At 34.9% G+C, this 117080-nt stretch overlaps 13 protein-coding genes, 1 long non-coding RNA gene and 1 pseudogene across 39 annotated transcripts; 8 read left to right on the top strand and 7 right to left on the bottom strand.

The window, feature by feature from the left end:
• The first annotated feature begins 11770 nt into the window (after positions 1-11770).
• LOC142539379 (outer envelope pore protein 16-4, chloroplastic-like) lies at positions 11771-13907 on the top strand. 3 transcript variants are annotated; one of them, XR_012818892.1, is made up of 8 exons: positions 11772-11981; positions 12064-12115; positions 12212-12243; positions 12346-12379; positions 12505-12572; positions 13286-13443; positions 13569-13735; positions 13820-13907. XR_012818892.1 is itself a non-coding variant. In XM_075644803.1 (7 exons), the coding sequence occupies exons 1-6, from the start codon at positions 11910-11912 to the stop codon at positions 13418-13420; spliced, it is 393 nt and encodes a 130-aa protein (XP_075500918.1). In that variant the 5' UTR covers positions 11771-11909; the 3' UTR covers positions 13421-13443; positions 13820-13907. The 3 variants fall into 3 exon arrangements, 2 of the variants coding, with proteins under 2 accessions (XP_075500918.1, XP_075500917.1); XM_075644803.1 differs by lacking the exon at positions 13569-13735 and having other exon boundaries at positions 11771-11981; XM_075644802.1 differs by having other exon boundaries at positions 13569-13907.
• Positions 13908-18145: 4238 nt separating this feature from the next.
• Positions 18146-21982, top strand: LOC142539378 (caffeoylshikimate esterase-like). Of its 5 annotated transcripts, none has more exons than XM_075644801.1 (9): positions 18146-18347; positions 18731-18797; positions 18987-19077; positions 19229-19261; positions 20340-20486; positions 20840-20970; positions 21072-21209; positions 21295-21393; positions 21495-21982. In XM_075644801.1, exons 2-9 carry the CDS (start codon positions 18777-18779, stop codon positions 21885-21887), a joined length of 1053 nt encoding a protein of 350 aa, XP_075500916.1. In that variant the 5' UTR covers positions 18146-18347; positions 18731-18776; the 3' UTR covers positions 21888-21982. The 5 variants fall into 5 exon arrangements, with proteins under 5 accessions (XP_075500916.1, XP_075500915.1, XP_075500913.1 ...); XM_075644800.1 differs by having other exon boundaries at positions 18146-18432; XM_075644798.1 differs by having other exon boundaries at positions 18146-18432; positions 18677-18797.
• Positions 21983-23238: 1256 nt separating this feature from the next.
• LOC142539377 (serine/arginine-rich-splicing factor SR34-like) lies at positions 23239-28851 on the top strand. 15 transcript variants are annotated; one of them, XR_012818885.1, is made up of 15 exons: positions 23239-23359; positions 23707-23804; positions 24321-24386; positions 24460-24534; positions 24610-24718; positions 24797-24843; positions 24943-25000; positions 25578-25627; positions 25711-25767; positions 25858-25979; positions 26076-26174; positions 27595-27684; positions 27761-28227; positions 28373-28449; positions 28532-28851. XR_012818885.1 is itself a non-coding variant. In XM_075644793.1 (14 exons), the coding sequence occupies exons 2-14, from the start codon at positions 23712-23714 to the stop codon at positions 28533-28535; spliced, it is 891 nt and encodes a 296-aa protein (XP_075500908.1). In that variant the 5' UTR covers positions 23239-23359; positions 23707-23711; the 3' UTR covers positions 28536-28851. The 15 variants fall into 15 exon arrangements, 5 of the variants coding, with proteins under 5 accessions (XP_075500908.1, XP_075500907.1, XP_075500906.1 ...); XR_012818884.1 differs by having other exon boundaries at positions 28367-28449; XR_012818886.1 differs by having other exon boundaries at positions 28361-28449.
• A 1167-nt stretch (positions 28852-30018) lies between these two features.
• Positions 30019-32216, bottom strand: LOC142538830 (thiamine pyrophosphokinase 1-like). 2 transcript variants are annotated; one of them, XM_075644125.1, is made up of 6 exons: positions 32003-32216; positions 31816-31912; positions 31591-31697; positions 31046-31144; positions 30522-30771; positions 30019-30395 (listed from the first exon to the last, which is right to left on the bottom strand). In XM_075644125.1, exons 3-6 carry the CDS (start codon positions 31633-31635, stop codon positions 30277-30279), a joined length of 513 nt encoding a protein of 170 aa, XP_075500240.1. In that variant the 5' UTR covers positions 31636-31697; positions 31816-31912; positions 32003-32216; the 3' UTR covers positions 30019-30276. The 2 variants fall into 2 exon arrangements, with proteins under 2 accessions (XP_075500240.1, XP_075500239.1); XM_075644124.1 differs by having other exon boundaries at positions 31591-31663.
• A 449-nt stretch (positions 32217-32665) lies between these two features.
• Positions 32666-47196, bottom strand: LOC142539375 (uncharacterized). 2 transcript variants are annotated; one of them, XM_075644788.1, is made up of 28 exons: positions 47062-47196; positions 46858-46950; positions 46539-46722; positions 46014-46138; positions 44871-44993; positions 44612-44755; positions 43727-44382; positions 43044-43165; positions 42879-42970; positions 42545-42761; positions 42390-42453; positions 36587-36735; positions 36420-36490; positions 36143-36316; positions 35989-36060; positions 35544-35645; positions 35374-35463; positions 34984-35059; positions 34798-34894; positions 34589-34658; positions 34310-34489; positions 34069-34191; positions 33895-33978; positions 33626-33810; positions 33378-33516; positions 33219-33278; positions 32975-33079; positions 32666-32886 (listed from the first exon to the last, which is right to left on the bottom strand). In XM_075644788.1, exons 2-28 carry the CDS (start codon positions 46939-46941, stop codon positions 32773-32775), a joined length of 3702 nt encoding a protein of 1233 aa, XP_075500903.1. In that variant the 5' UTR covers positions 46942-46950; positions 47062-47196; the 3' UTR covers positions 32666-32772. The 2 variants fall into 2 exon arrangements, with proteins under 2 accessions (XP_075500903.1, XP_075500904.1); XM_075644789.1 differs by having other exon boundaries at positions 46858-46955; positions 47062-47194.
• On the top strand, positions 44392-44742 carry LOC142539376 (uncharacterized). The gene is made up of 2 exons (XR_012818881.1): positions 44392-44537; positions 44583-44742. It is a non-coding gene; the product is annotated as an uncharacterized LOC142539376 (long non-coding RNA).
• A 4701-nt stretch (positions 47197-51897) lies between the features above and the next one.
• LOC142538829 (translocator protein homolog) lies at positions 51898-52808 on the bottom strand. The gene has a single exon (XM_075644123.1). It carries the CDS (start codon positions 52587-52589, stop codon positions 52002-52004), a length of 588 nt encoding a protein of 195 aa, XP_075500238.1. The 5' UTR covers positions 52590-52808; the 3' UTR covers positions 51898-52001.
• A 620-nt stretch (positions 52809-53428) lies between these two features.
• LOC142539374 (pentatricopeptide repeat-containing protein At5g66520-like) lies at positions 53429-55428 on the top strand (annotated as a pseudogene).
• A 295-nt stretch (positions 55429-55723) lies between these two features.
• On the bottom strand, positions 55724-57266 carry LOC142539371 (glutathione S-transferase PARB-like). Its single transcript, XM_075644786.1, has 3 exons — positions 56814-57266; positions 56669-56717; positions 55724-56403 (listed from the first exon to the last, which is right to left on the bottom strand). Exons 1-3 carry the CDS (start codon positions 56958-56960, stop codon positions 55955-55957), a joined length of 645 nt encoding a protein of 214 aa, XP_075500901.1. The 5' UTR covers positions 56961-57266; the 3' UTR covers positions 55724-55954.
• A 787-nt stretch (positions 57267-58053) lies between these two features.
• LOC142539372 (glutathione S-transferase-like) lies at positions 58054-59218 on the bottom strand. The gene is made up of 3 exons (XM_075644787.1): positions 58955-59218; positions 58758-58806; positions 58054-58668 (listed from the first exon to the last, which is right to left on the bottom strand). The coding sequence occupies exons 1-3, from the start codon at positions 59099-59101 to the stop codon at positions 58226-58228; spliced, it is 639 nt and encodes a 212-aa protein (XP_075500902.1). The 5' UTR covers positions 59102-59218; the 3' UTR covers positions 58054-58225.
• Positions 59219-69327: 10109 nt separating this feature from the next.
• On the bottom strand, positions 69328-78162 carry LOC142539370 (homeobox protein LUMINIDEPENDENS-like). 2 transcript variants are annotated; one of them, XM_075644785.1, is made up of 14 exons: positions 77740-78162; positions 77608-77635; positions 77174-77304; positions 76673-76879; positions 76530-76582; positions 76346-76439; positions 76168-76261; positions 75692-75821; positions 75565-75616; positions 75435-75478; positions 75281-75363; positions 73104-73508; positions 71041-71576; positions 69328-70464 (listed from the first exon to the last, which is right to left on the bottom strand). In XM_075644785.1, the coding sequence occupies exons 1-14, from the start codon at positions 77914-77916 to the stop codon at positions 69721-69723; spliced, it is 2778 nt and encodes a 925-aa protein (XP_075500900.1). In that variant the 5' UTR covers positions 77917-78162; the 3' UTR covers positions 69328-69720. The 2 variants fall into 2 exon arrangements, with proteins under 2 accessions (XP_075500900.1, XP_075500899.1); XM_075644784.1 differs by having other exon boundaries at positions 69329-70464; positions 76530-76879.
• Positions 78163-85591: 7429 nt separating this feature from the next.
• Positions 85592-89120, bottom strand: LOC142539369 (zinc finger CCCH domain-containing protein 32). The gene is made up of 8 exons (XM_075644783.1): positions 88681-89120; positions 88407-88552; positions 88064-88111; positions 87784-87903; positions 87345-87635; positions 86914-87219; positions 86050-86170; positions 85592-85974 (listed from the first exon to the last, which is right to left on the bottom strand). Exons 1-8 carry the CDS (start codon positions 88745-88747, stop codon positions 85970-85972), a joined length of 1104 nt encoding a protein of 367 aa, XP_075500898.1. The 5' UTR covers positions 88748-89120; the 3' UTR covers positions 85592-85969.
• Positions 89121-101923: 12803 nt separating this feature from the next.
• LOC142538828 (monothiol glutaredoxin-S11-like) lies at positions 101924-102658 on the top strand. Its single transcript, XM_075644122.1, has one exon. The coding sequence runs from the start codon at positions 102043-102045 to the stop codon at positions 102355-102357; it is 315 nt and encodes a 104-aa protein (XP_075500237.1). The 5' UTR covers positions 101924-102042; the 3' UTR covers positions 102358-102658.
• Positions 102659-105167: 2509 nt separating this feature from the next.
• LOC142538827 (membrane-anchored ubiquitin-fold protein 3-like) lies at positions 105168-107553 on the top strand. Of its 3 annotated transcripts, none has more exons than XR_012818745.1 (4): positions 105168-105323; positions 105920-106238; positions 106842-107006; positions 107222-107553. XR_012818745.1 is itself a non-coding variant. In XM_075644120.1 (4 exons), the coding sequence occupies exons 2-4, from the start codon at positions 106106-106108 to the stop codon at positions 107355-107357; spliced, it is 438 nt and encodes a 145-aa protein (XP_075500235.1). In that variant the 5' UTR covers positions 105168-105323; positions 105920-106105; the 3' UTR covers positions 107358-107553. The 3 variants fall into 3 exon arrangements, 1 of the variants encoding a protein (XP_075500235.1); XM_075644120.1 differs by having other exon boundaries at positions 107218-107553; XR_012818746.1 differs by lacking the exon at positions 105920-106238.
• A 5573-nt stretch (positions 107554-113126) lies between these two features.
• Positions 113127-115931, top strand: LOC142539368 (zinc finger protein CONSTANS-LIKE 13). The gene is made up of 4 exons (XM_075644782.1): positions 113127-113850; positions 114663-114878; positions 114980-115263; positions 115565-115931. Exons 1-4 carry the CDS (start codon positions 113323-113325, stop codon positions 115653-115655), a joined length of 1119 nt encoding a protein of 372 aa, XP_075500897.1. The 5' UTR covers positions 113127-113322; the 3' UTR covers positions 115656-115931.
• The last annotated feature ends 1149 nt before the right edge of the window (positions 115932-117080 follow it).

Genomic DNA, 117080 nt, shown 5'->3' with positions numbered 1-117080 from the left:
CAATAGAACACCTTCTCCTTGGCTCAAGAATAAATCTCCTTATGAGCTCTTACACAAGAACACCTTCGACTATTCGACTCTCAAGGTGTTTGATTGTTTGTGTTTTGCTTATATTCTTTCTGACCCTAGACATAAGTTCCCATCACGAGCTAAGATATGTGTCTTCTTGGGTTATCCTCCAAGCGTGAAGGGATACAAGCTGTATGATATACATACCTCAGAGATTTTTGTGTCACGAGATGTGGGGTTTCACGAAAGTATATTTCCCTTTCATCCCATCAATGCATCAGAAAATTTATTGGATTTCTTTCCTGATCTTGTGCTTCATAAGCCAGCTGTTGAAGCAAATTCTTCGCTAGATGAGAATTCTCTGTTGTCATAGAATGTGGAAGTCATCAGAGCACTTGATCCACCAACCATACTGTTGATTTTTATATATGGTCTATGAAGAAATTCTGACTATAAAATATATTTTCGATCAAATCGAAACACAGCGGAAGCGATTACATAATTTCATAAATTATAATCGAACATATAATATAAATTAACTATGAATCTAAATGAAAAAAAATTTACTAGAAAACTAACCTCTTGTAAATTTTCTCCTCTTTGTAAATCCAATATGCGTAGAAACCACAGTCTTCCAATACGATCCCTCCTATCGACGGGAGTGTGTGGGCACTCAAAAACGCAAATGCTAGAAAGAAATCAAAATTTTTTATTTTGTTCTCTACTTTATTTTCAACTCATGAAAAAGTAGAGAAAAAGTCCTCCTTCAAAAGACCATCTAAATCCTATTTATAATTATTCAAACCAATAGTCCCAATCTAATTGGGAACAAAAATCGGCCACTTTAATTAGGATGAGCCAAAAGATTTGATTTGGTTTGAATATTATATTTTATGCCTTTTAAAACTATTTTAAAAGTCATAAGATTTTTAAAATCTTATCAAAATAAATTAGAATCTTATTCTAATAATATCTAAATTTTATTCACATTAAATTAAAGATATTAAATAGGATTTCTAAGATATTATCAAGATAACTTATTTAGATATAATATCTAAATTTTATTCACAATAAATTCAAGATATTAAATAGAGTTTCTAGGATCTTATCAAAATAAATTAGAATCTTATTCTAACTTATTTAGATATAATATCTAAATTTTATTCACAATAAATTAAAGATATTAAATAGGATTTCTAGGATCTTATCAAAATAAATTAGAATCTAATTCTAACTTATTTTCAGATAGCAAATAATATCTAAATTTTATTCACAATAAATTAAAGATATTATTAACATCTTTTGAATATTATCATAATAATCCAAATCCATAATTATCTCATAATTATAATTTAATATAATTAATATATCATAATTAATTATATTCATCTCCAAGCATTTGAAGTCATGGAAACAATTTTCCATGTGATTTCTAAATTACATTTCTAGCTCGTCATTAATTTGGAAAGGCGTATTGAGGACCATGGACTCATAATTAGAAGCTCCAATAAATTGGATAAATAATTAAACTCTTTAATTAATTTATCTAATTTATTAATTCCCAACTTATTCCACTAAAAATATGGAATTGCACTCTTCATCATTATGAAATATTTTACTCTACAAAATCGAGTAGTCCATTGATATAATCATTACATATGGATTAATCATCCATAGACAATTCGTAACTGAAGCTATGAATTTTCCGTTTACCTCTTCAATTACTTATTATCCTCATTTAACATTAATTCACTAGTGAGTGGTTCAATTTATAACTTAATTATAAATTAGTTGGGCCCAACACTCAGTTTCAGAATTAACAAATAAGGGAATCGTCTTTCTACTTCTCGCAAGAAGGAATGGATTCCATGTCTGTGAATTCATATTCTCAACCGTTCATTTCAAATATAAATCTAAAATGCAAGTGTTAAGAATGAGCAATCGCAAACATTAAACAAGCAAATTAAGAATCCTATTGAAATGAATGTGAGTTTATAATCACTTTAGGATTAAGATTTGTCCATATATGATCATCTTTATAATTTAATTTGAATTTCACAGTAACAACGGAATTTATTATGAAATGCCTAATTAAATCGGTCCAAGTCGTACATAATCACATTATATACAAATGCCCCCATCTAGATGTCCCAACATCGACGATCCGGATAAGATGATCACATTCATAATGTTCATGGGCCGTATTATTGATGCTTTAATTAAAGATCCATAATTTAATTAATTCATCACCGACTTGATTTAAGTTTATTATCCATAATTTTAATCTTCTTGTATATATAACTCTTATATATACTAAAATTATGGTTACATATAATAAACTAGGGATTTTGCTATGATATTCATGACAATAACATTTCATACAAACATGTTCAATGATAAATGTCGTTTTCCAAAAAAATGGTTTATTACAATGCTTTAAGGGCACTATCCCCAACAATCTTCCACTTGCACTAAAGCATGTGAGACATGTCTCTAAGTCATAAGTTTAGCATATGCCTTTCAAACACTTTTGCAGGCACTGTCTTGGTGAATGGATCGGCGAGGTTGTCAGCAGACACAATCTTGAGAATAGAAGCGTCACCTCTTTGCACTATCTCTCGGATCAAGTGGTACTTCCTTTCTATATGCTTCGATCTCTTGTGACTACGAGATTCCTTCGAATTAGCCACTGCACCACTGTTGTCACACCACAAAGTGAGTGGATTATTCACATTTGGAACAACTTCCAAATCAGATAGGAATTTCTTAAGCCATACAGCCTCTTTAGCAGCTTCGGAAGCAGGTATTTATTCGGCCTCCATGGTCGAGTCGGCCATGCTGGATTGCTTGATGCTTCTCCAGAATATGGCACCGCCACCAAAAGTAAACACCGATCCAGATGTCGATTTTCGAGTATCTCTGTCTGATTGAAAATCAGAATCAGTGTAACCGTCTATTTTGAGGTCTCCACCCGAATAGACAAGCATATAATTTCTTGTTCTCCGAAGATACTTAAGAATGTTTTTAACCGCTATCCAATGACCCAAACCAGGATTTGACTGAAAACAACTGACTATCCCCACAGTATAACATATGTCCGGCCTAGTGCACATCATTGCGTACATAAGGCTGCCTACTGCAGAGGCATAGGGAATGCGTCTCATGTCCTCAACTTCTTGCGGTGTCTTAGGACACTGCTCCTTAGAGAGGACGATTCCATGTCGGGTTGGTAGGTAACCTTTCTTGGAATCTTGCATTCTATAACGCAATAACATCTTATCAATATAAGTAGCTTGAGACAATGGCAACAACTTATTCTGACGATCTCGAACGATTTGAATTCCAAGAACATAATTTGCTTCTCCCAAATCTTTCATTTGGAATTGCTTGGCAAGTCAACCCTTTACTGTAGACAATTTTTCTACATTATTCCCAATAAGCAGAATGTCATCTACGTAAAGCATTATAAATACCACTTTTCCATCTTTGATGTGCTTGTATACACAAGGCTCATCAACACTTTGATCAAAGCCATAAGATTTGATTGTTTCATCAAATCTATTGTTCCATGATCTCGACGCTTGCTTTAGTCCATAAATTGATCTAAGCAATTTGCAAACTTTTTGCTCTTGGCCTTGGGCTATAAAACCCTCTGGTTGCTTCATGTAGATTTCCTCGTCTAGATGACCATTCAAAAAGACCATCTTGACATCTATCTGCCATACCTCATAGTCAAAATGAGCAGCAATCGAAAGTAAGATGCGAATATATTTAAGCATGGCTACAGGCGAGAAAGTCTCTTTATAATCGACTCCTTCTCTTTGGGTGTAACCCTTTGCAACTAATCTTGCTTTGAAAGTCTCTACTTTCCCATCTATACCTCTCTTTCTCTTATAGATCCATTTACACCCAATAGGTCTAACCTCTTCAGGTGCATCTACAAGAACCCAGACAGAATTAGAGTACATCGACTCCATTTCTTGGTTCATAGCTTCAAGCCACCTTTCTTTGTCAGGATCTTCCGTTGCATGTTGAAATGATAATGGATCATCTTCCACCCCATCGATGACAGCAACATTTGCCTCTTCATCTTGACGATAGCGGAGGGGTGGTCTTACTATCCTTCCACTGCATCGAGGTGGCATGATATCTTGACTTGGTTTAGTGGTATCATTAATGGTTTCCTTAACAACTTTATTTGGACGTCGAATGATCTCATCATTGAGTAACTCCTTGAGTACAATCTTACTTCGAGGCTTGAAGTTAGTCATGTAATCATCTTCAAGAAAGATGGCATTTGTCGATACAATTACCTTCTTATCTCGAGGATCATAAAATCAACCTCCTCTCGTTCCCTTGGCGTATCCCACGAACAAACACACTTTTGAACGTGGATGTAATTTCCCAGTCTTTCCTTCCAACACATGTGCTGGGCATCCCCATATGCGAAAGTGAGATAAACTAGGTTTTTTCCCATTCCACAACTCTAGAGGTGTTTTATGGATTGACTTTGATGGCACTTCATTCAAAATGTAAGTGGATGTCTCTATTGCATAACCCCAAAACGAGATTGGCAGTGAAGAGTAGCTCATCATAGATCTCACCATATCAAGCAAAGTGCGATTTCTCCTTTCAGCAACACCATTTTGCTGAGGTGTACCAGGTGCAGTGAGTTGGTATAGAATACCATGCTCTAGCAAATAATCTTTGAACTCGGTATCAAGATACTCGCCGCCTCGATCTGATCGAAGACACTTTAAAGATTTACCTATTTGTGTTTCGGCTTCCACATGAAATTCTCTGAACTTTCCAAAAGTCTCGGATTTTCTATGCATGAGATAAATATATCCATACCTTGAGTAATCATCAATAAAAGTGACAAAATACTCATAACCACCTCTAGCTTGTGTAGTCATAGGACCACATACATCACTATGTATAAGCTCTAGTGGTTCTTTGGCCCTATTGCCCTTTGCGGAGAAAGGTCTCTTAGTCATTTTTCCTTCTAAACAAGATTCACAAACAGGAAGAGTGCCAACACTTAGCTCTCTTAAAGGACCATCCTTTACAAGTCTGTTTAATCTTTCTAAAGAAATATGCCCCAACCTTAGGTGTCATAAATATGTTTTATCTTCATGAGAAACCTTTTGCTTTTTAGGTTTGGGATGTTCTACTTTAAACATTTCGACATTAAGCAGTGGTTGTTCATTTGGTCTTAGAATATATAGTCCCTTTTCGATTGAAGCAATACAAATTATACGACCATTTCTCAAAATAACAATCTCATTATTATCAAAAGAAAGCGAATAAAATTGTTCATGCAACTTTGAAACAGAAATCAAATTTCTACGAAAACCAGGAATAAAGTAAACATTAATCAAAACCAAATGTCTATCACTAAATCTAAGTTTAATAACTCCCACTGCTTTTGCCGCAACTATTGCACCATTGCCAACTCTCATTGTGAAGGACCCATCGGCAAGCTCTTCATAAGAACTAAGTAGCTGCAGAGAACAACAAACATGATTAGTAGCGCCTAAATCAACTATCCATATAGAAGAATCAATGGTTACTAAACAAGATTCTAGAACAAGTAAATCATATTTACCTTTCTTCTTCTCTTTTAGGTCAGCGAGATACTTGGGACGGTTTCTTTTCCAATGACCATCGATCCCACAGTGAAAACATTTTCCTTTGGGTTCTGCAGTTTCACCCTTCTTTTTGCCATTGGAACCATTCCAATTCTTTTGCTTTTTAGGAGCTCCCTTTCCTTTCCCCTTAATTTTCCTTTTCAAACTAGCTTTGGAGGAAGGTGACTTATCCTTGACAACATTTGCCTCACCTTCTTGGACTTTTCCAATGGAAATGGCCTCAAAGGTTCGCAACTCATTGAGCAATTGTGTCATGTTATAATCAAGCTTGTTCACGACATAGTCGCTCTTGAATTGCAGGAAAGTCGATGGCAATGATTCCAAAATCATGCTCACTTGTGTGCCATCATCTATGGTCGCACCATGAGTCTCAGCTTCTGTGAAGTAGTTAACCATGTACAAAACATGTGCTCCAACTGATTGGCCTTTCTTCATCTTAGCATTCATGGCATTTTTAATGGCCTCATGCTTAGATTGACTAGATTGCTGACCAAACATAGCTTGCAGAGAATCCATTATCTCATAAGCATTCTCTACATGCTCGTGCTTAAGTCTAAGCACATCGTTCATTCCGGCTAACATGTAGCCCTTGGCTTTATTGTTTGCCGCAATCCATCGATCATATATTTCTCGTACACTACGAGAAGCATTCAAAGGGGGCTCGGGAGGACACACATCCGTCAAGACAAATTTGAGGTTCTCACAGACGAGAGCAATGTTAATGTTACTCTTCCATTTTAAAAAATTTTCACCAGTCAATTTTTCATTAAGTAAAGCAAGAACAAGACCAATAGACATGATTGCTGAAATTAATGTATAAAACGACATTTAATAAATTGAACAAATATCATAGATTACAAATCAATTTAGGAATCATAAATATGATGCATGATACATTATTATTTATTCTACCAATTCCAAGGAAATTTAATCTCACATTTAATAAGTCGCCTTAGGGTCGGACGAATTAAATGACGATTAAATCGAGACTATCTCTATTAATAAATAAAACACTAAGATATCGCATATTTTCAATTTTATTATTAATTAACTTTTAATTCAACCTAGATGCATTTAAACTATTCAATTGCATCCTTATGAGTGTGACCCACTATTTTGGATTTAAAATTACAATCCATAATTGCCTCCTTAGGGTAAGTAAATTATGAATCATACTAAAAAATCTTATCCTTTCGGAAACTAAGCCTTGAATTTTGATTTAAATGAAAACCTTCCTTAAGGAGGACGTCCTATGCGTCACTAGGCGCCATTTAAACCTCACATTGATAGTGGAGGTCGTAGGATTTATTGTCATATATCCTTCTCCCACTCATTAATATATAATAATTAAAGTTTTTCAAACTTTCAATTATTTAATTAAAACATCTTATGATTTAATTATTAAAAGTCCAATCTTATTGGTCACTTTTAAATGATAAGAGCAATATAATGAATGTCACAATATTTAAATCCAATTTAAATATGATGCATGACATGAAAATTAAATGGCATTTAAATCAAATTTAAACATGATGTCAAACTTATTTATGGACCTCTAAAATAAATATATATAAATTATCACATAATAAACATCATAATAATTAAATCTCATTTAAACGAGATAAGTGGCACAAAAATTTATAAGAGTGAGATATTGTTAAAATTCTTGATTTTTAATCGTGTCCCTCTAACCGAATTTTTAATTGAAAAATAAAATTAACAAATCAAATAAAACAGTTTTATTTAATTTCAAATTAATTTTATAAATCAACTAATAGTAAAATCAATATTTTACATTCAATAGTATAAAAAATCATTTTTTTTTAAAAATGATTACGATAATGCTTAACAAAAAACAAACCAAATTTATGCAATAAGAATATAAATTTTAACAATAAATCTCACTCTCATAAAATTTAAATTCATTAAATTTATATTCATATGAAAAACAATGGCTCTGATACCATTTGTTGATTTTTATATATAGTCCTCTGAAGAAATTCTGACTATAAAATATATTTTTGATCAAATCGAAACACAGCGGAAGCGATTACATAATTTCATAAATTATAATCGAACATATAATATAAATAACTTTGAATCTAAATGAAAAAAAATTTACTAGAAAACTAACCTCTTGTAAATTTTCACCTCTTTGTAAATCCAATATGCGTAGAAACCAGAGTCTTCCAATACGATCCTTCCTATCGACGGGAGTGTGTGGGCACTCAAAAACGCAAATGCTAGAAATCAAAATTTTTTATTTTGTTCTCTACTTTATTTTCAACTCATGAAAAAGTAGAGAAAAAGTTCTCCTTCAAAAGACCATCTAAATCATATTTATAATTATTCAAACCAATAGTCCCAATCTAATTGGGAACAAAAATCGGCCACTTTAATTAGGATGGGCCAAAAGATTTGATTTGGTTTGAATATTATATTTTATGCCTTTTAAAACTATTTTAAAAGTCATAAGATTTTTAAAATCTTATCAAATAAATTAGAATCTTATTCTAATAATATCTAAATTTTATTCACAATAAATTAAAGATATTAAATAGGATTTCTAAGATATTATCAAGATAAATTAGAATCTTATTCTAACTTATTTAGATATAATATCTAAATTTTATTCACAATAAATTCAAGATATTAAATAGAGTTTCTAGGATCTTATCAATAAATTAGAATCTTATTCTAACTTATTTAGATATAATATCTAAATTTTATTCACAATAAATTAAAGATATTAAATAGGATTTCTAGGATCTTATCAAAATAAATTAGAATCTAATTCTAACTTATTTTCAGATAGCAAATAATATCTAAATTTTATTCACAATAAATTAAAGATATTATTAACATCTTTTGAATATTATCATAATAATCCAAATCCATAATTATCTCATAATTATAATTTAATATAATTAATATATCATAATTAATTATATTCATCTCCAAGCATTTGAAGTCATGGAAACAATTTTCCATGTGATTTCTAAATTACATTTCTAGCTCGTTATTAATTTGGAAAGGCGTATTGAGGACCATGGACTCATAATTAGAAGCTCCAATAAGTTGGATAAATAATTAAACTCTTTAATTAATTTATCTAATTTATTAATTCCCAACTTACTCCACTAAAAATATGGAATTGCACTCTTCTTCATTATGAAATATTTTACTCTACAAAATCGAGTAGTCCATTGATATAATCACTACATATGGATTAATCATCCATAGACAATTCGTAACTGAAGCTATGAATTTTCCGTTTACCTCTTCAATTACTTATTATCCTCATTTAACATTAATTCACTAGTGAGTGGTTCAATTTATAACTTAATTATAAATTAGTTGGGCCCAACACTCAGTTCCAGAATTAACAAATGAGGGAATCGTCTTTCTACTTCTCGCAAGAAGGAATGGATTACATGTCTGTGAATTCATATTCTCAACCATTCATTTCAAATATAAATCTAAAATGCAAGTGTTAAGAATGAGCAATCGCAAACATTAAACAAGCAAATTAAGAATCCTATTGAAATGAATGTGAGTTTATAATCACTTTAGGATTAAGATTTGTCCATATATGATCATCTTTATGATTTAATTTGAATTTCATAGTAACAACGGAATTTATTATGAAATGCCTAATTAAATCGGTCCAAGTCGTACATAATCACATTATATACAAATGCCCTCATCTAGATGTCCCAACATCGACGATCCGGATAAGATGATCACATTCATAATGTTCATGGGCCGCATTATTGATGCTTTAATTAAAGATCCATACTTTAATTAATTCATCACCGACTTGATTTAAGTTTATTATCCATAATTTTAATCTTCTTGTATATATAACTTTTATATATACTAAAATTATGGTTACATATAATAAACTAGGGATTTTGCTATGACATTCATGACAATAACATTTCATACAAAGATGTTCAATAATAAATGTCGTTTTCCAAAAAAATGGTTTATTACAATGCTTTAAGGGCACTATTCCCAACACATACAACTTGTTATGCCTAACTCGAACGTCTTCCAGAATATCTCATCCTCCATCGTATCATAGGGATTACCACTCTAATCTATCACTAATGAAGTCGCGGCCTCTTTCTCAAGAACTATACCCTCTAAGTAACTATCTCTCCTATGATTCTCTATCTTCAAAGTACAAAGTTTTTGCTCTAAACGTTTCCACACTGTTTGAACCAAAGTTCTACCATGAGGCTGTCAATGCCCACAATGGAGGAATGCCATGAAGGATGAATTATTTGCTTTGGAAGATAATTGCACATGGTCGGTTGTCCTTTTACCCTATGGAAAGCACACCATTGGATGTAGGTGGGTTTTTAAAAGTATGCTCTGAATGGATATGTTGAATGAGACAAAGCTCGCCTCGTGGCCAAAGTATACAAACAACAAGAGGGCGTCGATTGTTTTGAAGTGTTCTCACTCGTTGCCAAAATTGCCACTGTCAAGATACTTTTGGCACTTGCTGCCAATGACACCTGACATTTAGTTCAATTGGACATAAATAATGCATTCCTCAATGGTGATTTATTCGAAGAAATGTATATGGATCTTCCCCTCGACTATTCCCATAAGCACAATTCAAAATATGAATCTAATCGTTTGGTTTGCAAGCTTCACAAGTCCCTATACAGAATTAAACAAGCTTCTCAACCGTAGTACTTTAAGTTTTCTCAATCACTTATCAATTTTGGATTTGAGCAATCCAAATCAGATTACAGCTTGTTCACCAAAGTTGAAAATTCTTCATTTGTCGCCTTGTTGGTTTATGTAGACAATATTATCATTGCTAGACCATCTCAATCTAACATTGATTTTCTCAAATCTTTCTTAAAAGATCAGTTCAAGTTGAAGGATTTAGGATCCTTGAAATACTTCTCGGGGATGGAGATGACTCGATTTCATAATTAGATTTCTTTATGTCAACGACAGTATATGTTGCAACTCTTAGAAGACACTGGTTTTCATGCCAGCAAGACAACCACTACACCCATGGATCCAACTCTTCATTTGTCTGCCACTGACGATGAACTCCTTGCAGGCGCTTCTCTCTATAGACATCTCATTGTTCGTCTTATATCTCACGTTCTGACATTACATACGCTGTAAATAAATTGAACCAACTTGTTGCTCAACCTCATTCATCATTTGCTAAAGTACCTAAAATCTTTACCTGGGCAAGGTATCTTCTTTCTTCTTCTTCATTGATTCAGATCAAAGCATTCTCGGATGCATATTGGGCATCTTGCCCTAACACTATACTTTTTGTCACAGGCTTTTGCATATTTCATGGTGATTCTCTTGTATCTTGGAAAGCCAAAAGGCTGACCACTACCTCTCGATCTTCAACTGAAGCATAGTATCGAGCCTTGGAAGAAACCACTACTGAATTGGAATCGAACGATTACCACATTAATTTGTCTTCTCCAATCACCATCTTCTGTGATAATCTAGCAGCTACAAATTGCCAACAATCGAATTTTTCACAAACGTACGAAACACATTGAAATTGACCATCATTTTGTTCGAGAAAAAGATCCGTTGGATTGATCAAACTTCTCCATATCGTACCACGTTTGCAACTAGTAGATATGTTCACAAAGCCACTCCCATCGTCCACACTTTCAACACTCATGTCCAAGATGGCTGTTCGAGACATATATCGTCCATCTCGAGATCTTTATTTAATGGCAAAAACTTGTGTGAGACGATCTCATGGGTCGTATTTTGTGAGACGGATATCTTATTTGTGTCATCAAAAAATATTATTTTTTATGTTAAGAGTATTACTTTTTATTGTGAATATAAGTAGAGTTGACATGTCTTACACATAAAGATTTGTGACACCGTGTCACAAGAGAAACCTACTCTTATTTAATATGTAATATGGTTTAATCCAGTTTATAGTTTAATTAGTCAGAAGTGGGTTCACTCTGTTAATTAGTTTTAAAGTACGGTTTTTTGTTCTTCTCACACTCAATAAAAGCAAAACCCAATTTCAACACCGACCGTACGTACACCTCTCATGTCCGGTTTCAAAGCCGCGTAACCATTTTTACCCTTGTAAATTTCATAAAATAAACCCAACCATCAAGTTTCAGCCCAAGCCCATTTACTCGGGGTTCGCAGCGGTTGCGGAGAAGAAGACGGCGGCCAATATTCATTATTGCGGCGGAAAACGAAACCCTTCACATAAATTTAATGGAGGGTGATTTGTCGGACTCCGTTCCCTGCTCCTCCATAGCTGTCAATTCAGTGATACGCGTCAGCTCGGTAAGCCTCACCATTTTAGAAAATACCAATTTTCACGACGGCCACTGATATAAAAAAAACTTGGTAATTAATTGCAATGCAGGCGGGAGTGATCTGGGGTTCTTGTGTTGGTCCTTTTGATGCAAGAAGTTTAGGTAAAATCTTTGCTTTCAGTTAATTATGTATTTTCGACTTATCATTTTTGAGCTAAAGCCACCGAGTAATTCGTTTGATTTTGTCAAATCATTTAGGTCTCTCGGGCATGGCTCGAGCGAGGTTTATAGTAAGTCGTTCGATCGTTCTAATGGTTCTTTCTGCTTTTTTCATTAATTTTTGGGTTTAAGCAAAATGAAGTTGATAGTTGCGTTCTGATAATTGATTGCAGGCTAAGTCCATTGGCCAGCACGGATTTCAGTGGGGTAATATATTGCGTGCATCAATTTGTTTACCGATTAACATATTGATTTTGAACTCATTTTGTCAATCAATTTTTGATTTTGAAACCATGGTTATTTATTTTTCGTCCTTTTTTTGGATTCTCCAGGGCTATTTGCTGCTATTTTCTCTTTTGCTCACTGTGGAATTCAAAGATACCGGAGACGGAAAGATTGGGTTAGTAAATTGTTTTCAGCGGCTTTGTGAAAAATTAAGATGACACCTTCAGAAATCCAAACATTCAACTCCATTTTGATTGTCTGATTCATGTTTGGCTTGAGTGCCTCTTCTATGGGAAGTCAAATGGTGGACAGATTTACCATTTGTGGGATTCTGCTGTTCAAGTAAGAAAAAATATAAGAATATAATCTTAATATACAAGCTAAAAAAGGCCTCGGTTTTGTGGTAAAATTGAGTTTCTTTTCGCGAATTAGTCATTGATTATCTGTATAAATGAATTGTTTAGTAGGAAAAAACTATTCCCCAATCCCCATGCTTACGATCCACACTCAGTTTTAAGATTCTCCAAAGAAGTTCTCACGAGTATTTTTTCTGGACTTTCACGATATCTTGGTTAACCTGAATGATTTTCACCCTCGTGGCACTTATCGAAATGTCAAAAAATAAATAAAAAATCTGAATAAATTTAGTATTGAAGTTGTCATAGTTGCTGTAATTGATCATTGATGGGAAATTAGGTTTCATACTTTATTTAATTTGTTAGTACTCTTTTTCCGTGAATGATATGGTATATTTTTGTTTGAATGGACATTTGAGAGATTGAAAATATGTTGTTTAATAGACGCCTATTTTGTTTTGCTAAGTTATGAAGTACAATAATGTTGCTGTGAGAATGCATTGATAAGTAGTTACACTACTCTTTTATGTAGGTTAATACCTTAGCTGCGGGTGCTGTTGCCGGGGCAGCTTATGGTGCTGGAACCCGGAAATGGAAACAAATTGCCGGTATCACTGGTCTTTATTGTACAATGTTCCAGTTTGCCAACAACTCCAAGTCTGTTTGATACATCGTATCATAAGTCTGCAGGTGAGTCTGGACAATTCCAATCCTTGCTCTCATGAGAATTTCCAGGACTTCGTTTTTGTTTGCTTTTTAAAAAAATAAAAATAAAAATTGAAAGATAATCAATTTTATATTGTTGTTCATTTCAGTTATTTTCTCCTTGTTCTGCTGATTTCTATACGGGAAATGAGGTTTAAGATTGCTAGAAGAATGCGGTACTATCTGCATTTCCTTTCTAATGATACCAAGCCCTTGGAATAGTATACGCTGTTACAAAAAGTATATATATGCCGGGATACTGAAAGTGTTTCTCCCGGTATAGTATAGCGTACACTGAACTGAATATTTTTTGTTCCATCAAGAAGTTGCTGCAATTTTAACTTGTACATCACTTTGATAGGGATATGATTGGCCTCCCATGGTATGTTTCTTTCAACCAGTTCCTGAATATACTGATGGAGACATTTCTTGAGTTTCTGATTTTGTATTGAGGGGCAAGAACCAAAGGCTCGGATTCGGGGCAAATAACCCGACACGAAATAAATTTGACTCAATCTATGATTTTGTATATGCATGTGTTGTTGCAATTCTTGATTACTTCAACCATAAGTTGCATTTTGCTCAATAGTGATCATTTCCTTTTTCCGGATAGTCGAAAGTGAAAAAAACTGCATTTTCAAAAGCTTCTTTATTCGAAACGAAACACATGCATGGTCACACAACACAAACGCTGCAATCATTTTTTTAAAATAAAAAAAAACGAACACTGCTATATGTTTGCATGTAAAAACGTACGTACATAGGCTATGCATGCAAGTATATACTAGTAATATTAACCAAGCTCATAAAAGATTTAATTAATAATAAATGATTTTAAAATAAATAACATGTATTTGAAAAAAAAAAAGATATCTCTATTTATTAAAATCAGGGGCATAATCATGATTTTTATTGGGACCTAAACCAAATATAGATCACAAATTTTCTTTGACAAAAGTCAATGTTAAAATACATTTTAAAACAAATAGTCCAAAAACAATTATGAAGGTTGGAATTTTTGAACTTTGCAGTTGTTTCCTGCATCGCCACTCAATTCAAGAGAAGAAGAAAAGTCAAAATGTTTTGTTCTAGGTTAATTTTTTTTTAAGCATGCGCTAATTTTTTTTTTTTTAAATATTTGAATGAAAAAATTATAATTTTAGCTTTTTAATTGATCTATTTTAAATTTTAGTCATATAACTTATCATTGTTTATTTTCATCTAGTTGGATTTTTTTTCCCGAAATCACTAAACTCAATTAATATTTACTTATTCAGCACCAATTCTCTCCTATGGCAGCACATATGATTCAAACAAAGTTGATGTTACATATATTAAAATTTATTTAAGCAAAAATAGAAGAAAAATACAATACGACACTTAATATTTTAAAATAGGAGGAATTTTTTCCGTTTTGCTTGGGCAGATTTTTATACATCTAATATATATTTTATTATCCTCACATGAGCCACGTTAGAAACATTAATGTCAAATATGTAATATTCGTTAGATTTAGTGCAACATTAATGTCAAACAAAAAATTAGTTCATATATTATACCCTATAACGAGATGGTATGCCCCTGGTTGAAATAGCATAGTGAAACTATCGCATTATGTGTTTTTAGAAACATTTTTTGAAATATATATGACTGGAATGTTAGAAATTTAAATATGGCATGCCGGACATATTTCATGCATACGTTACATCTGAATATTGTCCAAATTTTCCATCTATTCTTATACGTACACACACTGTATAGCTGGAACTGGAAGCTTCTCATGGGATTATTTTTCGCTATAGCGGGAGTATTTCTCTTCTTATTATGTGGTCAAATGTTAGCTCTTGGATCATCAACATATATATCAACATCCATAAAAATGTGATGAACCCACGTAATATAATGATATTGAAATAATAGAGAAATACTCTCGATTTAGCATAGACTAACTCCATCTTATGCTTATTTTTCTTCCATCAAAGGGAAAAAATATTTTTTTTATTCCAAAACTGTTCACCAAATTTGAGTAATCAAAATCATCCAATGTGTTGAATTTTTCGTTACAATTCTTCTCTCTCTTTTTATATAGCGATAAAACATTTCTTTTGATAAGTAGAGATGGACATCGGTTGGGTTTCTTATGTTCGGGTTTTTTGGGGTTGGGTAACCAAAAAAATCGGTTAGTTTTTTTATTATCCGAATTGACTCGAAAAAAATTCAGGTAATGTCGGTTACCCAAAATTTTAGGTATAGAAACAAATTAAAAATCCTCCACAAAAAAACTTTGTGATTAAAAGTGGAGTACTAAATTTAACGTGGTTAATATACAGCTGAATATATATACACAATAAAAAGAGTATTACTTTTTATTGTGTGAGACGATCTCACGAATCTTTATCTGTGAGAAGAGTCAATTTTACTGATATTCACAATAAAAAGTAATACTCTTAACATAAAAAGTAATACTTTTTCATGGATGACCCAAATAAGAGATATGTCTCACAAAATACGACCTGTGAGACTGTCTCACACAAATTTATATATATATATATATATATATATATATATATATATATATATATATATATATATCGTATTCAGCTGTGTATTAACCACGTTAATAAAAAATAACAAAAATTGATATTTTAAAATCATATATTATTTTGTCTATCAAAATTTGTAAATAATTTATAAAAGTTATGATTATTATACACAATAATAATATTAATTTAACGGACGATCCATATAACGAAATTCATTATGACACTCTTCACTAAAAGTTAGAAAACATTAGCATATAAAATTTTTATTTCATTTAATATTTTAGATAATGTGCATACTAAATATACAAAAGTATGGTAAATTGTTTTGTACCAATTTTCAATGTTTTGTATATATTTTCATATGCAAAATAACACGTGAGTTCAAAGAGTGCAGAAACATTTTGCATAGATAAGAGGGTGCAAAACTTTTTTTCCTGATAGTGACTAATCAAAATTTACAGGCAATTTACCTATAAATTAAGTAGCGCAAAATCTAAAACCTTTATCAAAATTATATGAAATGGTATAATTAATACATATATTTAAATGTAATTTATATTTTCAAGACAAATTCCATTCAAATTTAAATTTTAAAAAAGAAACTAAAAGGACTTCACATTTAATTAAGTATTTAATTGCTAATATTTAATACATTATACGAGTACTTATATGATATAGTATTTTTTGAAGTAAATGCATTTTGGCATAATTTTACTTAGGGATGTAAACGATTCAAATCAAACCAAACCAAACAGTATCAAGCTTGAGCTTGGTTTGTTTAAAATTGTTTGAGGCTCGAGCTCGAGCTTGATCGAGCTTCTATTATCGGGCTTGAGCTTGGTTTGTATTGAAATTACTGAGCTCGTTAAAAGCTCGAGCTCGGCTCGTTAAAAGCTCGTTTAGCATGTTAATCAAGCCAGGCTCGAACTTGATTCATTAATAGCTCGTTTAACATGTTTAACAAGCCTGTCTTGAGCTTGTCTCGTTTTCGAGCTCGATAAGCATAGAATTGAGCTCGAGTTTGAGTTTGAATCGAGCTTGTTAAAAATTAAATATATCTATAAACTAATTTTAAATCAGACATAAAAATGTAAATTCATTCATAAATAACCAAAACGACACAAATAAGAGCAAAAAAAAATAAGTATATTATTGAACATTCCAAAATCATGTTTGCGAGCCACCTAAACGAGCCGAGCTCGAGTACGAGCCACCTAATCGAGCGGAGCTCGAGATCGAGCTCGCGAGCCTATTATCGAACATGTTTGCGAGCTCACGAGCCGAATATCCTTAGGCTTGAGCTTGGTTTGATTAAATTTTCGAGCTCAAAATCGAGCTTGGGCTTGGTTTGATTTGATTAACAAACAAACCCAAAGGAGCTTTTTATCGAACCGAGCTTCGAATAGCTCGCAAATCGTTTGATTCATTTACATCCCTAATTTTACTGGACAATTCTATTTATATATTTATATTATATAGATTACATAGATATAGGCTAAAGATCTTGTATTTAATTATTAATAAGTGAGGTGCTAATAAATAAAAAATTGTCAGGTACGGAAAAACTGGATATTAGGGTTGGTGTCATACTCGGTTCGGTCGACCCTACCCCTGCGGGCACTGCCTGCAGGGGTCGATCCAACGGCTCGGATTTTTTCGAGCCAATTTTTTTTTTTTTACAGGGAGGTTGCCCGTGCAGGCAGTGCCTGCACGGGTAGGTTGAAACAAACCGTCATACTCAAACCCCGAAAAAGTACCCACCTGATCGGGTCGGGTCACATAAACCATACCCGGGGAAACAGAACGACAAGTCCAAGTCAAACACATACATTATAGGTTAACAACTCCTCCGTTTTTCAAAACACGAGCTTCCATTCCGATTAGACGTGGGGAGATGGTGAATGGAAATAGCTATGCCACACCAACTTGATTAATTTATTTATTTTGGGTTATCAAGATAATAAGTTTTTAGTCCGGCTACCTTTTCCTAGTCCGGGTAGGAAGATGGAAGTATTTTTTTTTTAAAAAAAAAAATCTTGCGACGCCATGCAGCATGAATTTACTTTTCTCGTAGATGATGTATCCCACCTCCCATTTCAGCTAGTGTAGATATATTTAATGAAGAAAAATGGTTGCACCAGTGACAACAGAGGACCCAAAAGATATACACACGTTTCACCGAAATTATTAGCCGAGACTCTTTCCAAAAAAAAAAAAGAAGGGAAGATGGATCATTAGCTGAGATTATAAATACCAAGATTCTTGGTAAGGATTGAGGGACATAATGAGAAAGGGTCGAAACAGGAGTAACTTCCTGAAAGTTCTGTGTATTGCGTTCTCCTAAGGGCATTGTCATCATTATTATCAGATAAACTATTCACGGCACTTGCATCTTTTTCAGAGAAAAAGTGGGATTATTTTAGTTTTGCAGGTATTGTGTGTATCTATTTATCTATCTATATCTGTGACTCTTATCTATAGTCCTTGGTTATGGGCATAGTCTGAACTCTGAAAATAGACCCTCAGCAAAGTTTGGATCTTTTTGAAAAAGACGAATGTAAGAAGCAGAGATGGCAATCATCCCCTTGTTGAGAAAATAAATATCAGTCCTGTCTCTGTTTTAGCCATTATTTACCATTTTTCTTCACTTTGCGCGTTGGCATTTTTAATTGCAGATCTGCCATCACTAGTTTTTTTTGGTTAAAGTGAGGACGTTTTGTGATGTGTAGCTTCACTGTTTGGTCTGGTTGATTCATTACCTCCTTCGAGTCAAGCATGGATTTTGCATATCAAGAGGTAGGTTTTCTTTGTTTTTTAAAAAATTATTATTTCGTTTTGGTTCCTTTTTTCTTTTTTTGTTACCTCTTGGAGTAGCGTGCTGCTGCGTTGTTGCTTTCCCTTTTCTGGGATTCAAGAAAACTTTTGGTTCTCATTCTTGGAACAAAGGAGTTTTATTTTTTTCAACTCGTTTTTGGTAATGTTCAGGCGTATGTTAAAAATTCCAGAGGGGTGCAGCTGTTCACCTGCAGATGGCTGCCTTCTTCTTCTCCAAAAGCTCTGGTTTTCCTTTGCCACGGTCTCTCTTTTGTTTCCCACCTCACAGAATGTAGAAATTACTGAATAAACAATAAAATTTTGCATTTTTCACTATTTGGACCGCGTTCTATAAAGTTTTTCCACCCCCTCTCTGTCATTCAATTAAATGGCATTGATTACTGCGGTTGCAGGTTATGGCATGGAATGCAGTAATTTCATGAGAGGTACCATTTTCTAACCACACATTTTTCTATTTTGCTTCTTGCTGTTTGAGATTATATACTCATTATGGTATTGTGTAATCTGTAATCTAACTCCTGAAGACATAGATCTATGAACTTTGTGTCTTTTATTTTTGTACTGTTGAAAGTATTGATTCGGTCATTAAATTAAAATCTTGTTGGCCCACATTGCCAACCTAGTATTTAAAATCTTGGCTGCTATTTGTTCTTCGAGGAAAGTTGCTACATTTTCCCATGTTCTTTGTTTAAAAACAATGATAAGGTAGAGTAAACGGAAACAAGAACTCTAGCATTAGCCTTTAAATGGTATATCATTAAAGCTAAGAGGGTAGGTGCAGTATGCTGTATGCCCGTTTCTTGTTGCACCTTTCCCTTCCTTTATTACATTTGAACACTCAACCATCCACTGAGTCAATAAATTTTTTATCCCAACCGATAAAGCTCGTGCTGTTGTGTGAGCCCATGCTCTGACACATATTATTTATTCATTTCTGGTGTGGGGGACTTCTTTGTCTTCATACTTTTAAAAACTTGAATTAAATTAAATATGATAGAAAGTATTTCAACCCAAAATTTATGTATTATTTCATTCTTTTCTACATGTAAGAAATCTTGGTTTGAAGTCAAATGTTGAATTCTGGGGAAAAAAGGGTTTGGTGACTATGTTAGATTGATTAGGTTAGCAAGCAACTACTTGTTTGTCCCTACAACTCACGGACAAGAACAGTGGAGAGAACTGGTTTGTTGAGTCATTTAGTATTATGGTCGTCTAGGCCCACCCATCATTTTCGTCCTAGGAAACGGCTTAATTTATTTTTGAGGGTGAACTTGTTTATTCAAAAAAATTTGAATATGACTGTGCAATCAAGCGCGGCTAAGCGTAATAGGCTATTATTTTGTATTTAATCTACATAAATGATTAGCTCAAGTTGTTATTGGAGTCCAATGAGAGACGGAAGGATTATGTATTGTCTTTTTGCCGATTCTTGTAGTGGTTTTTACTGGTAAAACACTGAAAATGCACGAAAATATGGCGTTTCATACATTTATATGTGATTAGGTGTGGGAGTCAATCTAGCTAGTCATGGATATGCTGTGTTTGGGATTGATTATGAAGGGCACGGATGGTCAATGGGTTCTCGCTGTTACATCAAAAGGTTTGACAACATTGTGGACGACTGTAGCAATCATTTCAAGTCAATTTCCGGTAAGTTGCCAAACTCACCCAGCAAGCATGGACATTTGCTGAAATGGTCGTGGCGACTGTCGTGAATTTTTTTAAAATAAAAGTAAAAAACTTATAAATATTTGGAAAATATTTAATGGAAAAAAGCCAAAACTGTTCTTGACAGTGAAGGCAAACCATGGCAAGAGAGTGCCCAAGTTTACAACTCTGAATGGTTCTTTTCCTGAAAACAAAAACCGAACAAGGCAGTTCTTTTGTGTTTAAAATAGTCATGAGACGAAACTACCATTCTTGAAAGTTGGAACTGTTGTGGAATCATACTAAAACGTTGCTGAAAGCCCACCTTTTTATTTCTTTATTTTCTTGAATTTCAGCCCGTGAAGAGTACATGGGAAAGAAAAGGTTCTTATATGGAGAGTCAATGGGAGGCGCAGTGGCTCTATTAATCCACAAGAAAGATCCTAGTTTCTGGCATGGTGCTGTCCTAGTTGCCCCGATGTGTAAGGTCGTAGTGACTCGATTTTGATACGCGCAAATCAAATTTAGTCTGGTGCGTAATTTTCATGTTGGAAATTATTTGAATCATTCGTTTATCATTGGCATTAGATCTCCGAGAAGGTGAAGCCACATCCTGTAGTTATAAGTCTCTTAACTCAGATTGAAGATGTGATACCCAAATGGAAGATAGTTCCAAGCAAGGATGTTATTGATTCAGCCTTCAAGGACCTTATCAAACGAGAAGAGGTGAGTTTTTGCTTTTTGTGCTATTCTAATCCTCTCATTTTCTGTTCGTTTTCTTTTAATATGAAAATCGCGAGTTCGCCTGCAGATTCGTGGCAACAAACTGATATATCAAGAGAAGCCTAGACTGAAAACCGCGCTGGAAATGCTGAGAACTAGCATGAACCTTGAGAGCAGTCTGGACGAGGTATATAATATACGCTACGGTTCACCACTCCGGGACAAGTTTTCTGTTCAGAAGTACATTGTGTATTACGTATTAACCTGTTTACTGCATCTTGCTGATAGGTGACCCTACCATTTTTCGTTTTACACGGTGAAGCAGACATCGTTACCGATCCAGATGTAAGCAGGGTGCTGTATGAACAATCCAGCAGCAAAGACAAGACAATAAAACTGTATCCCGGGATGTGGCATGGCTTAACATCAGGCGAACCAGATGACAACATTGAGATTGTTTTCTTGGACATCATATCCTGGCTTGACAAACGATCCACAAACAATAACACTCAAGACACGAGATCGATCCAGGATTTTAGTTATAGCATGATATCTGATAATTTAAAAACCATGGCATCGCGAACAACCGTAATCAGGGAGAAGAACAGAAAGCGTTCCCATGTGAAATATATAATATGTGGTTGGAAAGGCCGTAGCACGCACGCTCACTCAGCAATGTAGCATTATTACCTTCGTTGGAACGACATACATGTTACCTTTTGTTCAAGTTTCTGTCTTCTATATTCTGTGCATAATTTAGACAAATAAATATGTTATCAAGGTGCTAAAGATGGCCTTAATCTAATTAAATTAGTTCATAATGTCAAGATAAAACACATTCAGAACCAGAAAAATGATGAGTAATTCATTCGTAAAACGGTTTCATCAGAGCTATTTTCGTAAGATGTGTCAACTCGTTTCATATTTAAAATGAAAAATAAAAAAATATATTTTTCATTAATAAGATCAGGTTGAAAATTTGTCTCTGAAAATTAATCTATGATATTGTCTTCATAGATAATTTGTAATTTTTGCCTTTTTTTATCTCACGATCAATTTTGTGAAAATATAATCATCTCCACTCCTTATTTTCTAGATTTAGAGCATCATTTTTTGATTATGATGTCACTCCACTTATTTATTTGTGGCATCTCCTTATTAAAATCTCGAAATTTTGATGTAAAATGTCACACACGTGCTTAGAAGGACTAAGTTATCATAAATGCAATCACACAATGTGTTATCTAACAATTGTTATGTCTAAACATCACTCTGAAAATGATTAAACCAAATTGTTATAATATCTATTGTATCAATTCAAACCGCTTCTTCTAAATCGACACAGACATTTGTATTCCAATATAGATTTATATTCATACAATGGATGATGTTGATTAAGTTGGAGCCATGCCATTGCCATTTAACAAAGTTGTGGGCTAGGCTCTAGTACATGTTTCCATGCCTAACAGCTCAGTTCCAACTTCAATAAATTTGGCACGAGAATGTGGTTGTTGTTCAATGTAACGTAGAATAGGGTGAAAAATTATATTTACTTACTTTGTTGTATTTCTGTAATTATATTTGCAAAAACTTGTGTGAGACGGTTTTAATGGTCGTATTTTGTGAGACGGATCACTTATTTGGGTCATCCATGAAAAAATATTACTTTTTATGCTAAAAGTATTATTTTTTATTGTGAATATCAGTACACATCTCACATATAAAGATTCGTGAGATTGTCTCACAACATACCTACTTTTATATATTTATCCCAAAAAAAAAATATATATATATATAGTACTTTGAAATTATACAAATTTATAATTAAGAACACACATATTATATAAATATATATAATCTAGCATTCGAAAACAATAATTTTTAATATTAAAGTTCAGATTTATGAAAAAATTTCTATAAAATTCAATGCTTAATTATAGTAATTATATTATTAAAGTTTTAATTATAGATTTATTGAAGCTATATTGAAACTAATAAATTATATTTATTTTAGAAAACAAAACACCGCGTAATTTCTTCTTATTTATAAACAAGTAATTTATATTATAATTCCTATATTGCCCTGGAAGCCCTAATCTTTTCTAAGTTTAGTCCTTTCCATCCGCTTGTCTCTCGGTTGTCTACTGCTGCCGGTGAGTAAATTCTCCATTTCAGCCGCCTGTTGGTGATTTTGTTTGAGTTTGACCCGCTGTTTATGCGCTTGTGTATTTGTAATTATTGTCGAGATGGAAATCGTTATCGACGGTTTTTTTTTCTTTTTTTGAAGAGTTTCTTGATTCAGCGTTGAGTTTTTTTTTATTATGTTGATTTATTGATTGTAATTCAATTTCAATCGCATGTTATAAGTTTTAAGTTTTTCCTGGTTTTTTTAATGGTGCACGTACATGTACTCCTGAACCATTTTGGTGTTTGTATGCTCTAGTAATTTATATATATGTCATTCGTCTGATTTGTGGACCAGTTGCTTAAATTTCAACAGGAAGAATGAGTCGCTCATGCAGAAGTGATCGAACTCTCTATGTTGGTAACCTTCCTGGTGACATTCGCGAGCGAGATGTGGAAGATTTATTTTACAAGGTAGTTATTTTATTTCGTGATAAACGGAAGAAGAAATTTAATAGAGATAAGTGGGATGTATTTTAGAGAACGGGGGTTTGTGGAGCCTGAATTCTTTCCAGAAATATGGTTTCATCAAATTTCTATATCCCGAATTGTCGAATTTACTTGGATATGCATTCATGTGACCCAACTAACTCAAGCGAACTTGGACCTCCTGTGAACAATCTACATTGAATAGATAAGCTAACATAACTCCTGCATTTGCAGAATAACTTGTTTAAATGTTATTGTAGTTGGAGTTACTTTAAACTTCAAGCTTCTGCTACCCTTTTATTTGTCCTCCAAGGTAAAGGACTCACTGGGAGAAAAGGACATACATTTAGCAAAAGTTGCAATCGTGATAGTTTTCTTTTTTTGATGATATATAAATCCGGCTTACTATTTACATGGTATTTTTTATGTTGTCTTAGTTGAACATGAAAAATTTAAACTTTACGTTTGCCTAACATCTTATGATTGGGATTATTGTTGCAGTATGGATCTATTGTGCATATCGAATTGAAGGTTCCTCCAAGGCCTCCTGGCTATGCCTTTGTTGAGGTAAGTGCAGGTTGCCTTTGGTGCCATTTTTTCAGTTCATGGACTTTTTCTAACCTACACCATGCATTGATAGTTCGAAGATGTTCGTGATGCTGAAGATGCCATTCGAGGTCGTGATGGATATGATTTTGATGGACATCGTCTACGGGTTAGTTGTGTTATGACTTACTTATTTTTCTTTTCATTTATTTGCTTAAGTTACCTGTGATTTATATCTACACAGGTTGAACTTGCACATGGTGGCCGTGGCAATTCATCAACAGATCGTCATAGTAGCCATAGCAGTAGTAGGGGTCCTCGTGGTGGAGTTTCAAGGCGCTCTGACTACAGAGGTTGGTGTATTATCCTCTTGTGAATGTTTCAGGATGTTACGACTTTTCTGATATTCTCTCACCTGCTTTGTTGTTCAGTTTTGATCACTGGACTGCCCCATTCTGCATCGTGGCAAGACCTCAAAGTAAGCGTTATTCTCTATGTTATTTTACTATGACCAGCTACATTAGTTATATAACTCTAACTTGTTGTATCATGGTGGTCTTGTGCATTTCATGTTTAGGATCACATGCGTCGAGCTGGTGATGTTTGCTTTTCCCAAGTTTTCAATGAGGGAAGCGGTAAGATGATTAACCTTGCATAATCATATGATAATTCGGGGTTTCATTTTATTTTGGCGTTTGGAAGTATGAGTAAGTAATTGTTTTTTGTGTTGCTACACCTATGGTGCTGGGATAGTTTGGTTGGGGCATGGGGTTGGGGATGGAGAGGAAGTTCATCCTTATCATTGATTAGGATGACAATCGACGGCTCTAGAAAATTATGAGAGGGTTCTATTATTCGATCGCGAATACTTTCCTGAGCTTTGCACTTCCTCTAAAAATAAGTTTTGTTGGGGCTTCTCTTTTGTGTTCAGGGCCTTTCAGATAGCCTGAAAAACACGTGGCTTCTGGATGGACTCCTACGTACTCGCTGTTAAAGTGTTATTGTTGTCTCTTGGACTTTTTTGAGGCCGCAACTTTACCGGGCATAAAAACTTGTGCTCTTTTATCTGTTTAAGGCGATTATACTAGTCATTACATATTTTTTGCTGCGAGCATTTGGTTCCTACTTTTTCTGATAATCTGTGCTGGTTCCTTGAAGCTGGAATCATGTTTTTTGGAGTATTCTTAAAGCATTCTTTACTTTGTCCTGCAGGCAAAACGGGGATAGCAGACTACACAAATTATGATGACATGAAATATGCTGTGAGATAAAATTATATGATTCTTGCTGTTGAATCTGCGGAAATCCATTTGAAAGTCCCTTCAATTGTTTCTCTCTCATGCAGATCAAGAAACTCGACGACTCTGAATTTCGGAATGCCTTTTCTAGGGCTAGAATTCATGTATGATGATGTTTAAGTGTTGCGTTGGTGTTGTTTTTTATGTACTATGATTACAAGCAGTCTCACAATATCCTTTATTCATGTGCAAAGGTAAAGGAATACGATTCAACCCGTTCCAGAAGCCGCAGTCGCAGCCGCAGCCCTTCCTACTCAAAAGGAAAGAGCAATGGTCGCGGCCGGAGCGCTAGTCTGAGCCACAGCAGGAGTAAAAGGTTGAATTTTGTTACCATGTGATTTCTTTTTTGCTTCTTGGTCTGGTGGCTTCAACAGTTATGGTAAATCTATCTATTCATTGTTTCTCGTTACAGCAAGTCGCCTAAAAGAAAAGCATCACGCCGCTCAAGAAGTCGTTCAAAGTCTGTCTCTTCTCGGTCGCGTTCTGGGTCAAAAGCACGCTCTGTGTCAAGGTAAACCTTTTTCTATGATTATTTTTTAGTGCTAGTAACAGATGTCTCTTTAGAGAAGGCACACCCTTTCTTCGCTTTGATACTATATGTGTGACTTTATACATTGTAAATCTCATTTACTACTAGTTTCGATTTCTTTGGTTGATGCATCTTTATGGTTCAATTGGATAATTTTTATGCTCATTTGGTTAGATACTTAGATGTCAATTCTTTTGCCAGCATAGTCTGATTTCTCTACTCTCGACCAAATGTTCTGTATGATAGATACATTTTGTATATTTTCATCCTTGTAGATCTCAAACATAGGAAATTTTCTATCGATGGAAGAGGCTGTCCTGGTATATATTTGTAGTGACTTGGGTTGGTAATCTAGAGTTGGAATCTTACTGTTGTTGGTCTGGTAAAGAATTTCCTGATGATGAATGGACCTAAAATAAATGTATTTCAGGTGTATCTTTGTTTGCTTCAAATTTTGTTCTAAGCCTGTTTCCTTTTCCTATAGAGTTGAAGTTTCAGATCGGCTTTCTGTCATGTATGGGTTTCTATTGATGCTTTCTCATTTCAGATTGCTTCAATGGGATATTCTTTTGAACTTACATTTTAACTGATTCATTTGTAAGTAAGTTTTAGAAATAAGAAGTGTTTCGATGTGGTGTAAACAGACTAGACAGATGCCGGAAGCTGGTTTTATTATCGAGGATGCTTCTTTTAGGATTGGCAGATCGGGAAGTTTTATTGATTCCTGTTTTAATAATGTGAAAAAGTATTTCAGTGAAACTTTATTTGAAAAATTATTACTACAGTCCCACCAGCCACTTTTGAATCTTCCTGCATTTGGTTCAGGAGATTTTTTACTAGCAATAGTGATGCATGCATATACTATCTTGATGCTTGTGGGAGTAGCCTCTTGAGGGGTGGGGCACAACTGTGATTTAGTAAGAGGTAAAATTGATGCATTTTTAGGAGGCATCTGCAGTTGTTAATAGACAGAGATGCATAACATGAAATTGTTGTATGTATGAAACATGCCACTTTTTTTTAGTTGCATTTATATTTTTCAGTAATTTTCAAGGACCTTCATGCTGGATAATGGCAAATTTTTTACAGGAACTAGTGAAGTACTAGGTTAAAGCTGGATCCTGGGATTAACTAACATGGGAATAATTTAGAAAATGCCAATTCAAAATATCTGAACCTATTTAATTGAGTGAATTACGAGTCCTTCACGTTTTTTGTGGCCCACACTGGACATGGTAAAAAGTGTCTTCTTACAACCCCCACCCCAGCCTACACTGAAAAGAATAATATACCCTGCCCTTCTTGATTTTTTTATCTGAGTGTTAAGAAATGTGCCCACTCTCAAACAACATGTTTCTAATTCTTTGTTTGTGAACATGGGATTGCCTTTTTGTCTTTTTAGATATGGATATTTGCGCTATGTGGGGATTGCATATTAGGATCTGATTGGGTGATATTGATTCAGTTGGCTGCAATTCTTTTCTTTGTGGAGGTATGCTGTTATATAGATGGTAACTTAAGAACCCTTCATGATGACTCTAATCTAATGAGCATCACAATGTCCATAGATTGGAAACAATGAAGACTATGGATTACAATTATGAAGCTGGACAGTGAACTAATTGCCATTTGATTAAGGGATCACCTTTATGCAGTGGAAATGTATAAACCGTCTACAATGCTGCTAAGCTACCAAAGCATTCTATCAGATTGTTTATTCATTCCTTTGATATCTTTCATATTGGTCTTTCAAAGAGCTTTTGTTGGCTGTGTGTCAAGGTCTCGTTTCTTTTTCGTTAGGTAGGTTGCTTGCTTAGGTGGGCTTTGTTTCTTCTGTTCTGTCAAGTTTTTTTGTCATACTGTTTGCTAAAATATTTTTGAGCTTCCTGTCTATGTTGGTCATGGTCACACTGACATGGAAGTGACATCAAGGAACTTGGATCAAACTTGTTAAGAGGCTCGTCAGGATATTAAATTAGGTTGTTTCTGGAACTTTTGCAGATCTCCATCAAGATCCAGATCTCCAAAACCATCTGTAAGTTTATCCTCAAGTCTGGTTAATGTTTGTCTTCCTTGGTTAAGTTTACAGTTGGATTGTTGTTGAGCGCTTGGTGCTTTTCTGCCACCACATTCTTTGTATTTGCTTTGCCCTGTTTATTTCTGACAAGTTTCAGCACCAGAAACTAGCAAGTAAGAGTCCAAAAGGACGCAGTCCAAGCAGGAGCCCCAGTAAGAGTAGTAGCAGGAGTCTTTCTAGGTTCTCATCTTTGTGTGTCCATACATTGCAGTAACATAGTAATTTACCTGGATTGAATACGTTTCCTAATTTATTTCAACAGATGAAAGATTGGCTGATCTGAGGAACGTTGATGCTGTTATCTTGGTCAATTAATCATGGTTCGAGATGAACTGAGTTATCTGTTATGATCTGTGGACAAATTGTTGCAATTCTTGCAGAAATATGTCGGTGTGTTAAGAAATGTTCGTCGGTTTTATTTCCCGTTTTGTAGTTCTAAGTGCAATGAGAAGCTCCCATACTTGAAGACTGCTATCTTCTACCGTTGTTCACCCCCACCTGATATTGAGATTGTTTGTGACATTTGTGGTTTCATACTGTATTAATCTATTAATCGTGCAGAGTGCTGCAATTTTAAGCTTAGTGCTTATTTTTTTTGTTATTTAAATTTTTGGGAGTGGTGAATTCTTGGATGTGGGTCATCAGGGGTCAGTTTTTAAACTGGTCTTTGTTAATTTCTTTTTTTAAAATGATTTCCGACAAAAAACACGTAATGTAATATGTTGGATATTGCCTATTTTGATGGTGATAATTTTTTTCGACTCAAACTTTTAACTCAATTGTCCCGTGATAATCGGTTGAGCTTCATTCCAGTTAGTCCTTGAATATTTTCAGTGCTGGAGAAATTATTTATGACAGACGATGTTCACCATCTATGGTGATAAAACCTACTCTTGGTGATGAAGGGCTTGAAATTCTTCTTTTCTTTTCTTGTTAATTGGTATAAATTGTGTGCGCGCGATCAAACATTAATGTTCAAATCTTTGGGCGATGGATTCGTTTTTAGCGAATAAGTATTTGGTCTCCCATGATCCAGCTTCTGATATGGCCACATGGCTTCTCCTTGCTGCGAGTCATTTTAGGTACTTACCTGTAATGTCTCGTTCTATTAGTCACTGGTTAATTCGGGGCTGGTGTTGAATTTTCGGGGTCCCTTGATACCATTGTGATCGATCATAACGAGGCTTTAGTCTTTTCCTCTGTCCATCGTCCCTTCGTACATAGACAGTATAAATGGTATGATGCAGTAAACAGCATACACAATAATATTTTCATTGATGAAATGCCGAGGGCCACTAATCCTCAAATCAACTAAAAAGCGACAAGGGATGGATGCCCTTTTAGTGAAAAAGAGAGCGGCAGAAACATAGAAAACGAGAGCATCATTTCAAATCTGCAAGATAGATGAATGATTGTGCTTGTCCAGTAAATGTCATTGATGTTACGTATAACGCCCAACAGATCTAACTACGACCCTCTCAGTAAATTTTATGTTCCGTAAACAGATGAGCGGGTGAGACGGAGTTCCGTCGGACCCCATATTGAGCCAAGCTATGTCGGGAGTAATCTTCATATGTAGCATAGTCTCACCCAGTCATACTGAAACCCTTTTTGGAATCTCTCTCATTTTGTGTTTTGTCAAGGCAATTGGAGACCCTGGAAGGTGAGGCAGATGATGCAAAGGGAGAATCTACGGGGAAGAAGTTGGTCGACGGACAGCACAATCCAATGGCCAACAGTAGCTTCCAATAAACCAACAATTTTTCATTTATACAATAATAAATTCATCACGGTCCAGTGCTATAGATTCCACACATATGGTATAGAAAAGACATTCAAACAAGTTTTTAAATTATTTCATCTTTCCAGCAATAAATGCCGAGAGGCAAGAATCTTGAAACTATACATACAATACGACAGCATCTTAACGAAAAACACAATCGACCTTTACTTATTCACTCGGACCTAATGAATGTCTTCAAACTGGTCTTGCTACTGCCTTAATCATCATGCCTTTCTTATGGAAATAGTCCAAAGAAGGTCGGAGTCAGATCTCACGGTTATTATATCCTCTTTAACGATATTGGATGTGCTAATGAGACCACCGAAACTCATTTCCGTATTGGCTGAAACACAATGCGTTAACTAACAACAGATCAAGCTCAGAAATAAATATAGCACGCGTCAACAAAAATTAGAGCTCGAGCAGTATTCTTGACAGTGTAAAATGTATTTAGTTTAGCAAAACTTACTAAGATTCCACTCCAGCCCGGTGGTTGAGGTGCTTTTAGAGGGTGCACCAATAGGGACGAGGCCACAATGTGGACCCTCGACGCTTGGTTGGATATGAATCTCATGATTATGACTACGTGGAAGAAGTTGGATGAGACAATCATCAGATAGAAGAACTATCCTTGTGCTTGAGAAACGGCATATAACATTGATATTCCCAACCTCGTGGTCAAACCTTCCGCCAAGTGCACCAGCAACAAGAATGCATAGCTGAAAGAAACATTCTATTGTAACCGAGTGCAAGCTTAAATAGATATAGAAATGTGAAACTGAAAAAGAACAATAAAAGAGAGGAGAGATCAAAGATCTTTCACTTAAAACTCTATCATATCCCCATCAAAATAGATATCATATTATTAAGAAAAACAATCAGAAATGAAATCCTTCCCTGGTTCTTGATGGTTTTCAATTTTGAGGTGGTGAAATAATTAATATATAGCAAACAAATACCCACAAAATCAAGATTTTGAGCATGAGAAAATACATTTTGATTAAGCCGATCTGGTAAATCTCGAATATATGCCACACATTTGTGTAAATCTGTGGTGTCCTGATCATGGGAAGCATCGACTATTTCAGTCCCCTGCATTTGACAAGTAAATATGACAACTTAGAAAACAGATATTTGGAAATGACAAAGAATTAGAGTATTATATGTAAAGCTAAATCTAAAGAAAGATATAAGATGCCGATTTCAACACGATCATAAAAAAGAATAGGTCTCTTGTGAAACGATCTCACGAATATTTATCTGTGAGACGGGTCAACTCTACCGATATTCACAATAAAAGTAATAATATAAGCATAAAAATTAATACTTTTTCATCGATGACTCAAATAAGAGATCCGTCTCACAAAATACGACACATGAGACCGTCTCACATAAATTTTTGCCCATAAAAACTATGTCAATGTGACCTTTTTCGAAAAAAGAAAACAAAGAAACAAACTTAGGTCCATAACTATCATTTTTTGGTTAAATCAGATGTCCAAATGACTGTTCAAGCGAAAAGCAAATAAATAACTAACTGCATTTTTGTAGAACTCCAAAACTTCTGCTCTAATTGAATCCATATCTCCTTTGATCACATCTGGCTTATACCTGGACCACACACAGAATCCTTAAGAAGCAAATGCTGCAAATCACCACCACCACTTTCAGTTCAATTTATCAAAGGGATATCTTCTTATTATAACAATATCTCTCATTTCACAATCTCATTGATTCCAGAAACATAAAATCAAACTACAAACCTTTGGCGAATATCCAAAGGCTCCGCTTCAGGGAACAGCAGCGGTAACTCGTCGTACACCCTGTTCGCTCCACCGTCCGCACATACACGAAATTGTGCTGAAAACCCAAAAGAAGATCTCAGAATAATTTGAACGAAGCAAAACAAAAGAAAAACACAATCTCGAGATTTGGATGCATGACAATTACAGTGCTTCCAGAGAAGAGGAGTAAATCGAGGCAAACGTTGGTTGAGCAAAACCAGAGCGTAATCGCTACTACCAGAAGAAAGATTCGGCAGGAGGAATGCAGAAGAGTGGATCATCATTGATTCTGCGAACTCCGTCGGTATTTTCATAAAAGTCAAAATGAAAAAATAAATAAGATGTAATCAGTTACATATCGAGAATATTCTTCTGCCACTTTCTTTCGAGTATTCAGCTATATTCATAATAAAAAATAATACTCTTAATATAAAAAAATAATACTTTTTTATAAATGACTCAAATAAAATATCCGTATCACAAAATACGATCCATGAGACCGTCTCACACAAATTTTTATTTTTTTTTTGTGGTCAACGATTTATCTTATTTTATAATAAAAGATCCATCTTCAAAGTATTTTACTTTTTTTTATATGATTGAATTAATTATTTAACCATATTTTTAAATTTTCAAACTAATAATTTTTCATCTAAAATTAATAAAATATATATAAAAACATGATTAAAAAAATCAAAAATTTATACAAAAACTTCAACTTTAATTATATAATAATAATGTATAATTTTCAAGCTTCCTATTTAACCTTTATTTACAAAAACTTCAACTTTAATTATATAATAATGTATTTTCTTGGTTGGTCAAACCGTAAAGCAAGAAATAATTGAGGATAGACTAAGAAACATATGATACAAGAAACAAACTTGCAAGTGAACAAAAACTGAACATTGACGACAATCTGTACAATATCTTCTTCTACATGAAGTAGCTAAGCGACGTCTTCTTTCTTGATCCGCCTTCTCCATAGAGATCGTTCCATTGGAGAAGCTCGTTTGTGTTCTGTGACTCTGATGATACACTTGCACAGACCTGTTGGTTTTTTATGCAAAGCGAAGTTTGTTTTTATAACCCAGAGAAAGATAGTTTCAAAAGGATGAATCGACAGAAATAAACGCACCTGTTCGTGTGCATATCTGAAGTCCTCCATACTCAGCGGCCGTATATCAGCACTGCTGTATAATGCAGGTAATGGTTTCTTCTCTGTTTCCGCCAACGCTTTCTCCTATAAATTTACGACATATTAGCATGCCATATATACTTTTAAATAGTTTTACAGATTAGAATGAGAGTGAATGCCGGTAACAGCTACGAGACAGCAAGATTCTGGATGTACGAGCACAAGCGCACACACATATACGAACCTTTTTCTCCTTCTCCAAAATTTCTCTTATAGGACGATGTGCAGCTGTCACACAGAGATTCTGGAAAAGAGGAAACTTGATTTAAACCATGACTAGAATCCCAAATACAAAAAACGACACCAAGTTGAGATGACATAAAATGCAGCATACTACACAAACCTTTAGATCACTTCCCGAATAACCTTCCGTCATGCTAGCAATAGCCTGGAAATCAATTGACGGGACCAATTCTTCCTTGGCTAACATCACGCTCAATATTTTCTCTCTGTTTTGAGCATCTGGCAAGTTGACCATCAGCCTACGTGAAATATATACAATAGTATTTCAGAGTTGTGATCTCACTTGCGTGCATTAAAAGCTTTTCTTTGGAAGAAAAAAACAAGTTACTAGGTTTAGCAACAATAGACCTCCTTGGAAGCCTCCTAATAACAGCCTCATCAAGATCAAAAGGTCTATTTGTAGCAGCAAGTACTAGCACACGTTCCTTATCCTTGGTACGCAAGCCATCCCAGTTCACCATAAATTCATTCTTCATTTTGCGCATTGCTTCATGCTCACCAGGGTTTTCCCGTCTCCCTAGCATGCTATCAACCTGTGGCAACAAAGGTAAAAAAAATGAGGAGTAGAAGAATGCCAAGAAGAAAAAAGTAGAGGATTATCGTGGTAGTACACCAACCTCGTCAACAAAAACAACACTAGGGGCAATTTTGCTAGCCAACGTGAAGACAGCTTTCACATATTTTTCTCCTTCACCAAACCACTATTCGAACAAATAGGCCATGTTAATTTTTAAACAGCAAAAGACCTGTGCAATAAATGAAACCACTTGACGGCTAATCAAGAACTTTACTTTTGATGTTATGCTTGACATTGATATGTTGATGAAGTTTGCACCAGCTTCAGTTGCAACAGCTTTTGCAAGCATAGTTTTGCCAGTACCAGGAGGTCCAAATAGCAATATTCCCTTACACGGCTGCCACGAGCGACAAAGTCAGAAACAAAAAACATAGTATATGACCTAACCTACTATACATCTATAAATGATGACTGATTATACTTCTAAAAATGTACAACAGCTGAAATTCACTTGCCTTTGTTAGCTGCCCTTTGCTGAACAATTCTGGCCTCTGCAGCGGTAGCATCACCAGTTCCTTCAAAGTTTCCTTCACATTTTCCAAAGCACCAACGTCATCAAAAGTAACTCCTATATCATCGGGTGGAATAACCTCACCGAGGAGCCTTTTCTCAAATTCATTTTCTGTAACTACATCCTGAAACTCAAGCAGAGTCATTCTCTTACTCCGGATTGCATGAAATATTGGGAAACCATGAAGTAAACTTAACTACAAGTAACAGAGACACTGATTCACCTTAAGAGATTTCTTCAAATTCTTGTTTTCGTTTTGAAGTCCCTGCAGAATGTTGAGCCCATAACTGATACTGCAAGACAAGGCCAGAAGGGAAAACTATAAGAACGTGAACCAAAATGAGCTAGGCATTTTTCTTATGCTGCATCTCCAGTTATCTTTTAGTCTCAATCTGTTGATAGTGTTGACAGAAATGTACAAATAAAGTTCACCTCTGACTTGAAATGACAAGTTTTGGCTCTTTGCTTGAAGCCTCTGAACAATGCATAAAGTGATGGCTTATAGCCCAGCCAACAATCTTTTCAACACCTGTCACCATGAGTCCAACGACATTACCAGTTGATTTAAGTACATTGTATCAAAGTTGAAGCTTTTAAAAATCGTATAAATATACTAACTTTCAGTAGTCAAAGCTTGATCTTTGATGCATAAAGTTTCCAGATCAGGGCAACAAAGGCCAATTCGATTTAGAACCTGAAATTCATATTAATAAATAGAAAGAAAATGTGTAAAAATCTTTCGAAGATTAAAATCATACGGTAAACATTTGCGTCAAACCAGTAAGAAATGTTTGAATAAAATAGTTCATGGCATAGTTTCGTAACATTTTCATTCTAAGTTTACTAATAATGTCGTCATTACCACACTTTCTCACTACTGGTGATCAAGTTAAAAAAGCTTTCGAAGGAAATAACCAAATATAATCCCCTCATATAACCAAGCGAATCATGTAAACTAGATGCAATTTCATATAGGTAAATATTGGTCAGTTGACAGATGTGACTGACCGAATCAACGCTAACAATGTTTGACTGTGATTTCATTGTCTCAATATCACGATCCAGGTGTTGTTTCCAGTCCGATAGAGCTTTTTCGTCCTATAAAAGTGAAACAACTTTTGCAGCCTGCTTCCTTACTAAATATAGACAACCACAATATTATAAATCAACTTTTTTACCTGAGGAGCCTGTATCGTCACTTTGTTTGGGAAAAGACGGGTAAGCTGCTTCATTGTTTTTGGAGTTTCCTTACTTCTATCACTCAATCTACTAAAATTATCCTTGATAAAGAAAATGAAGTGCAACCATAGTTTAGATACTCTGCATGAACACGAACAGGAGAGCACATATGTATGCACAAATATCACCAATGACAAGTATGCATGAATCCAGCGAAGAAAAGATACATAGTCACGTGTCTTTTCAGTGTGTTCTCAGTTAGTAGAGTTCCCTCACCCCTTGAATCATTTGAAATAGACCAAAACTATAGTAGCGCAAATTAAAGGGCCAAGAAAAATTGAACATACAACTAGGAAGTTCCATGTAAATAATAACAAATGAATCACTTACATAATAAAATAAAAAAACAGGAAAGAGGACAAATAAAGATGTTCTTTGGCATACCGGGAAGGTAAGGTCAAGCAGTGCAGTTTGGTTGCTCCCAAATTTTGTGAACAATAATCCACCAGGATGAGACTGGAATATGCAGCAAGCACAAGTAGTGTAAGTTCTAAAATAATCAGGGACAGCTTGATAAGGAAAATAACGCTAAACTAACCTTCTCTTTCCGGTTGTCTGTGTGAGTATGAGAAGCTATTACAACAACATTCTCTGGTAAATTTTCGAGTTTATTTTTAAAAGCTGCATATGCTTCAGGATTTCCCACCAAGCATTTCTCAACGTCTTTCACAAACAAAATTAATGGACAAGTCTTACTTTCTAGGGAAGCAACCTACAGAAATTACAGTATTTACCTCTAGTAAGAACACAAATACAGAGCATGACAGAAATTATTCTGAGAATAGCAAACATAATTATATTTAAGGTACTCTCACCTCAAAGAGTTCATTGATGACAAGCTTGTCTGTGTCATCAGCATTAGAACTATCAAGACGTAATGAGTCAGCTGCATAGAAAGAAAACAGCCACCACTGAATTAAGGAAAATTATGTTTGATAACAGGTATTAATTGAAGGAAAATAGATAGATAAGAAATAGTTACCAGCACAAAAGAACCCATGATCTATTTCACAGTTGCCCCCAAGATCGGTACCATCTGGAATTGTCCTATCAAATCTAACCCCAATTTTAGAAGAATCATTTTTCTCAAAAGCGAGTACCACCTTGCCTCTGTAACCATATGTTGGACCCCTGCACATAAAACATGTTACAACACCACCTACATAATAAAAGAATGAATCCCAAAATAGATAATTCGTTATCAAGTCCCAGAAATGGGTGTGTGTCACGACCAGCCCAGCCCCAGCAATTACCGAGCCCAAGCCCAACCCAACGCCTTCAAAAGATATTGTTTATCAAAGACACACTCATGGGAAGTACAAGGTGGTAGATTAGAAAAGAGGATTCTAGAGTTATCTTGTTTTTTTAATTCTTTAAATAAGAGATTATCTCATTTAGTTGATTTGGATTAGATATGGTTGTTTATTAGTTACGAAGATATCCTCTAGGAAGATATCAAGTGGATTTGATTGGGATTCTTATCCTTTAGTTTGGCTTGTATATATATTCAGCAGAAGTGAGGAAATAAAATGATCAAAAATTGAGTTTCTTCTACCAAAGTCAGAGACCGTGAGGTTCTCTCTTCAACGAGCCTCAATTCCCAACTATCAAAAATAGCGAGACGTGGGCGGAAATCTCAGAAACACGCTCACAATCTTGCGAGCGGTGAATTCTCTCTAAATCGCCCCATAACTAGATCCATTACCCGAGCACATAACAACTTGGTATCAGAGCCGGGCGCTATGGGGGATTTACTTTCCATGCACAGGCAGCTCGAAGCCTTTATCAACATGTACAAAGAAGACAGAATGACGAGATAACCAGCGGCAACAAGAGAACGACCAGCGACATCGGGATCTTGCCACACGCCTGGAAGAATTATCAGTCCAAGTCGCAGCATCCAAAACAGAAACAACGCACGATCTGGGCGGTGACAACAACCACTTGGATTCCCGTGATACGTACTCCACTGGTCCACGCACACGGGAGGGAAAAGACAACTCGTTTGTCATACCGAAATACACCAGGTTAGACTTCCCTTGTTACGATGGAAAATCAGATCCATTGGCGTGGCTCAATCGTTGCGAGCATTTCTTCGACCACCAACACACACATGAGGCAGAAAAAGTGGGTTTAGCATCCTTCCATCTCGAAGGCAAGGCCCAGCTGTGGTTTCGCAAATTGAAAAGGGATCAGCCCGACATTCAGTGGATCGGATTCGCGGAACATTGTGATCTCAGATTTGGCCCACCCCTTCGAGGAGAGACCTTTGGCGATCTTGCCAAACTACGTCAGACAAACTCGGTGAATGATTATCAGGAACGCTTTGAAGAATTGCTGGCCCGTTCGGGTCCCATGACGTCGAGGCAAGAGATACAATTGTTCATTAGTGGATTGCGCAGAAACATTGCTATAGAAGTTCAAATCCATCACCCAACAAATCTGACCACCGCTATGAATCTGGCACGATTATATGAGACACGCAACAATTGCCCGAGGGAGGAACCGCGAGCACCGCTACGTAGCACCAACATCCAACAACAGCCCCAGACACATAGAATAAAACGATTGAGTATATTGGAGCTGGAAGAGAGGCGTTCTAAGGGGCTATGGTACAATTGTGATGACCGATACACGCCGGGGCATCGATGCAAACAGTTATTTCTGTTGGAAGGAATAGAGGATGACACATCAGACGATAAGAATACTACGGAAGAAGAAGAACCACAAGAATTTGGGGCCTCTATACATGCAATTGCTGGCTCCCAGGGCGCGAAAACAATGCAGATTTGGGGAACAATTCATGACTGCCACGTGAGGGTCCTCATCGATTCGGGGAGCACACATTGCTTCGTGGATACACTGGAGGCCGCCAAACTAGGATTATCCGTGGAAAACCGCCCAACCCTAAGGGTGTCTGTGGCCAACGGCGGACAACTTCAATGCTCAGGGGTATGCCGCGGTGTACAGGTTATTCTGGGAGGAGCTAGATTCTATGTGGATCTGTTTTTGATACCTTTGGGAGACTTTAGTGTGGTCTTGGGAGTGAATTGGTTGTGCACGTTGGGCTCCATCACTTGGGATTTCACACACATGGTCATGAATTTCCCATATGAAGGAAACTCGGTCAGTTTACAGGGGGACGATCCTAGCGCGAGTTCAGGCCCGTTAGCATTCACCATAACAGAAACTGACGGAAGGGAACTACCGGGCCTTCAGGCGCTGCTGCTGGACTTTGAAGGGATTTTTGGGGACCCTAAGGGGCTGCCACCGCAACGACAACATACACACAAGATTATATTAACCCAAGGGACAGATCCTGTCGTGGTTCGACCCTACCGCTACCCGCACGCATAGAAAGATGAGATCGAAAGACAGTGCGCTGAGATGTTAAAGCAAGGAATTATCCGACCCAGTACTTCACATTTTCATCACCCGTATTGTTAGTCAGCAAGGCCGATAAATCATGGCGTTTTTGTGTCGACTACCGGGCTTTGAATTCGCGGACTGTGAAGGACAAGTTTCCAATCCCTGTGATTGAGGAATTGTTGGAAGAGCTTAATGGAGCCCAATTCTTTACCAAACTGGATCTCCGAGCAGGATACCACCAAGTCTTGATGGATCCAACGTGCATTCCCATGACAGCATTCAGGACTCATCATGGTCACTTCGAATTTTTGGTTATGCCCTTCGGACTAACAAATGCGCCCTCCACTTTTCAAGCCATCATGAACACTATCTTCGGGGATTACCTACGCAAATTTGTTCTTGTCTTCTTCGACGATATTTTGATTTACAGCAAATCTTGGGAGGAACACTTGAAACACTTACGTCTGGTCTTCGCCACGATCAAGACACAACAGTTCTTCCTGAAGCGGTCCAAATGTGCTCTAGCTCAAACAGAAGTGGCCTATCTCGGCCATCGAGTGACACAATCGGGGGTCAAAGTTGATGACGAGAAGATTGCAGCCATTGCTAATTGGCCGACCCCCTCCTCTATCCGCGCCCTTCGCGGGTTTCTAGGCCTTGCGGGGTACTATCGCAAGTTCGTCAAGAACTACGGAATTATTGCCGCGCCTTTGACCAGCCTACTTCGCAAGAACTCCTTCGTCTGGTCACAAGAAACCACTCGATCGTTCGAGGTATTGAAGAAGGCTATGACATCCACACCCGTTCTAGCCCTACCGAATTTTTCAGAACCATTTGTGATAGAATGTGACGCTTCAGAAAGTGGATTAGGAGCTGTTCTTCTTCAAAATGGGCGTCCTATTGCATTCTATAGCCAGGCTTTGGCTCTGCAATACCGGAAATTACCCGCATATGAAAAAGAGTTGATTGGGTTGGCTAAGGCCATCCGCCACTGGCGGACATATCTGTGGGGAGTTTCGTTCTTGGTGCACACCGATCATTACAGTCTCAAATTTCTGCTGGAACAACGTATCACGACATCCCCTCAGCAACGATGGATCAGCAAGCTGTTGGGATTTGAATTCAAGGTGGAATATAAACCAGGAAAAGCCAATGTGGTGGCCGACGCCCTCTCAAGACGAGATGAATCAGACAGTGGCTCTATTTGCGCTCTATCAATCCCACGGCTGGATTGGTTGGACAAAATCAGAAGTGAACTCGTTTCTAGGAGCGAGTTACAGCCCTTGATTGATATGGTAAAGGCTGGAGAAGCTCTGGGGCCCTGGGACTTCTCGGATGATCTCCTTTGGTATAATCAGAGAGTGTTCTTACCTCCGGATTCGGCCTTGACAGGTACCATCATCTCTTATATTCATAGCTCGTGCCATGAAGGATATTTGAAGACTTTGCATCGCGTTCAGCGGGACTTCTACTGGCCACGCATGCGCAGCCAAATAAAATCAATTGTGGCGGAATGTGAAGTTTGCCAACGCAATAAGACTGAAAATTTGAAGCCGGCAGGGTTGTTACAGCCCCTCCCAGTTCCTCACCACGTATGGACGGATATCTCTATGGATTTTATCGAGGGACTTCCCCTATCGCAAGGGAAGAATGTTCTCTTGGTTGTGGTTGACCGATTTTCAAAATATGCGCATTTTGTTGCCCTTTCACACCCTTATACAGCAGTATTGGTCGCTCGGATTTTTTTTGAGAATATTTTCAAGCTTCACGGGTTGCTCGAGTCTATTGTTTGCGATCGAGATGTCACATTTACTAGTGGATTTTGGAAGGAATTGTTCCGCTTGAGTGGCACCCAACTTTGTTTTACATCGGCCTACCATCCTCAATCGGATGGCCAAACGGAGGTGGTTAACCGTATTGTGGAGATGTATCTCCGTTGCTTCTCCGGTGACTTGCCTAAGAAATGGACCACATGGCTTGCGTGGGCTGAATTTTGCTATAACACCAGCTTCCATTCGTCCTTACGTTCTTCCCCATTTGAAGTTGTCTACGGCCGACCACCGCCGCGTCTTCTATCATTTTGCCCAGGGGTAGCGAAATTAGAGGCCGTCGACAAAGAATTACAGACCAGAGACGAAGTCCTGAAACACCTCCGTCAACGCCTACTGCACGCCCAGGACCTCATGAAGACTCAATATGACTCATCTCACCGGGATGTCCAATATGCAATAGGGGATATGGTTCTGGTACGCTTACAACAGTACCGCCAATCTAGTGTGGAAAAACGGATGAACAAGAAACTCTCCCCACGTTACTTTGGCCCATTCGAAGTTATTGAACGCATTGGTCAAGTGGCATACAAACTCAAGCTTCCTGACTCCTCCTTGATCCACCCAGTCTTCCATGTCTCTTCTCTGAAGCCATTTAAGGGCAACATTCCCCACGACACAGACCTGTCAGTACTCAACCAAGACGAACCACCGCAGCCACTGGCCATTCTGGATTCGAGATTCCGCCAGGGACGTCGGGAGCTGCTGATTCACTGGGCTGGCCTCTCACCCACCGAGGCTTCTTGGCAGGATGCTTCCACCTTGGCCATGGAGTTTCCCTCATTTGTGATCGTGGACGATCACGTGTCTCCAGAGGGGTGTAATGTCACGACCAGCCCAGCCCCAGCAATTACCGAGCCCAAGCCCAACCCAACGCCTTCAAAAGATATTGTTTATCAAAGACACACTCATGGGAAGTACAAGGTGGTAGATTAGATAAGAGGATTCTAGAGTTATCTTGTTTTTTTAATTCTTTAAATAAGAGATTATCTCATTTAGTTGGTTTGGATTAGATATGGTTGTTTATTAGTTACGAAGATATCCTCTAGGAAGATATCAAGTGGATTTGATTGGGATTCTTATCCTTTAGTTTGGCTTGTATATATATTCAGCAGAAGTGAGGAAATAAAATGATCAAAAATTGAGTTTCTTCTACCAAAGTCAGAGATCGTGAGGTTCTCTCTTCAACGAGCCTCAATTCCCAACTATCAAAAATAGCGAGACGTGGGCGGAAATCTCAGAAACACGCTCACAATCTTGCGAGTGGTGAATTCTCTCTAAATCGCCCCATAACTAGATCCATTACCCGAGCACATAACAGTGTGGTTTTTACTCTCATATTCCTGGTTATGTATAAAAAAAACTAGCATAATTCCATCAAACATGTACACAAAAACACAACTGAAACTAAAAGCCTGAAAGTACATAGTAGAACGTGTAACCAGTGAATACAGCAGTTTTGTTGTTATCAGGAGACCATCAGCTAATGGTCAACTCTATCAGTAAACATAAGTTTAGAAAAAGAATCAGGAAAACCATCCAAAACTTGTTATCTAGGAAACTAAATCAACTTGGTAGGACAATTACCTTATTGGAGTTTGAGTAGGAGAAAACCCAGATGGTAACAAACCCACATACTTCACTCGGTCACCTGCCAAAACAACAAAGAATTTCAACAAAAAAAGTACATGCTATCAACGCAAAATAGAGACTATCAACAAGAAAAAAAAAATTGAGTTTACCGTATTTGAAAACATAGTTTTTTGATGAAGCAGTGGATGCCTCCTGCTTAGGCTGGGCTTGGGAGCTTATGGTAGAACCACCGGTAATGTCAGCCTCTACGCTTGAGGCAGGTTTCTTTAGCTGCAATGTAGTAGCTGTAGCCCGTTTAGTAAACACACTTGTTCTCTCAGGCTTTGAAGTTTCTTTCACAGAATCATGTTCCTTTGATGATGTTCCCTGGATAAATTTTTCTAACTTTCAATCATTATACACCACATGATTTTAGAAACAATAACGAACAACTTCATCAAGGAAACCAGGAAACATTAAAGGAAAGCAGGAAAGGATGCTTACACCAGGCAGTATAATAGAATCAACTATGAGGATTCTCGCACTAAAATATTTCGCTAGTGCCTTAGTCAAGGTTTCCTGATATATCTCCGAACCTAAAGGGAAGAAGACTAAGAAGGAAGCAAAAGTAATATGCCATAACACAACATAAAAAGGATGAGCTACAACCTGCAGGTCCTGATAATAAAATTCTCGGACACAATGTAGGGAGAGCTGAAACATATTTTGCAAGTTTGTTACACTTGAAATGTATGAACGTTGATGCAATAAGAACATTCTTCGTGGTTTCACTGTCAGCACAAACAAATTGCAAAAAATAACTATGTCAAGGAAGAAAGAATGAATAGCATAGACTTAAATAACGGTTAATCACACGAAACAAAGTAACAGTCAATAGCTCAAGTCCATTAACAGAGAGAGAGTATTGAAAGCAGAGGATTGGCAAGCACAAATCCCTCATTTCACGCACATAGACAGGACTGAACAATGTGCACCAAACAAATGAATAAATGCTCATTTACAAATTGATACATACAGACACACAGGTATATTGATCAAAATTCAGTTCAACGGCACAACAAAACCAACAACTGCTTTTAATTGAGAATAACAAGATGGTTCTAGATATAACAATGTTTGAGCACACGTGTTTTTTACTTGGCTGCCGACACATAACATATGCTTCAGTCTTTCTAAAAGCAAATGATTAAAGGACATATTCGACGTATATTTAGATCCATTTCAATAATTGTTGTCACTGTATTTAATAGAAGTTATCAGTAGTGGTAAGTGAACCATAATGAAAGATGTACATAGACAAGGATGCATACAACAAAATTTGATTATTTTACCTCAGATAATATGGAAAGTTTTCAAATGAAATGTCACTATTTTTGCAATCAAGTAGTCCTTGTTGTAAACCATCTTTAAACGCCTGGTGCCTTAATGATATCGAAACAGGAACATCTGATTCCTTCCGCTGATCTCTGAATGCCCCCCTATGCTCATCAAGGATTCTAGATATGCTGCGACTTATATCAAACTCGGGAGATGTAGAACCAGCTAGAATCTGCAAAAATGGCCTCAAGTCATTGCTTTCCGCAACAATCTTCCTACTCTCTGCATCAACATTTGAATTTCCATTGGTCACATCAGGAGATGGAGCGAGAGTCTTTGCAAGAATTGATATAGGAATGTCATCCTCTTGATCAGAGGTATCCTTCATTTCAGCATCCTCCACATGGTTGTCTAACTCTTCACAAGCAGAAGGTAATGCTGGCAATTCAGAACCATGTCGTGTATCTTCATCATTTTGAGATGGAGGAAGAAGGGATAATTCATTACGAAGATTGGATAGTGATGCAAGAGTTGAGGCAATGGTACAACGGTCTTCTGATATTGCTTCTGTATGTAATCCTTTTACTGGTTCACTGTGACGTTCTAACAAGTTGATTGAATGTGGCACACCCACAGTAGCATCACCGTTATTGGTGAGTTGTTGAAAAATCTAATAGCGTGTTAAGGAAACACACTATTGTCTGGTACAATTTGAAAAGGTATACTTCTCAAGTTTATCTGTGTGAAGAAAACTAGAATACGAGGATGACTCTAATAGCTATAAACAAAGAATTACAACTCACAAAAATAAAGGAAAAAAATGCAGTACTATCAATGCTTCTGTCACAAAAATAAAGGAAAAAAATGCAGTACTATCAACGCTTCTGTAACAAGGATACATAAGCATGTTTACCAGACGAGTTAAAAACCACTTCATCTCCTTCATTTAGATGAATACTGGAATCTTTGGAATAAACCTTGCCATTCACTTGAACAGCCCCTTCATTTCCAGTTATTTCAAGCAATGTAACCGACACTCCTCCCTGGAAATAACAAATAAAGTGAAGACTGAAGATTCATAAAGTAATGAAATCGATGAAAATCTGAAATCTAGAACCATGACAGTAAGACAAAAAAGGGAAAAATATCAACATTTACCTCGGATTCAATGTGCTTCAGACTACAAAAGGATTTACTAACTTCGGCATCTCCCACACACAAGTCGCATTGATGACCTTGACCAACAGTGAAAGTGGTGCGCTGCATGACAATATGTGGGCTCTGCAGCACACAGACACAGTTAACAGGCATGAAAATAGACAGGTTAATAGACATCTCTCAAAGACAAGCAAAAGTGGACTTGGCACACATACAAACAAATAAATCTAAATTTTGAATAATACACTTTTCAAACCAAAATAATGTGTTTTTGGACACAACTTATAGAGTTATTAGGTTTGAAAAATTACATCCCGAATAAATTTACGATATTGATCAAACATTTTATGTTGTTATCAAAGACTTCAAGCAGCTAGATGCAGCAGATCATTTGTGATAGTTATTAACTGTATGGTGCCACCATAAACCTATGGATAGATAAGCATGGCCTCGTAAATACTTGGGAGTTGGGACTTTACTCCATAAAGATTAATAATACTGTAGGCAAACAATGGCGCGCACACATAATTCTCAATCTACTCCTTTTGATATTACACTCATATTTCCTTTTTTTAGATTGAATAGCATGTACACAAGCTTAGACAGTGAATTTATGTCAACATAAGGACACTTTGCTCCATATCAAGGATATCTAAATTTTGCAGAATCTCTTAAAAGACCAAGTCTTCGACTTTTCCTTGAGATTAGTTTATTCATTGTAGTAGACTTTGGGCTTTTTAGGGAAAATAAACTTTTTGGGGTCATAAATCATATTCTTGATTGACAAAGGTCAATGATGGACCACCAAAAAACACCAGCCAAAGCTTCAAAATTTACTCCGTCGACAATGCACTTCTGCAGGCATTCGGGCAGTCACAGTAAGGAGATGATTTTTGTCACTGTCACAAACTCGGTTACAAAGACGCACAAACACGCCCCACCTCCAGAACATGGAGACTCCACTGGAATTATTTAATATTTAAAATGGAAAGGTCACATTACACCATCATGAACCAATAAAATAAATCAATCTACAAGTATCTCTTAGTTTAAGGATTTCAACTCTTCATAAGGATAACTCGTGCATTACAGACCTTTGTAAACAAAGAATACATGAAATTGAGTATAAAGGTATCAGCCTACCTGGGAGCACTGAGACAGAAGTTTTCCCCATGCAACCCCTTCATTGTATTTAACTTGCCGTTTCTTCCCTCGATTCACTAACAGTCCACTGGGCTTCCCTTTTTCCACATCCATTAAAGAATTACCTGCATCAACAATAGAAAAAATTCAAGATGTTAAAAGAAGAAAATCAACACAATGATTGATTTCACTCTTTGAAACCCGTTTTTTCCTAGTGTAAACCACACTTTATCATAATTTATACAACCATCACATCAGACACAGCTTAATGGTACTCATATGATAAAATCTTGCATTTGGGCATGCCCAGAAAAGCTCAAAACATAATTCCGAACCTACCTTTTCATCAAATAAATTCATTCGACAGAATAATTTATTCAAACCACTAGCCCAAAACATTAAAAAAAATAAAAACAAACATTGAGCAAGAATTTACAAAAGATCGTCCGGAAACAATAATAATGAAATCAGAACACACGCAGGGCATAAGATCGATAATAATAATCGAAGAAACAGAAACATCACCTTCCACCGCCACTCCTGTCTGTTTTGTTACCGCCACAGCATCTGGTTGCTTTACGCTGCCACTATTGGCCAGATCAACAGATCCAGCCTCATCTCTAGTCGATTCTTTCGTCACCACAGCTTCATCTACCACTTCGTTCGCGGACGGAGAATCGTTGGTCGACGAAGAAGACGCCTCTGACGCCTGTACACAGACAAAAACCCCCCAAAATTCAAAACCACCGCGAACCAAAAACAAGAACAAGAAGCCCAAAAAAGCATTCCACCCAAACCCAAAAGCTAAAGAAGCCAAGAAAACTCTAAACAATAAAAACCAAACCTTGGATCGCTTCCCGTTAGCCAAAGAAGACGATGGAGAAGAAAGAGGACGCTTAGAAGAAGAGCTCCGCCTCGTCTCAACCATGTTTCTGATCTAATCTTACAAAAAAAGCACAAAAGATTACAACTTTCAGAGAGAAAACACAATAAAGAACGCTATCGAACGAATATGAACAAGAATTACAATAAACAGATATGTATATACATGAATCTATTATTATTCTTTAGTCCGAAACACAGAAGATATGCAGTGAGGGGAGGAAGAAGGAGCCCGCACTTGGAGGTTGGGTCATATATATAGTACACACACAGCTTTGACCTTTTGGCTTTCGGTGTATTCACATATTTCTTTTAATTAAGTAAAATTATAATTATTAATTATTTTATTTAATTATGGAAGTTACAGTACTAGTTCAATTCTTGAGGAATAAGCGGGGTTTAGTTGCAGTGCGCTTTTAAATATGTGATTTTCCTATCAATATTATTATTTTAAAATATTTCATAATAATCTAAACATTTTGATAAGTGATCTTTTTTTGTTGTATGGGAAAAATATAGTTAAAAGTTTGGTAAAAATCTGTGTGAGACGGTATCAGGGGTCATATTTTGTGAGACGGATCTCTTATTTGAGTAATCCACGAAAAAGTGTTATTTTTTATGCTAAGAGTATTAATTTTTATTGTAAATATTGTTAGGATTGACCCGTCTCACAGATAAAAATTCGTGAGATCGTCTCACAAGAGACCTACTCAGAAAGTTTTTATATACAACATTAGTGTGGATTATTTCTTTAGAATTTATAGAAAGAAATCTTGTAAAATTAAGTAGAACGATTTGGTGAGACGTTTGTATCATTGTATTGTACTTTAAACTTCCTCGAGATAATTTTTTGTATTAAGGATTATCTCTAAGATTAAAATTCGGAAATATTTATTATCTATTGAGGAGAACCGAATTGAAATGAAAATAAAAAAAGATTTTTATGCTCAAATTAGATATGCAAGAGGTCGAAACTCTAATAGTATAAAATGTTTTGTTCAAATTCGGTTCGAATGAAAAATTCGAGTTTGATTTTGGCTCAAAAACTTCAAACATGTTCACGATTTATTTGAACAAATACTAAAAAGTAAATAATTTTTTATATATGTAATTATATTATATTAATAAAATATTAAAACTTTCGAATGGCTCATTAAATATTGAACAAAATAATGTGTACTCGAATCCAAATTCGATAATTCGGGATATTAATCAAATATCAAGTAAAACGACTTATTTGTTTCAAAATGAGCAGCGGAATTTCTATCTGACTAATAAAATGAGCAGCGGAATTACTAGCTTGGGGCCACCCAACTTGGCAAAGACACAAGGATTACAGTTCATGTTGATCAAATAAATAAATTTCTTAAAAAATAAATTAAAAATTAACAATAATTGTCACATACATATCCCAACTTTTAGTTTTTTTGCCTATATATTCGTGTATTTATCATTTTAAGTGAAAAATATTATTCTATTGGATAAATTTAATGTATATTTTTTATATAATGAGGCAGCAATCGAGAAATAGTATACAGAATTAAATTAAAGTTAAAATTGCTTAAATTTTAGTAACATAAAAAGTCGAAGGAAATCTGACAGATTTATATATGTATATCCACGGATTGATTTTGGTTCGGATTAAAGCAAGCGGATTGTTTTAAGTTACAATGATAGGATGGGTTTCGGATAATCTTTTAAGTTACAATAGTTAGGTTCTTGAAATGCTGAACATCGATAAATTAAATCGAACTTGATTTTGAAACCAAACGGAAGACGCTCAAAATAACTTTTTTGTAGAAACTAGATAAGTATTTTGGTAAAAAAAAATTTAAAAGATATGCAAGTTGAATGTGTTAAAACGTTTTAGTTGAAACGTTATATCAAACAGTTGGTATGTAGTATTTTTGTATTTGAAATATACATAAAATATTACAACAATGCATTTTAAAATAGTAGTAATAATAAGTAAATTCAGATTTGTTTATAGATATTCGGAGATAACTTCTGCATCATCATTTCTTAACAAGTCGATTATAGGACACAACCTTAGAATCCGCATAATGTTCAACGTTCTTATGTCAGGACTACAAACACAATCTTTAATATCTTTGTATGAAGATTCACTCTATTAAACTTTGAAATTTAACTCTTATGAATATGTGCGAGTGATTGTGTGTGATCATTTAATCATTTACAATATATCTATATCTCAATTGTATTATCACACATTGTGTTTGGTTTCAAATACTAATTTCTTCATTTATGTTGTTCATGCTTTGAATTCTCTTCAGAAACTTGTATGTGATATTCAAGATGTTGTATATATAAGCTCCAACAATGATATATATGTTGAACACAAAAGATGACTATTTGGAAAGCTTCTGGAAAGTTTATGGCATGAAAACAATCAAATCCACCTTGCTGGACATTTTTCGGAGCTTAACTGATTTTGACGCTTTTGTTCAATTTGGCTCTTCAGCTAGACTGATCATTCAGTTGGGCTCGTCAGCTAGACTAGTAATTCAATTTGGTTTTACAACCATCAGTTTTCCTAGATAACATTTGATTTAGCCCAAATGACACGAAATACGACTTGTCTCAAATTGAGCTTTTTGTTTATTAACTTTGGCGGTTTGTCATTTGCATCACGACGAAACCCTTTTTCTTAATTATTAATGTATTTTTAGCAATCCAATAGTTAACCAATACGTAGACAAAAAGTCAATAGTTGAATAACTCCATCTATTCCACATCTGAACCTTAGTCGAAATCTTGCTTTGCTTGGTGTTTCATGCATGCATGCTCAAACTCTTACGCTTTTCAATTTCTGATTTCCTTCTTTTTCCATTATTTCCTTGCGACACAATAAAATGAACGAAAAAAGTGAAAAAAATCAGACGAATGATTGACATAAACTAAAACGTGTTAGATATTTCAGACCACAAAATAAATTGCGTATTTTGGTTCCAATCGAAATCGAATCATAATTTCGATAAAACCATCCGACGAGGTCTCTTGTGAGACGGACTAACGAATTTTTATCCGTGTGACGGGTCAACCCTACCGATATTCACAATAAAAAGTAATATTTTTAGCATAAAAGGTAATACTTTTTCATGGATGACTTAAATAAAAGATTCGTCTCACAAGATACGACCCGTGAGACCGTCTCACACAAGTTTTTGCCAAACCATCCTTAGGTTTCATTTGTTTCCAAATTTTGACTACTCGTTTCAAATTGCCGACCGGTTTTTTATTTATAATACATACCCTAAAATATGAATATATACTCGTAAGCTGTTTGTATCATTAAAAAAAACAAACAAACAAAGAACACTAATTAAAAGAAAAAAATTTTCAAAATAAAAACACAAGAAATTTCTTCTCACGGTTCTGTTCCCAATTCATTTTTTTCAAACTTTTACACCACCTACATATGTCCCTTAAATTTTGATGTAAAAAAATACTCCCATGCTTTTATAATTGTAGACATAATTACTATTAATAAAATTATAAAGAATATTTCTGGTAAAACAAGCTCACATATAGAGGCGGAATCCTACTTGAGGCTGACTCTGTCTTGTGTTAAGTAATAATCAGAATGAACATTCGGCTCAAACCGAACCAAACTTTATAAAATCGAATTATCGATAAACTAAATTGAATACACCGAACTTTGCTACAAAACATAATGAACCGATAACCAAACTTATAGATTTTTTTTTAAAAAATAAAGTTTTAATTAAAAATTTAATATACAAAATGAATTAAATAACTTTAAATTTTATTTATTAAAAATGTATATTTTCCAGTTTATTCATAAAAATTTATTATATTTATATCCTACTAAAATCAATCAAACTGATATTTTATTTATTTTTGGACTGGGATAGATGTTTGTTATTTTGTTTTTTTTTTTAAAAAAAAAAACTTAATAGCTTTTATTTTCATCATTTTCGAATTATTCCCAAAAATTTCAACAAATAATTATTTTCCAAATTTCATAATTATTCAATTTTCTGTTATCTAAATCGAAAAATGACAATGCTAGCTCAATAATAATTAAAATATCAATAGTTCTCAAATATTTGATTATTATTATTTCCAAAATTTGCAACAAGAGATTTTAAAGTAAAAATATAAACTTGAAATTCATATACATTTTGTCCACTTATTGAACAGGGTTCTATGGTCGGTCCGTGACCCCTGAATGCCGAAGACGCCCTTGGGGTGATCTCGTAGTTCCTATGAGATGGAGATGATGGGGTCGGTCCATGGATTTTTCTTCTTTTTTTTTTTGCCGCATTTCGCTCAAAAGGTTGAAAGACTCGATTGTTCTAGTTAGAAAGAGAACGGATACTTCCCCCCGAAGGGGTTTAGTTATTGTTAGAAAAATCAAATATTTACATCTAAATATTAGATATTTTCAAATTTTACCTCAAAATCACATAAAATCAAAATTTACGACAATAAACCAATTAATAGACATGAATGAAATGTGATTTATGATAGTTTGTTTTAAATTTTTAACACGAAATTGGTTTTTTTAAGAAGAAACATGAGACTGAAAAAATAAAATAAAAAATTTAAACTAATATTTAAAAAATTTAAAAATAATCGGAACTGAATCCACCCTAATCTAAAGATGCCCCTGCAGAGTGGGATTCGTCTTTTTCACTTATCAATATTCGTGATATTAGAACTCTGATTTTTTTAAACAAAAAATAATATTTTTGACATGTAAAATCATATTTTTTTATGAGTCAAATAGATATAAAAACTATATCACAAGATTGATTAGACGAACTCGTAACAATTTTTAACAACAAAATATCATGTAATTACATAAAGATATTTTAATAATGTTCAATTCGAAACAAAAAAATACTAATTTGTGTATGGAATTTCACACAATATATGTGCAGACTGCCAGATACACATAAAAGATATTATAAAATATATAAACCGGTAATTACCTTAGGATAAGTAAAAACTTACGGCAAAACATCATAGTCCGACACTCTTTATTATACAACACAAATTCATGTTCAAACACGAGTTGAAAAAAAGTAAACCATCCCAATACAAATCATCCTTTCTTGCTCACTGACTATACAACAGCCGGAAATTCACAGCAGCTGGAAGCAGCGCCGCCACCAGACACGGCACGAACAGATCACCAGCTATCGGATTCAGACTCTTGAAGGTCCGCCAACTCGCGACCAGCGACCCAAACAGCGCTGCGCATAGTGCCAACCCAACTCTTACAGCCCCCGTGCCGAACACGATCGGGTACCATCCGAGGCTGAGCCCCAGCTGAGCCATGTAGAAAGTCAGCGCCACAGGGCGGCGGTGGAACCCTCCGTCGGCCCAGACAATCCAAGCCGAGAGGCCGGAAAGGAAGGAAGAAATCAGACAGGCGAGGTGAAGTGCCCAGAGGGGAGGGATGTAGAATGGTTTCTCTATGTTGCGGAAACGAGTGGTGGAGCCGAAGAGGTAGATGACGAGGACAGCGAGGGAGAGAGGGAAGGCGAGAACTATGGCCAAGGAGCGGAAGCCGCGCCTAGCCACGCCTTTTGATCTCTTCCCTTTCCTGGAGTTGACATCGGAAGGCGCGGTGGCGTCGATGACGTTGGGAGTTTGCGACTCTTCTTTTTCAGTCGCTCGTTGTTTGAGATCGTGGGAAGCCATTGCAATGGACAGATGGAAGCTTGTAGGATGGAGAAATGAATTGATGCGGTGGATAGATTCAAAAGTGGAGGGCTTTTATCGATGGGGAAGAAGTTTATCTTGTGAGATTTTGTATTTGGAGAGAGCTGCGTGGCTATGCGAGGTGGCGCGAAATGGCGAGAAGCGGGACACGTGGGCGCAATGCTGTGGCGCTGCCCATTTTATTTTACCCACTTTGGGCCATCGACAATCTTCTAGTTACTTTCCGTGTGCTTAAATACATGTCATTTTACCACTAAACTAGATGTCAGGTTTGATTATTATTTAGCGTTGGTAGTTTTTTTAATTTATTTAAATATATTTTAATTTTTTTCACTTTTTTTTTGTCAATTAAATATACATGCTCAATTTCACTCAGTAGTAAGAATAATTATATTATATTTTGTAATTTAGAACAATGTCATGATGGTAGTCTCAAATTAAAATTTTTTATAACATAAATCAAGTTAAAAATTATTAGAAACAACTAAAATAAAATTTAATTATGGATTATTTCATATATTATTTAAGAGTAGGTATCTTGTGAGACGGTCTTACGAATCTTTATCTGTGAGACGGGTCAACCCTGCCGATATTCATAATAAAAAATAATAATTTTAGCATAAAAAGTAATACTTTTCATGGATGACCCAAATAAGAGATTCGTTTCACAAAATACGACCCGTGAGACTGTCTCAGACAAATTTTTACCATTATTTAATACAAACTCTATTATTTTTTTAACTCTCTTTTATATTAAAAAATAATAATGTGTATACTTAAAAAATATATATGAATATGCACGCTGGATGATCAAATAATTTCGACTATGTTTTGATTATTCTCAGCTGTTTTTCGATAAAGCAAAAGAGATGATCCAGAACAAATGAGCCCACTAAATTTGAAACCAACGGCAACCAGAATCATCCACCTGTTGGATCATTGCTTCACTCCCTCACACCGCCGACAAATTCAAGCTCAGCTCATCCTCTCTCGTCTTCACATCAACACCACCGTCGCTCACCGCTTCATCACCGCCTGCCACCCCTTAAACCTCCTCGACTCCAACGTCTTGCCCCTCTACACCAGCAACCTCTCAAGATCGCCCACTTTCATTTGCAACACCCTTCTGAGACTGTTTTCTCATTCCACCACTCCTTGTCAACGATACACTTTCCCTTTTTGTGCTCAAGGCATTGGCGGACTTGAAGTTGGTGAAAGAAGGAACTTTGGTGCATGCCCAGGTGATCAAGTTGAGTTTTTTGGGTGATATTTATGTTGGGAATGCTTTGATCAATTTGTATGATGCGGTTGGGGAAATGGGTTTGTGCGGGAACGTGTTTGATGAAATGCCACAGCCCACAGGTAGACGACGTGTCGTGGACGGTTATGATTTCTGGATTTAGGGAAGCTGGGAAGTTGGATGACGCTTTGATTGCTTTTGAGAGGATGAAAAGCGAGGTGTGATGCCTAATCAGGTGACCGTGGTGAATGTTTTGGCTGCATATGCTGATTTCGGTGCGCAGGATATGGGAGTTTGGTTACATGAGCTTGTAAAGGGAAGTAAATGGGAATTGGATGTGATTTTTAGGTATTTCTTTACTTGATATGTACATGAAGTGTGGCAAAATCGACGAGGGTTTGTGTGTGTTTGGCCAGATGAGTGAGAAGAATGTGTTCACAAATCACATGGAACATGGTTATTAAAGGGCTAGCTCTAGCTAATAATGGTAAGGAAGCTGTTACATGGTTTTTCAGGATGGAAGAAGAAGGTTTTAAGCCTGATGAGGTCACTTTAATCGCGGTGATGTGCGCTTGTGTACATTCGGGTTTTTTACGTATGGGGTGGCAAATATTTTCTTCATTGGTTGATGGAAACTGGAAAGTATGGGTTTTCACCAGATGTTAGACATTACGCTTGTATGGTCGATGTTTTAGCACGTTCTGGGTTCTTGGAAGAGGCTCATAGGATGATCATTGAGATGCCTTTTGAGCCTACTGTGAGTATTTGGGGAGCTCTACTTTCTTGTTGTAGAGCTCAAACTGACCTGGAACTGAGTGAGATTGCTTCTTGGAAACTTGTGGAGTTGGAGCCTGAGAAGAGGCTCATAGGATGATCATTGAGATGCCTTTTGAGCCTATTGTGAGTATTTGGGGAGCTCTACTTTCTGGTTGTAGAGCTCAAACTGACCTGGAACTAAGTGAGATCGCTGCTTGGAAACTTGTGGAGTTGGAGCCTGAGAATAGTGCTTATTATGTTGTGTTGTCTTGTATGCTGCAATGGAAAGATGGAGCGATGTCGAGAAAGTTAGGAGCTTGATGAAAGTGAGGGTGAGGGGACCAAAGAAGTGCGTGGGTAGCAGCTCAGTTGAACATGAACACGAGGGATTCGGTCTTCAGCGGTTGGCCTGAAATGTTTGCGTTCTCTGCTGTTTGGGAAAGAGAGACAACCTTCTTTGGTGTTGGTCATCCTTTTTGTTTTCTGGTGTGATACAATACGGCAGAAGATAATCTGTGTCCAAAATTTCAACAGTCTGATATAATGCATTATTTCTGCATTCATTGGAATAGGATATTATGGACAATAGAATCAGCTTTTTGCTGTATCCAGTTTTTTTATGTGGTCGACAAACTTTTTCATAAATTTGATGGAAGGCATGTGACTGGAACTTCATCGCGTATATGCGTCTGGGTGCATGGACCTTGTGTTCGTGCTTGTAACACATTATGAATTTTGATGCCACGGCACAACGATAAGAAAGTGGATGGTAGTCAGCCTAGGAAATGTTTATTCCCTTTTGTTATAAAATTTTTTTGGCCTTTTTAAGAAAAAGCAACTCACTATATGTATGGTTGGTTGGAACTGTTACTCTAGAGAGGAGTAATGCTTGAATGCACAAGGTAACTCCCAAAGATCAGAATCGCACTTTTCATATGATTTTTCCTGTTTTGGACAGGTGAAGGAAAAGGGGTTGAGGAGTGGTGTCCGAAAACTCATGGTTTACTTGCTTCAACGGAAACTAATAATGCTACATCTTGGGTAATGCCGCCGTTAATATGTTCATCATTTATGTATTTTCTTGCATTAAACGAAACATGACTTCCATTTCTCGATATGAACAAGATATTTTGTCATACAACTGTGATCAGAACATGAATTTATGAATCAATGATCCTTATTAAAATTTCAGAAAAAGAGCTGTAAGCTAAACATTATATTATTGGCAGATTCTTTCCACAACATTCTTATTGAAGATTCGAAACAAGAAATTGGAAGCAAAACAGAGTGTATAGATAATAGGATGAGAAGCCACAATGACTAAATATGGAGGTGAAGACCCTATAGCTCACTGGTTGTTTTTCATGTCAACAACCTTTTTCCAAGCGGCTCTTTCCAAGATATCCTCACACCAAGCTCTGACATGAGGACGTGAATCAAAAACTGCTTTGACACTTGTCCCCATCAAGTAGCTCAATGTTGGGAGATGATTGAGATCTGCTAGACTGAAGCTGTTTCCTGCCAAGTACTTGGATTGTGCCAATCGTGCTTCATACACATCAAGAACTTTAGACAGTTGGGAAACATATTCTTCAACGAGAGCATCATCCGCAGGCTTCCCCATCGTTGGCTTAAAGCTGAGTTCCCATGTTAACTTTGATGCTGGACGGTCATACTTTTGAGCCTCCACTTCCATCCATACCAACGCTTTTGCCATCTCCTTTGGGTTCTGGAATACCAGTGGGGTTCCCTTGTCAGCATAAGTGTATGCAATATATTGATTAATTGCCCTTGATTCTGCATAAAAATTTATGATAAAAAGTCAAATATCTTGTTCTCTTACTGCACAGGCGGACCTAGGAACCGAACGAGTAGGTTAGGTGAAGGTGGTCCGATATACAGTATTTTTTGGCCCGATAATACATAAAATCTCAAAAATAAAAAAAAAAAAATTTAATGTCTGCTGTCGGATCTGTCTGTGCTTACAAGGACGAGGGGTTCTGAAGGTTAAATTTCTTGTGTTTCTTCAGTTATATTGTGAGATGTCATTAACGGAACTTACCAAAAAGCTTCAGGTCTCCATCTTCAAAGGCAGGCACTTGACCAAAAGGCTGCATAAGATAAGTTGATCAAGATGAGCAACGATTCCGAAAGTCGTATACGTCTGAAGATTTAAGAATGAAGGCTTCCAAGTTTAAAGAGCTTACCTGGAGGGATAGGAAAGGATCCTTTTTGTGCTCTCCGACCCTCATGTTAACATGAACGAACTCGTAATCGAGTCCTTTCTCATTGAGGCACGCACAAACTTTCATCGTTGCAGTTGATAAGGTTGCACCGTGAACCTTGATCGCCATTTTTTTTTAAAAAAAATAATGGATTTGATTATGTGATGATCATGTAGAAAGACAGTGTGCAGGTGTTTATTTATACCGGAGAATTTCGAGAAATGTTTGCCTATGAATGTCACTGATACGACAGAGTCTTGCGAGTTTGAAGTTTATTTATGGGATTGTTACATATGGGCACATGTCATTCTCGCGAATATGACGTCTCTGCCCACTTCATCGACCTGTTTTGAGAAACTATATAAAAAAAAATGTATTGTGCATACAATCAAAATTGATGCAAAGCTTTATGTTGTCAAGTTGACCCCGACTCTTCCCAATCAGCCTTTCCTTTTGTGTTTTGTCCCCTCTTTTCATGCATCTTTCTTTATTCATAGTATCTCCATATCATATTGTGAATCTAACCAAATAATATTTACTCTCAGTTTCAGAAACATTGTGATTCAGATTGTCTCAATAGATTTCAAATTTTTTGACTTAATTGGATAGACAAAATTCAAGTAGATTTCAGATATATTTCATACCAAGTTATGAAATGTTAATAGTAATCATGATAGATTTCAAATATAATGAAGATGAGCGTCATTTGAAATTAATCTATTACATCCTTTCTCAAATCAATTATGTAATTCTAAATCAAATCTATCAATTCAAGCAAATACAAACCTACGATTGATCTTGGATTCAAGAATTTGAAACTATGAATTTCTAATCTATTTGATTTTTTTGAATGAATTTAGGTATTGTGGATTTAGAATCAATCCCTCACCTTTTAACTTATATAAATACACAAAATTGTGTGATTATGATATATTTGAAATATACCAAAGATTCGTGTTCATTTCAAATTCATCGTTCAGATTCCGATCCAAATCAAATCCTTATATTCAGTCTCTTAGGACCTAAGAGAAGAAACCCATCCTATGGTATCCAAGAAACATCCAACAATCGTAACAGCAGTTACATGTGTTCTTTTCTCTTTTAATTTCTCAAGTAAGTAGAAAGTCCATATGCACTCCGACTCAGATCTGTGTATGATATGTTCCGACATTGTGCTGATAAAAAATTTCAGTGTGTCTGTGCATACAGTGAGCCCAAAATGTATTATAAAAGAGGATATCCATAACACAGCTCTACAGGCTGTTAATTTTGTTTCCATTACATCGACACAATCCTTAAAAACAGCCAGACACTCTCACGAATGTAAGTTCAAACTCAGATCTGCAAACACATAAAGATGCCTTTTATTCGGGTGAAATACAAAGCAACATATATCAATACTTCACTTCAAGAGTCTTCTTCCAAGCCGGCCTGGCCAAGATATCAGCGCACCAAGCACTGAAATGGGGTCGTGCATCAAACAAAGCTTTAACCTTTGTTTTCAACAAGTTATTGACAACTGGGAGATGATGCAGATCAGCCAATGTGAAGCTGTCTCCTGCTAAGTATTTCGATTTGGCCAATCGGGCCTCGTACACGTCAAGAACTTTAGATAATTGGACTTGCAATTGCTCAACTGCAGCTTCATCTGTAGTCAAGCCCTTCATTGGCTTGATCAAGATCTCAAAGGCGAGCTTTTGTGCTGACGCATCAAATTGATGAACTTCGACCTCAAGCCATAAAAACAAGGTTCCCAGTTTCTTGGGATCTTCAAACAAGAGTGGAGTTCCCTTGTCAGCATATGTATGTGCAATGTATTTAGTGATTGCTCTTGATTCTGTATTCGAGATTTCCATGTGTCAATCAAACGGGTTGTAGTAATTTTAAATTACCTCAAGAATAAGATCTATAGCCAGGGAATATTACCATAGAGCTTCAAGTCTCCATCTTCAAAACCTGGCACTTGACCAAATGGCTGCACCAATTGGGAAGAATGGAAGTTAACAGTGTCAAATCAATGATTAATATCCCACCCACAAAAAAAGCAAGATCTTAAAAAATTTCAAAGTTCAATCAAACATACACAGAGAACCAACAAAGGTCTCTTGGGATTTATGGCTTACGTTGATGGAGATGAAAGGCTCCTTCTTCTGCTCGCCAGTTAGTAGATCGACCAGAACAGGTTCAAAGTCAACTCCTTTCTCTTCAAGGCAGGCAATAACTCTCTGTGATGCTGGAGAAATAGGGTGTCCATGAACCTTGATTGCCATGATCAAAATCACCTAATCAAACACCACGAGAAGCAAAGAGTCTATGATTTTAGAGTGGATGAGCAAGAAGATGAATGGGTATTTATCTTGATAGACAAGGATATTTTCTCCCACTTGGCCATTAAAGTAACAAAATTGGTTGCATTATTGCAGCTCAAAGAATAAAAAATGTTTACCACGTGAGTCGCTGGCAAGTTGTATTTTTTATGCATTTATCTATTATATATTTATAATAATTATTATTATAATTGAAAAAATGGTCAATAATGGCGCATTTCCAGGATGCATCATGGCCTTCAGATCTCTCCTACGGCAAAGGGGGCAGGCCATTTAGAATTTCCTAGAAATTTCTTTGGGAACATATATGTGATTAGGTAGGCTCACTTTTTTTTCTTTAAGAGTAGGTTAGGTAGGTGCATTTCGGATCCGGATTTCCTGCTATGTTGGTAAAACAGCAAATGGTGTCGTGTGCTTACATGATATTTCTTATAATTTTTTTAATTTTTTTCTATTTTTCCATTTTTTCCGTCTCTTTTTCTTTTTTATTTTCCTTCCATTTTTTTTCCCATTTTTTTCTCTCTTCCACGGACATGAGGAGACAATTTTATATGAAATAATATAAACATTTTAATTCTTTTATGTTAAATTGGTAATTTTACAATTAAAAATTACAATATTAAATTTTTACATGTGAAAAACCGTATATTTTTTCGAATTTGATGAGTATTATTAATTTTTTTTTCAATGAACAAAATTTAAAACAATATAAAACTATTAATATGTTAATGCTTAAATTAAAATTTATAACATTTCCATCATGAAAAATCAAAAATTAAAATTCAACACCACATTTCCATCAAAAATAAGTAATTCATATGTTTTGAGACTTCATTTCAACTAATAATGTTTATCAATTATTCTTTAAATAAAAAAAACTACTGAAGAGCATTATTGGATAGACCTCCATTGAAATCCATGGCTTCAAGAGAATGATGATGATGATCAAATTGTGCCTACATTAAATAAGAATAAATATTATAAAATCAATTTTACCATATAAGAATTAATATTTTTTTGGCTTAAGATTTTTACCCACTAATTTTTTTAGATATCATTAAAGTTCATATCATCAATAATTCAATGAAATTGAATCGACTTCCAGTTGTTTGAAGACATGCATGAGGTACTGGAGGTGCTGAACAAGATACAGGTAATTAATTCATCGTGTGTTTCGATGTCCTACAATGATTGTAAAAGTAAGAAATAAAAGTTAATTTTTATTTCAAAAAAGTATTAACAGTATTTAATTTACCTCGACTCTCAAATTTGTTTTTCTTCGTTTTGCTTGAAACTCTATCCAACTATTCAACCTTCTTGACTTTTTCACACATTTTTTTTTCTTGAATCCTTTTGCTTGTATCATAGAAGGTTCTATCGATGATGTCCTGACACCACCGTTGTTGTCTTGGCTCACTTCAATCAAACACATTTTCATGACTTTCTTGGTTAGAATTAGATCACATACCGAATTATGCACCAAAGAGAAAGCAGATGGGTGGAAGGAGGCTTCGGTTGCCAGTCTTACGAGCATCATACAAAGTTTTTATATACCGTTACGTACTTTCTCTTTTAGGATCTTCTTCGACTTCATTGCCCATATAATCGTGTACCACTTCACTCCTAGATTTTCTCGTCCATCTATTCAAGATATAATGCTCTGGCAGTTTTTTACGTCGTGCACATCATATACTTTCACAGCACGACAACACAATAATTCAGTCATCTCAAATTTTCCGCAACAACATGAAATCACCTTTGTGCTGGGATTAAATGTTACCCTCCGTTCTCCTTCTTTATCAATTAGCCCAACAACATATTCAAATAATGGTTGAGTTTCATTTTTATATTTTATGTAAGCACCTGCGAACAAAACAAACTTCATTAAAAAATAGATGAAAGATAGTGAGGGTATAAATTTCAGAAAGTTGACCCAACATAGGAGAACTCTCTAGCTTTAATCTCAGTAATTTTTTGTTTGTCTCAAATTCACACCTTAGCTCATTGTACCGTTTTTTCCTCCAAGACTCGTTCGAAGTGATTAAAAAATTGCATTATATCTCAGTCGAGTTTTATACAACTCTTGATATCAGAATTGACACTTTCACTGAGTTGTGTGCTCCTCATACCAAGTGTGAAAGCCTTGTTCATGTAACAAGCTGCTCATTTCTCCTTTATATGTCAAGTGGATTGCAACCATGTGTTTTCTTGAATATTATATTGTACTAGTAGAACACTCCAAGCCTCCTCGAATCGGGTCTCATCATCAATGCCATACATGCATCTCTTAAAATCAGTTAAGAAATGAGAACCATCTTTCATCAAGTTTCACAAGTGTTTGACACCATTTTGCATCAAATGTCATGTGCACAATCCATGAAATACCTCAGGCATCACTCCTTTAAAGCCTTTGCCATAGCTTGATCCTGATCAGTGAAGATAGTGAGAGGCTTTTTTTTGCTTGTGTGCCTCTAAAAAAGTTTCGAACAACCATTTAAATGATGATGCAGTCTCATCAAACAAAAGTGCTGCACCAAAAATCACCGCTCCTCTATGATGATTGAAACCTTAAAAGATAGCAAATGGTTGGTATGCACGGTTCGTACAATACGTGTTATCTAATGACACAACATCACCAAAATACTCATAGTCGATTAGCATTCTCGCATCAGCCCAAAAAACATTAGTTATATGTTCTTCCACATCCATCTGATTAGCATGGTAAAATGATGGATTTTTAGATAATTGTTGTTGAAAATACCGCATCAGACAACCAACTCTCCCATATACCATACTTCTTTGTCTTTTGGATCGAATATAATTTTTAACATCCAACACTGTATAACCAAGACCATCTATTCCCTCTGCATGGTTACTCATCAACTGAAAATTTGACTTTTGTTTAAGCCCAATATCCTCTGCCAAATCAATCTCATAGGCTTGAACTTCTGTAATTTTATGTTGGGAAGACAACATATGAACCGTTTCTTGAAGATGGAGTGGGTGATTATGCTCTTCGATAAACTCATTAACTTTATATTTACTATCCACAAATGTGACGTCCATTTTTACTTTACAATTTGTTCGAGTCCCAACCCGAGGATTGAGTGTCGATGAATCTCTTTTGTCTTTTTTACGAACACCATCCTTGCAACAAACATATTTATGCGAAGTTATAAATCTGGTATTCTTGTTCTTGTTAAAATAATGCTTCCTAACTCCAAATCCAGTTTTTCCACCATATTCAACCCAAAACTTCCAAGAATCGTCTAGACTATCAAATTTCATACCAATATTATGCTTGAATTCGATATTTGAACTAGAATCCATCAAGAATCTCAAAATATCAATAAAATTTTTGGCTTGTTTCAGTCTCAATTTTCAACGAAGGTGACAAAAATACAATAAATTTCTCTGTTACATATTAAATACAACAAATTAATAATAAAACAATAATTTTCTCAACTAATATCCAAGAGCAATAAGCCAAAAGTCAATAAGTCAAGTACGTCAATTGTAACCAGTGTCAATCAAAATTCTAAACCAGGCAAGTTGTGTCATGTAAAAGAGAACGATGAAATAGCCTAATTGTCTTGTTGGTCTGCATGAATTATTGTTCCATATTCACACTACTAGATGTAAAATTTGTACAAAAATCACATTCAAATGATATCCTTATTAGTGATAAATATAACATTCTTACTAAAAAAATTTAATTTAGATTAGATTATAATAGTAATTTTTTTCTAATATTTTACTAACTATTAAAAATACATCACGACAAATTTTCTAAACTATGCAAAAATAAAGGGAAAATTCATAATTTAAAATCCCGATACATTCTTCAATTTTTTTTAATAATTATTGATTAAATATTTGATATTATATATATATATATATATATATATATATAATATACTAATTTAATACAGATCAGAACCATATATTTTATTTTTTAAAATAATTAAAATAATGTTAAAACAAAGCCACAAGAAAAAAAACCAAGAAATATTCATCATCCTTACCAAGAGTTATTGAATATCATGAGCTAAAACATAATCTTACATGGTTATACATACATACATACATACATACATACATACATATATATATATATATATATATATATATATATATATATATATACACACACAATATATATATATAATTCACACACAAATTGTAACGACCCATTACAGGCCCAGTGGACCGCCCATACGGCCCACTGCCCCGATCGACCCAAGGCTATCCCGATCTTGGGCTCTGCTCTATGGGCCTTGGCCCATCTATGGAACTCTTCCCTCACGGGCTTTCCATAGGCGTCGTACGGGTTACTCATAGAACACTTCAGCCCATGCTCAATTGGTACCAGGATTGTGCTAAGTACCTATATATCCATGTGGTCTTAGGTTCGATCCTGGGAAGGCACAAGCTTCAGTGCATGGGCTGAAGTGTTCTATGAGTAACCCGTACGACGCCTATGGAAAGCCCGTGAGGGAAGAGTTCCATAGATGGGCCAAGGCCCATAGAGCAGAGCCCAAGATCGGGATAGCCTTGGGTCGATCGGGGCAGTGGGCCGTATGGGCGGTCCACTGGGCCTGTAATGGGTCGTTACACAAATCTCCTACAACGATGATATTTAAAGGTAGCATCGGTAACCGCAAGCAACACACACAGTTAATAAGAGTTTCAGATCAATATCACTATAAAAATACAAAAAAAAAAAAAAATCTGTTGGGTGCAATAATTGTCCTTGCTTGGTAGAGCGATCGAACCGTGATGCTTGAGCTGCTGTGCGGTTTAAAAGATTTGAGTTGCACCATTACCACTGGCTATATCTTTTGGTAAAGCGGTAAGCGCTCGGTCCTACAATTGGTATCAGAACTAAGGTCACGGGTTCGTTTCCCATTGATTGCATGTAGTGCAATTATTGGGAGGGAGATTGTTGGGTGCAATAATTGTCATTGATTGATAGAGCGATCGAACCATTGTGCTTGAGTTGTTGTGTGGTTTAAAATATTTGAGTTGCACATTACCACTAGCTATAGTTTTTGGTAAAGCGGTAAGCGCTAGGTCCTACAAAATCAAATAAAAAATTCGCTAGCCAAACAATTAGAAAAAGAATTAGACATTTAAAGTAACAAGAAAACCAAACATTGTATATTATAGGATTTCCTGTAAAAATAAAAAATAATAATAATAAAAATGAGTGAGAAAGAAAAAAATGAGAAAAAGAAGAAAATGGACAAAAGAAGACGAGATTAAATAGCCGAGAAGAGAACAAATGTTTATATTATTTCATATAAAACTGTCCGCTGACGTTTGTGGACGAGGGAAAAAAATGGAGGAAAATTGAAGGAAAACAAAAGAGAGAAAGAGAGGGAAAAAAAGTATAAAAAAAGAGAGAAGAATTTAAAAAAACTAAAAGAAATGTCATGTAGGCACACAACATACGATGTTGTTTTACCAACACCGTAGGGGATCCGGATCCGTGCATTTCCAAGATTTATCATCGCACCAAAGTATGCACATACATGACATATATCAAGTCAAATGCTATATGTGATAATACAGAACAAATTTGAAGATATTTTTGTGTACTTATACTCAGATAAGAACGTAATGATTTTTAAAATCTTATCCTGAGATTATGGAAATCGGAGATTATAATTAGGACAAAGACAGATTAGACATTTAGATGTGATCAAAAAGCAACACAACACATGTATGCATTTCTTCACATTTTCCTTATTTTTATTGAGCAAAATTCATCTTAGCTCATCTCCAATCCAAAACTATATTTTAAAATAATTTTATTTTAAAATAATATAATTTCTACACCAAATACAATATTCATGTCCAACTCATCTACTTCAAATCTTACTCTAAAAAAATATTTTCAAAATATTCTTTTTTATTTGATTTATTTAAAATATTTCTTATTATTTATTAAATGTCTATTTTTAAATTTAGTGATATAATTATAATTACATTTTATATTTGATATAATTAATATTAAATTATTAATAATTGTGATCATATTACTAAAATAATTACTTTAATTATTTTAAATATTAAAATCTATATTATACGAATTGAAATAGAAATTATTAAAATTGGAGAAATAAAATTAATGCACGACATTAAATTAAATAAGATATTATCAATACAACTTCAAATATTTGAACGACCATATTCATCCCATAAATAATCAATTAAAGCATTTCATAATGCATAATGAGCGTCTTTGTCTTTTATTTTTTATATCGAGCGAAAAATTCTCGAAATATGATATGCTCATTAACAACCATTTCTACCATTTGATTCAGTGCTTCCCTAGCATCTTGAATTGATGAACTAAGATCACGTTTATATTCGATTATCATATTGTGAATTATAATACATGCTCTCATTATATCATTCAAATGATTTTTCTTCCAACCACGTGTTGGAGATGCCACAATCTCAAATCATGAATGAAGAACGCAAAATGCATGCTCCACATCTTTCCTGCATGACTCTTGTTTTATCGCAAAATACTGCTTTTTTGCACCACACAGATCATGGATAGTTTGCACAATAGTTGATCATTTTAGATAAATACTATCAGCTAAATAATATTCAGTGTCATATTCTTTTGTTCCAATAGTATAATGAGCTGAATGAGCAATTCCTTGCGTAAGATTGGAAAATAGACTGAAAGACTCTAAAACATTTGTATCATTATTGGTTCCAGATATACCAAAATATGCATGCAAGAAAACCTCCTTGTTTGCCAATATAGAAAAGTGTAGCAACATCATTGGCCGTATGTGATCTCAAGTACTGTTCCACAAAAACTTCCACTATAGCTCGACAAAAGCATTGCATACACTGAATTGCTGTAGATTCTTCTATTTGGATGTATTCATCAGTAGCATCTGCATGTATGGCATATGCTAGCATTCTTAATGCAGCAGTTGCTTTTAGATTAGTCGATATCCTGAGTCATCCCAAACTATCACTTCTTTATATGAAATAAACATTGTGATTCTTTACGACATCTAATATTCGAAGGAAAAGTTTTCAAGACATTCGAAATTTTCTTCAGAACATTGCTTCATTATAGACTGGATTTTCAGCAAAATAGTCGTTAAACAACTTATTATCAATAATTTCACGTTCGCATCGGATGACTAAGTGACATGGAATTGACCCTCTGTGTGTGACTTCTTGTTCTTGTTGGATGATGTAAGCAACAACTAAATCTTGTTCTCGAGCTATAGTTGATAGTATTGCTCTTCTTCTATGATAGGCTTGTAATTGTTAATATTTTATTTTCATATTTTTCATTATTCTAACCTCCGATATGTTTAATTGATACATTTTTATGTAATTTTATTGTAAGAGGAACTTTCACGGTCTTGGAGCAAATTTGAGCTAAAAGGGTGATGTTTATCACATTTGAAGTTTCCAAGATAGAGTTTTGAAAGAGAATGACCAAACCAGAAGAGGTCCTGGAACAAGGCGTGGCCACGCCTTGTGGTTATATTTCAGCTACCTAAAATTGCAAGAAGTGGAAATTCTTGGAGGGAAGATAATATCTATTATTTTATATTTTAAGATTTAGGGTTAGTTAAAATTAGTTGGCTTTTTTAGCTTAAATAAAAAAAGGCCCAAATACCACTCCAGCCGCAGCACAAGAATTAAAAAGATCTCTCCAACCAATTTTCAATCTCACGTAACGCAAGTACAAGGGAGGCGGCAGAGAAGATTTTTCATCCAATCACTAACAACTCACGTGGAAGGCAAAGGATTTTTGTGGTGTCAATTTTCCTTTGAATTTAGTTTTCATACTTTTGTTTATTTTTCTTTATTTAACTTTCATGGAGATTGTATATCAAACTATGTTAGACTAATTTTCTTGATTTGATTCAAGGGATAGTCTACTATTTTAATTTTATCACTGTGAGATTTTTGCACTTTAATTTATTATTTTTGTTTGCCCAAGTATTCGTTGGTTTATGATTTAATTATATGAATGTTATACGTCAATTAATCTGACAATTTAATTTGATATATGATTTTCTAATGCTAACCATGAATTCAGTGATCCGTAATTGTCATGAACGATTGGTACGTGAGTAGCAATAGGTTAGATGTGATGTGCTATCATAACATGTGTAATCTAAATAAATCGGTGAAACTCGATCTATCAATTGCAGCTATCTCGATTGTTAGATTTTAGGATCAACTGTTTTCACGAAACTAAAATTTTATCTTTAATTAATATGGAACGCTATCGTGCCCAGTTGATTATTGGTAAGTTTTGACTGGATGCTGGGTTCGGTCAATTAATTTAGGAAAACACAAGAATGTTAGCGGCTATCCCTATTATTCTAAGGTTAATTGATTGAAATAACATGAATAAATGATCGGTTAACCGATGAACAGTGAGATATTTAAATAGTAGAATCCCATTGAATCAGTATTTTCTCATAGTAAATTCTTCACTTTATTCTCGTCGATTAATTTTCATTTCTATATTCGGTATTTTTCTTGCTTGGTAATTTTAGCTTTGGTTATTTTATTTAGTAATTATCAAAACAAATCCCCCCTTTTTATTTTTATTATCAAAAGAAATAAATTTATCGTTCCCTGTGGATTCGACCATACTCACCATTACACTCATTTTTATTTAAAAGGGTAAGAATTAATTTGGTGGTCAACGACAGCACACCATTCTATTTTCAAAGTTTTCAACAAATTGAATATCATCTTCATTGTCAAAGAAATTCAATGGACTCCACTTTTCGAACAACTAATTACATTATCGAAGAAGATAAACTCGTGTGTCATGTTTATCTTGTTGTTTCGCAAAATCCTATCATTGATATAAACCAATCCAAAGATCAATTTTGGAGTCGTATTGAAGAAGCTTTCAATGCCGGCTAACCGAATACCATGCAAGTACGCGATATCATATCATTGCAATGTCATATGCGAGTTATCATCTTTGCTATTAGAAAATTATGTTGATGTATTAATATAATTGAAAAGCTGAAGCCGAGTGGCACATCTGAAGAAGATATTGTAAGTATTTATTAATATATTTACATGAATACTCTAAGTCTATTTTTAATACGAGTTAAATATTTATGTGTAGTTGAACATGACAAAGGATTTAATGATGCAAGATAAAAATTTCACCAAAGGATTCAAGTTTGATCATGTTTGACCTTATAATGAAAGATATGGAGAAATTTTCGGCCAACGACAGTGCACCGATGCCAGTATCCAAACATGTCACAAATTTGGATTCATCACAGTCGGATACTCAAGAACCAGAATCTCCAATATCAGGTTCCCCTGCAGTGAATTCATTTTCAATTAATTGAAGCCAGTGATGACAATGCATGTGGAACTCCATCTCAGCGACCTTTTGGAGTGAAAAAATCCAAATTAAAAAAAAGAAAAAAATGTTTCGGAATTAATTTCTACGATGAGGGAAGGCCATCGTGAGCTTATCATTGTATTACAAAATATATCTACCGATATGCAACAAAATTATGATATTAAGCTGTTAACATTGCAAAATGATCAAAAAGATTAGAAATTCGTCAACAACAAATAGCATTGGATATAATTCACGAGGAGAATAAAGTTTTGTACATGAATCTAAGCACAATTGGCGATCCAGAAATGCGTCAAATTGTCCAAAACGAAAGAGCAAGAATTATGTAAAAAATAGATGAAGAACGTCGTCAAAATGAGGGCAGCGCATTTGAAAAATACTTTGGTGATTTTGGAGTCGATTTTTCAAATTATTGATGTTTTAGTTTGTTTATCTTTTATTATATTTATATTTAAATTATTTGAATTCAAATTCATATTTTTATTTTAACTGTGTGTATGATGTTTAATTATAAATTATGTTATTTGCATTAATTATTTACACTAACTAATTAACATTAAACAAATAAATAAATAATAAAAAAATTAAAAATAAAATAAAAGTGTCCTGCGTCAAAATTTGAAGCAGAGGTTGCATTTGCGCCAATTTTGAAGCAGACGTAGGGGGCGTTATTTTGAAGATAGAAATAACGTCATCGGTTGTAAGAATTCCAAACATCAAACTAGCGCTAACATCAAAATAGAATCCCGGTTGGAAATGCTTTTATACCGATAGTTTTTGACTGAATATTAACTAGCTGTCATAAAAACAAGAACGACGGGAGGCGATAAAGAGAAAGATCGACGAATATTCGAGCCAAGAGCTGATCATCAAATATGATCAACATGTTTAAGGGATGCTGTCATCATCATTCCCTACTAAAGGAATGTGGACATAACTTACCATTAAGAAGAGGTAAGGCCGCTTTGGCCAAGAAGGGTAGGATGGCAATTTAACTCCTTAAAATTTTCCCCGATCACAAATTTCTTTCCTTGCTGAAAAATTAAAGAACATTATAATCAGATGATATTTGTCCAGTTAAGACAACTAACACCTCTTTTGTACATCAAATACAACACTTCTTTGAGCAACCAAAGAACTATAGGCAAAACAAGAGCTTGTTTCAGAGCTATCTTCTATAGTCACGTACCCCACCCGTTCTCTGGTCCCGGAAACCAGAAGACTGCACTGAATTCCGATGTGTCTGCCTCTCTCTCCCATCTCTTATATTCACTCTTGGTTCGGGATAATTTCGGCCTGGAGTGTGTTCATAACGCCTATGTGGGCTATTTTCTGGGCTCCATGATTCAAATCCGTGCCTTCCTGCACGTTCATTTCTCTCCCAGGTCCCTGTAGGGACTGCAGCATTTACAGGGGCCCCGGTGCGAACATGGTTTATAGTTGGATTCTTTTGATGGTAATTAATTTTCTCATAACCCGGTCGTGTACTTAATGAATGGGGAACAGTACACTCCCGTGTGTAAGGAAGCTGTGGATGTAATGGTGCAGATGTGGGAGTTGGCAAGAGCCTGGATGATGAAATGCCCAGAGATGCTGCTGACATATCGATATTCCCAAAGTTTTCGTCCCGGAGTAAACTAGGTGAGGCACGATTAGAGTTGATTGCAGTATTCGGGTTTAGCACCATCTCTGGTGACAGATAGTGTACATTGGAGGATTTGTTATGCATAAGAATATTAGTACGCGGCTGCGGCTGAATAGTGGATTGCAGAGTCGATACTGGTGGGGGGTGAGAGACAAAAACAGGGGCCCCTGAAATATGAGCAGTTTCCGGGGCTTGAAATACACTGCCTTTCGCAGTTATGTGCTGCCGTGAAAATGGGTTTCTCGTTAAGTCGCGCTTCACTCCATTCTGCAGTAACCAAAAAAAAGAAAACGAGTACCATAATCACCAACTTGAAACCATAACCATATGAAAATGCAAGAGAAAATCAACCAACGCGAGAAGCTTTTCATCATCCCATGATCACCGTTGAATGGTTTATACTCAAGGTTCTGTTATTGTTTGGAAACTTGTGTTCCTCAGAACTCTACAAGACATTCTTTAACACATACTCCATTGACCCCAACGCTACCCTTCTAATTAAAACAAAATTTTCGGGATAAAAATCAGAAGTATCTCTGGTTCAATTTAAATTTACGTAGCTAGAGTGTGTATATATACATCTTTTTTGAGCTCGACTCAAGAAAAACTTTATGGGACAGCAAAGCTTTTAACATCGAATTTTAAAAAATGGAGGGAAAAATATGCTGTATAATTTATGTTCTTGAGAAACTACTGCGTATTGGAACACTTTCATTATATATATAATTTGAGGGAGCGTGGTAGACACGTAAAAACAAGGGAGATTATTGTAGTAAAGTGTAGTTAAGAATAAATTCTATTAAATCTCAAAAGTTGTGTACACAATTTGCTTAAATTACGCACCGGCACAAGGTCGCTTGATGGAGTTGGTGAGGGCAGAGAAAGCTCAACTTTGTTGTCACCTTTTGCGCCTAAAGCAGCAAAATTACTGAAAGAGGTCACCCCATTAACCTTAATCATATCAAGAAGCTTGACAGTCTCAGTACTCGATAAATCACCAGCCTGGCCCGAAGTCAATGCATAAACTAATTCCGGGTTTTTAAGCAACTCAGCTAGCAGTTCAAGATCTGGTTCAGGTACACTCCCACCAGCACCACTCAATGTTGTTGAGACCGCAGCTGCACTTCCCTCGCAGCCATTAACAGAATCTTGTGGTGTTTCGAGTGGTTCAACATCTGGTAACTGCTCTATAGGAATTTCGGGAGTTAATGTGTCATCATAGTCCATTTCTCTGTCCCAAGGTTCTCTTGGGTTTGTTGGAATTTCTTGAATTGTCCTGTAAATTATTTCCCTCTCACGCCTTATTCTATTTTTCTGAACTTCGACTTCTTTGCTGCTTTCACCAGTGCCGACAAGCCATGATTCCCCAATTTTCACTTCTGCGCGAAACAAACAGATGCCCGGAATGAGATAAACGCTAACTCAAAAAACTAGGATATAGCAACTAGTAACACAGGACATATTATCGCCAATAAAATTCTTTTCTTTAAGTTTCTGGTATGGTAGTTCGATAAGTAAATTGTACAGAAGGAAGACAACAATAAAGGATGGGTTAAGTCGGCGATATTTAAGGTCAATGTATTGAAATGATGTTCACGTTAAAATCACAGCTTAAATCCTCCATTTTCGTGTTATTCATATTGTTTCTTTGATACACGGAGCAATCAACCGAACAAATTGCATTTGTTGGAAAGGTGTAGTTAGATTAACTTGTTCATGGAATACTTCAAAATGCAGTGGTAATTCTTTTCTGGCTTGAACACGAAAAACAAGCTTTATGTGGAAGTTAATAATGATGCACATCCTTGATCCTTTAATAATGGTAGCATCGTGATAAAGTTCTCAAATGTTTGAAGTCTGATTCTCGTTGCAATTCGATATCAATGAGGGAAACGAATGGTTATTTAGCTGAGAGCAAAAGAGACTTCTTTTGCAGTACTTCAATTGTTACCATATGACATCCACCATCCCAAGTAAGAGCACACGCGGTTTGGCAGAAGGGAAAATGCAAACATCAGCAACAAAAGGCTTGAGAAATGAGACGAGGAATGACCACACATAGCACGTCATGAATGAGGTGAAACAACAGTTGATAAGGCATAAAACGAGAAGAAAAATAACATAATACTTGTACAACTGACACAAAGCAACTGTGGACGAGTCATAACACAGGAACAAAAATAACACAGTATTTATGCTGAAAAAGCTCCACCGCACTTCCCTTTCTTTTCTTCTGAGTTCTGTTACATTTTAAAAGTATGAGAAATTACATACATATGGATGGTATCCCATCAAAACAACTGAGTTCTGTTACATTTTAAAAGTATGAGAAATTACATACATATGGATGGTATTCCATCAAAACAACTGCACATTGTTGTATTGCAATTCCTCCTATAATTAAGATGGTATATAATCCCATTTCATTTTTCAATCAAATTATTAGTTTCATTGATTGAGAAACGCGTGCAACAGAGTTTATACAAAATGATGCCAATTAATAGGGGTCTAACAATGGCAAACCTATAATCCATACAAAAGGACCGAAAATGTGCCAACTTTCATCAGCAAGTTCACCAAATGCATAAGTCCTTGGCAAACCAAGACTAAATCACTAAATAAACCATATAAAGGCCAGGTCATCTGCCCGTGATTTTAGTAACTCTATTTAAAACTTCACGTGACTCATAACTTCCTAATACGATATAAGTCTAGAGAAAATCAAAAGAAAAACGCAGAACCAAGGAGAACGGTGTCAGGGAAAATTATTATTTCAGTCAGTTAGTAGTAATCTCTCCAAATGTTCAAACAATTCTGAAAGCAAGGCCTAATCATAAATTAGATTGTAACTTGAACAATCAGAGGAAAACAAGGACCACAAAAATGAGAGCAAAAGGCAAATGTACCTCGGGGTGTCCGCCACGTGAACGGGATTCTCTTGATCTTTTTCCATGGAGGTTCCTCCAAATTTGAATGAGTAGTTACTCGTATGTTAGAAACTTTGGATGTGGCATTATCAAGTTCCATCCTCTCATCAAGATCCGCCAGAACAGGTTTAGGTATTGATGGTGGGACATTGGAATGGGGTGTGCCACAATTGTGTGGACTATCAGACTTCACTTGGGAATTATCATCATTCTTTGTATATTTACTTTGCATAAATTGGGTGCGCATTTTCGCTTTTTGTATATCGTCAGCTGAAAGTGGTCTGCTGTGAGTTGCAGGTGTGGATTTCACAATATGTGGGCTATTGGCAACTATTCTTTGGCCAGGGGGATCAACCATCTTAACGCTTCTTCGCTCTCGCATTTCTGTGACTAGTTAAGGCATAGTATATAGAGAACAAAGAAGAATAAAGGGAAAGGACACTCTGAATGCCTTGGAGCAATTACCATAAAAAAGCAAAGTAAGATAAATAATTTCAAAAGTACATTTACACCCCACGTAAAGACATAAGATATCAACTGGATACCGACAAATGGGAGAATGCATGCTTGGTGGTATTGCTCTCGCAACTGATCACAACCATAAATCATTAGTAAAAGTTAGACAGCATTAAATATCAATGCTCATGAGCTCATGATTTTGACTCAGTGTACAGCTACATGTCAATTTTTTTTTCATTTTTGGCATATTTCTTTTGCATAACAACGTGAGATATCCGGATGAGTTAAATCATTTCTGTAAACTATGACTAAATTTTATCCATATTAAACTCAAACTAATTCCTACTATGTTGCTAACAGACCTCAACTTCCCTAGAGGCCTATAAGATGTTGCCATTTCCACGTTTGCCGAAATTATGTACATAATATACACACCCAAATTCTAACGGAGTACCAATCAAAATTTTTTAGTTGCAATAAATAGTCAGAAACGTCTGGGTCAAGTTGGCTTTCATCACAATTGGTGAAAACTTGTCGTGCCTAATGGATATTAGAAAAGGTTGCAGATTAGTTTCTCCCGTTTCCCTCAGATTTCTCTCAACAATAAAAAAAACAGAGGAATGATCCAGAAAAATGATGATAGAATGAAGTAAAACTGAAGTCTATCGATACATGGAAGCACAATACAGCCATATTAAGTTATATTTTCCATATTCTATAGATACAACAGAAGATTATTTATCAGTTATCACAAAGCTTTAAATCGTCAATAAACTGTCAAATGATAGCTTTTTAATCAGCCACAACAAGAACCAACCTGTGAAAGCAATGATTTTGTTAATTTAATAGTTAAGTACAAGGTTGATATTTGATTGCGTAGCTTTGTCGCCGGGGGAATGAAATTCAATGAAAAGTAATTGAACCATGACTAAGACTTTCAAGAAATTTGGTATAAACTCTAAAATATTTGATATTGATAACTGAACAGTCAAACCATTATAAAATAACTAGACAGACAAGAAATTGCCATGCATCCCACCCCAGAAGCTGCATTAATCCTACAAATGGGTTTTACACTGTCCATGGAGGAAGCTGAGGCAATACACGAAAACCCGAAGCAAAAAATAAAAATAAAAAATTCAGCTGGCCGTCCACCGAGTTCATCTATACTTATCCATGATGTTCCAATTTTCCCACCATTTTTTCTTTCCAGAAATTCCTTTTTTTCCTCTCTCATCATCATTGTATAAGTCGTGGTTTATTACTTTATAAAATCCAATAGTTCTACCTTGCCCAACGTACAATCTGGTGAAATATCAACCACCACAGCATGTACATTGTGAGGTCATTGTTTTACACGACTCTTCGTATAATTTAGCCAATGTTTAACAATTTGTTATTCCAGATTGATTAATATTTATATTTTACTGAGAAAATAACTGTCTAATTTGGTTAGCCGCACAAAAAAAATTTGGTACACATAAAATAATTTAATGATTAATTTATTTTTATATAAAAATCAAGTATAATATTTTATCTCTCAAGGTGAGACAATGGCATGGGAATTTTTTTTCTATAAATTATTAAGTATAAAAATATTTAATGCACGTCAATCCCCAACCAAATGCTCCCACATAGTCCTGAAAAGAAAATCAAGTATAGTTCTCCATTTAGTTCATAGGCGATAAGAAGGATACGAGACGACATGACACCTCTCCTTTTATTAGATTCCTCCTCTGATGATGTACGCAGCTTCCATTTCTGTGGAGATTCTAACTTCCTGGGAAAGATATTCAGGCTAAAAATAAATCCCCGAAAAAAGTTTGCAAACAAATTGATGTCAGTAGATACCTGAAGCTGTTTGCATTTCCATTTGTTATTCTCAGATCTGCTTCCTGTAGTATTAAGAATGACAAGTGAGCAACTTTATCAAAGTTAACATGTTTTGAAAGATTCTGAAGTTAAATACGGGAACACTTACCGAATAATTAACATTTGAATCCCAAGTTTCATTGCCCATGACTTCTTTAATGCTGCAAGCGACAACAAACTAATTTCCAAAATACTTGAAACAACACTATCTATGAATACAAGTTAAATGGACTTGCCTTTGCTTCAATAGCATCTCATCCTGTGCATCACCAACGGATTTGTTACCGTTGAGTTTGTTTGAAGATTGGCTGCTTGCAAACATTTTGCTCCACGTAGATAGTAAAATTCTTGCCCTGTTCGAGATGTCTGGTCTTCAAATCAGGAAAAAATTAGACAAGTAGCCAAAACAATCCCGGGAAATAGTTTCACTGGTAAAAATAATAAGAGTCAACTATGCAATAACCATCCATGCAAAGAAAATTTAATCACAAGTGATAAAATGCCAATAAGTAATAAATCATCCATTATGTACAGGTTACAAGCCTAAAAGTCTGTATTTGATGTCTATGCATCCATTTTACAGTCTAAAGATGGTTACAAAGACATTTGACGACAGTTGATTGATATTGTACATGACTGCGTTCATGAAAGCATAGATAAAAGACTATCAGAGATATGCATAGATGGGAAAATTAGTAGACAAAGCATGCACCTGATGCCCTATAAAAACGCAGTTTGTTAACACTTTGCAATATAGCTGACATATGCACGGGGAGAGCCTTGCGTAATGGCAAATGACAAAGCACCTGCAAATACAGTAATATCCTTTTAAGCTATTGATGGCTATGAAAAATAAAGAACGCATTAAATTAATAATATGACTGAATCACCTTCAAAACAATGTTAAGAACACTTGTTTGTTCTTCCATAGCCGCTTGACTCAGCCATGTTGCTAATATCATCACTCCGCCTTCAACCAAAAACCTGGAAATGCAAACAAATTAGATCATGCAGGAAAAACTACCTTTGCATAAATCATCAGTCTGCGATTCGCCGAGGTCAAGCTTAAAGTACCAGTGAAGAACTGAGATTTTTTCAATCAGTAAAATCCACTCCAGCAATTTAACCTGTCCAGAGAAAGATTCTTCACTCCTCATCAAGCGAAAGATATTGTCCATAAAATACACATCCGACTTTTCTTTGCCTAATGGGACCACCTCAGGCTGCATCAATCGAGATGTTCCTTCATGACTATTGGGAGCTACCGTGTCGATTGGAACAGGTTCTGCAGACACGCTTGGATATAAAGTTGAGGCTGTTCCATGATGAATATCATCACAGGTCCTAGACCTGTCAGCCTTCTCTCCGGACGATCTGACAAAGTTCCTAACTCTTGATCGCTGACCAGTAAAGAACTCCTGGACCTATAAGATATGAAACATAAAGTTAGTATTCAGTAACTTCCTGGAATCTCCAAAAGCAAGTTTCTGCAGCAGCATACAGTCATACATATAATTTAAAGGAAAAAAGTTTTTGATAAGACCCTAAATAAACTTGGTCGTCATCCTAACAAGTATATGTTCAACATTTTATATTCAATATGCCCATGACATAAAGGTAAAATAGTATTATAAGCGCTTGTAGAGCTTCTGGATGGCAGGAACTTGCCAGCCCACAGGTTGAGACTCCAGAGAAAACCAAAAAGAGGATGAAGAGACCTGAGTAGCCGCAACCCCAAACTGAGCACTGATTTCCCGTATTTCCCTCTTGCTAACTGCATCTTTGATAGAAAATACAAACTTCAAGTACTGTACAGCCTTTGGATTCAACAGATCTCTAGGTCGCTTTCCTGAGAAAATATATGACAGTCAGGTAGAACAAAGATTAACAAATCTAACAATTTTAACAAAAGTGGACAGACAATAAACCAACAATAAAATCAATCGATTTCATAGCTGTAGATCCATGCATATGGTCGACAAAACTTGCTAAACGATATTCATCCAAACAACAGACAATATCCACATGAGATCTTTCAGCACATCAAATAGATTCATTAATCAATGATTGAATAGAAACCTCTAATTGAATCCCAAAACAAATTGGGTACACGACTATAATAATACAAAAAAAAAAAAAAAAAAAAACTCACCGATTTTAATAGATAACGCTCCAGCAGCCTGCATGAATTAATTAAGCGTGATCAGAAAAGGAAAGATAAGCAAAAAACAAAAAAAGAAATAATTTTTCCGAGGAAATTAAATAAATGGATAACTGAACAAACCATTTCTTGGGACAGGGGATTAACGCCAGTTAATTTACATTGGGTGGCAACAATTTTTTGGAACTTTTCAATCTGTGTCTGAAAAAGATCGTTCTGTGCTTCCAACAACTCTTGATACGACGTCGCGAACTTCTTCGACACGGCCAATTCCAATGGATTGTCCTTCGAAGACTCCATTTCCCTATCTCCACGGCAGAAGTAAAAAATACCTACCAGCTTGAAAATTGAATTAGGAAAAATGATCGAAATCGTCCAATCACGGGCCCGAATGTTCCAATTCTGCGGAATCAGGCTACTGTTAAGGGAAACGGAGAAAGGGTGAGGGAGATTTCGAAATTAGGGTTGGTGAACGAAAGTTGTAAGAGAACCAGCCCTCGTACATTGGGAAAAACTTGTTTTAAGGATATTGATCATTTGTAAAACTAATACCGGATAAACTAATAAACATGGTAAATATATATACATATATAAAAATACAATGAAACATATCTAAATTATTCGTCCAAAATATAATTTTATTATAAATACAAAAACGAACGATGAATGAATAACATATCAAACTATAAATATATATATGTTGAAAAATATATTTAAAATGTGAGTATTGAATATTTGAATGTTGAATATTTGAATGTTGAAAATAAGAGTTGTAAATATTGAAAATTAGTGTGTGATGATGTAGGTAATGATGTATTTTATTTTTGGATTATTTGTAAAGATTTCCTATAAATAGATCTCTCATTTGTGAAGAAAATCACAATTGAGTAGAGAGAAAAATATTATAAAGTGTGTAGTTTGGTAAATTTTGAGAGTTTGAGATTTTTACTTTTTACCATAAATTTTTACTTTTTCACAACACGTTATCAGCACGAAGCTCTAAAAGTCCTACATACTTTTCCAAGCTCCAAACAGAAGAAAAAGGTAACAAAAATAATTATATTTATTTTACTGTTATTTATTTATTGCGTATTTATTTAATATACAATATAATGTTATTATTAGAAATAATAAAAATAAATTTTTCATAAACTTGTTATAAATCCTGGGAGGATGTTAAGACGACATCCCACACTCCCGGTAAGGGATACGACAAGTATAAAAGCCTATAAGGTTTTTAAACAAAATAAATTATGACACTCATTATAATATTATGATATGATATACATAATTATTTAAACATGTCTAATATTATATATATCATATTATTATCATAAAATTATACAAATACATACCTTTATTTTTTTTTGTACCCCAACGGTCATAAATGGTAAACAACGGCTATTTTTTGCCCTATAAATATGATCTCACAAACACATTCCATCACTCCAACTTTCTCTTCTTCTCTAAAAATTATTCATCATCAAATTTTTAGAAGAAAAAAGAAGATGGCTTTCTCAAGGTTATTTTTAATTATTTTGGTTATAATACTCACGAGTCTTTTATTTATCGGAGAATATCCTCCTCGTGCGTTTTCTTTATTTTTACAAATACTTGTACTTGTTGTTTATCCGTTACTTTGTATTGCAATAATTATTAACTAATAAAATGCATCGTAATTTTTTTTAGTACCACCATGTCAAATTTAACAAAGCTCGAATTTGTTGCGCTCGACATCACGGGAAAGAATTATATGTCATGGACTCTAGATGTAGAAATGCATCTTGAGTCATTGGGTCTAAGCGAGACCATTAAAGAAAATGGCATATGCACGTCACAAGAAAAGGCAAGAGCCATGATATTTTTGCGTCGACATCTCGACGATGGATTGAAATGTGAATATCTGACTGAAAAAAATCCCATGGCTTTGTGGAAGGGATTAAAAGAAAGATTCGAACATATAAGAGAAGTTATACTTCCGACCGCCCGGGATGAATGGAATACATTGAGATTCCAAGACTTTAAAAAAGTCAGTGATTACAATTCGGCGATGTATAGAATAATCTCGCAATTAAAATTTTGTGGACATGAGGTCACAGAATCTGAGATGCTTGAAAAAACATTTTCCACGTTTCATGCATCAAATATTACTCTACAGCAACAATATAGAGTACGTGGATTCGCGAGATATTCTGAACTCATCGCCTGTCTTCTTGTGGCGGAAAAAAACAACGAGCTATTAATGAGAAATCATCAGTCCCGACCCACTGGATCAACAGCATTTCCAGAAGTAAATGCTGTAAGTAAAAATGAATTTAAACCTGGAAACCAAAATCAAATTCAAAGACAAGGTTTTGGTCGAGGTCGAGGTCGAGGTCGTGGACGTGGACGTGGACGTGGAATTGGCCGTGGTCGTGGTCAAGGCCGTGGTTTTGAAAATAATCGAGATAGTTATTTTTATAACTCATCTCAAAAGAACGTCCCAAACCATCCACAGAAAAGGCATCATGAGAATACAAGTGTTAATGAGAAGCACTCAAAAAGATATGAAAGTTCTTGTTACAGATGTGGTACTCCAGGACATTGGTCCAAAGTTTGTCGAGCCCCTGAGCACCTTTGTAAACTTTATAAAGAATCATTAAAGGGGAAAGAAAAGGAGACCAACTTCACTGAACGCAGTGACCGTTTGAGTGATTCAACTCATTTTGATGCTGGTGATTTTATGAATGATTTCTCTGGAAATGATCAATATGTTGGTGGGATAGAAATGAACAATATTGATGCTACAGATTTTCTCAACGATTTCTCTGAAAATGAACAATATAATGGTAGAATATAAATGTACAATAATCTATTTTTCATGTATTCATAGAATAATGTTTTATTGTATAATTATGATTTGTGTTATATTTAAATATATATTGCAAGTAATTTATTTCATTGCATATTTTTTTGAAGTTCAAATATGGAAAATGCTATGAGCAAAGCTGAAGTTTGCATACCCGATAGTGGTACAACGCACACTATCCTCCGAGATAAAAGATATTTCTTGGAACTAAAACCAACAAAAACAACGGTGAATACAATATCAGGTCCTGTAGACTTGATTAAAGGATGTGGTAAAGCACAATTTTTGTTACCTAATGGTACAAAATTTTTGATCAATGATGCTTTATATTCACCACAATCGAAAAGAAATTTGTTGAGTTTTAATGATATATATTCCCATGGGTATGATACTCAAACAATGAATGAAGGGAATGAGAAATATATGTGTCTTATCACATATAAATCAGGAAAGAAATATGTGATTGAAAAACTACCAATGCTCCCTACTGGATTGCATTATACACATATAAGTCCCATTGAATCAAACATGGTAGTTGATAATTCTTCGATATTAACCAATTGGCATGATCGATTGGGACATCCTGGTTCAACAATGATGCGAAGAATTATAGAAAATACACATGGTCATCCACTGAAAGACCAGAAGATCTTTCAGAATAATAAGTTTCAATGTAAAGCATGTTCTCTTGGAAAACTTATTATAAGACCATCACCAGTCAAAATCCAAACTGAATCACCAATGTTTCTTGAACGTATTCAGGGTGATATTTGTGGACCAATCCATCCACCATGTGGACCATTCAGATACTTTATGGTATTGATTGATGCCTCCAGCAGATGGTCACATGTATGTTTATTATCAACTCGAAATGTTGCATTTGCAAGATTACTTGCTCAAATAATAAAATTGAGGAATCAATTTCCCGATTATACAATCAAGAAAATTAGACTTGATAATGCTGGTGAATTTACTTCCCAAACTTTCAATGATTATTGTATGTCTATGGGAATCATTGTTGAGCATCCTGTTGCTCATGTACATACACAGAATGGATTGGCTGAATCATTGATTAAACGTCTGCAAATGATTGCTAGACCAATGATAATGAAAACAAAGCTCCCTATTTCTATATGGGGACATGCAATTTTACACGCTGCTTCATTAATTCGCATCAGACCAAGTGCATATCATAAATACTCTCCATTGCAGCTTGCATTTGGTAAAGAACCAGACATTTCTCATCTGAGAATTTTTGGATGTATGGTGTATGTGCCTATTGCACCACCGCAACGAAAGAAAATGGGACCTCAAAGAAAGGTTGGAATTTATATCGGTTATGATAGTCCATCAATCATTCGATATATTGAACCTCAGACAGGCGACGTGTTCACAGCACGTTTTGCTGATTGTCATTTTAATGAGGAAATCTTCCCAATGTTAGGGGGAGAACAGAAACATACCGAAAAAGAAATTACATGGTATGTATCATCATTGTTACATCTGGATCCAAGAACAAAACAATGTGAAAAAGATGTACAACAAATTGTACACTTGCAAAGAATAGCAAATCAAATACCAGATGCATTTGCAGACACAAAAGGGGTAACTAAATCATATATACATGCTGCAAATGCCCCTGCTCGAATTGAAATTCCAAAGAAACAAATGGAAGATACTCATGATGTCATTAAACGCCTGAAGCGTGGAAGGCCAGTCGGTTCCAAGGATAAAAATCCTCGAAAAAGAAAATTCATAGAGAAACACGATGATCACAAAATAAAGAATGACGTTTCTGAAGAAACACATGATGATCACAAAATAGAGAATGGTGTTCCTGAAGAAACACATGATGATGAAAATGTTCTGTCAGAACCACAAACTGACGAGAATCATGAAATCTCTATCAATTATATTAATACTGGAAAAATATGGAACCGAAAAGATATAGATGAAATTGATGATATATTTTCTTATAATGTGGCAATCGACATCATAAATGATAACGAAGATCATGAACCAAAATCTTTTGGTGAATGTAAAAATCGGCAGGATTGGATAAAATGGAAAGATGCCATCCAGGTTGAATTAAATTCGCTAAATAAACGTAATGTTTTTGGACCTATAGTCCTTACACCTGAAGGTGTAAAACCTGTTGGATACAAATGGGTTTTTATTCGAAAGCGAAATGAGAAAAATGAAATAGTAAGATATAAAGCTCGACTTGTTGCACAAGGTTTTTCTCAAAGGCCTGGAATTGATTATGAAGAAACGTATTCTCCTGTGATGGATGCAATTACGTTTCGGTATTTGATTAGCTTGGCGGTATCTGAAAATTTAGAAATGGGTCTTATGGATGTTGTTACAGCTTACTTATATGGATCACTTGATAGTAATATATATATGAAAATCCCTGAAGGATTTAAGATGCCTGAAGCACAAAGTTCAAAACCCAGGGAATGTTATTCTGTAAAATTACAAAGATCATTATATGGGTTAAAGCAATCAGGTCGAATGTGGTATAATCGACTAAGTGATCACTTGATGAAAAAGGGATATGTAAATAATTCAATATGCCCTTGTGTTTTCATTAAGAAAACAACATCCGGATGCGTAATTATTGCTGTATATGTTGATGATTTAAACATCATTGGAACGAATAAAGAAATTCAAGAAGTTGTGTCATACTTGAAGGAAGAATTTGAAATGAAGGATCTTGGAAAAACCAAGTATTGTCTGGGTTTACAAATTGAACAAAAAGAATGTGGAATGTTTGTTCACCAGACAAATTATACAGAAAAGATCCTTAAACGTTTTAATATGGATAAAGCAAATCCTTTAAGTACTCCAATGGTTGTTAGATCATTAAACATAGAAAAGGATCCATTCCGTCCATGTGAAGATGATGAAGATATTCTTGGTCCAGAAGTACCATATCTAAGTGCCATCGGTGCCCTTATGTACCTTACAAATTGTACAAGGCCTGATATATCTTTTGCCGTGAATCTGTTGGCAAGATTTAGCACATATCCAACAAAGAGACACTGGAACGGAATTAAACATATATTCCGTTATCTACGAGGAACGACAGACTTGGGACTTTTGTATTCAAAAGATGCTAATCCAAGTATAATTGGTTATGCTGATGCTGGATACTTATCTGATCCACACAAGGCACGTTCCCAAACTGGATATGTATTTACTCGTGGAGGCACTGCAATATCTTGGCGTTCTCAGAAACAAACGCTCGTAACAACTTCATCAAATCATGCCGAGATTATTGCACTACATGAAGCAAGTCGTGAATGTGTGTGGTTAAAATCAATGACCCAACATATCCAAATTTCATGCGGATTATCATCTGATGAGAAGCCTGTGATACTATATGAAGATAATGCTGCATGTGTTGCTCAAATGAAAGAAGGATACATAAAAAGCGACAGAACTAAACATATTCCTCCTAAGTTCTTCGCATTCACCAAGGAGCTTGAGAAGAATAGATGTATTGATGTTCGTCACATTCAATCAAGTGAAAACTCATCAGATCTCTTCACAAAGGCACTTCCTACGTCAATATTCAGAAAGCACATATATAATATTGGGATGCGCAATCTACGAAATTTGTGAAGAATTGTTCGTGTCAACATGAGGGGGAGTTTACGTGACTGCACTCTTTTTCCCTTACTATGGTTTTTATCCCAATGGGTTTTTCCTAGTAAGGTTTTTAACGAGGCAGTATAAAAACACGTAATGAAGACAATCATTATGATCATCATCACAAGGGGGAGTGTTGAAAAATATATTTAAAATGTGAGTATTGAATATTTGAATGTTGAAAATAAGAGTTGTAAATATTGAAAATTAGTGTGTGATGATGTAGGTAATGATGTATTTTATTTTTGGATTATTTGTAAAGATTTCCTATAAATAGATCTCTCATTTGTGAAGAAAATCACAATTGAGTAGAGAGAAAAATATTATAAAGTGTGTAGTTTGGTAAATTTTGAGAGTTTGAGATTTTTACTTTTTACCATAAATTTTTACTTTTTCACAACAATATATATATATCTGGAATTACCAATTTGTTAAATTAAGATAATTTTATGAGAGATTTTTATATAAATAAATGGTTTCATTTTATATTGTTTGTTTTTTTCCTTGAAATTTTAACCGGATTTCATCCATACCTTTTCATTATATCTAAAAGTTTCGGTGTTCTATTATTGAAAAAAAAAAGAAAGAAAGAAAGAAGAAGAAAGAGTTGTCACTATAAGTGCTTCCTTTGTGATTTTTCATATGTATTTGAACTCACGTTATATAATGAATTTTATTTGAGTAACCAATACAATGAATATTATTTATTATTTATTAAAACAATGAACAAATTAAATTATTAATTTAACAAGAGCATAATTGTCTAAAAGCATAAACTTCTATGAGACGGTCTCACAGATCGTATTTTGTGATACAGATATCTAATTTGGGTCATCCATGAAAAAATATTATTTTTTATGCTAAGAGTATTACTTTTTATTGTGAATATCGATTTGATTGACCCGTCTCACAAATAAAGATTCGTGAGATCGTCTTACAAGAGATCTACTCTTATCTAAAAATAGATTTATTTCTAAAGTGAAATTCGAAATTACGTTTTCCTTGCCTGATTGGTTGGCTATGGACACCCAAATTCCTATGAGAACTATATAAAAAATCGTACTTTTGGTTCGAATTAAAGCTCGATTGTTTAACTAGCTATTTAAATTATTGTTTAAAAATATAAATTAGAATGTTTGAAATATATTTATTAATATAATTATATTATATTAAGATAACATTAAAATTATCGGATTGTCCACCAAAATAATTTGGAGTAAAAACAATTGGAACAAATTTAAATTTGACCAAGATTTGATAACTTCCAATATAAAATGAACCAAGTCGATGTGTTTACACGATGAGATTGCCAGGAGCTAGCACCAGCAGTGGAATAATTGCATGTAATCATATAATTTAAATGTCCGATCAAACATAAATATGGCACTAAATAGATAAAAAATATGTCTCTTGTGAGACGGTCCCATTAATTTTTATCTGTAAAACGAGTAAACCCTATCGATATTCACAATAAAAAGTAATAATCTTAGCATAAAAAGTAATACTTTTTCATGGATAACCAAATAAGATATCCGTTTCACAAAATACGATCCGTGAGACCGTCTCACATAAGTTTTTGCCATAAACAAAACAACCACGACAGAGATATACTCTTAACTATCAAATAAGGTATGAAGGTTCAACTCTTTACATGCCAAATCCCAACCACCCAAGATATTGTTGTTCAAACAAATTTTACACAAATCCGTGACTAAAGAGGGTGCAGCGGAAATAAAAATTAAAAGGGTAATACAGCAACTGAGTACATTCGTCATCTGTTCTTCTGGTTTTATTATATTCACAATTGAATAGAAGAAGAGTCGACAAATGAACCGCGGGAAGTGTTTGTATTTATCCTGCAGTGATCAATCAAAATGAATAATAAGTTGGTACGAGGTGGTATGCTAACGGGCGTGTACCGAAAGGAGTACCTGGCATTTCAGAATAAGAAGAAGATGGGCTGTATTTTACAGTTGGCGGATGATCGAATTTGCATGTACGCCCAAACTTGCAGTGTCCATTCTGCAAATAAAAACTGCAGGCCTGCATCCCCTGTTTATCCCAAATCACAAGAATCAACTATATTGTGTAAACACAGTTAGTTCCCTGGTTCTGGCTTTTTGATCAATTTTGTTGGTAGAAAGTTTCTAACACTTGAGAAACTTTTATTAGTTATTTGAAATTCAAATACTGAATTTTGTATGCATGTCGATAAGGTAGCCCAGAGAGAGAGAGAGAGAGAGAGAGAGATCACCGACGAGAATCATAAAATTGCCACTTTACCAGCTAAAATCGCGATCCAGCCAAAGATGATTCATTCAAAAACAAATGCAGAATTCATGCCACTAAAAGCCAAGACCAGTCCAACCATGTCTTAAAAACTACAAAGCTAAATACCCACTTCATCGTGAAATTAAAAATGTCCACAGTACAAAACAAACCATGACAAAAACTAATCATCACAATGTTTAATACCCACTAATCATCGTGAAATTAAAAATGTTCACAGTACAAAACAAACCATGACAAAAACTAATCACCATGACAAAAGCTAAATACCCACTAATCATCGTGAAATTAAAAATGTTCCCTGGGATTGGACTTGAGCCCCTCCAATGCAGCTTAGGTGAAACTAAGGAAGGCACAAATCAGAAGTTCTAGACAAATATGTAAATACAAAGATAAAGGTAATAAAAGGTAAAATATGCGTACACATAAACAGATAACTAGCAACAGCAATCATGTTCTTTCGTTTTATTCAATCAATCAGGTCGTACAAAAGGAACCAAACTTACCGGGCGTAGAGGAAGCCCCATGGGGCTAAGAGCACAATTAGTTTTCGACAAGAGCCAATCCGGTGGATGGTTATACCTACAAGATGATCCATATTTACAATCCCCAGTTCTCATGTAATAGTTGCAGTTCGGCTGTCCAGGTCTTTCTGGAAACTGAAGTTCCTTATTTATGTTGCTCGAAAAAGGTAACTGGGGATAAACTCCTGTAATGGCAGGTGCAGAAGAACCTAGATGCGACATCCCGTACATAGAAGGTGCCCCCACTGAGGGTTGAGCACCAGGTGATGGTGTAGGGCTTACTGCTCCCTGGACCAGCAAAACCGTCTACATGTGAGCATCACATGATAAGGATAAACAACTTACATTATAAGATCACAAAATCTATAAGTTCTCCATTTTTATTAAAAAAAAAAACAAGAAGAAGAAGCTACCGAGTATGGATTCCAATTTGAAATGGGAACCACTCCATGTTGAAGCAGCATGGGGCCATAAGCACCAGCAACGTAAGAACCAGGCACTATAGGGGGCCTCGCAACTCTATAGCTGCTCGATGAGCTATCATACTGCTCAGGAGACACAGAAGAAAGAGACTGCACGTTCGCATAAAATGGACGTGCAGATGCAGGCACAGCTGAACCAGCTGGTTGAGGATGATCGAATTTACATGTTGTGCCAAATTTGCATTGCCCCGATTTCAAATAGTAGGAGCACTCTTTCTCCCCCTGTCAGAGGATAATGATCCTTAGAAATTAAAAGTACAAGAACTCCTTTTTTAACAAGAAATACACATATTAAAGGTACATATATATATATGTATGTATATATATATACATATATATACTTGCGTATCCATCTACAAGGAATTATTACCGGTCGTAACGGATATCCATAAACATTTAGAGGTACATTGGTCAATGATCCACCCGCATTTTTGGGGTGATTAAACTTGCAGGACACACCAAATTTACAGGTCCCTGTTCGTAAATAATACTGCAGATTTCGCCAGAGCAAATCAGTAAGGAGTGTGTATAATACAATGAATGGTGCAGTCATCCACATTTATTAGATCATTAAACAATCCAAACACAATATAAAAAAAATAAATAAGCTTAGCTCAATCAATCGCTCAAACACAGACAGCAGGGGCTACCTGACATGCTGGCTCCCCTACTCGCTCCGGATACTCTCCAACTCCAAACTGTTCAAAATGAATTAAACAGCTTAAAGAATTTACAGCGACTTTATAAATTATCAGTAAACCATAAACTAAAGCCAGTATATCAAAAACAAGACGCCCATCCGCTTGGCTGAACCAAGAACGAGGTTAACAAAATCTGAAATCTTTTTTCAAGAGCTTCCAAATACTGAACTTGTATTAAAAAAGGGGAAGCACCCATAAAAAAATAGCACATCAAAACCCCTGAATCAATGCAAGAAGCACCGACAAAAGATTAACGAAGGTTAAAACCAGAGTGGTGTGATCAGGGGCGTACATCGCTGCCACGATCCCGGGGGTGATGAAACCGGCACTTGGCACCGTACCCACACGACCCGGTCCGCATATAATACGCACAGTCGGGCTGACCCGGTCTATCCGGGTACACTTCTCTCTCCCACAAATTCAACCTCCGCATTGATTCTACATTGGTAAAAAAAGGTAACCACATGATCAAGAAATCCTTCTTTCACGACAAAACCCTAAAAAAAAAAACCACATTCCAAGTTAAAGAAACACAGAAAGAAACACGAAATCCGGACCGAACCCACCTCTCACGCCAGGTTCTTGACCCCACTCCCCTTGCGGCTGACCCGACTGCGACCCGTACAGCTCCATTCCTCTTCTTAACTCCACTCAATCAAAAAAGGGCAAAAGGGTAACCAAGAATCCTCTCCTACAAAAAGTTCTATCCTCTTTCCTACAATGACGGATCAATCTCACAATCGCCCGCTATCTTTACTACGTACGAGGAGGAGGCCTTTGCGTCTTGTACTAAAGAAATCCCCAAACAGTGGAGAGTGAGTTCTTGGTTTTCTTTTTGCTCTCTATTATTATTATTATTATTATTCCCACAGTGTGATTCTTGAATTGAAAGTATAGTAATAATAGTCTTGGTTCGTACGATCGTATTTATGCGGTCGCTCTCCCCGCTTACGATTTTTTCCTTTCGCTTTTTGGGGTTCGCTCTCTCCCTCACTCATCGGTATTTTCTCTACTACTTTTTCGTCCGTTCGCGTACCCGCCAAATGTGTGAAAGAAAGCGGGTTCAGCATTTAATGCAAAAGCGCGTTTTTTGTTTTTCCTCTCCAAATTGGCTTAAAAACGTATAATATTATATCAGCCTTGACCGACACTCTATTTCTCTCTTCAATTTACCTATTTATCGAAATTGCATCCAATCATTTGCCTTTTTTCTAATACATATAATAATAATTCTAATTTTTTTTACCCATCAGTTCCTAAGCATTATCCTACACATTACTTAGATTTGGCGACGATCATTTCATTGAACTAGATATTTGGGCCCAAAATCTTAGTTCTTTAGTTAAGATGATTTATTTTTCATCATTTTGATGAATAAATATTGTTTATCTTGTCTCGTGTCTTTTATATGATTGATGCTTGAAAAATTGAAAGTGATAGTAGGTGCATAAGCATTTATTGCATGGTAGACCGCGGCTCTTTTCTTTGTCAGTTTGACAATTTTCAACCACCGAATTTTATAAACAACTCCTCGTAGTCTAATTATATAATCGTAATTTATGGTTTTTGACGCAAATTTCTTCGGCAACACTTAGTACAACTTTATTTCGTTTCTTACATCAATATGTATAATAATATATTTAAATTAAATTAATACGTGAGAGGAGCAAAAAGTCTGATTATTTTATTCAAACATACTAGATATTATCACATTAGTAATGCCCTCTTGAGAAGAAGATTACTTGTTTAAGTAGCTGGAAGTATAACACACGTAAAGTGAAATAAACTATTGCAATATTTATTGAGAAAAATATTTAAGGGGATAATCGATATCTTCAACTTTCTTGTGCACTTATATTTATAGAGTCTTCTCCATATTTCAAATTCGAATTTCAGACTTGTAGATAACTTTATTCATTACTGCTTGTCAGTTGGTACCGGCAACGTCTTGTAGTGGGTGGTCCGGTCTTCTACTATTTAGTGGTCATTTATTTCATTAATTTGTGGACATGTCTTTTGTGGTGACATGTCACATGTCTTCTTTAACTTGGTCGACGAATCTTTTACTTTTTAGTGGTCTTCGAGAAAAAGGTGACTTGAAGATCTTTCTCGAATTCTAGTTCTTTCTGGTTGGGGCATTCCGGATATATTTTTTTGACCAGCTTCCAATGTGAGTCATATTGTAATCCAGAGAGATTCTTTACTTCTCGGTACTTCGCTGTTCCACATAAGATTTTTTATTTTTTCAAATATTTCTTCTGCAAATCCTATAATTTTTCATGTCATTGTATTTAACAGGAAATATTTGTTAACTGAATTTTGATTAAAAAAATTGAAACTTGATTTTGTACATCTCTGTGAGATAAACCCATATCCATCATGCTCTTATGTCAGTAAGTCAAGACACACGAGGTGTTTCATTTATTGGAGGATCTTTGATGAATTTTTTTATATTCATATCTGGACTCCTAAGCTTGACGAAATGTAAAGCCATGTGTGAGCCTTTCCCAACCGGTTTTGGTCCTGCACAAAAGAAGTATAGCTCAGAATGCCTGCTCTAGACAAATAATTGTTATTTGACCATGTTTCATTAACATTTTCCTGAATCTATTTCGATAGTGCAGATATTTCTAAGAAATTGGGTGTTGTGGTATAGATTGAGGTCAGAGCTCCAAGCTCATACCACGTATTGACTTCCTTATGATAGGCATAGTCATATCATTGGAAATTTTTTTGCTATGTCAACCCGAGCTATAACTGGTTTAATTCATGTTCTACCTTTTAATTTCTCTCAATTTTGCTGATATACTTCAAAAAGAGAAACTACAAACTCATTAGTATCAAAATTAGATCTTTCTTTATCTGTTTGAGGTCTAAGATTGATATCTTTCTCTCTCTTTACTTCACAAGGTGAATGGTTGACTTGATGATTGAGATAAGGATCTGAAGCTTCAATTTTTGTTTAAGCTGACTCATTTAATGATGATCCTGACTTAACTATTATGCTAGGAGTACTTGAATCTCATACTCCAATTATATAGTCATGTATTCAAAAATTCACCTTTTGAGAAGTCAGTGGTTTCTCATTATACTAAGGATAAGCTTTTGCAGTACAAACTATTACTGAGTATAAATATATAAATAACATATAATTCGATTAGAGACAATCCTCTTATCAATCTATTGTAGCTTACCCTCAACTTCTACATTTAGGACTGATTTGTTAAACTCGTTTTGAAGCATGTTCAATTAAACAAACTGATTTTTTAAGCCAAAAACTGATAATCAACTTTTGTTTACTGATTGAAAACATTCCTTAGCGTGGATGAGATTCAAATTCCAAGGCGAAGTGATGAAATTTGATAATGAACAACTATACAAGTAGGTCTAATTCAAGGCGTAAAGAGCAAAGTGATGACATTTTTTTTTTTGGAATAAAGTGATGACAATCCTAAGTTTAAAGGGAAACAGTAAGGTTTTAGAGTAAGAGTCCAACGAGCTAACTCGTGACTTGAGTTTTATTGACTCTTACATAAAAATAATCATTATTTTAATAATATTTTATGATTTGGTCTAATTATGACATTTATTTTATGTGTATACTAATGCAAGCTTCACAGATAAAGTCCTTGAATATACTAGAGTATCATGAAGTCTATCTTGTAACGTATATCATTAAATCCATTAAGACATGTATTGTATATTCTAAATTTGTTCTTATTCGATTCAGCAGCCTAAAATAAGGACAAATGCCGCTTAAGCTCGAGACTAACATTTGTGATGTTAACGTCATGTTTCATTGATATAAACATGAAGATGTTCAATCATACAAATGGATAATAATATGATGATTACAATGAACAACTCTCCTTTATACTTTTCAAGTGTTATCACTTATCGAGTGAATTATTATATGGTTATATTTGTACATTATTAGTCCTTTTACACGGGACAAAATAGAGGCTCTGTGTACTAGTGTTGTACTTTGATTCGTTTACCGACTCCATGAGGGTCGTCGGGTGACGAGGTTGAGTGTAATTTCGACATACGTAGTGCATTATAGTAGGGATTCATCACTCACTTACGGGTGTAATATCTTATATGATATGACGAGTTAATAGAGCAAGAAATCTCTGGTTATAATATGAGTTGTGCTTTGAGGAATTTTTTTTTCTTAGTTGGACACGCAATGTCATTATGATTACTCAATGTACATTATATCGTTATCAAATTCATTTGCAACTCTCCGTATATCAATGTTTGCATATTTGATCGGTATATATGAGTTGAAGAGATCATATTGTATGCTAACTATAATATACTGGTTCTTTCTGGGACTATCAATGATACATAAGGGATCATTAAATGATGATAAGACGCTTTTATCATTATCTGATTAGTGAAATCAAACTTGAGTTCTGATGTTTTTGATCAAGGGATTGATGAAAAGAATGAGGTTAATTAGAGTAATCACAATGTTGTCCTGAATTACATGAAGTTGTGAACTCATGGCTAGTTGTATCCCTGAATTATTTATGATCATACAGGTATTAAATTTTGTGTTCCCGTTGAGATAGTTTAATTCAAAGAATTGGATTTGATGATAAAGTTTGATGGAGATCAAACACAGCTTATAAAAGTCTTTATACGTGTATTCTATATTTGGAAGTTGTTAAAGTTAGCTTGACTGCTATTTTAGTGAAGAGTGTGTAATGGCCTAATTTAGTGAAAATGTTTCATAATAGACACTTGTAAAAAATGAGGTAGTGAAATTTTGAGCTTCGAAATTTTAAGTTTTATTTATAATAACGAGATTTGTGCACTCGTCACATCGACGTTGTCTAATCATCAACCGAGCTTATAATAAAGTCATAATTATCTAATTAATAAATTTACAACATGCTGATTAGGTATTAATTAAGTAGTTTTGACTAGTGTTTAAAATTTTCATGTAATATTCTAGAAAAGTCTATAATTACTTAATTAATTAATATTTATTTAAATATATCGTGTGTTGCCAAAAGTTGAAAAATACTACATGAGATATTTGACAAGTGAGAAAACCTTGATCTAGAAGAGTTCTAGTAGTGTCAGGACTCAAACATGAATTATTTGATTAATAGGACTGGAAAATCCTAATACAAATCTAACTATTAGGAGTCATAGTTAGACAATAAAATCTATTAGATTTTTTCGACAAAGTGAAATCTCCAAAGTCAGAGTCCTAGTAGGCTTCTAACTTATGATTTCTAGTACGATACTACTTAATCCATAAAAATTATAAATATAACAATACATGTCATATTTAAATGCTATATTTTTTCTCTCTCCCCAAAACACTCAAAGTTTTCGCCACTTCATTGTTTGACAAAACATCGCTCATCTGTGACACCACCACATGTCTGTCATTGTGTCGTCGTGGTTCCGCCTGAGTCCTACCGTCTTCCGACCTGATTTCAATTTAAAGTTATTCTATATTCTCTAGTGCGAATTAGAAGAAGAATATGGTCTTCGATCGTGAAATTGATTATATAAGGACTAAAGAAATACGATTTCTGGTTGATTGTTAATAGAGACTTACGAGAATGATTATCTATGTTAATCCCAGAATTGTCTGGTGTTTAACGATTAGAACACAAAGATAAATAACTCTAAACGTCTTACGCATGGATTTAAATCATACAACGTCCAAGTCATGTTTTGAATATCAAAACTAAATTTTTTAAATTTTTGTTACGTTTTAGGTGCGAAAAAATGATACTCAGCAATGCCTTAATGGTGGTTCGTCGATCGGTCCTATTTTCACCATTGAACATCTAGGTTCATTTATATGATTCTCGATTGCGTAAAATGATTCTTTAATTTTTTTTTGTTTCATTTAGATTATATATAATATTTTATTTTTTTATTACAATGGGGAATATATATTTTTCTTTTTCCTTTTTCATGTTCTAATAGGAGAGGTCTAGGTAGTTACACCAATAGAGATTATGACAATTTAGCTATATTTTATGCGTCTAAGTTAAATAAATCATAATCATAAATATGTAAATGTATGTGAGTTAGTGTTCCCGATCGTTTCACAGATTAATTTAATGAGATGGATATTTAACTCGACACATATCACGAAAAAATTATTTTTTTATGCTAAAAATATTATTTGTCATAATAATTATGATTCGGGTCAACATATCTCATGGATATAAACCCCTGAGACCGCATCACAAAAGAAATACTCATGTATATTTGAAAAGATGTACAATTTATATTTATGATTTATGAAAAAAGCAAATATTCGTTCATGGTTTTCTATTTGTGGGTCTTTTAACCTTAAATAGGAACATTTATATGTGTTCGGCATTTTGTTTATATAATATAATATTATATACAAAATTTTCGATGAGAAAGTTTCAAGAGATAAAAATACTTTTTTATTATTATTTTAAAGATATTATTTTTTACTCTATGTATAGATCGGATAAACTTACGATTACATATTAATTAATGCTGTAATTAAATTTTTTGTGCAACTATTTCTTTTTTACATACTTTGGCAATAGGTTACGTATGCTAAGGCACCAATTAATCCCGAACGATTTATAATATGATGCATGATGATAATAGAATTTCAAGAAAATAATCTTTCGATTCAGTATGGACGATTTATGTTGCACACATCTTGATGGACACCTCAAATGAGAACATATTGTGAAATATCACATTGGTCGTCTCCTCACACACACTTCATGATAAATATGTTGCATTAAATGCTTCTAAGATATTCACGTGAACATCTTCTCAAGCGTAAAAAATAATCTGACAGGGTTACCGACTCTCCCGTCATGTGAGTGGGCGCCATGGTTGGTGGGCAAGATAAACTTACTCTATATATATAAGCTGAAATATCGTAATATTTGCTAATCGAAATTGGAGGTTTTTGTAGACGCTATTAATTTTTGGGCAGGGATTTAAATTCGAGGTTAGTATGTGATAATCGTAATTCAGTTGACACAATCGTAATTCAGTTTGTCAAACCAAAATTAATATCAACCATCAAGTTTAATTGATTGATCGATGGTGGCACTAATTGGTAAGGTCTAGAAAATCGTAGTAAAATGACCATTGCACGGGATAACAACTTTTCCAATGGGTTTGAGGCTCCGCGGATAAAACCCGAAACGGGGACGGAGATCCTTGATTTTCGGGTTTGGGTTCGGGTTCGGGATTTTTTTAAAATCTCAGAAGTAGTTTGGGGTGGGTATGTGATTATTATCCTCATCCTCGAACTCGCCCAGAAAATAATATCAATAATAAAATAATAATATTGTTTTATAATAATAATATTAATATTATCACCAATAATAATATATAATAATAAATTTTGGTTTGAGAAAATTCGTAAACCCGCTCATATTTTGTCACATTAATATTTAGAAACAGGGATCGGGGCGGGTATTGAGGTGGGGATGAAATTCAGGGACGGGGATGAGGATGGCAAACACGCCCTCGCCCCCGCCCCACCCCGCCCAGCCCAATCCCATTGTCATCCTATTTGCACTTGAGTCAGTTTGCTTTCTGCAAAGTCAAGAAAATAAAACTGGCTGGTATATTGTAATTGAAACGTCTACTTGTTTTAAAAGTGCGGAAATATTTTTTTTTTAAAACTCACATTTTCGAAATATCATTTAAAATAATCGTCTTTATTTTACAATAAAAATATCACAATTTAAAATGACCAACATCAAACGTAAACGTAAAGGAGTAAAATCGTAATAGAAAAATATAAAATTTAAAAAAAAAATGATCTTAAATATTTGTCAGTAAAAATAGCGCCGTTTAAAATAACTCCACTCGTCTAAAATCATATGTAAACATAAACGTATAAAATTCTTAAAATCATCAACATATGAAAATATTCATCTCCTCTTAATCTCATAGATCGTAATGCGGAAAACATGTGGTCCTCGGGTCGTGTCACCTTACCAGGTTTGCCTACTCAGAGTTCGGCACTTCCAGTCTCCTCATCACTAAGCTCACCTGCATCACACACGCCTAGTGAGTCTAAAGACTCCACACACCTGTACCGTTAATAACAAGTACATATACCTAGCACACAACAGTGAAAAATATCATGCTCAACATATCTTTCATGAACTTAAAAGCATAATGTAAACGTGTTGTGTAAAATCATGTCATGTCAAAGCATGTCATCTCATATCATCATATAAGTAAACATATCTTTCATGAACTTTAAAAGCATGAACATCAACGTCTCGTGTAAAATCATGTCGTGTCAAAGCACTCATATCGTCATATACGTAAACATATCTTTCATGAACTTTAAAAGCATAACGTAAACGTGTCATATGAAATCATGGCGTGTCAAAACATTTCATCGTTAATCATCGTTCATCATTCATCATTCATCATTCATCCTTCATCGTTCATCATTCATCGTTCATCGTTCATCATTCATCATTGATGAATTCAGTTCATTAGAGGTGACTATCGTACATCATTTACGATGGATCCATCATACATAGAACCGCGGTACCCGGCGGCTGTCGGACATCAGTGACAGGATCACCCATCCACTGTGCCTAGGCCTCATCATCAGCATTTACATATACGTCTTAACCATTTACATATACTTCGATAGCCACAACTAATTCTCATCATTCAAAACATTATCATTTTCATCACTAATAAAAATCTTGAATAAAATGCAATTTTTCTTAAATCCAAGCATGCGACGTATATCTTCATAAAATCTTAAAATCGTGATCATGATGCATGAACATTTAAAATATCATACATTTGTGCTCAGAGCGCTGTCTTGACCAAAATATCATCCTGGGTGCAAAATGACCATTTTTGCTTCTGAAAATCCAAAAATTACCATTTTGCCCTAGACGTAAAATTCCATGTTTTTTTTTGACATTTTCTTAATTCCATTGACACTAACATGTCTCAAATAATTATTTAAGCTTACATGAATTTTTCCATATTTTTATTTGGCCTAAATCGATGACTTTTAAATTAATCTTTAAATATAACATATTAATGTGTTTTAATCCTGAATTAAACCAAACCTTACCATAAAATTCCCAAATTAAAAACTTAGACTTCTAATAATTATTTGAGCTTAAATATACTTTTCCATAATTTTATTAAGCTTAAATCTAGGCGTTTCAATTAATTCTTTAATTAACGTTTCCTGCGACGATTAAATCCCGAATGAATTCAAAACTTATTATTTTAATTCGAAACTTACCAAACTCTTAAAAATATCCCAAAACATATTTAAAAGCATTCTTAGACATAAACTAGAGCCAAAATCACAACTTAACCGATTCGTTTTAAAACTTGAACTGGGGTCTCGATTTTAACCCGAATCAAACCGAAACTTAACCAAATTTCTCCCAACCTTTTACCACAGTCTTAAGAACACTTAAAAGTCCTAAAATCATCAAGACTCAGCCCTTAAACATCTCTGAAAGGACCTAAAAGTTGCTGGTCTGTTTCATTTATCCTATTATCAATTCCTCAAGGCACCAACCGAACTCCACCAGCCCCATGCTCGCACCAGCGTGCACCAGCCTTGAACCCGCCTACCATGGACCTAGACGAGACCCTAATGGACCTACCTGACCCACACAACAAGCTCCATGCACGCTGATAACTGCTAAGAACTGATAATCCTCTCCTACCTCGCCTAACCCATCTCATCTCGGCTAGATCGATCGTTCCACCAACTCCAGCCTGGTTCGAGCCATTCCAGACCCCAATTCAAACCCATCAAGGTCTGGTCCAGGGTTGGAGAAGGCCCTCGAACAGCAAGAACCACGAGACACGATCGAGCCCCTTCCCCAAGCACAAACGCGATCATCCTCCTACACTCGGCCCTTCAACCAGCAGCCCCTGTCAGTGACCCTACACCTTAAAGCTGCTTATTGTCATCATGATCAGTCCCTAAACCAACAAGAAAACAGCAGCCCCTTGCAGAGAATTGAAGAAACCGTGAGCAACACGTAAAAATGCAATATTAAAGAGCAAAACCGAAGGATCTCTCATGCTCACGACTAGATCGAAAGATTTCATGTACACATGCATACACATCAGTAATATCAACATGAATGATGCAGAAACGAGACAAGTGTAGAACCGAGACACCCATATCTATTTAATGAAGGGAAAAAGAAACAACGATAGTTGGCTTGAAAAGGAAGTGTGCCGGTTGTTGAATTGTAAATTAAAAGATGTAGGGTTATTTAATTATTAATGTATCATTAACAATTAGATTAATTAGTTTTTATTTTAAATTAAAAGAGTTTAAGCCCAATAATCTTAAAAATAGGTACATTAAATCCAAACACACTCCCGAAAAATATTTCGTGTTGAAAATTTTTTGAAAATATTAGCCGAACCTTCAAATAGTCCCCCAATTCGATAAAATTTATGTACCGTTAAAAATTAAAATCATGCGGGTAAAAATACCCAATAAATCCCAATTCTTGAAAAATACCTTTAAAACATCTTAAATTAATATTTAAAAACAAATCATATAATTCAAATAATTTTTCTGAAAATTCGCCGGTCTCCGATCCTCGTTCGAGCGCGAAATACAACTTAAAAATCTATAATGCATAAACCTTTAAAATTTCGTAAAATAAATTCTATCATGCATGAATTATGTATAAAATGCATAAAAATAATTAAACACATAATTTATGAAATAAAAATGCATTTAATGCTTTAAAACAATTTAATAAAATACCAAAGAAATTTAATAATTTGCATGCATGTGGTTCACGTGGACTTTCCGCTTTTCGGGACGTTACAGTAATAATGGGGATAATATCCATTTTCTCTTATTGTTTACTGCTTTTCTTATTTCAGTCTCTCTTCATTCTTGACTGCTTAAGTAATCCTTCAAGTTTACAAAATCATCCCGAATTGATCCCTATCGTTATGTTGACGTTAAGATTAATGTTGACCCACATCATGTGCCAGGCCAACTCCTATACACCAATGACCATCTTCTTCATACCAAAATGGGCTCCAAAACTCATAGCGAAAATCTCCAAACACCCATCCTGGATATTCCACAATCAAGAAATTTTGACTAAATCCAATCAGCAGAAAACATACATCATATCAAGTCGAATAAAAGGAATCACAAAGATGATGAGCTAAAACACTGAAAGTAAATAATAACCATTTTGAAAACCCATCACAGGTACTAAAAGACAAGAGACGAAACTGCATTTACATAGCTAATCGTCGAGTTTATCTTTGGTTGTAGAGGGAGGAAAGAGGGGTTGGCGGGGATCTCCTTCACTCTGTTGCTTTAAAAAGTGTTGGCTTCCGTACACCAGAGTCAGGTAACCGAATGAAAGAGCTCCGGCAACAACCACCGCCGATCTCATAGCGTTCTTCATCACCGCTCCGGCCATCTTCTTCTCTTCTGGAGTCCTCTTTCTGTGGTTATTTTGACCACTTCGAGAAAAAGGTCGAAGTTTTCGAATATACCCTTATAAAAGATTTTTTCAATATTAATATATTCATCAACGATATTAAATATTTAAATATAATTAAATAATAAATACACAATTAAATTAATTAATTGATATATTTTTAAAATATAAACTAAATTTAAGTATCTGTATTGGATTTGTCATATCATTTTATTTTATTTTATTTTCATTATAATTTTGAATTTTGTGTTATTTTATATGTAATAATCACGGTTCTATCATATATTAATAAAATATACAAATTTATATAATATTATATTTTTCGATTTTTTTTTTTAAAAAAAGTGTCATTGTGAACTTTTTATATATTAATTTTCCATTTATTATTATTAAATTTAATAGAGGTATTGAATTTTAAAAATATGTATTTTATTACTTTCTGTAGAGGGAGAAAACTTCATTTTTATATATTATTTTCCATTTTATTACTTTGTGAGAAACTTCATTTTTAATCGCCTTCACAAAGAAAAGATCATGTGAGAGTCACATAATCTGAGTCAACGTTAATATTAACGTCAACATAACGACAGGGACCAATTCAGGAAGATTTTGTAAACTTGAAGGATTACTTAAGCAGTAAAAAATGAAGAGGGACTGAAATGAGAAAAGCGGTAAACAATAAGGATGAAAATGGGTATTATCCCGTAATAATGAGCTCGAGCTCGTTGGCTCATAATGAAAATAAATTTATTTATTTCTTTAGTTTATGGTTTGAAAGTAATGGGATATATTTAGTTACCTAATTGGGAAGATCTCTATTTTTATAAAGATCTAAATCAAGTAGATAGAAGTTACATGCTCATAAGAACTCTATGATAACGAGTAGGAATGGAAAACAATTTTCTTTGACTGATGTTCAAATTGATAGAGTAGGTGACGAATAGTCGAGAATTATATTCCTCTTACACCAACACCGTAACTTCTCAGGCCCCAGTGTAGTTCACCTGATTTGTGCTATTTGCAAGTTATTGCGCTAACTCAGATGTTTATCACTATGCGTCGAAGGATAGTAGATGCGGGTTCCATGACTTCCATCTGTCATTAGAAAAAAGAATAAAACATTGTCTCCATAATTTTCATTATTATCTTCCACGCCACTCCTGAGAGGATGGGAAAAAATTCCAAAAACTTTTGAAGATCGATTGAACTCATTTTCATGATATACAAATGCAATATATTGTTTCAATCACGTTCTTAATTTGATACTAATAAAATGTCAGGGAAAACTACAATTTTAGTTTTTGTATATTAAATAAAATTCGGGTGACCTATCATCTATCTCATTTTCTCATGTCAATTATAAGGAGGAAAAGAGCATGTATTCATAAAAAAAATTACATTTAAAACATATAAAAATAGAAACAATTCAAAAAAATTGCCATTGTTCAGTCCATCATATGAGTGCAACTATTACCAAGATTCATCACCGAAAGCACTCTCAGATATTCTGGTTCTTCGATATAGCAGTGATAGGAGAATATATATTCTACATCAACTGGAAAGGGATGGTGGAAAATATTGAAAATTCACGGATTTGACAGAAGCCCTTTTGAAAACTGGGTTTTTAATTCGGTGCAATATTAATGGTGACATTTATTTCTTATTTGCAGAATGATTTGTTTAACTGTAAGGTGAGTAGGCGTGCAACGTGGTTTCAAAAATCACCAGTCCGATTCTTTTCAGTGATTGATCTTGACATACATGCAATTTTTTTATTAAATTTATCAGTAGCAAAAGTTTTTGGAGATGACACTGAATGGCTGCATGCACGGTCAAGAATGTTTCCATTATAACAGAATCTATTCAAAAGAGGTGAAAAAGATAGCAACTTCTTGCTCTCCAACAAAATAAACTGTTCATGTAAAATGCTTAGTTCGGATCCAGTATTAATTAACAATTAATTCGGAAAAGAAAAGGCAAAAAAACATAAGTTTTCATGGTGCATGCAGGCTTTTTCCTACAGTTGAAAACGTGCGAAATGGACGTAGCAATGTTATTGAGACATATAAACACTAGTCTGGTAAATGTTGAAATGCAAAACTCGAAATTTAAAACTTATTTAAAAAAATATGCTTATTTGTAGTGAGATTTGATCGCCAATATGGTTCCACTCTAGAAATTGGAATCCAGTATATAAACATAACTTTAGTGTCTTTCTTGAAAAAGTGCCTTTAAAGATGTTTTTGGGGCATCCGATCCAGTTAGCAGAGACCATTTACCTGCTCTTGAAGGGAATAAGCACTCCACTCTTACACAAATCTTAATTCCTTTATAAATAGAGCAGCAAACTTCTCAACTCTCATGCATTGATTTTATCAAATTTTGTAGCTCTTGTTTCAGTTTTGAAATCCCATCACACATAAATAATCTACGTCGGATCGGATTCAATAAATGAATATGGCCGAGAAGATACAAAAACTGGCATCAGAAAACGGTATCATGATCTTCAGCAAGAGCACTTGCTGCTTGTGCTACGCGGTGCAGATACTGTTCCAAGAACTCAACGTAAAACCTAACATCTACGAAATAGACCGCGACCCCGAGGGGAAGGAAATCGAGAAGGCCTTGATGAGGATGGGATTCAGCGGGCCTATACCTGCAGTTTTCATCAACGGAAAGATGGTCGGTTCAACTAATGAAGTCATGTCTCTCCACTTGAGTGGCTCCTTGATTCCACTGCTCAAACCTTATTACCAGGCTAATTAATGTGTCCTGAATCGTACATGCATGCTGATTAATAGAAGGTTTATATATATATATATTTATATATATATATAGAGTAGCAGAATAAATAAGATTTGCTTCTTGCATGACTGTTAGCTTAGCTAGCGTACGTACGTGTTTTAATCATAGATATTGCAGTAGGTTTTGTGTAATTAACTTAGCATGGGCATGTTGTTTATAAGTTTATCTATGATATGTCGATATATAATTATAAGTACGTAGATCGTTAAATTAATGTATTGTTGGAATATTGAAAGAAATGAAGTTGTCTCAGTCGGCAGGACGCGGTACGGTGGAGTGTGGTGTGGTCTCTTAACCGTGTGTATATTTTTGGACGAAAAATTTAGTTTGAAAATAATTTTTTGACTTGGAAATAAATATTTGCACTCGTTCGAAAGCATTGTGTCTCATTGCACCCATTCGGAAACATTGTGTCCTTTGGCTCATCACATACGGTTGCGTTCGTATCCAGAAAGTTGCGTTCCTTCTCCGCAACTGGAATATGCTATAAAAAATCCCTCCATCTACGTTGCTCAATACTTTTCGCTGCTCAATACTTATCGCATCTTTGCTGCATTTCCATCGTTCATTGTATACTTAAAAGTTCCGCATGTTTTTGTTTGCTGTTATCAACAGGATATCACTCTCATGGTAAATCTAATGAACACCATTGTATTAATTTATTTTTTTAATTATTAATTATTCATTTAATTACTAAAACATTCATCATGAGGAATTTATTTGTAAAATTTACTTTTCAATTTTTCTTAATATGCGTGAAAACATACACAAGCCTAAATATATGGTACAAATGGAGTATAAAATAAAATTTTGCATGATAAGTAATGTTTCTCTCTTTACAATTTTGGTCATCTATGTTATCAAATTTCAATCTTATCCATTATCTTCCGATTTTTAATAATTTTAATAATTTTTCATTGAAAATGCTAATGTCACACTATATATGCCAGTCAACATAACATAAGAAGAAGGTCTAAAATTGTAAAAAAAAAAAAAAAAACATACAAAACAAAAAAATTGAATTTTCCCTTTATATAATGGAACTTGGGTAACAATTAGATGTAATTTAAAATGATTTGACATTCAAATTAACTTTTGCATTTAGTGCAACGAATTAAAGCACGTTACCTTGTGGCTTCGAAGATGTGAGAATTAACTAATATGTAGCCAACCTAGAAAAGTATATACAAGAATTTGTAGAGAAAAAATGAATGAATGGTTTCAAGAATTTAATGAAATAAATATTTTGGTTGAAGGGGACACATCAAAATAATGTTCCCACTTTTGAATAAGAAGACATGCAGATTCACTCGCTTTATCTTCGACAAGGAAAGAAAGATAGGGAGGGATCCAATTCCTCTTGCCTTTTCTATTTACAATGCTCCCTTTTTAATTCGAATCCTGATATTTTGTTTCATATATCAAATAACATAAAATAAATAAATTCATTGATAAATTGATCATATACTCGGAATATTCGAATGACAAATAAAAGATACCATGGGTTTTTTTTTTTTATTATTTGTTTCCCAATATAATATATATATATATATAATTGGACTCTTTTTTTGGGAGAAATTATGTGTTTTTATATGCTACATCTGTGTCGTTTTTCCACGTGTAATGTGACTAAATTTTAATATTTGGATTCTGAATGTATCATGTATATTTTCATGGCTAATTTTTTGAATGAATTATTTGAATATTTGCCATTATAATATATATATATATATATATTATATATATATATATATATTTCTTTGAGTAGATCTCTTGTGAGACGGTCTCACGAATCTTTATCTGTGAGATGGCCAACCCTACCGGTATTCACAATAAAAAGTAATACTCTTAAGCTATGTTTGGTTTAAATGATATGATTACAGAATGATTAACACATAAATGATAAAAAAATGATTGAAGTAGATAATGATAAAATTATATTATGTTTGGTATGATTATTAAGAATAGGATAAATAATAATATTTTGATGGATTGACGAAATTGCCCTTCTACTATTACAGCAGTGGTGTAGGCCAGCGGTGTGATTACCGGTCGGAGAAGGCGGCGGCAGGAGGAGGGGGTGGTCGGCCGGCAGGAGGAGGGGTGGTTGGCAGCGGCGGCGTCTGAGGACGGCCGGCGGTGGCGTCTGGCGGCCGACGTCCGGCGGATGGCCGGCGGGGGTCGGAGGGGGTGATCAGCGTCGACGTCCGACGACGGTCGACGGCGTCCGGTGACGGTCGGCGGCGGTGGGCGAAGGGGTCGGCCGGCGGCGAGGTTGGTTGGTCGGCGGTCGGTGAAGGGAAGTGATGGTGAGTTTGGATTTATAAGAAGGGTAAAATTTAAAAAATAGGATGGACTAAGAGTACGAAAAATAATCCTAAGGGGTGGGGAGTGATTATTTTATCTCAGTTAATATAACCTAATCATTCATAGGAGGGATTGACTTGGTTAAATAATCACTCGTACCAAACAAGGGATAAGGTGGGTTAAAAATTATAAACTCACCTTATCAAATGAAAGATCTATCTCACAAAATATGATCCGTGAAAAATCCATCTCACAAAATATGATCCGTGAGACCATTTCACACAAATTTTTATCTATTTCGTTTACATTGTCACGAGATCAAAATTCAAAGGCCCAATGCATATTCATCATAATCCGGTTCAGTTTTTCTTAGCTCGATTTCCTTGTGCCCGACCCGTATGACACGTGTTTTTTAAGCCATAGGCGCAAAGGGAAGTACAAATGCAGAAAGTGACGGGAGCTGATAACTAAAACTCACATAGTCAAACCCGGCCGGAACTCGGATTCTCCCCATCCTCGCCGTTGATCGAACCGGAGATTATCTTCAGTCTCCAGCCGGAGAGTTGTTTCCAACCTTACGAATCGTTTTGATCTCCCACTGGATTGGTGTCTTTGATCAGGTAAAATGGTTGCGCTCCCCGCCTTTTTTTCCTTCAAATTTTGTTTTTCGAACTTCTAATTCTTTTGATGCTTCTCTGTCTTTGTTAAAAGGAAATTAATGGAAATTTATCTTTCTTTGAAGTAGAAAGTAAATGATTTGTGTAATTCAGTCTCAAGTTTCAGTTACTCGGGTTTCCAAGTTTTTATTTCATTTTGAATATCTTCTGAAGAATGAGGGGGTTTGGAGATGTAATTTGATGAAGATGGGGAGTTTTTGTACTTGTTCGGTGTAGTATAGAGATTATTTGTTCGTCGTTTTCTTGTTTTACAGTAGGAGTACTCTATGGGTTCCGTAATGCAGAGTTTTCTTTGAGTTTTCTTCGTTGGCAGAAACTTTTGAATTATATGAAGTGCTTTCTTGGCCCTCTAATTGGTGGAACAAATACACAGTTTCTGTTTATGTTCTTGATGTTTCTTGCGAATTGACTGAGGCGTGTAAATCTTGATTGAATTTGAACCTCCGAATTTGAATTCGTTTGTATGATTGAATATTGCTCGTCAGTTTCCATCATGTTTGTTTCGAAATGGTCTGATGCTAAGTTTTTAAAAAATGCAGAGAATGACACTTCCTCTCGACAAATTCGAACCTTAATTCCATAGTCCGTGGCATTTATCTATATGCATAAAACATTGCTCTGAAATTATTGTTGGCGGGTACGTTTTGTGAGTTCATTTTGTTTACTCGAAGAACAGTAGTCGGTGTCGCATTGGGATTTGGAAAATATAGTAAGGAAGGTCTACTATGGCTGAGGGAGTGCAACAACTTGAACTTAGGTTCAGAATTTTTGATGGAACAGATATATGTCAGGGAAACTACCCATTGTCAACTGATACTGATACTATAAAAGAAAGGCTTATGTCAGAGTGGCCTCAAGGTTGTGATTCTTCTACTCTAAATTTCTATTCTTGAGGCAAAAAGAATCTTAGTACACTCACTGTAGTATCTAGTTTTGTGCTATCAGTATTATGTGCCGTATAGTTTCTTACTGAAGAGAGTGAATGAACTATTGACTGATCGATGCGTCATGGAAATGTGATCCTGCAATGTGGCTTGTGTAATTTTATTTTTTCAATAGATACAAGGAGCTGTGATTCTCTCAGCCTCTCTAGGTCGACATGTGAGTTTGGATATTTTGTACTTTTTTTCTGGATGCATAATTATTTGGTTGCATATGCCTGGAGGCTTCAAAGAACAAGTTCATGGTTAGAGTTGGTCAAAACCTATCTTATGTGTATCAGTGTGGAGGTTCTTTGGGCCATTTGATCAAGTTATGTTGTGTGCAATGTGTTAACCTATCTTATGTGTATCAGTGTGGAGGTTTTTTGGGCCATTTGATCAAGTTCTGTTGTGTGCACTGTGCTAACCATATCTTCAACTTTTTTATGGCTTTCAGTTTGGTTCCGAGCATGACACTTCCATTTGACTGCTTATAATTAAGTTATGGTTGCTTAAAGTTCAAAATTTATGTTTCTTTTAGATAAATCAACCATACCAACTTCCGTGGACGATATGAAAATAATACATGCTGGGGAAATTCTCGAGAACGGAAGGACACTTGCTGAGTCTAGATTATGCGTCATTCTCGGGGAAGTAGTTACAATGCATGTAGTTGTGCAACCTCCTGAAGCTAGACGAAGGACCGGTATGTGCCGTTCCCTCCATTTAATAACAAAAGTTTTCGTATGATATTGTTGCGATGCTACGAATTTTGAGCCTATATATTGTATCAATCATCAAACACATTCCATATCAATGTATGTCAATTCATCTCTTAGTTTCATTCTTTTGGTGGCACATGAAATGCTACTCTAGTAGCTGATTGGTGTTTATGCCGCCTTCTTTTTTGGTGCAAGGCAGAAAATCAGGGTCCACGTTGTTGCCCCGTGCTTTAGAACAGAACCCAAATATATACTTGATGCATGCGGGGAATGGAAGGCTGACGACTCCAACAGTAGTTTCGAATATTAGACATATATTGTTTTTTTATAGATAGATTGAATGATCAAAGGAAAATAAATCTCAAGATGTGAAACAAGAAAACAGGGAACATTTTCTTTGAATTTCGGTTGGTTTCCTATTATTTCTTCTGTATAGTTCCAAAATAAAGATGGATGACCCACAGCACATGAACCAAGTTGGATGTTTGAGAATCTGCTAGAAATGAAAAAAGGGTAATTACAATACAGTTGTTGGAGGACTTGTACTGTCTGTGGGTCCTTTAAACATAAATATCAAAACTTGCTTGGGACGCAGTTCGAAAATGATGTGCCACTCTTAATTCCTGGTTCCAAAATGCCTTTTGCCTTCTTATTTCATTGGGTGCTCCTGTGTGAAAAGAATCTTTTAAAACTCTATTACAAGTCCTACACAAAGTCTAGGACTCTGTTCGATTCGATTACCCTTTTTTTGGGTTGAAAAGTAGCTATTTAATATTTTGATGCTATCTTTTAAACATATAGGTAGGAATCAAAATAGATTATTACTGTCGTTAATTAATTAATTAATTAATTAGCTTTTCAAAATGTGTGAGTATTCAAAAAAATAAAATATATTTTTATCACAAATTTTTTTTATGAAAACGTCATACGAATCGATTTTGATCTTCTATATAATCCGTTATATGAAAATATTATTATTTTTATTTTAGATATAGATCAGATCGATCGCTAAATTCATATCACAAAATATATACTCTGATTTTATTATGTTAACAAGATAATATAATGATATGAGTATTTGTAGAAGCAAAGTGACTGTTGACCAAAAAAAAATGTAAATTATCATCTTGAACATCAAAAAATTTAATTTTGTTAAAAGTAAAAATTTACGGTAAAAAGTAGAAATTTCAAACTCACAAAATATATTAAAATTACACACTTTTATAAAATTTTATCTACTCACTTATGTTTTTCTTCACAAATTGAGAAACATATTTATAGAACTTCTTTGAAAATAATTCAAAAATAAATACATTATCACACACTAATTTTCAATATTTATAACTCTTATTTTCAACACTCAATCTTTTATTTTCAACACTCCCCCTTGTGGTGATGATTATGATACAATGATTGTCTTCATTGCGTGTTTTTATATTGTCTCGTTAAAAATCTTATTAGGAAAAACCCATTGAGATAAAAACCGTAGTAGGGGAAAATAGTGCAGTCACGTAAACTCCCTTTCATGTTAACACGAACAATTCTTCATAAATTTCGTAGATTGCGCATTCCAATTTTATGTATATGCTTTCTGAATATTGTCGTAGGAAGTGCATTTGTGAAGAGATCTGATTAGTCTTCACTTGACTGAATGTGACGAATATCAATTTCTTTATTATTCTCAATATATTGGGTGAATGTGAAGAACTTAGGGAGAATATGTTTAGTTCTGTCGTTTTTCATGTATCCTTCTTTCATTTGAGTAACACATGCAACATTATTTTCATATAGTGTCACAGGCTTCTTGTCGAATGATAATCCACATGAGATTTGGATATGTTCGGTCATTGATTTTAGCCACATGCATTCCCGGCTTGCTTCATGTAGTGAAATAATATCGGCGTGATTTGATGAAGTTGTTACGGGTGTTTGTTTCTGTGAACGCCAAGAAATTACACTGCCTCCACGAGTAAATACATATCCGAATTGAGAACTTTCCTTATGTGGATCAGATAAATATTCAGCATCAGCATAACCAATTATGCTTTGATTGGTATCTTTTGAATACAAAAGTCACAAGTCTGTCGTTACTCGTAAATAATGAAATATATGTTTAATTCTGTTTCAGTGTCTCTTTGTTGCGTATGAGCTAAATCTCTGTCTTTTTTCTTTGCGTTTAATGACATCATGAGTGTCTTCAATTTGTTTCTTTTGAATTTCAATTCGAGCAGGGCATTTATAACATGTATATATGATTTAACTACTCGTTTTATGTCTGCAAAAGCATCTGGTATTTGATTTGCTATTCTTTGCAAGTGAACAATTTGTTGTACATCTTTTATTGTTTAGTTATTGGATCCATATGTAACAATGATGATGTATACCATGTAATTTCTTTTTCGAGATGTTTATTTTCTCCCCTTAACATTAGGAAGATTTCCTCATTAAAATGACAATCAGCGAAACGTGCTGTAAAAACATCGCATGTATGAGGTTCAAGATATTGAATTATTGATGGGCTATCATGACCAACATAAATTCCGATCTTTCTTTGAGGTCTCATTTTTGTTCGTTGAGGCGGTGCAATAGGTGCGTATGCCATTCATCCAAAAATTGAAAACGAGAAATGTGTGATTCTTTACCAAAGGCAAGTTACAATGAGGAGTATTTATGATATGTAATTGTGTGATGCTATTTAATGCAGCAGCATGTAAAATTGCATGTCCCCTTATAGAAACATAGAGTTTTGTTTTCATAATAATTGGTCTAGCAATCATTTGTAGACGTTTAATCAATGATTCAGTCACTCCATTTTGTGTATGTACATGAGCAACATGATGCTCAACAGTGATTCTCATTGACACACAATAATCATTGAAAGTATGGGAAGTAAATTCACCAGCATTATCAAGTCTAATTTTCTTGATTGTATGATCGGGAAATCGATTTCGAAATTTTATTATTTGAGCAAGTAATCTTGCAAATGTCACATTTCGAGTTGATAATAAACATACATATGACCATCTGCTGGAGGCATCGATCATTGCCATGAAATATCTAAATGGTCCACATAGTGGATAAATTGGCCCACAAATATCACCAAAAATACTTTCAAAAAACATAGGTGATTCAGTTTGGATTTTAGCTGGTGATAGTCTTATAATAAGTTTTCCAAGAGAACATGCTTTGCAGTAAAACTTATTATTTTGAAATATCTTCTGGTCTTTCAACGGATGATCATGTGTATTTTCTATAATTCTTCGCATCATTGTTGAATCAGAATGTCCTAATCGATCATGTCAATTGATTAATATTGAAGAATTAACAACTATCATGTTTGATTTAGTTGTACTTATATGTTTATAATGCAATCCAGTAGAGAGTACTGATAGTTTTTGAACTACATATTTCTTTCCTGATTTATATGTGGTAAGACACATATATTTCACATTTTTTTCATTTATTGTCTGAGTATCGTACCCATGAGAATATATGTCATTAAAATTCAACAAGTTTCTTTTCGATTGTGGTGAATACAAAGCATCATTTATCAAAAAATTTGTATCATTAGATAACAAAAAAATGTGTTTTACCACAACCTTTAATCAAGTCTACATGACCTGATATTGTATTCACCATTGTTTTTGTTGATTTTAGTTCTAAGAAATATATTTTATTTCGGAGAATAGTATGTATTGTATCACTATCATGTATGCAAAGTTCCATGTGATTAGTTTCTTGTTTAGCTTTGTTCATAACAGTTTCCATTTTTTAACTTCAAAAAAATATGCAATGAAAAAAATTACACACAATACATATGTAATTTATTGAAAAATATGAGATATATCATAATTATACAATAAAATATTAGCATATGAGTACATGAAAAATAAAATATTTTACATTTCAATTCCATCATTATATTAATCATTTTCAGATAAATCATTGAGAAAATCTATAACATCAAAATGAGTTGAATCACTCAAACAGTCACCGTGTTCAGTGAAGTTGGTCTCTTTTTCTTTTCTATGGATTCTTTATAGAGCTTACAAAGGTACTCGGGGGCTCGACAAATACGAGACCAATGTCCTGAAGTGTCGCATCTAAAACAAGAACTTTCAAATCATTGTGAGTGATTTTCATTAACACTCATGTTCTCATTATGCTTTTTCAGTGGATGTTCCGTGACGCCCTTTTGAGATGAGTTATAGAAGTAACTATATCGATTATTTTCAAAACCAAGGCCACGACCACTTCCACGTCCACGACCACGATCTCGATTTCGACCTCAACCAAAATCTTGTATTTGACTTTGATTTTGGTTTCCAGGTTTAAATTCATTTTTACTTGCAATATTTACTTCTGAAAATGTTGTTGATCCAGTGGATCGTGACTGATGATTTTTCTTTAGCATCTCGTTGTTCTTTTCCGTCACAAGAAGACATGTGATAGGTTCATAATATCTCGCAAATCCACGCACTCTATATTGTTGTTGTAGAGTTATATTTGATGCGTGAAAAGTGGAAAATTTTTTTCAAGCATTACTGATTCCGTAACCTCATATCTACAAAATTTTAATTGCGAGATTATTATTTATTTGAAAACTCATTGAATCGTAATCGCTAACTTTCTTAAAATCTTGATATCTTAACGTATTTCATTCATCACGGGCGGTCAGAATTATAACTTCTTTTATATGTTCAAATATTTCTTTTAGTCATTTCTATAAAGCCATGAGATCTTTTTCAATGAGATAGTCACATTTTAATCATTCATCAAAATGTCGACGCAAAAATATTATAGCTTTTGTTTTTTCTTGTGATGGTGAGATTTCATTTTCTTTAATGGTATCACTTAGACCCAATGACTCAATATGCATTTCTACATCGAGAATCCATGTCATATAATTTTTTCTCGTAATGTCGAGCGCACAAATTTTAGCTTTGCCAAATTTGACATGGTGGTACTAGAAAATAACGATGCATTTTATTAATTAAGTTCTAAATCTATTAATATGACAATAAAAAAGTAACAGACAAATTATAAGTACAAGCATTTTTAAAAATAAAAAAAAACGCGAGTCAGATATTCTCAGATAAATACAAGACTAGTGAGTATAATAACCAAAATAATTATACAAAATAACTTTGAAATGACTATTTTCTTTTTCGAAAATTTTGACGAAGAAAATTTTAGGGAGGAAGAATAAGTTTGGAGTGATTGAATGTGTTTGTAAAATCATATTTATAGGGTAAAAATTAGTCGTTTATGACCGTTACAAAATCCTAAAAAATAGATGTATGTATAAGTAAATTTTATGAATATTATTATGTATATAATGTTAATCGTGTTTAAATAATTATGTATATCACATCCTAACATTATAATGAGGTGTCACAAAATCATTTTATATTATATTGTGACATTTACAAGTATATATATATATATATATATATTATAGTGAGGTGTCATAAATTCTTTTTATATAATAACATTATATTTCAAATATATATATATATATATATATATATATATATATATATATGCAATAAATGAACAGTAATACAATAAAATTATATAAATAGTATAATAATATAATCATATCATGTTATTATAATGAGGTGTCAGATTCCTTTTTATAAAGTAAAATGTTATTATATATTAAATATATAATAAAAATAAGTAAACAATAAAATAAATAGTCTTATTTTTGAATATTTTTACTATTTTTTGTGTTTTGGAGCTTGAAAAAATATTGAGATCCTTCTAGTATCGTGCTAATTAAATGTTAAAATTAAAAATTTACTGTAAAAATTAAAAATATCAAACTCACAAAATATATTAAACTACACACTTTATAAAAAAATTTATCCACTCTATTGTATTTTTTTTACAATTTAAGAAAACTATTTATAGAATTTCTTTGAAATTAATCTAAAAATAAGTATATGATTGTATAAATCATCAAACATTAATTTTTAATATTTACTGCTATTAGCTTTTGTATCAATCTTTATTTTCAACAAATCTATTTATTGTTAATGAACAATAACAAGAATTTGTAAACAGCTAAAAAAGTTAAAAGATCAAGAGTTTTGACCAATCTTTGTCTAGGTTACACGTGAAAAAGAAAAAGCGATAAGGTTCTTTTCTCTTCTTCTCACAGGAACATACACTGCTTACTGAAGAATTATTCATCGTCTACTACAAACAATTGGCCAAATCTTGTTTCTTTTCCAAGGAACTTATGAACCCAGCTCCAAGAATTGGTGGACCTTGAAATTTCAAAGTATTAGAAGTATGGTGGACCAAGAAAGTAACGCCTTTTGTGATTATGAAATCCGTCTGTGCGATTTCTGCAACGAATCAACGGCCCTTCTTTATTGCCGGGCTGACTCAGCAAAGCTCTGCTTGAATTGCGATCGTGAGGTGCACTCCACGAACCAGCTTTTCGCCAAACATAGCAGGTGTCTCCTCTGCGATTCGTGCGACTCTTCTCCGGCATCGATATTTTGCTGCTCAGAATATGTAGTTCTTTGCCAGAACTGTGATTGGGAGACCCACAAAGATGTGAGGTGCATTCATGATCGTCGCCCGCTTGAGTGGTTTAACGGATGCCCTTCTGTGAGTGAGCTGCTGAATATTTTTGGGTTTGAAGAGTTGGGGAAGAAAAGTTTGGATCTTGGTGGTGGAAATGATGAGGAGTGGTCGGATCTGTTGGTGTGGGAAACACCTTCGATAGTGAGTATCGATGATTTGATCGTGTCTAATGATTCCTCCGATTCTGGACATAGATTTCAGGCCATGGGGGTGCCACCTCTGCCTAAGGTCTTCTCCTTGCCCGATTATTCACTTCCTTTTATTAACGTTTTTTTATCATGAAGTTTTGATTTTGTTCAATACCAGGAGAAGTTTGGGGGTTTAACTGAATCAGAAGCTGAAACTCTACTGTTATATTATATTATATTCTTTGTCTCTGGATTAGGAGAAGGGTCTGCGTTGTTGCACTGTACTAGTTTTCCCTAGTAGTATAGTCTATCAAGGATGAGTACAAGATGTTGTCGCGTTCTTAATCACTAATTAGCTGCCATTGAAGCTTAGGTTAGTGATGAGACATGAAATTAGTGTAGAATGTAGAAGATCGTGTGGCAGCCAGTAGAGCAGAAGGCAATAGATAAAGAGTACCACTGGTGGCTGGAAATTGTTTTCCCCGGATAAATTGGTCTTGCTTTTGATCCTTTCTTCTGGATTATTGTCATTTGTCCCTGCAAAGAAAACATTGTTTTATCTGATTGAAACGTTGACCATGTTTATCTCTTCGAGTTTACAAAGTCTTTCATTATTGCAAGGTGCTACTTGATGACTTAGTTTTTGTGCATCCGACATATGAGAGTGATTTCTTTTATCTTTTGGGTGACTTAGCAGTTTGTAGGATTTTTTGGGCGTGCTTGTAGTTGTAGGTCTATTTGTTTGAATTGTGTATATGAACTAAGAACTGGAGATTGCATGATTGTCATGGTACGTTCACTTCTACATTTAGCTCAATATATTCCAATCATACATTTCTAATACTATCTTGTTATCATTGTTTTCCTCCTTTAGTAAACTTGACCTCTCTTTGGGTATTGTTGCTTGATTAGAATCGAAATGCGACATGTGGTAAATATAAAGAAGAAATACTTTGCCAACTTCGTGAGATGGCGAAGGCAGAACCCAACTACAGCAGTTGCCTGGAATGTATTGACTCTCATGATGAATTTATACCACAAGCACCCGAAAAGTGTCAGTTGATGGACAAGTACAACAGTCCAGGCATGGATAATAACACAGTGCCAACATTTGTTACTTCATACGAGGTAATAATACTCTCCTTTCTTGGGCGAGATAATCAAATAATCGATGATAGTCTTCATTGAAACAGTGATAGGGAAGACGTGATTTTGCTCTTTGTTTGCAGACAAGTGCACATGAGCAATGTGATTATACTGGTGTAATTCGAGATCAAGGCTTTCGTCCTCCCGTTTTGAGTAACTTCATTGAAATAAACCATTTAGTAACAGACAGAGATTCAGACGTTGGCCACAATTTGGGTACTGCAGATGGCTTCCTCGAAATGCAGCCCGAAGTTCCTGCGGATTCCAAAATGCTTCAAGTGATCTCTAAAGGTGGTGTGCGGGAATTGAACAGCCAGGAAAGAGAGACTGCGATCTCACGGTACAAAGAGAAAAGGAAAACTCGAAGGTAGAAACTTATAATTTCTCATATTGTAATCATGTGTATCTTCAACAAATAATTTGTGCAAACTCATTCTGCTAGTTGGTTCTTTTTTTAAAAAAAACGGGCTTCACCCCTGTTAAAACAATGATCAACCAACCAATGATTGAGTTGCAGGTTAAAATAAAATGGAGAGTGTTAATAATTCAAAAAACCCCCATCTTTACATCTTCTTAAGTAATGGTTTCCCATGGTTTAGGCTTTTCATCCTGATCATGACAATAATATTGATGGTCCGTATGATTAATTCTTTTGCATCTGTTGAAAGGTATAATAAGCAGATCAGATATGAATCGAGGAAGGTGCGTGCAGAAGGTAGGACAAGAATTAAGGGGCGTTTTGCAAAGATGGATCGCTAAAACGAAACAAAAGAACAGGGTACATTTCGCTGAGATTTTGATCGAGAAGACATCAAGAAACTTTACCCGACCAAACGTGTATACACCTGGTGTCTCCCTTCGTATGAACCAAGGTGAATTTGCATCCCTGGGCCAAATAGCCAATTATATTTTGTATGGGAAGAAGTTTGTGTTTAGTTTACCAGTCCATGATAATCATGAAACATTGGTTTTGTTTCATCCTCTACTTTATGCACACAAACATACAGTCGTTGTATATTTGATCATAGTTTTAGACGTATGATGTTACCGTGTTTAGTCAAAATTTAATTAATATATTTAAATAATAATAACAATAATAAGATAATAACTAGCGTTCCGTGATACACGTTAAATTTTTTTTGAATTTGATAAATAGCAAAAACTTGTGTGAGACGGTCTTACGTGTCGTATTTTGTGAGACAGATATCTTATTTGCGTCATCCATGAAAAAGTATTATTTTTTATGCTAAGAGTATTATTTTTTATTGTGAATATCGGTATGGTTGACTCGTCTCACAGATAAAGATTTGTAAAATCGTCTCACAATAGATTAGTCTTGATAAATTGTGTAAAATGTATATATTATTTTATTAAGAGTATATAAGATTAATTTAGATAGTTTGAATTTTTAGATAAATTGGAGAAAAAATTGAAAAAAGATTGATATATAAAAATTATTAATAAATACACATAAGCAAAGATAGTTAACAAATATTTTGATCGATCAAAGTGTAAATAAATTTTGGTGTCACCTTAACATATCAATGTTGGTATGATTTGCTCAATTTTAATAAAAATAATAATAGTAATAATTTAATATTAATTTTCAGATATGACATTTGTCAAGTTATGTTTAAATATGCATGACATTTGTCGAAGTTGGGCTAAAATAAGTGTCGTGACATACATGATTCACCCCACTCTCAAATTTTGTAGAGAAGAAAAATTGGAGAAGAAATTAAGTAGAGAAAATGACAAGAATAGAGAAAAATTAAGGTGGAAAATACCAAAACTGGTGCAACAATCTAGGAATTTTTAAACAACTGTTTTTTATCTAGAAACCACGTTGGAGGTGTAACAAGATCACCAATGGAATATGCCCAGAAAATTCGAAACCGTGAAGGAACAGGAAAACAACTTCAAGGTTGAGTTTCGGAGCTTCGATTTCACCATGTTCCAAACGTTTTCAAGCGAATGTTTGAATACAAAAGTTGTTAAAAATGTTTCCTAGTATACACATATGTCAGCCGATCATCCAAAATGTCGCCGAAAACACTATTTGGATCGCCAAATAAAGTCAAATCATCATTTAAGTTTTTCAAAATCCAGACGAATGCAGTTCAAAATTTCGAAATGTTTTCTACACAAAAATTGTAGAGGAGACCAATAAGAGTTCACTGAAGA

The sequence above is a fragment of the Primulina tabacum genome, chromosome 3 (genome assembly GCF_025594145.1).
Source record: "Primulina tabacum isolate GXHZ01 chromosome 3, ASM2559414v2, whole genome shotgun sequence".
NCBI classification, from domain to species: Eukaryota; Viridiplantae; Streptophyta; class Magnoliopsida; order Lamiales; family Gesneriaceae; genus Primulina; species Primulina tabacum.
This window is presented reverse-complemented; position numbering and strand designations above follow the sequence as displayed.

Coding starts and splice junctions, on each gene's coding strand:
- LOC142538829 (XM_075644123.1), bottom strand. CDS start 52,589: ATGGCTTCCCACGATCTCAAACAACGAGCGACTGAAAAAGAAGAGTCG.
- LOC142539378 (XM_075644801.1), top strand. CDS start 18,777: ATGGATTTTGCATATCAAGAG. Junction 21,210..21,294: donor ACCTTATCAAACGAGAAGAG/GTGAGTTTTTGC, acceptor GTTCGCCTGCAG/ATTCGTGGCAACAAACTGAT. Junction 21,394..21,494: donor TTGAGAGCAGTCTGGACGAG/GTATATAATATA, acceptor TCTTGCTGATAG/GTGACCCTACCATTTTTCGT.
- LOC142538828 (XM_075644122.1), top strand. CDS start 102,043: ATGAATATGGCCGAGAAGATACAAAAACTGGCATCAGAAAACGGTATC.
- LOC142539379 (XM_075644803.1), top strand. CDS start 11,910: ATGGAGGGTGATTTGTCGGACTCCGTTCCCTGCTCCTCCATAGCTGTC. Junction 11,982..12,063: donor CAGTGATACGCGTCAGCTCG/GTAAGCCTCACC, acceptor ATTGCAATGCAG/GCGGGAGTGATCTGGGGTTC. Junction 12,116..12,211: donor TTTTGATGCAAGAAGTTTAG/GTAAAATCTTTG, acceptor CAAATCATTTAG/GTCTCTCGGGCATGGCTCGA.
- LOC142539370 (XM_075644784.1), bottom strand. CDS start 77,916: ATGGAGTCTTCGAAGGACAATCCATTGGAATTGGCCGTGTCGAAGAAG. Junction 77,305..77,607: donor AGCGTTATCTATTAAAATCG/GTGAGTTTTTTT, acceptor ATATTTTCTCAG/GAAAGCGACCTAGAGATCTG. Junction 75,822..76,167: donor GCGTTTTTATAGGGCATCAG/GTGCATGCTTTG, acceptor TTTGAAGACCAG/ACATCTCGAACAGGGCAAGA.
- LOC142539375 (XM_075644788.1), bottom strand. CDS start 46,941: ATGGTTGAGACGAGGCGGAGCTCTTCTTCTAAGCGTCCTCTTTCTTCT. Junction 42,971..43,043: donor TTTATTATCAGGACCTGCAG/GTTGTAGCTCAT, acceptor TCTTCCCTTTAG/GTTCGGAGATATATCAGGAA. Junction 36,061..36,142: donor CAGACAACCGGAAAGAGAAG/GTTAGTTTAGCG, acceptor TGCATATTCCAG/TCTCATCCTGGTGGATTATT.
- LOC142538827 (XM_075644120.1), top strand. CDS start 106,106: ATGGCTGAGGGAGTGCAACAACTTGAACTTAGGTTCAGAATTTTTGAT. Junction 106,239..106,841: donor TATGTCAGAGTGGCCTCAAG/GTTGTGATTCTT, acceptor TGTTTCTTTTAG/ATAAATCAACCATACCAACT. Junction 107,007..107,217: donor TGAAGCTAGACGAAGGACCG/GTATGTGCCGTT, acceptor TTTTGGTGCAAG/GCAGAAAATCAGGGTCCACG.
- LOC142539371 (XM_075644786.1), bottom strand. CDS start 56,960: ATGGCGATCAAGGTTCACGGTGCAACCTTATCAACTGCAACGATGAAA. Junction 56,718..56,813: donor ATCCTTTCCTATCCCTCCAG/GTAAGCTCTTTA, acceptor TATCTTATGCAG/CCTTTTGGTCAAGTGCCTGC. Junction 56,404..56,668: donor TGGAGACCTGAAGCTTTTTG/GTAAGTTCCGTT, acceptor ATTTTTATGCAG/AATCAAGGGCAATTAATCAA.
- LOC142539369 (XM_075644783.1), bottom strand. CDS start 88,747: ATGGAGCTGTACGGGTCGCAGTCGGGTCAGCCGCAAGGGGAGTGGGGT. Junction 87,904..88,063: donor TAGGGGAGCCAGCATGTCAG/GTAGCCCCTGCT, acceptor CGAAATCTGCAG/TATTATTTACGAACAGGGAC. Junction 87,220..87,344: donor CAAATTGGAATCCATACTCG/GTAGCTTCTTCT, acceptor TTGCTGGTCCAG/GGAGCAGTAAGCCCTACACC.
- LOC142539368 (XM_075644782.1), top strand. CDS start 113,323: ATGGTGGACCAAGAAAGTAACGCCTTTTGTGATTATGAAATCCGTCTG. Junction 114,879..114,979: donor CATTTGTTACTTCATACGAG/GTAATAATACTC, acceptor CTTTGTTTGCAG/ACAAGTGCACATGAGCAATG. Junction 115,264..115,564: donor GAGAAAAGGAAAACTCGAAG/GTAGAAACTTAT, acceptor ATCTGTTGAAAG/GTATAATAAGCAGATCAGAT.
- LOC142538830 (XM_075644124.1), bottom strand. CDS start 32,150: ATGAAAATACCGACGGAGTTCGCAGAATCAATGATGATCCACTCTTCT. Junction 31,913..32,002: donor TCCTCTTCTCTGGAAGCACT/GTAATTGTCATG, acceptor TTGGGTTTTCAG/CACAATTTCGTGTATGTGCG. Junction 30,396..30,521: donor CGGGCTGGAGTGGAATCTTA/GTAAGTTTTGCT, acceptor ATTGTGTTTCAG/CCAATACGGAAATGAGTTTC.
- LOC142539377 (XM_075644791.1), top strand. CDS start 23,712: ATGAGTCGCTCATGCAGAAGTGATCGAACTCTCTATGTTGGTAACCTT. Junction 24,844..24,942: donor CATCGTGGCAAGACCTCAAA/GTAAGCGTTATT, acceptor TTTCATGTTTAG/GATCACATGCGTCGAGCTGG. Junction 28,228..28,360: donor CCAGATCTCCAAAACCATCT/GTAAGTTTATCC, acceptor ATTTCTGACAAG/TTTCAGCACCAGAAACTAGC.
- LOC142539372 (XM_075644787.1), bottom strand. CDS start 59,101: ATGGCAATCAAGGTTCATGGACACCCTATTTCTCCAGCATCACAGAGA. Junction 58,807..58,954: donor AGCCTTTCATCTCCATCAAC/GTAAGCCATAAA, acceptor CAATTGGTGCAG/CCATTTGGTCAAGTGCCAGG. Junction 58,669..58,757: donor TGGAGACTTGAAGCTCTATG/GTAATATTCCCT, acceptor TCTCGAATACAG/AATCAAGAGCAATCACTAAA.